The sequence below is a fragment of the Stylophora pistillata genome, chromosome 7 (assembly GCF_964205215.1).
Source record: "Stylophora pistillata chromosome 7, jaStyPist1.2, whole genome shotgun sequence".
Lineage (NCBI taxonomy): Eukaryota > Metazoa > Cnidaria > Anthozoa > Scleractinia > Pocilloporidae > Stylophora > Stylophora pistillata.
Window position 1 is genome coordinate 30,959,442 of NC_142525.1, and position 138,126 is coordinate 31,097,567.

Here is a 138,126-nt window from a genome sequence, read left to right on the forward strand (position 1 = left end):
TCTTGATCACATTTTTTCCGGACTTACAACTTTAACCTCTCGTGCAGTATAATTTTCCCCAGCACCGTTTTCGTCCTTCTTCTCTACATCAATTACAGCCTTTTTTGAAAGAGAACCCTGCAAAATTTCGCTTGCTTCCCTTTTGAGTGCTGATGAGGTACATTTATATGCTCTGACATCATCGGAAGACGGATGACCAGTCGTTTCTTGGATAAGTTATTCTGAAACACCACCATGCATCATACAACCGTGTGGGACAAGAACGCCTGAGAGAGTGATTAGTGAAGTGCCCTTCGATTTCTGCTGAAATATCTGTCTTCGTAGAGCTCTGTGTAATAAATAATCCTTCGTCTTCCGACGAATCCATCCCCTTTCTAAACCCAGGTTCGCACTGAGTAAAATGACTGAATTCTCTGACTTATAAAGTATGCAAATTAGCAGTGTTACACGCCTTGCACGAATGAATTCCATCATTAGAACTGTTTTGAACAACTATAACAACGAGCTACAACCCTCGGCACAATTAAAATCTAAGATATATTCATCACAACAAAGAACAATAGCAATGAGCATCACAATTATCAGACATAGGTGCGACTAAAATCGAAGATCCAACACAGACACAGAACAATAGGATTTCATGGGGATCAATAATTATGATAGATAATTACTTCGGCACATGGCATTATGAGAAATATTGCAGCCAGCTTCGGCCTACGGCCGCAATATTTCTCATAATGCCATATGCCTCAGTAATTATACATTAACTCCCAACTTCTGTGTTTTATTTATCTCTAGTTGCAATATGCAAGGTTTTTCTCTATTAATATAGGTTTGCCTTATTTATTATTCTTCTTCCATAACTTGTTATTTTAATCACGTTCTTGTTTTGCCCCGCCGCGACTAGCTTCTTAGCTATTTGCGGGGCAAAACATTTTAATCATGTATTTTTGTAATATGAATTTTCAATTATGTAAGTCTGTAATCAGAATAAGAATAAAGTTTTGTTGTTGTTGTTGTTCACAAAAGCAAGTTAACTACCGTTTGGTTGACAATGCAGCAAAGAGTAACTTTCATGTGGACTCGTTCCCGGTGCAAGACCTTCCACTTTCGTTCAGGCCTCATTTTCCCCAAAACTGACGAATTCATGTTTCAGAACGGCAGTTTTCTCTAAGCAACAATAGAATAATTGTCTCATTTTTGTTTGGGACCGTTATTAATTATGCTTTGGGGAATTAGGGCGAGGAAATCATGCAGGAAACCGCCGTAAGGGAGCAAGGTGGCTTGTCACGTTGCTGTACAAAGAACGCTTCAGAACATTGTATGACTTTTTGTTTTCTTAAAATGTAGCCTTGTTTCGTTTTGATTCCGTGATTATAAAATATCCTTTTTTGGCTTGCCGCACAAAGACTTGTTTCAGTTTAGTTTCCTTTAAGTCATAGAAGTATATTAGGCTTCTTCTCACGCGAACATTTTAGTTTTAAGGAGTTGTCCCTGGAGCAAAGAGGAGTTTTATAGGAGTCTTTCGGAGTTTTTTGACAACTTGGCATGGAGTTTTCTCATCCCCGGAGCCAAGATCAGACGTAAGTCGCGATCATGAAGTTTCTATCAGTTTTTAGTTGTGTTTCCTATCGTCAGATTTGTAATCTAGCTCGTTTCCTTAGCTTAGAAAAATCGTGTATTCCTTTTTAGTTTTCACCGCTAGTGTTGTAACAAGTCGGCTAGCCCGTTTACATTATTTTAGTCCAATAAAAGTGTGTAAGAGTCTGCTGTCCGTCCTGTACTTCACTATGGTTGACCTGGCGAATCCAATTACGCCACACCCCGTGTCTGCCGTGGGGAACGCGACACGGCTCCTATAGTGATTGGGTTGATGGAGGAGGCGAACGGGAGGGAGAGTGTTTCAAAAGATGTGACTAAAAATCTTTATTACAATAATCTTTTGTTTTTATTGCCCCGTGAGTATTAAATAGTAAAATACTAATTTATCACAAACAACTCAAACTTACAACGAGAAACTCTTTCTTTTTGGGGCAAGAAAAAATATGTTCATGCACTTGGAGGTCGGACAGTTGATCCTCACTTCTTTCAAGATTCCTAGGGAATGGAAACTTTTGGTCCATCCTGCAAACTAAATTATGCACATTTCAAAGTCTTCCCTATTGGGAACTGGGGACGTGTGCACCATTTTAGAGATAGCATCAAAGGACAGGCTTTCATTTTCATTCCATTTGCTTGCTCTCTACCCAGAATTTGAAGATGATCATGCTCCTAAACAGAAAAAACATGTTGTAAATTAATTGGCATTTGATATAGTGTGGTATGAACATGCTTTATAGCGTCAGGATAATTGAATGGAGATGGAGGTTTGACTGTAGATGCCGAGTTTCTTTAGAGTTAACGTTTTTATGATCTTTACTCGTTAGAATATATAGGGCCGGTCAAAGAAATAGAGAGGGGCGGAAAATATGGATTAGACTGGATTGGGAGGATAAGGTTTTGTTTAAAAAGCCTTCCCTAATTTCGGGCACTCGAAAGTTTTTTTACCTTGACAGGTGTAAGTATGCTGACCGTCACATATTGGTGTTCGAAGCTTGAATATCTGAAAAACATGTGAACCAAAAGCATAGGAGGCAATAACGAAGCACGAACTTTATGACTTCAAACGGAAACTGGAAAAACCAAAACGACAAAAACCTGGCACTGAGATGAATGCCGTTGCCATTTCTTTTTACCATATTGTTAAACATGCTAACGGTACGTAGCTCTCCTTCGCTCATCACTGTCGTTTTAATAGCAAAGGCTACTTGATATCATTTGAGCGATAGTTATCTTATGGTTGACCTACCTCAAAGCCCGGGGTTTTCGAAAGCTGGAAAACGCTATCCAATGGAAACAGTCCTTTTCTAAGGCTGGATTAGTGTTAAGATCTAATATTAGTTATACCTTTGAACTTCTCGACATGCAAGTCTTTAAGTACACTAGGTGATATGGCTGTTCCCAAACTATGGAACAATCTTCTAGATTTTATCAGAATTTTTTATGATTCAAATAGTTTTGTTAAAAATTCTCTTAAAACGCATTTGTTTAAGAGGGCGTTCCTTACCTAATTATCACGACTATAATTATTTTAATTAGACTTTGTACATAGTAGACCGAGTTGCTTATTAACAATCATTATCTTACTTAATATTATTACTAGTATTATTACTGCAGTGCATAATTTTAATCACTCAGTTCAGTTTAGATTGTTGTAATTGGCTAGTTCTTCACTTAGACTGATTATAATGGCAGCTGAAAATGGAAAATTGATATCAGGGCAATAAGAATTAATAAATATTATTAAAGATTATTTTTTAATTGTGCAAGAACTTGCATCGTCTCCTTTACTTTTTGGGTAACAGTCAGTTGGCATGAAACTGATTGATTTTAAACGTTCTTCTCAGTGAGAGCTACTATATATATGAACTTCATATATTTCATTGTATCTACTATATCACTGTCTTGTAGAGTCACAACAACAATTCCAGCTCTGCTGCCCTGCAGTGCCCTGCTTTGCCCTGCTCTTAAGAATATCCAATACAGTTAGTCATTCTCATTTAATTTAACAAAATAAAATAAATAGCATGAAAAGGAAAAGTACACGAGTGATATACGACAGGTCTGAGATATCGCCATTTATGTGACATATCTGAGATGTGGACTTGTTATGAGGGTGTGATATTTCTGTTATAAGATATGGATTTCATATCTAAGATCTGAAATATCATCTGATATCACAGATTTGAGATATGGATTTTATATCACAGATCTGAGATATGTTTGTTAAATCACAGATCTGAGATAATGTGTGTAATACCCACAGATTTGCGATATGGCTGATATATCTTGGGTCTGAGACTTGCATTTCATATCACGGATTTGAGATAAGAGTTCTGTTTTATCACAGATCCGGGAAACGAGTTTTAAAATCACAGATCTAAGATACAATTGTTGTATCAGTATATCTGAGGTATGAATGCTATACCACAGATTAAAAACTGATGCAGGTGTTATGCCGCAGGTCTAGGGTATGTAGATTGTACCATAGATCTAAGGCGATGGTGTTATGCCACAAAGGTCCGGTTTGGGAATGTTGATGATACCAAATTGACAGAGTAAAGCATAAATTTGCACTTCGGAGTTTTGATCTACATTGACTAAAGAAACTAGATTATTATCCCCACTTGCGTGTCAAAAGGCTTGTTAACTTAAACTTGAGAGAATACATTTTGGAGATGAACATAGGCGATTGAATTTTTAAGATAATGAAAATAATATTAAAGAAACTCTTAACGACGGCGAAAGTGTGACACAAAAATTGTGTAATGACATGGTATATATGATAACGATAAAACGTTGAAAATTAACTAGACACTGTGAAATATACGATGATAGCCATAGCGACGACAATAACGATAATGTAATGACAGCTATAAAGATAACAGTATTTTTAACCATCAACTCATAGACAAAAATACAACGAAAATAATGATAACAGTGATGGTAATGATAACGATAAACTTTGGAAGATGTTTCCAGGAATCAACGCGAAACAGTGCATACTTATTTGACCCGGATCGATCCTCTCACCTGCTGAACAATCACGTGACATTCGTGTCTCTTCACAAGTGCATTGGTTTGGTCCAGTGCAGGTGCCATGATTTGAACAGTTGTTTACCAATCCACAGGTCACTGGGTTAAGACGCAAAATAATAATAAAAAAATGAATAGTTTTAGTTATCATATAGGAGAATTCATTACTTGACGAGGGAATTTCACATTAAATTCCACGCGTAAAGCGATGTCACACGAATCGCTTCGCGATTCGTGCGATATCGGTTTTCAAGTGCAATTTAACGCGGAATTCACGAGTCAAGTTATGAATTTTCCTTGAATCGCATAATTGAATAAAATTGAGAAAAAAAAAAAGACAACAGCATTACCTATAGTTGTTACTTATAGTTGTTCGCAGTTACTACTTTTCAACTTTGGAACAGCTTAAGCCTAGATCTCAGAAATGCAGTCTCACTAGAATCCTTCAAGAATAATTATCGAAATATCTCCTTCAAAAAGCAGCAGGAATTACATCATTTCATAATTTAGTCATTTTCTGTATATATTTCTCTAGCCATATCACTAGCTTTTACATTTGTTTATATTGATGTAGAACTTCTATATTTCCTTAGTTTTATCTTTTTTGTACTTTGACTTTGTATATTTAGAATTTTAATTTCAGATGGAGGGCCACAAGTTTAATAGTTTCTGTAACTATTCCGTGCTACCCTCTTGAAATAAAGTGTATTATTATTATTATTATGTATACGTAGCCTCGTTTTCAACTCGTAATTCCACACCAAATATCTCGCTTCCCTAACCAATCAGAATGCGAGATTTTATTCAATAATGCGATTCTAATGATGATAACTAAAAGCATTTTTCAGATCAAAGACGGTATTTGACTAACTGCGCACCCACCCCTCCCTTCTCCTAAACCAACATTAAACCTAACTTGTTAGCAGTTGACTGTTGTTGGGTTGAGGGGGGGAGGAGAGGAGTACAGTAGGGTGTGCATTTGCTCAAATACTTTCATTGCTTTCATTTTTATTACCAGTAAACTTGTTTATCCCTTTCATCGATCGTGGGGCAACAAAAGAACTGTAAATGTGAACGTTTTGTATTTATCTTACCTTCAGAGCAGTTCATTCCTAGGGACCCGACGTGGCATGAGCAGATATTAGGTCCAATACAGTCACCACGATCAGAACAGTTATTTCGAAATTCACAGGAAGCTGAAATGAAAAAGAAAAACAAAGAAAAGAAAACGACTGGTCAAAGATTCATCTATAAAGAGGACGAGGAATGATAATTTTGAAACATAATTGATTTTGATTTAGTCACAGAAGATATATAACGTGCAAATCATCACGGATGACCAACATACAGAAGCTCATTAAATCTCCCCTCCCCCTTCTCCTACAAAATAACGACACACCCTGAAGTGAAGAGTACCTCTTTCCAACGAGAATATTTGCATCCCTCCAGCTCATTGCAAAATAGATACTGCGCATGTCAGAGCGGCGACCAGAGACATGAGCATCTGCGCAACAGTATCTGTCGGCTCGGTAACGGCAGCGTTCTAATCTTTCCTTTCGTGCACGGGTTCAAAGTACAATTTGACAGTTCATTTCATTTGTTCATTAGAAGGCGGAAAATCAAAGAGTCATGCGACTTATTCCAACTAATTTTTTGTGGGAGAACTGAAGGAAACCTTTACATTGTGAGAACGATACATGCTTTGCTTTTTCAGAGGGCCAGGAAGCGTGCGAAACATTCCGGGAAATAATCAGCCTTCAGAGAGGGTTTAATCCCAATTAATATCTATGAACTTATTACTAATTAAGAAAAATAAAACGTTACCATGTGAACACCCGACACTTTTGTATCCATCTTCACAAGCACAAACATTAGGACCCGTACAGTTTCCTCTCCTGGAGCAATGATTAACTTCTTCGCAGGACACTATTGTTGTTGAAAACGTGAGAGTATACAGATAAATAAAGTTAAGAGATATTAAAATGAAACGATGCGGTAAAAAAAAAACAAAACAAAAAGAAACCAGGAGCACGAGAACGAGAGAAAATACGACCGCTGAACAATCACAAATAGGAAACCAACCCATTGAGCAATCTGAGGATCCTTTGAATCCACTATTACAATCGCAAGTGTTTACTTCTATGCAATTTCCATGCTTGGAACAATTGTTGACTGCCTCGCAAGTCACTGAAAATAACAAAAACATGTTGGATCTTCAATTTTTCAGGGACAAAGAAGCAAGTTTACTATAGATTATCTTTTGGCCATAACGATATCTTTGCAATTTCTACCAGCAAGGAGACGGATCCAGTCCGCTTATAATTAGTTTTTCTTTAAGTCCGCTGAGAGGTGTTTTCTTTAGTTAGAAGCCCTGCGCCTGCTCCGAGCTCAACCCTCGACTTGCCACCCACACACGAGTCGCAGCTTGTATGGTCAAGTTTAATTCGATTACCCCTACTAACTCGATTTTCTGAATGTCTGTCCCTCATCCAGTAAATCAAAAGGGGGAATTCAATCAAGGCCCAATCCCCGAAAACCTGAAAAGTCATTAACCCGCAGTCATGTATGGAAGTAATTTAGAACAGGCCCATCTTATAGTGGTTTTCCGACAACTGTTAAAAATCTTGATCTCATAAGACTTACCACAGAATGTAACATTAACGTCAACCGTTTGGTTTGCTTGGTTTCCATTGGATCTTTCTTCTGAAATGGCAATTATTCTTAAAACAAATGGTTTTAAAGTCTCGTTTATTGAAATAAACCAACGGGGCGCATCTTGAGTGATTGTATTATTACTTCCATTCACCAAATTTGTGCCATTCTTGTGAACCAGTCGATAACCCGTCGGTAAACCCGAAAAAACAAGTGTTAGATTTTCCGATCCATCTTGATCATTCAGATGGGCTTCTACGAAGACTGGGATAACCTTATCGCTGCTATTCCAATGTTGACACGGCACATTGACGTTCAGAAATGGAACATCTGCAATGGCTGTAATGTTTATTTCAATTTGTCTCGAGACTGCTTTTGTTTTTAAGGGGGTGGAAGCTATTGCCGTAAGATTAAACCTCACAAGTCCGGAGAAATCTTTCCTGGGTGTCATCCAAATGTCGCCAAATTCTGCAGGCTCTAACACAACACTATGACCACTCCTGTTTCCTTTACTAAAAGCGAATCCTTCGGGTATTTCATGGAGTACGAGTTTCAGGTTGAAACTTCCACTGTGGCTGCTGGTGTCAAAATCCGGAACAAAAGCAGAGAAATATAAATGAGAGCGCACGTCCTCGCTTGTATCACTGTACATGGAGTTGATTATCGGGGTTTCAAAGCGAAGAGGATAATCTGCAAATGAATTAAAAACACCATCAAACTCACTGCATGGACTAATTGATGTTAAGTCTATAAGGGCCATCCTAATTAATACGATTATAATCATTATGATTATCATCATCAAAAAACAATCGCTAACCAGTGAATAAATGTATCAACGATTTCATTTATTTCATATTAAACAAACTCATTCCAACGATTACTGCTATTAATAATACTTACCAAGTGAGCAGTTGACGCCATAAAATCCCATTTGACAAACACAGAAATTCAAAACAGAACAGTTTCCATGGCCGGAGCAGTTGTTTAGGCGTTCACACGATGCTGCGGTGAAAATGAAAAAATATTTTAAAAAAAATGGTATAAAATTGAATGTAATGTAATTCAATACACGTGAATTATCAGTTTAACATGATTACTAATCAATTTAAAGTAAATAGTAAACTTGCTCAACTTGATACAACAGGCGGAGTGCGATAGAGGTCAAAGGATGACATGCTGATTGTTGTTTAGAATTTAATACATAAGTAGCCAAAAATTTTGAGCAAAAATATGAAAAAATGTTGGAAAAAAAGCATTGTACGATTGACGAAAAACAGCGAGGCGGTAAACAAGCGTAAAAACTGTTACACGAAACTATTTAATTATTAACTGTGCTAACCAGGCCCTCCTCGGTCGCTGCCCCAAAGCAATGGAATGATATTCCCTTGGACATTAAATTAAGTCGATCAGTTGACGTCTTTAAATCTAGATTGGAAACTTATCTTTTCAGGCTTGCTTTAAATTGTTTTTGTCTTGGTAAGATTGTTAGTTAGATATTTTTTAGATTTTAAAGCGATATAGAGCTTTTGTATATACCGCAATAGAAATAAAGTTGTATATGAGCACGATCCTTCGCAGTAAAGCACTATTTGAGCAATAGTGAAAATCAGACCTGAAAAAAAAAAAAAAAAAAAAAAAAAAAATTTCAGGCCTGTACGGGATTCGAACCACTGACCTCTGCGATACTAGTGCAGCGCTCTACCAATTGAGCTAACAAGCCAACTGGGAGCAGGCCATCAAATTAATTCGACATAAACCCGTAGATGATAAATCAAACAACAATCTACGGGTTTATGTCGAATTAATTTGATGGCCTGCTCCCAGTTGGCTTGTTAGCTCAATTGGTAGAGCGCTGCACTAGTATCGCAGAGGTCAGTGGTTCGAATCCCGTACAGGCCTGAAATTTTTTTCAGGTCTGATTTTCACTATTGCTCAAATAGTGCTTTACTGCGAAGGATCGTGCTCATATACGTCTCATAACCGCAGTTCACATATATGTTTCATATGTTTGTTGTTGTTTGATTTATCATCTACGGGTTTATGTCGAATTAATTTGATGGCCTGCTCCCAGTTGGCTTGTTAGCTCAATTGGTAGAGCGCTACACTAGTATCGCAGAGGTCAGTGGTTCGAATCCCGTACAGGCCTGAAATTTTTTTCAGGTCTGATTTTCACTATTGCTCAAATAGTGCTTTACTGCGAAGGATCGTGCTCATATACGTCTCATAACCGCAGTTCACACATATGTTTCATATGTTTGTTGTTGTTAGAAATAAAGTTATTGGTATTATTGGTATTGGTAACCAAATATGTTTATCTGACGTATCTCTATTAGGCTCGCAAGATTTTATTAGCTCAAAACTAAAGATTTTATATGCAATGTTTGACTCAATGGTACATACGTGTTGGTAATGAGAAGTCCACTGTGATCGCGCGATTCAACTCCATCAGTTGTCTGTTGCCCACGTGATCAACAGCTAAAGCCAGAAGTGAGTAGGTATTCCCAGGAGGGAGGGATAGGAACACTGTATTCTCGACGACGTCGGACATTAAGGGCAGTAGAAGTTGGTTCTGGGGAAGAACTGTAAGAAAGAACAAAATTGATATCAGAAGCTTTTACTGGGGGAATCCTCCAGGAAAAGAGGAAATCCCGTGATCACTTCATCCTCTCTTGTTCACGAGTATCTCCTTACAAATGCTACTAAAAACACAGAAGACATTTTTGTGGGTTAAAATTCCTGAAAGGGTTTGTGTATTTCTAGTTGCAGACCTGACACTCACGAATCGATACAAACGATTATGATAGATTTACCATTAATAATGGACTTACCATTACCAACTGAGATTTGATAAAACACGTCAACAGATTTCACTCCAGACTCCCCGTCCTGTGTATCAATTTCCAGGGCCAATTTTCCAACCTCCATGACTTCATTTATCACAGAGATATTGGAAGAGGGCATGGAACTGTCAATCTGGACACATACAAAATTAAGAAAAACATGAAAGAATTATACATTGTGTTTCGATTGATCGGACTGTCCGTCCGTATTTTTATATCCGCCACCTCTAGCTTCTCAGGGTGCGGTCCATCCTGCACTAGGGCCAAAACAGTAGAGGTGTAACTGGGGAAGTTACTGAGATGTCACCTTCCCCTTCCCCTCCTCCCCTCTGCTCCTCCCTCCTTCCCCCTCCTCCCCCTCCTCCCCCTCCTTCCCCTCCTCCCCCTCCTTCCCCCTCCTCCCCCTCCTTCCCCCTCCTCCCCCTCCTTCCCCCTCCTCCCCCTCCTCCCCCTCCTCCCCCTCCTTCCCCCTCCTCCCCCTCCTTTCCCCTCCTCCCCCCTCCTTCCCCTTCTCCCCCCTCCTTCCCCCTCCCCCATCAGCCTTAGAACCAGAAAATCAACACACTGTTAGTTTTCCTGGCGTCCCTTTTCCCATCCGGTATTCACATCCCACAACCTCCATAGCTTTATCTTATTCCTTACCGTGTTAAAGATTGGAGGAGTATCAATCGGTTCGTTCTTGTCGAAATAGATGCTCGCCTTAGCATCAATCCTTGCTAGCGATCGCACGTTCTTCTTCAAGCGAACTGTAAAGCTCACATATCCTTGTCCTGTTGTACCATTGTTTGGTGGAAGGAAGCCAGTTAAAGGATCATCGGGAGTCTCGCCTGTAAAAGAGAAAAAAAACTTTGGACGTAAACATTACCATTGGAGTATGTCACCCAATGGCGCTGATGTTAAGCGAGCACACTGAAGGGTTTCATTCCCGGAGTTTGAAAAACAGGTTACAACCACATCGTACAGCGTAAAAAATCCATAAATACCGCAAGATGGGTTTTTAAACCAAATAATTTTAAAAAAGCAATGACCATATATTCGAGTTTCACCAGTCTATATCCAATCTCCTGTTGTCCAATCGCAAGGAAAATTCGAACGCCATACTGAGTGATTTTTCTTCTTTAAAAGTAAACGTATTTTACCCAACGCGAGAAGCGTACTTGCAAAATTTTAATGTCCCGTTTGCTGTCTCTTCCTTTTAAGAAACATAAATAAAAGTTTCATTTTGGCAGAAATCATTGTAATGTCTAGTATTATATGGCTGTGTCTCACAAGGACTGGGAACTACCGAATTCATGAATTTGATTGGCTGAAATCAATATTGAAAGCGGTCTAGATTTTCCCATCTAGACCGGCATGTAGACCGGTCTAAAAAAAAAAGGTACAAAGAATATAAAAAATTGGCATATAAGACACAGCCATATAATAAACATCTTATTAACCGAGCTAGGTCGGTCTGTATGGGAGAATCTTGACCTCGGTCACTGGTACAGACCCCACTGCGTTCGGTCTGTACTGGCGACCTCGGTCAAGATTCTCCCATACAGACCTCCCGCTCGGTTAATAAGGACTAAGTATTAGTGGCAAGCAGTAGATCCTGTTGTCAGGTGAATAACCAGCTACCTGTGAGAGGATCAAGGCTCTGAAACTCCCAGTGTGCTTCACGGGTGAGTACATTTATACTGGCCACCACTCGTACGTAGACCTTTTTCTCTGATACAAAATTTAACGTTTCCTGACAAAACAGCAAATAACATTTCATTATACATATGTTCATATCAACACTTTCGAAATACTAAACTGTGTCAAAAAATGTTCACAAGGGAATGCAGGAAAAATCTTGAATTTAAGTAATGGCTGGATATGTTTAGTCAATTACAAAGTTATGGTCGATGGAAGAGGATTTCAGAGTGCTTCGAAGAGGAGTTGGACCTGTGGCCTTTTGGTGGTTGGTACCTCAAAGTGGCAATAGATCTATTGCAGAGAATTTCTTAATCGAGATAAAACAACCTACGACCAGCTTTCCCGAAGATTACACTCTAAGGTAATATAAGATATTGACCAGAATCAGCAGAGCTAAGTGGTAGATAAAGGCTGATAGTTTCCAAGGAAACTGTTTGGGGCTGCGTCGGTGGGGGGTAACGAAATAATTTGGATATATCAACAAAGTTGAAATGATAAATTGGCCACCGTAACGATTACAAAAGCTGACGTTTCGAGCGTTAGCCCTTCGTCGGAGCGAATAGAGGAATTGTGGGTTGTGTGTGCTTTAAAAGGCAGAAAATGGAGCTACGTTATTGGTGGGAACATGGCAACGAGAAAAACACGAATAAATTAGTGGAATGAAAAGCGTTCGTTGATCCCTGTGGGATTTAGACTACCGGTTTGAAAGATGAGCTTTTGTTCAAGATTTTTACGGCTTTCCGTGCTACCTAAATGTAAAGAAAGACCGCAGATTGTCATATGTTGCTTAGAATGATTAGGTAAATTAAAATGTCTAGCGACTGGTTTCGATGTTTCCTTGTCATTCCTTTCCACGTCGCGAAGGTGTGACCGATTCCTCTATTCGCTCCGACGAAGGGCTAACACTCGAAGCGCCAGCTTTTGTAATTGTTACGGTGGCCAATTTACCATTTCAACTTTGTTGATATATCCAAATTAAGTGGTAGATAAACGAATTGCAGATAATTTCTCAATCTAGATAATCATAAACAGCTTGTCTGGATAAGCTAATATAAATTATTTACCAGAGTCAACACACACCGCTAGTTTTCCTTACCTGAATGAAGGCTACCGACTTGCTTAGCTTCTTAGTAAAGTTGCCGAAGCCAAATCCTGTGATTCTAAATGTGCGAATGTCCAGGTCTTGATCCAATGTGTGCAGGATAATCACGTTCTGCGCAGGTGCGGTTGCATTTGGATCATTCTCAAACCTGATCTTGTAGTTCAGAGGAGTCTTCAAAGAAATAAAGCGTGCGTCTCCATATCCAGGGGGACCAATCATGTCATTCTGTAACACATCAAGGACATATAAAAAAAAATCAATCTTCTCTCATAAGGAAACACCCAGAAAGAGTGAAGACTTGAAAATCAATTTTGAGTTAAGCTACTGAAAAAGCTGACAAAAGGAAAGAAAGCGATTGTATATACAGTATACACCACAACTGCATACGATGACTACGCATCATTTTTTCTGGAGCGCAATCTCGTAAAATCAAAATAATCTTGATCATAAACCCAGTCATTCAAACAGAACGTTGCCTAAATAAGTCTTTGCATGAACAGTATCGGCGAAAGTCTTAGAGGACAACAACTAAGATACGCATTGTTGTAAGGTTATTGATGGTGACCCAGACGATCTACTGTATAGCAACATACATATTGCGACAACAAAGGAAACTTATGTATTTAATATTGGGACAAAAAAAAAACTTTTGTTAATGAATCATCTCACCGGATCCCAGGACCGAACCCAGTCGATTATCTTATTGACGAGGTCTTTTCCCAGCGGTGGAACAAAAATATTTTTAACAGTCTTATCGTAGATATCGTCTACGAAGTTGTCCACTGGTGAATACCCTTCAAAAGAAACGCAGCATTAACATGTGGAAGGAATAATCTCATGGATGATTTGCTGTCGAGTGTAAGAGCATGGGATGCCTCAACACTCATATCAACATGATAAGCGCTTCAATGACTGAACAAAGAAGGGAAACTCCCCGAAGAATTTCTTGCAGTGTACGAAACGGGAAAGATCCGTTCGAAAGGGGCAAAGTTTTAAGCCAGCGGCATACGAGAATTCCTCTGACTATTTTACTACTTTTCAATAGTCGGCTCGCGCTGTCTTTGAGTATATGGGGAGAAAATCATGGCTTCGTCTATCAAAACAGCGTACACTAAATAACAATTACTTTTCTTGGGCTCTTGCATTTAGTTGATGGACGAGTCTTCGATACAACATTATCAAGCATAAACTAAAAATAAAAAGCACTCCTGATCTGCATGATCAAAACTCATTAAAGCTCTCGTGGAAAGTTTCGAAACAGTTTTCCTTAAAGCAGTTACTGGGTGGACAGTAAAATCATTAGTACATCTACCTGTTCTCCATTTTGGTCTCTTCAGAGGTGGTATGGTCGACGAGATCACACTAGTTACACCACTTTCTAACGCCTGTCGCAAGTTTATATTCGAAATACCATTATCAATTCCTTGCTGTAGTACTGAGCTTCCAAAGCTAATTACAAACCCAGCTACGATTTCTGCATAAAGATAAATACATATAGAAATTATTATTATTGTCATCGTCATCATTAACAGGGGCTTATTGCTAAGCAGTCATTCAAATGAAGCATCCCATCCATGGGTCAAATACCACCTATACAGAGAATAAAATGATGGAGTAAGCTACAATCTATACTTAACGTTCTCTTTTTAAGTATCGCCTTTTTATACTTACGTTCTCTTTAAAGTATAGCACTTACGTTGTCTTTTAAAGTATCCAGAGACGAACCCTCCTATGGCGCTTGATACGACTCCTGAAGATGGCAAACAATACTGACTGTAGTGCAATTCAGTCATTCAGCGTTATTGACAATAGTCTGGTCATTAGAGCGCTCTTCGATTGCCGGTAAACCAAAACCAAAGTAATCACAACAACCAATCAGAAGAAAGGAAATTAAATTCAAGAGCCAATTAGAAATAAGAAGAAAAACCGACAAAACTGCCTAAAACGCGGGAAATCGCGGGCGACCGAGTCGTGATTAGTTTTACTTTTGCATCTGATTGGTTGAGAGAGGGGCGGGAATTTTCGGGACCGAACGCAGAGCGAAGTACAGCAGAAGCAAAGCAATCCCGATTTGCTTTCGACATTTAATTGAAAATTGCTCAATTACACGCTTGTCAAATCATAAACATTTTCAAACAGATTTTCACAAAGTCTTTCGCGATGATATGTTAAAGCTATTCACGATACTGGGACTCTGACTTCGTCCTCGAGTCGTTTTTTGTTTTCATTGTCGGGTTAACTTTCCTGCTGCGAATGGTATGTTTGGAAACAGAGAGCGAGAGCCGCTCTGGGGAATATTGGCCCACGGTCGTGGCAGTACAGACCGAGCGCAGCGAGGGCCATACAAAAACAATAGAGGGCCAATATACCCCAGTAAACCCTAGTGGGGCTTCAGGAAGCCAGGTTAGTAAGTAGTTCATTGATATATAACTCTCTGGAAAAAAATATTTATTTTGATTTTTCCAGCTTTCACGCACAACAGTACACAGCTTAGGACCATCTCCGCGGAAACGGTCCGCAAGGCAATATTCTGACCAAATAAGAACCAATCAGAACGCTCGGATATACCACAAGACTACATTGCGGTACAATAAATCTTGGTATTCCGATCAAAATACGGGAGATTTTTTAATGCATTTGTTTACGTACCTCCAGTGGTTACCTTCTGACCAAGTAACTTCTGAGTGGCATAATAAGAAGCAACATTTGTCGATGCACCAATTATTGCTCCCGGGGCTCCAGCGGCTAGAACGGCAAAGGGAATAACTTTTCCTCGAGGATCTTTCAGCATGATAGGATTGTTGGCTGCGTACGAGTATAGATTGATACTTTTTCCTGAAAAACCTGAAATAAAAAAACAGACACCGTGTAATCAAATGGATTTTTTTTTCAGAATTCTTAGCCTTTTAATGATATTGAAGACCTTCAAGTCTGGTTCTCTAACATCTCTACCAGAGTAGTTTGAAAGGCTTCGTTCAAGTTTCTGCTTTGATCATTCAGCTAAAATGTTTCACGTTGATAAACACGAATAGTTTTACTGGAGAAATCCATACCAAGTGGGTCGAAGCTAAGAAATCTTCCAAGCTGTGCATCATAGTGCCTGAACCGCATCCAGTATATATCTCTTAGTTCACGATCAGCGGTCACTCCCCATTGACCAACGAACGTGAAGTCCTGGGGCAACTCTTCATAGACTTCTAATATCCTACCAAACGGGTCATAACTGTACCGATTAACTAGATCACCTCTGGGACCCAGTACTCCTACGACAGACCTGCAAAAGGGAGTAGATGTGTCGCAATATAAAAGAAATTCATAGCGTTATGTTTCCCATTGTCAGTAACATACTTGGCTGGCTTTTTTCATTGCCAGAGAGCAGGGTAGCAGGCAGTACAGAAGCAGATTCAGTTCTACGCCTACAACTGAAGGAAATTTTCAAATAACAATGAACCTTTTACACCTTGATAAAACTTACCCCTGCGCGTCAAACTCATAATAATATAGATTTCCATCCGTGTCCATCAAAGCAACTAATCCAAGATCTTGGCAGTGAATAAAATATGTCACATTTTCACCGGTAATCTGCCAAAAAAAAGTTACCATTTACCGTGAAACTCAGAAATACATTCACACCTAAAAAGAAAAAAACGGAAGTGGTAATGTGACAAGAAAAACCAGCCAATCAAGTAATTTGTTTTAATGTCCTGATCCCCAATTGAGTCGGCCAGAACAGAATAAACCGGCATTCGATCCCGAAAAATTTCAAGTGTCCTTGAAAACTTTAACCTAATTTTTCTCGTCTGTCATTAAAACCCATGTTAATCTTCTTAATCCTCAACCATCGTTGCTTCTTTTTGGTTGATTAAAAATTCGTCAGTGTTTTCTGCCCTATCAAAAGTTTATTTGAAGATGTTTTCCAATTCAAGTCAATTCTATGTGACGATGCGCTCTCAGTGGCTCTAATTTCGCGACGTAATTTTCTTTATACGCGTACCATAAGCCGATTGTTAACTTTAAATATCTAGCTGGATGTTGTGATCAGCGCAATTTTATGAAATCTTTTACCTGGCCAACAATATCAGCTCCAGGATTCCCAAAAGGATCAATTATATATTGCACTTCATTTTGGCCGCATGTTTTCTTGTACAAGTTTCCAAAGCTGTCATACGCATAGTTGCACCTGCAGTAACAACAACATTGAGTCAAATTTCTGGGAATGGTTTTTTGCATACGGCTGGGAACAAACTTCAGTAGCTGCCTATTTACTGGCCAGAAGTAAAGTATTGTGATAAACAATTCTGGAAAACTCTAACAAAATAATGTCAAGGAGTAGCACCGATGATATCACGATTATTCTCTCTCTCTGAATTCTTTTATTTTCTATTCATCCCCTTTTAGAGAAAAGAGATCATTAGGGAGGAGTGGATGGGTGGGTCCTACAGTCGCATCTTACTGGCACTTAGCATTCCAGGTTGTTGTTTGAATTACTATAGATTATCACACCTTTCCCTAACAAACAGAGGGGGGGGGGGGAGCATACACCTAAGGAGGTTCCACCCTTCTGAGGTTCGCGCTTGAATAACGTTTACAATCAACGAAAGTAAAAATTTGGCTCCTTTTTTGGTCAATTTTCATACCTTTTGTTCGGAGTTTCAGCTTGCAGTAACATATTTTCAGTACTAAACTTGAATTTGACACTGTCATTCCGTAGATCTCTATTTGTCTTTTCCGCCACATTTCCATCCATGTCATACTTGATCTCATAATTTCCTACTGAAGTGTACTGGTTGATTTCATTGACAGAATATAAAGTCTTGTTACCAGGCTCTTCTGAAACCTGCTCTAGATTTTTTCGTTTATCGTAGGTGTATCGAACAATTTTACCGTGTGGATATTTTGCCTCTATTAGCTGCGATGCTGCGTCGTATTTGTACCGCCAGATACCAGATGTTGTATTTTCCTGAATTATTCGTCCTTTATTGTCGTAATTGTACTCAAAGGAAGAGGAGATGCTGCCATTTGGGAAATAATTTACTAAACGAGACAGCTTTGAATTAACTGGATCTAACTTGTACTCAGAATAACCTCCGTTTCCAAGGACACGTTTAGATAACATCCCTTGTGAGTTGTACTCCAGTCTCAGCAGAACGTCTGCCGTGCCCCTTGAGTCTACGCGAACCACTTCCGATAACCGGTTAAGCTGGTCATACTTGTACACCATGTTTAACCCGGACACTTTTAGCCCCACGCGACGTTGGAATTCATTGTACTTGTAAGTGATGCTTTGACGGTTTGGATACGAGACACTAGTTGGTCTGTTTTCACCGTCATAAGCAACATCGATCGTACCGATGCCATTCATTGCTTGGACAATATTACCGTCGCTATCATGTAAGAAATACGAAGAGCTGAGATCATCGACATCTTTTTTGACCTGCATTCATAGATAGAGGGATAAACAGAGAGAAGGGATCAACAGAAAAATCAACATATTCCTCCAGGCATACCCTTACACAACGACTTTTTAAACGAGCCCAGTTCTTGGCAGGGAGAAAAATTACTACTCTTACCATCACATATGACCTCTCAAAAAAAAAAAAAAAGAAAGCTAACTACAAGCATTCTAAATCAAGTCGGGATGATACGATGAGATCCCCATTGAAGTACCTATTTGATACTTCATATGTGATAGCCACAAGTACTGATTTTACGTGTTTACTTGAGCAAATGCCACAACAGTCCGATTCGTGTTTATCAAGTGATTTCTTTCATCTAACGAGTTTACTGGATATTTTCGTCATAAACTGAATATTGCTGAATTTACAACCAGGCTCTAGAAATAGTCAAGTGGCTAAGAGAGAAAACGCTGTTTATCATTGTTTAGCAAAGAACTTCAAACTTACAAGTCGGTTATTTTCATCGTATCCGAACTTGACTTCCTTTCCAGCTCTACCAGTAAACTTCACCAGTCGCCCTTTGTCGTCGTAGTCTGTTAGTTCATTTCTACCATCTGGGTATATGAATTTGATCATTTGAGCCTTGCCATCGTAGATATTCTGATAAACGAAGCCTCCTGGATCCGTCGTGTTCAAGACTTCCCCATTTTTCTGTAAGAGGAATTCTGTATCGTGGCCGTTTGCGTCAATAACTGTCATTATATGTGTCTTTACGTTGTACTTCCTTGTCAACACAATCTGAAAAATTGACAGCATATCCTTGAGACTAACGACTCTAAAATTTTGGTTTCATTGTGGTGTTATCGCCTTGGATGAAAGGTAGTAAATCCCAATGGATGGTACTTTCGATCATGGACTACACGGGGATGCCCTCCCCAGTGAATAGGGCGTTTACGCGAGGCTAATGTCAAATTAGGGCCCGGCGTATGATAAAGAAGTGGAAATTTCTCTCATTTTTTGAGGTGATCACCTATCCTCCGAGACTAAAGGGTCGTTGGTCAAAACGTCATCTTTTTCTCCCTTGTTCAACCGCAATCAATAGTGGCTAGTTTTTCTCTGAGCACTATTACTTGTACTTTAAACATTTTCAGCCCCTCAAATTATCACGAATGTTAAATAAATCCAATACCTGGTCTCCTTGTTTCACAGTTTTAACAACCTCGTCATCATTTTTAAAACTTTCAAAACGTACATCGCCAAGACCAGCACCCTTTATGTCCATCACCTTTCCTTTCTCGTTAAAGAAAAGCTCAGCCGAGTCTCCTTGTGGAAGTCTGGTCACGGTCACCTTTCCATTCCAGTCGTACGAGAAATGTGTTCCGTAGATGAACTTGTTTTCCTTGTTAAAACCTGTGACGTTACTCAGGAGTCCATACTGGTTCCATGAGTACTTGACAGTGGACGAGGTAGGGTAAATAATACTTGTAAGATCGCCGTGAATGTTGTAGGTGTAACGAGTGATTTGTTCACCAACAGTGACTGACAAAAGAGACCCAGTGTCCCAACTGTATGTGTAGAAACTGCGGGTAAAATAATTTAAGACGTTCAATATCGTAGTGTGTCAGAGCATAGTGTATAAATGTAAGTCTGACGCTATCCTTACCTGACCATTCCCCCAATGGGGTTTCCAGGTCAAATACAAACAAATTGAACGCAAAATATGTTAATGAACTTAATGTTTAAAAATCCCAACTGGTCAGAGGTAGAGCAGGTGGCTATATACAAAGTGCAGCTAAAGAGTTGAATTCGGGGCAACCGAGAATAAATCCAATGAGTGGCAGGGTGAGAGGGCTGGGCCAGAATCACTCGGCCACATTGCGCCCGTGGTAATTTACATTCTCGAAAGTTTGACAAGGGAAGGAGAAACATACTTACCATCTCTGTTTTTTACCCGATCCATCTTCAAATTGCGCCTCTCGTACAAGTCCTTTGTCGTTGTATTTCACAGAGATTTTTCCTCCCGACGAATGAGTGAAAGTCGATGATCTGTTTTGTGAATATTCGACGGTGATCGTCTCATTTCCTCTCTGGAGCTCTTTCAGGTTCTTCATGACGGAATCAAAAATATACACGGTAGTGGTGCTGGAGTCGGTGAAACGAACATCTAAGTAGAAAAGGGGAATGATAGGTTAGATAGAAGGCGTGAATGGTATAGAAATATCCAAAGGAATGGCTGTTTTGCTCGCGGCAGCGCAAAGATATTAAGGCCAATAAGTAAATCATCTTAACGAGCCATGGCAAACAAGATTGCATATTCATGACCTCACACAAGTTGAAGACCCCTTCGGCTCTCGTCCTCGTTCTTTTTCTCAACGCTGTGAATCTTGATCACTGAATATCTATCTATATGTAATTTAAGGGAAAAATTGATTTTTTGAGTCTTAGTGTTTTGTGGTGGCATAATTGCAAAAAGTTACGTAACGATCATACAAATCCAAAGAGCAAACGACCCTGACCTGTGTCGTTAACAGAAACTTCCTTTCCATCAAATGACTTGTACAGCCCAGCTGAGTCAGCTTTAAACACCAGCTCTTCACGTAATTGTACAATTTTAATGGTCTCTGGTGTAATTTGTGTGATTTCAGCCTCCCTAATTGAGATAAAGCGGGATTCAATAATAGTTTACCACAATAGGACGAGTAGGGCCAATAGCGATAATTCATGATTAAACAGCGACAATTAAGCTCTGGTTACCTAATCATGGTTTCAGGTCGTGCATTTTCCAGTTTTCATATGATGTGCTAAAAGACCCTCTTTAATATCAATTTCGCTAAGAGGCTGCTTCCTATTAAAGGTCATTAGAAGATTTTTTACTATTTTCTTATTGTTTTTATAACTGTAGTACTGATAACTAGTTCCGGGATCTTCTGATTCTGCGGACGAGAGCAGAATACAACATGCCGGTTTTATATTGACTTTGCGTCCATCACTTTGTGTAACAAATACTACCATCATTCTTATTGATATCCTTACAATATTCATTTAAAGAAACTATCTTTTTTCTTACCACCAAGGTGCAATCCAACCATTACCAAAAACACCCTTTTGTCTTCGTTTTGATATCAGCGGGCTGTAGATTCTTTGTAGCAGCAAAGGCAGGGCCAAATCTTTAGCGGACTGACCTGTTATGTCATCCTCAGATAACAAAGGATCTCCTTAAAAAATACAGATAATAGTTATGAAAAATTTTGAATACACAGTTAAGTTACTCAAACGTACAGAACTGGACATTGGAAAGATTGGCTGAGAATGATTAAAAGGAAGTTAGAAATAGTAATAGTAATCAAAGTTTAATGTCTTTACGTGGGGCATGGTTACCCATATTGCCCAAGCCAGAGGCTTATGTATGAAACGCAAGACAACAACCCACCCATCCCACCCCAGGGGAGGACATCCATCACACAGTAATCTCGTGCGAGGGAAATTAACGTCTCCTACCCCTAACCCTGCAGGAGACGGGACCTCCATTTATTCGTCCCTATCCGAGAAGACTAGAATATCTAAACCATTTCTTGATGTTATAGAAAGGCAGCATATTCTTCTCAATTATTTTAAGACCTTAAGTGTTGGTCCGGCCGGGGCTCGAACCTTCGACCTCCCGCACATCAGTCCAGCGCTCTATCCATTGAGCTAACCGGGAGGCGGTTAGCTCAATAGAAAGTTCAAGCTTTTAGAAAGGACCTACGACTAAATGTTTATCCAGAGTTTTTCTCTGAACTACTTTTCCTTAAGAAAACAATGATCTCTCACCAGTCAGTTTTCCGTTTGCAATATCAAGTTGAAACTGGATAAGATCATTCACCAAGTTGACTCTTCTTCCAGACTTGCTGAGCAAGGTACTGACCGCTGACATCCTTTGTTGGAATGTGGCGGCTGTCTTCCCAACGGAAATAAGGAAGTTATTCCAAACTGGAGCCCACAGTAAACTGCTGAGAAACTCTGGTTTCAGATCTTCACTGCTGTTCAGATAAGGGTGAGCTCTATCATTTTCGTCCAACATTTGAAGACTAAATCTGCTTTGTGTCACTCCGCCTGCGAGAGACTCGAAGTCAAATACCATCTCCCCATAAGCCTTTGGAGGCAAAATGCCGCCTGGGCCTTGAAGAGGTTGAGCTAAAAAGACCACAGTGGAAGAGAATTGGCCCGATGATGCAGCTTTTTGGACAGGGCGAAGTTGAGCTAGGCCACCGACAACACGAACAGCCAATACTGAGCTAACTATATCAGTGTCTCCAACATTTTCATAGGTGACTGTTATCACGCCTGGAGAACCCACAAGCACAGCTTCTGGAAAGTCTACATACGTTTCTAATCGTCCAGCCTCACCACTTGTTATCACCAAAGAACCGGGCAATGTGGCTATTTCTTTTGACTCAGTGTTGACAAGTTTCACATGAAATGTGGTACCAATGGTTAGGTTTCTTGTGGTGAAGGTAGCATACACTTCAATTGAACTCATTCGATACACCTTTACTGCTTCGACAAAGTTATCTTCCGAAGATGCACTCACGAGAAAAGCTTCCAGATGTTGTCCAAACAGGGCCCCTTCTAAGCGCAACGTGGCGTTTCCCAGCGGAGCCACTTGACTAGGGAATACCCGAGCGATTTCAAACTTTGCTATGTGCGAGCACAATCGCGATGGTTGGGTAATCGGCGCAGAGATGGACATATCTTGTCGGCGGGTCATTAGAACGTAGTATTTTCCAAAGACTGTTTCGGAAATGACCACTTCTTGGTCGGCGGACAGGGCAAGCCTTGATCCACCGTCATATTGGTAAGTGGTTGCCGGTTTAGAGTGTCTGACGTAAAGGTCATGGAACGCATCATCATTACTACTATTTATGGAAACAATGAGAGTCTTTCCATCCGGGACATCGTCTATGATGAAAGAAGATTGTTCGTCTGGCTTTAAGGTGACATCTACGCAACCGTCGAGTGGAAGATTTGGAAATGTAACGTTAATATGTTTTGGCCCAACAGCTATGTTATTTTGCAGGTTCTGATCTATAATGTTACCACGGGTTTTCACGAGGCTGCGATATGCGCCCACGGCTGTCAGCGGCAGCTCACTCGTTGAAGAGTATGACGTGTCTCGGTTTGAACCTCCATTGGAGGGTTCCAGGATGACGTATGAACAGATTGGCCGGCCTAACCTAACGTCTTGTATCTGCCATTTATCGTCTTCTGATAAGTAAACGGTATCACATTTATATCCTTCTGTGCGTTGGCTGCCATTGTTTCTTATTCTCCAGTTTACTGTGACATCTGAAAGAAACGGTGGCGATTTGTTCCTTGGTTGATAAAGTAATTATTCTGATCAGAACTTTGGGGAGGAGGGGGGAGGTGAAAGAAAAATAGATGAATGAATCGAAACATGGCTGGGACTGATTACCAACCTGGCTGACTCAGGTTTATCACAGGATATAATCCAGTAAATGGTTAAAACGCAAGAGTGACCCTTGATAGTCTAGCCTGATCGTCCAGGCGAGAATAGTCCTGAGATAGTATTTTATCGGTAGTAGCGATTGTCGTTTCGACAACCCGAGAAGATGTTATTATCAGAATTGAGTAAAGAGTTGTTGTTGGTCGATTTTGTGAGTCTGATCATGTACAGTGATTGATCAGTTTTGCAGTGATTTTATTGACTGTCACTCATTGAGTATGCAACTAATACGTCGTACGTTAAGCTCGCGCACAGAATAAAAATATTAAAGCTAAAAGCCCCAGGGTTTTAATGTTTTAAATGATTCTTACCTTGGCCATAGGAGAATTCTCCACTGGATGAGGAAACAGACACTACCGCCAAGTCACTGCTAAATGTCTTGTTTATCTTTATCAGATGGTAAGCGTCGTTATTCAGTTCATCACTCTCCCATATGGCGCTTTTGCTGTCCACTGACAGTAACAGGTAGTAGTCCGAGTCAAGAGTGTCAAAGGGAATGAAGACCTCAGCGCTCAAGGACACAGTGTCGTTCACGGCGAGATTAGTTGCTCTTACAGTGGCAAGTTTGCGGTCAAATGGGTCGATCAGCACGTCCTGGCTGAGATACAGCGCATTGTACCACGCACCACGTACAGGTGATTCCCCGGAGTTTGTGACGTTGAAAGTGACATTCAGTGGCTGGCCACCACGCGTTTGCACTTTTGAGTTTCCCAGTGAGCCTTGCAGATCTGGTAACAGTCCTACTTTAATAACTATAGGCGTCAGAACAGTTGGTGTCACAGTTGGTAGCGTGACATTAGGCTGTGTGACATTAGGATGCGTGACATTACGCTGCGTGTTATTGATGGGTTCAACAATCTCTGGCCACGGTGTAAAAGGGCTGTGGATGTCTGCAAAGCCATGAATGAAAGCAGAAGAACGAAATCCATGTGGAATTGAAACGTTGATACTTTCTTCATAAAACGAATTAGCTTCCAAGGCTCCTATGTGGGGAATGTCCCTTAATTTCGTTCCTCCCTCGATGACCTCTGTCCGATTTGCATCCTTTTTTCCATAAGCGTAAATCGCATCTGTCCATGATGTTTTCTTCGTTGCAACAAGTCCCTCGTTCTGTACCCGAAACTTGATGGAGAAAGGAACTCCAAGGGTGATCTGGGACGGTAAACTTGAAATAATAGTCAGGATTAACCTAGGTGCCGGGGGAGGTGGAACGTTGAGGACTTCCCTTGAAACACCGATATTATTTGAAGTTCCAGAGACTTCAGAGAAGGTTTTGTTGGAGTTTGTAACTACATGCACGTAAAACTTTCCGATTACGTTTTCGCCAATCTGTAAAGTAGCGGAAAGCTGGTACTCTTGCTGTTCATCTAGTTTAGCAGTAACGGTTTCAGATGCCATGACACGGGCATCTTTGCCATCGATGACGCCTTGTGAGGACGAGAATACTACGCTGTCCACCCAAGATAAAGGCTCGCGCATCCAGCTGCCAAAGTTTGCCACTGACCACAAAACCGTCAAAAAACGACGTTTTTCTTCAAAAACAAAAGATACATCTACAATGGCTAAGTCTGGCAGTGGTTTTGGTAAAATTTCAGCACGAATCCAAGCTAAGTTGTTCACCAGCGCACCTTTTTCAACCACAGAGCCGCCCTCGTTGACTTTCAAAACGAAATAATAAGTTCCAGATGTATCAGATGGTAACTTCATAAATGAAACCTCGGTGTAACTCTGCCCGGGACTTAAAGCTTGTCTGAGGAAGGAGTCAGCAAGTTTTGTCGAGTTATTTTGTACAGTTGGAGAATTTGACAGGTAAACCGCGTCTTGCCAGGGGTTCGCCAGCGTACTTCCTGTGCCATTGTTTTCAACAGTCCACATTAATGATACTTTGGATTCACTCAAAAGGGCTTCCTTAGGGGACAACAAAGTAAAGTTTACTACGACAAAATCCGGCAGAACCTGTGGAAATGTTATATTGCCAGAGGATCTGATATTGCTCTTTACGTTATTTTCTGCGACTGCTCCATACGCGTTAGTTTTAACGAAAATATACCGCTGACCAAAAATATCCCTATTTATGCGTATGGGTCCTGTATTGATGCTGTATCGTTTGCCTGAACCCAGATTGACTCTGTGAGGGAAATCTCCCAACCATATTGCATTACTTTGTGAATATTGAGCCTGCGATGAGATGTAAAGTGAGTCGAACCAAGGTGCTTCGGTTGTTACTCCTTGTCCAGCGTTTTCAACCGAAAAAGAGACACTCAAATAGGCTTGGACGTCGTCAGCGGTTAAAGAAACGTTGACATGCGCGACGGTCAGGTCGGGCAACCTTTGTGTGACATTCACCTGTACGGTTTTCTCGTTGTTATGGTTAAAGATGAATTCAAAAACGTCGTCATCATAATCCGTGTAAACTGTGATGTTGTATTGTCCGGTTGACCAACTAGAAGGAATGAAATAATCCACAGTTCTAACGTACCACGAGGAGGGCGGAAACAATCCCGAAAATCGGGTGACTCCAAGAACTTTATATCTTACTGATGCAGTATTTGTGATGGTCTGAAAATGAAGCAAAACATGTTTTTCAAAATATTTTATCTACGTCAACAAACACACGAAAAAAAAAAAAAAACCCGAAGGGAACCTGTGTGATTTATCATTGATCTTTCCTTCGAACCTTTGTAAGCGATAAATCTGAGTATCCTGAGTATCACTGCTCCTAGTGCGCGAGACCCAACGAAAGCTTTTAGATTCGGGAACAGGAAATCCTCGCTCTGACAACAAAAAGGTCCCCGACACGCCTGGTTATTGGACTTCCTCAGAGCGCCGGCTTTGAATATAATTTTAATTGAAATTTTTTTTTGGAAGATTTAGTTTGGGACGTTAAAATTTATTTCATTGCATCTAAGGTTTGACTAAAGTAACATGAGGCTTTCCTTTAGTTATCAATAAGCAATGAACATGAACCAATCGCTTACGCGAGGCTGTAAGGAATTCGATGAAGCAGAGGAACTCCTCATTATTCCACCAATAGCTTCCTACTCACCATGCGATCTCTCCACCAATAGTTAAAGGGTTCACCGAGGCCTTTGTTCGAAACGTTAAAACGAACCTCCATCACATCTCCTGTGTAGTAATTTTCCAGCGTCGTGATAGAAGTTACAACCAGATCTGGGGGAGGGCTTAAGTGTATTCGCATCGCCTGCAAAAATAAAGCAAGAAATAACCTTTAAATGATTTGCCAGATAACCTTATTTGAGAATTTAACCTTTCTATATCCAAAATTTAGAATTAAAAAAATACTAGCTTCGATTGGACTCGAACCTATTCCTCCAAAATACTATTAGGGCGCTAGTTCCAGAGACTATTTAACAATTATTCCACGTGCGCGCGTTGGATATGAGATGATAGATAGCCAACGAGGCGCATAGCGCCGAGTTGGCTATAATCATCTCATATCCAACAAGCGCGAGTGGAATAATTGTTTTATTAAAAACGTTAAATTAAATTACTAAGTTTTACTAAATTTTTTAGCTCCCTTTTAATTTTAAGCTGACGCGTAGGCTCACCATATTCAGTGTAGATTATGGTATATTGGCTCATATACCATAATGGCTAAGCCAATAAAAAGTCTTGAATTGTATTATCCAATGATCCATTTTTTAATAATACGATATATTTCACATATCCTGTGTAGCACACAGGAAAGACAGCAGAGAAAAAGAGGGAACGTTCCTTAATCACTCAATTTGGTCGGTTAATTACCTGCGCTTTAAGATTGTCACCCTCGTTGTTGTGCTCAAATACAGCATTGTAAAGGTCTGTTACTATCAAAATCGAAAAATTGCCATAAATTGCATTGGGGAGAGTAATAGGTAGTTTTCGCTTGTAGCTTGCACCAACAGACAGTGTACCATGATGGTAAAATGTGCCAAGGATCCAGTCAGACCAGTCTGTACAGGAAAAAAAAAAGGAATTCTAGAGTTATTTTGATTCTACAGTTTTGAAATTTTCTTTTTCAAGAGTTTAAAATCATTGCAAAGCATGAGCTGAATAATACAGAAACTTTATATTCTCTCTCTTGTTAAGGGCACTCTAAAAAGGAGAACATGTAAATAAGTTTGAAGGAAGACACTAACCTCGTTTGTCATCCTTAGACAGGTAAACTCTATCATACCATGCATCATGGGCAGTTACACCCATTCCAAAGTTTTTCACGGTCCACGTTATCTTGATGGCTTTACCTTTAGGAAAGCAAAGAATTATCTAAGCTTTGATTACTTCTTTTGTAGGCCGCGCATATACGTGACAGTAGCTTACATTTAGATTATAACACACTTATATGTGTGCGCAGCTGTGGAATGGATTACCTACAAGTGTAAAACTGGCCAATGATATCAACCTTTTTAAGAAGCTATTGAGAACATTGAAACTTTAGCTGCTTCTCAATTTTATACTTGAATTTAAGTGACTCTCAATTTCATTGTACAAACTTAATTTTTAATCTTAATTTTAAATTATTTAAGCTATTGCTTCACCATTTTATACCTGTATTTAAGTGACTTTGAATTTTACTGTACAAACTTAAATTTTAATATTTATTGTTAGTTATTTTAATTTCTAATCAATTAGGTTTTGACAGTATGTATTAGGTTTTTTAGATTCTTAATCTTAGAGGCACGTACGTATTTTGAATGAGCTCTATGAACTCCTTGACGCTACGTGGGTAAATAAAGTATTGATTGATATTGATTGATTGATTGATTGATTGATTGAACAACAGGTCAAATTAACAGTAATTGATAATTTACTCAGAAGTTATCAACTATTGTGAGAGGGTTTCTTACCTGAGAGCGCTGGACTTGGGAGCACAATTTTATCAATTTTCAGGTTAGGAGGGGGAGTGAGTGACACGTGTACCGGGCTGTTACCCAACAATACATCGTTTGCACGATTGATATCGCTTATCTGTAACAAAAGGAAATTTGATTTATGATCCATTAATATTCATTTCAATACCAATTTGCGTCTTTTATAGAAGGAAGGAACGATTTAAGATAATATTTTGCATATCGTTAAATAAGTAAATATTGTTAGTACTTACTCTGTTGTACCTATCCGTTTCAACAAAAACATAAAACACTCCGAACTCGTCAACTTGTAGTTGAACTGTTCCCTTTGCAGTATAGCCATCATTTTGAAACAGAATCTCTCTACGTCGGACAGTTGTTGCAAGCCTGAAATAGAAATGTGGAGGTTGTTCTTAGTTTCAGATAGCGAGATGGGTAACCTTGAGAACGAAAGAATATAACTGCAACGATGACGATAACGAATAGGAGATATATGAAATAAAGGTAACGATGGCATTGGCCGCGTGGTAATGGTAACGATAATGATATTGATTACCTGCAAGATCACGAAAGTATAAGTTGATCATACGCGATATTACAAGAATGATTTGCCAAGAAAAACAGTGAAGTAATACTACTTTCTTGTTTTATTGCAGGTCAAGCGTTTGAAACTCATATCAACAGTTGTCTTTTTTATCAGTCGTTATAATAACTCTGGTTTCTTTAGACAATTTAATTTAAGAACAACAAAACCAGTATTCAAAACCAACCTTGCATTTCGAAAGTCAGTACTTTTTCCAATGTACACGCTATCATACCACGTTGTCAAAGCATTTCCCACCTTACCAATATTTCGGACGATCCACGACACTTCGAACTTCAGACCAGAAAAAGCGTTTGGAGGTGCTATGACCTTCTCTACTTTAAAATCCGGAAAAGCCCTGGTTTGGAATCCCCAAATGGGACTGGGTATCAGTGCACCTGAACTCAGAACATATTCAATTCTCCACAGCATCCTAGTGTCGGCGGGGTAGCCTGGGTAAGAGGGAGTATATCTTCGATAATAAGTCCTGAAATAAGACAATCAAATTGGTCATGAGCTACAGAAATTGGAAAATGATTTATGTTTCAGTTTCTTTAGAAACTTTCAGCCCTTGTATCTCAGTTAGTCGAGCTATGGTCGTTGAAAAACTCAGAGGCTCAAAATTTGTTTCTTTTTAAAAGAACGATACTGAAAAAATGAATAAATAAATAAAATGGTTTGTTTATTTATCGACATACCGAGAAGTTGGTGATGCAGGCTTTGTAGAGCCGTACCGCCAAAGGTAGACATTGTACCTAGTAGATCCCGGATACTGAGGCCACTCAAGCGACTCTCTCAGTGCCACATTAACTTGTCCATTTTTGGGATAGTCCGGCGACTGAAGAGCTAAGATCCGAATCTGTTGGATAACAGATACTTGCCTCCCACAGTCATCTGCAATAGTCCATGTTCTCTTGAAAGTCCTGGCGCATAGAATTGTGGGAACAGAATCGACGTACGTTATCGTGATTGGCCGGTTGCACGGATGAGTGACATTGATGGCATCGCGCATGTCTTGCTGTTGTTCGTCAAAGCTTCCGCAAGCAATGGTGACATTGCCTTGATAACTTACTGTCGGTGGCTTGAGGTTGATGAGATTGATTCCCTGTATTTTCGAGGCACTGTTGCCTGCTTGATCTGTTGCGGTCCATTTTCTTTGAAAGCTGCAGCTACTTCCAGGAAGATCTTGGTATGTTAATGTGATGTTCGATCCTTCGTTGTCGCTGACTGAAGGTTTGCCAAGGACTGATGGACTGAGATCTGATTTGCAATCCACTGTTTGAGAAGCCATGTTTGAGATAACTGGTGGTTGTAAATCTATTTGTGAAGGTTGAGATGAAAGGGATGAAAAAATGATGAAACCCGGATGGGCCAAAACGTCAAGTGGATCAAATTATGGATTGTCACTAGGATCTCTACAGAACTATGTCAATGATGCAGTTTTAAGATATACAGTAAATTGTGCGGCGAAAGAGACTACTGTTATTAGATTAAGATAATTTTAATTATTTTGTAAATGCGTAGCAGGAGGATTTTGACTATGAACGTTTTTCTTAAGTCACAATGCTTTCAGATAATTTTTATACTACATCTTAGTTTTCCATCAACATCCTCTCTAGTCCCCTCATCTTCCCCCCCTCCTACCCCGCTAATTTCGTTGTCACCAACTAACGTAGAAAGGTTTTTTTTTTCACTCTGAGAGGATTAACTCACCAACTGTCCACGTATAATTAGCCGGATTTCCCTGGTTCCCGACGTCATCTGTTCCTCGTACGTAAAAAATATAGGTCTGTCCGTTCTGTAGATTGCTGGCCGTGTATCTGTAGTTGTTGCACTGTGAATAAGCGGGACTAATACCTTGTTGATGTGCAGAGCATTCAAACGTACAGGTTTCTTTACAGTTAAAGCCGAAAGTAAATGGATTTTGATTGCTAAGAGACGCAGGCTTTGAAGTTATGACAACTGTTGGTGGTGTGCGGTCTGAAAAATAAAATTAAGAAAAAACAGCAAAGAATAAGAAGAAAGCATTGAATTTTCAATTCATGCATCGATCTTGAATTCCGGATTGAGATTTCTACTTTTGTTTCTTGTTGTGCGAGTCGCATAAGTTACTTTGAAATATTAATCTGTATCACATTCTCTTAGAGATCTCTCAATCATGAGGTTGCTTCACTGGTTTTGAACACAGTTATGACATTCAAAAAATAATAACAGACCTTCCATAATCAAATCACTTGGCTGCCATAACTATTACTTCAGCATCTTATTCAGGTTTTTTTTTTCTCCATTTCAAAAGAATTAACAAAAGTTTCAACATATCTACTAACCTTGAGTTTTCCTCCAATTCCGTTTGGTGGACATACATTATTTCAGTATCCTATTCAAGTTTTAATCTCCATTTCGTTATTTTTAATAACACGAGTCTCCATTCTCGACATACCTACAAACCATGAGTGTCTGGCAGGCGGCGCCGAGTTTCCTGCCAAATCCGTTAACTGAACATAAATGCTATAGAAGCCTTCGGCTAGATTGCTTCCAGTCCACGACCAATTGCACGGCTGACCTAAGATCTGGGAAGGAGTTTGCACCGTGCATTGAGCTGTAACATTTTCGTTTGCTGTCCAAGTGATTTGGAAGTCGCCTCCAGAACGAGATGGAGTATTGATAAATGTTAAGACTGGTGGCGTGATATCCTCTGTTGAAAAAAAAAAGTATAAAGTTGCTGCTGATGATGATATTGCAATAATTATAAGAAATATCAGTAATAATAACGTACTTATTTTTATCCTCCAGGTGTAAGGATCTGTGATCGCAGGCGATTCAGCACCACAGCGGATAACACCTTTAGCCACACCTGTAAAGGAAGCAAAAAATATTTCAAAAATTATAAGATTAATTGAAATGACGATTGCGTTGACTTCAGGCTTAAGTCAAAACCACTTGGTTTTTTTTTGGTGGCTTCCATTTTCCTACAACAACTGTTCTGAGGACGGAGTTCTTAGATCATGGAACGATTGGTGGCAATTTTTCTCCCTCAGAGGTACAGTTATCGAAATGATATTTTAAGCAAAGTATCGGAGAAAGTTGTAAAGAGGTGATTTCATTGGGTGATTTCATTGGATGATTTCATTGGGTGATTTCATTGAATATGATGATATATCCAGCATCCTTACCATGATCCATTGTTAAATAGTAACTCTCTTTCTCTGTAAAAGTCATTGTGGTCGTGAACTGAATAGTCCGCCCCAGACTCCCAACTGGGTACAACACCCCGGCGGTAATGGCCACGTCAACACTGAACACAACTGTGCCGTCAGATCGATGGATCCGGATGTAGCTGCTTCGTGTAGGACGCACGAACTGTAATGAACATTTTGAAAGGGTCAAGTTACATTTCAACATGAAATACCAAAGGCCCCATAAATTTCAGTCGGTGCCCTATTCTATTTCAATTATTATGAAACTAACCTCCCTCAGATAATACTTCAAGATACCTGTTTGTCCAAAGTGATGGTCCATCGTTTTGTGTCGGGAAGAACTTCCCCTTGCGGCGAGAGACTAACGAATTGCGGAGGCGCAACTGGCAATAGAGAAAAGTAGGTATGTAAGGCGTACAAACATGGTGATTTATTATCTGATCCTAGAAATAAAACTTTCAACCGTCGTCCCAATTTGGAACCTCACTGGGACCACGCAAACTGCAGTGGAACCATTTTCCCCGTGAAAAAAGTAATTTCGAAGCCTGGGCTGTAGCCAGATTTCAGGACAAGACGAGGCAAGTTTCGAGCGCCGAAGGCGCAAGCCGCTAGAGGGGTGTGGGGACATGCCCCCCCAGAAAACTTCGAAATCTAGAGGTTTAGAAATGCTCTTTTAAGGATTTTCCGTGGCATTTTTTCTTCAGAAAAGTCAATCTTTAAGAAAAAAATGAAAAAAGGCCAAAATTAAGACGAGGCAGTTGCCTCGTCTTGCCTCATGCTGGCTACGGCCCTGTTCGAAGCCAGTCTCAGTGTCACGAAATGAATAAAGGACTCGATAGCCTGTTTCAAAAGAAGCGAGGGGTGATGACGGAAATGTCGGTAGGCCAATTAAGTTAATCGGGTAATTCCAGTAGGCCCATCATGATAATCGGGAAATTCAATTTGGCCGATCAGGTTAATCGGGAAATTCCAATAGGCCAATGAGATTAATCGGGAAATTCAAGTACGCTAGGCAGGTTGTTCGGGAAATTCCAGCAGGCCAATCAGGTTAATCAAGCTCACTGAATTAGAACTTAAGAGACCTGGACTTTCAAAACTGCTTTACTCCTAGTCACATAGATGAAATAAGATGACTTTTACCTCCAACAAGTAGATTGACGCATCTCTGTTCAGTTGTTCCCCTAGACACAACATTGAAATACAATTGATTTCTAACATTCTACAAGTCACTTAAAATTGCTTGACTTTTCTTCTTGTAAGTATACAAGGAATGTGTAAACAACAGTATGGAAAACTTGCATTCTGGTGCTAGGGGGTAAAGGGTGAAATCTTGTGTATTTCTTCTAATAATATGTACACTGTTTTCTGTTTAACTCTAAATACAAAACAAATAGACCAATTATATGAATACCCAGAATCCTCCAATCCTGTGAAACAAAATAGTTTGGTCTCTATCTCTGATGACTTCGGTGTCCAGGTAACATTAACGTAGTATTCCTGTGGTGCATACTGAGCCACAGGAGACTTGATGAATCCCTGAGGACTGTTAGTAGTGACTTCCACAATTCTGGAGAAAGGGATGAGAAGTTTGTAAGAAAACTTTCACCTAAGTTGACAATTAAGAATCAGCCAAGGCCCTAAACAAAGCCGCAAAGGCCATTACCTAAGGCCAAGAAAAAGCTACACTTTTTTTTTCTTCTCACGTAATGTAATAATGTATTTCCTCAAATAAGGACCCGGGCGCTTATTTAAAACTTTTGTTTAAAAGAAAGCACCTATTAGAAGTAGAGCACTTAATCGAGGGGGGCGCTGATCGAGGAACTATTAACCTGTACTGGCTCCGCTGTAGTTGAAGTTTAAAAAGTTATGAAGGAAGTGGCGATAGAAACAGGTTTTTCTTCTTTCAGTACTATTGAAGAAAGTGAGAGTGAGAAGGGGAGGTGGCGCTTGTTTGATACAATGGCTTAGGGGGTGGGGACTTATCAGAACGTGGGCGCTTATTTGAAGAAGTATAGTGCAACAATCATAGCGGGGAAAATTATTGAGGTGATACTACAAAGTAAGGATCGAAATCGAGTGCTCTCTGAGCCGCGTTCCGGGCTTTCTGATGTATTACCACAGTTAAGTATAGTCATGTGGTCATTGCATCTTGTCCCCGAACAATTAAGTTCAGAATCTTTCACTGATTGAAATGACGGATTGAATTTTTTGATTGAATAAGACTCTATGGGTGTATAGAGCCTTAACATAGATTGCATTTACTCACAAATACATCTTAGCTCTGCTTCCACGATCGTTGCACATAATTCATAAACAAATGAACTGCACCTTTTTGACAGTCCACCGGCTCGCACGATGATGCGATCAAAGTATGTTCCCCCAGGTGGGATGCCAATGCACGATCCCTCGGCTCGCGTGTATTCTGGGAACTCCGGGCGTTCATCACACGCTTCATTCGAGTTGAACACGTACACCAAGAACTGCAATGGGATACTACTCAATGGCTGCGAGTCTGTTGGTGAGGCAAAATCTTCGATCATGGCAGCAACGGCGTAAAAGCCCACGTATTCCGTTGCGCTGTATGTGATTCTGCACTCGCGCTGTATCGACATAAACAGGAAATGTGTCAAAGGAAAAGGTGCAAAATATAAGAAAGAATGGGTAACCGTATGTTAACCAAGGGAGAGGCTACATTTTTCTAAGGGCACTGCTTCCCGATATGCGAAAATATCCTTTGTTTTTTGTAACGCCTGGATTTCCAGCTCCATTTTGTGGGAGATTATAAATTGTCCTAATGCTATAACTGATACTACTGAGATTGGACACAAGGAGAGGCTTAAAGGCTTAATAAAATGATCACACAAAAGCTTTTTTGAAGAAGGGATATGATGATGGTTTTTTGGCGTACATGATACATTTGTGCGTTTGGTAACCCGTTTCCTGCACATATTCCACCACATTCTCCAGCGTTACTCTTCGCCCAACGGCATCGCACCTCGTCTTTGTCATCGTCGGACACTTGACAACAAAAATGTAAAATATAGTTTTAGCATTGGAGAAGATGTAAGTAAAAAAACAATGATGTTTTGAAAAGTATCATGCATAACAAGATAAGAAATCATAATGAAAACCAGGGTTTCACAAAACGAACAAAAAAGGGATGGCTATAGAAAAAAAAAAGAGGAAAATCGAGAACAAGAAAAACAAGAGAAGAAGTTGAAAAAGAACAAAGATAGAATGACAAAACAACATCAAGGTAAAAAAGAGGGGAGTTGTGACTGGGGTAAGAAAACTTGTTGAACTTGCATTTGAGATTCTCTGAGGTATATATACCTGGAATAGCAATAGAATGGTTACAGCCGTATTTTAAACGAACAATTGGTGTCATTGTCGCCACTGGCGACGTATTTAAACGTCCAGTGTCATTTCTTCGAGTGAGGTTAACGTACATTCGAAGTTCCCATGAAGCCCCTGATGCATGCACCAAAGCAATCCAGTTCACACCTGTGTAGCTGCAAAAAAATGATTTTCTATATCTAGATTGCAATTTTGTTTGTAATTTTGGTTCAACTTCGCTCTGATTGGTCTACATAATTAGCGCTTTCCTACAAACCAGTCAAGTGCATTTATGTTTTCTCGCCCTTCCAGAAGTTTACTTGATTCCTCATTGGCTCCTTTGATTTTTACCTCTGTTCTGATCGGGTGCTAACGATAATTAATTTGTTTTAGATTCCACGACATTCAATCGGAATGCACTCTGATCAGTATCTGATTCTGTATTTGGTAAACTCCTGACAATTCGTCCTCCCCCCTCCTCCCTTCCATCAAGCAGCGCCCCTCCCCTCTTTGAACCCCCCCCGTCTTGCACTTCAAGTTTTTAATAACCGCCTCCCTCACTGATTAATCTGGACCCGGAAAAGCTCCTCAGGTCTCCCCGATAATAAATTTAATGTATAATGATAACAAACCTGACTTCATAAAAGCGAGATGGTGTGACTGGAAACGTATATTCAAAGCTGTTAGTGCCAGTTGTCCAGTCCTCATTCACACTGAAATCCGAGCATTTAAAGTATAGCACCCCGACGCTGCCGTAGCAGCCAGATGTGCACATTAAGTCATGATTGATGCCGATCAGCTGACCGGAATCTATTGTATTTTGGTTACAGAATGTGGACCCAGAGTACGATCTTCGCCAACCAATCCGGAATGTTATTATTACCTGAAAATGGAAATAATTGCTACAACATTTGTTTAAAACATGCCTACTGGTTGGCTCAGTTGGTTTAGCGCCGGAGTGTTCGGGGTTCGTTCAGGGGCGCGGGTACAAGCCCCAGGCCAAAGCAACTTTAGTGTCTTACAAGAACTGGGAAAAATGTTTTGCATTTGAGATAACATCTACAAATGACCTAGCATTCTGAGAAGTAACGGTGGCCCCCTAAACCCTAAACGGCTGAAAAGTTATTATTTTTTAAGTTATGCAAATTAGGACATAAGCCATCCCTTAAAATGCTCCATGGCCCGAGTCATTCCTGGGTAAATTTATGAGAAATCGCCCCTCCCCTACTTATACAAAGAAAGCTTATCTCCGTTGTTACGTGTTCTTATCAGCATGGAAATCGCTGGGAAGTTTCTCCTCGTGTATGTGTCGTTGATACAAGTAATCAGTACAAAATGCACACATTTTCGAGGCGGATCAATCACGTACAAGCCTTTGAACTCAAGCAAACCCGAAAGCACCACGGTAAGCTGGTTGGGCTCCAAAATGAATTACAATATTTGTGCAGGGAGTTTCCGCTCAGCAACAAGATATGAAATTACTGTTTTGTTCCTTAAATCCTCACCATCCAGGCTAACTTAAAGGGGGATACAGAAACATTTCCAGGTCGTAACAAACGGATCGGCCGTTTAGAGCTCTGCGCCTTAGATCGATTGAAGCTCCTTGCCCACTTACACATGTTCAACCACAACTTGAAGTAACTATACCACGAGAAAACATACGTCAAGCACAAGTAAAAGGAAACATTTCGATCCTTGAATTTGTGTTTGCCTTTGTGTTTATGGCTTCGTCGAGCCTGTTTTCATAATGAAATAAGAGTTGTCCTTCATCAGCTTGTACTTGCGTCGCTAATGAAAACCACTCAGGCTTAACGAAAGCTTAGTGACAGTCAAACCAAGTGAAGTCTAGATTACCCCTCAAGATTACTCGTCATGGTTCTGAAATAAAATTGTTAAAAAAATAATTCAAAATTTATCTGTCTCCCTTACAAGTGGTAAGTATGTTGTTATTTCGGTAATAAAATTTTCTGGTTCACTTCAAAAGAAGATATTGGGCGTGTGATCACACTGAATTATTGCAATGAACAGATATGCTCTTTGTGTTTCGCTTGCTGTCTGCTACTTCCCCTCCCGGACTACGAGTAGTTCTTCAGTCCATTTCGGCTGAGTCTGTCGCGCGAAAAATCAGTGAAAAACTGTAGTCTTAAAAACGACTATTGGGTTAAATAATCAAATAATCAATTCATTAATGTAGTGCGTGAGCGGTACGCTTCACTTCGTTTGACTGTAAAAAGTTTTCCTCCAATATTCGACTGACCATTTAAACACCAACACGGAAATAACCGACCTATATAGAAAAAGACCGGAAAATAATTGCTCATCGAAAAGATCTGTTTTCAGTTGGGCTGGCCACCACGTAAAGCTGTCTGTCACATTAACTAAAATAAACAATTTCAGGGCATCTAGTAAAACATCGACTGGATTGGATTAGTAAAGCATGGATTAGTAAAATTAACGCTAAATAGGGCGAGTTACATTTTATCTTACTTTTAGTAGTATTTTTTTACTCTTACTTTTCAACCAAACTATTTCGCACAAAATAGACATCACCCGCAGGCGGTTTCAATCGAAATCAACATTCCTTTACCATTGTTTTATTTGCGTAGTCGTGTACGGTTACTCAAGCGCCACGTTATAGTCGCTTTTGGTTTTTTGTCAGCACAGTTCATTTCACAACTGTCAGTTTCCACGAAAAAAAAACAATGGTAAAGGAATGTTTTTTTCGATTGAAACTGCCTGCGGGTGGGCAAAGATAATATCAGTACTTAAAGTGCACCTACACCCAAAAAATTTTTTTCGCTTAACGAAGTAAGCTTATTTTTTTGAGTATTTCTGCGCAAAAATTTTTTTATTTGCTCAAATCTTCAATTTTCTATGCCCAGTCAAAATACAGAAAATCGGCCGCCATCTTGCCCCACGACCGAGTTTAAAGAGGAATGGCTCTAGTGGGTAATGTGACGTCAAATCGAGAACACGAAAGTCTGCATTTCACACATTTTCACTTGTCTGGGAAGGTTGTAGTCGATAATTGTCCGAAAATATGCCGACTAAGTGTGTTGTAGAAGGATGTAGCAACGTGCGAAATTTGCAAGACGGTATCGCGCTTCATACATTCTTCATACAACACACCTAGTCGGCATATTTCGGACAATATCGACTACAATCTTCCCAAACAAGTGAAAATGTGTGAGATGCAGACTTTCGTGTTCTCGATTTGACGTCACATTACCCGCTAGAGCCATTCTTCTTTAAACTCGGTCGTGGGGCAAGATGGCGGCCGATTTTCCGTATTTTGACTGGGCATAGAAAATTAAAGATTTGAGCAAATTAAAAAATTTTTGCACAGAAATACTCCAAAAAATAAGCTTATTTCGTTAAGCGAAAAAAAATTTTGGGTCTAGGTGCACTTTAAATGAACTGTCTATTTTGTGCGAAACAATTTGGTTGAAAAGTAAGAGTAAAAAAGTAAGATAAAATACTACTAAAAGTAAGATAAAATGTAACTCGCCCTATTTTAGCGTTCATTTTACCAATCCATGTTTTACTAATCCATGTTTTACTAATCCAATCCATATTTTACTAATCCAATCCATGTTTTACTAATCCAATCCAGTCCATATTTTACTAGATGCCCAATTTCAGAAGGTCATGTCTCTAGTAACTTGAGTCGCACTAATTCGCAATGTTACCATTTACTGCTGAGCAAATGTTTCTCTTGTCATGGTTACGATTTCACACTTTGGTCTTTCCTCTTCTAGACATCACGGAATCCTCAGTTTCTCGTGGAGTTCGCTCCTCTAGTTAAAATGGTCGTTGTCTTTTTGATGAAATTGTTTTAGGTTATCTCTCGAAAAATAAAATAGCAATGCTGTTTTTGTCCAAATTTACTTACTGTCTGGCAGAAAGGAGCAAATGTGAACAGATTGCGGAATACACAGTTAGATCTGGGAGTTAGACCATGCAATGTGTGAGCACTGTATTTGAAATTTAAAAGAATTTATGTCATTGAATTTCAATTTTTTTATCGTCTTCTGAAGGCTCAAAAAGTCACTGCAACTCTTTCTTGAGCAAGTGTTTGAGTTCAAAGTCTTTTTCCAAAACTTTTTAAATGAAAAATTGTATGTGTCACATCAAAACATTCCTTTCACAACGGACTTGGCAAACATGTAAACCAGTTGAGGGAAATGTAATTATTTGTATATTCGCCTACCATTATTTTAACGCGTATACTTCTATTTGTTTTTTTCTGTTGTCTCCCTAAATAATCACTTTTTCCTGTGACAAAGGTGATTGCTTAGTAGATGACAGCCTTTCTTTTTTTATTGAAACTAATCACGTGATGAGCAGCCAAGTATGTGACGTCATAGTATTAAAGTCGGTGCAATATCACCGATAAAGGCCCGTTCCGCCGAAAATATCGGTATTGTATTTTGATTCGAAAAAGTGGTATGTGGTATCGACCCACCATCTCTACAGTTCCCTGACCCCCCACGAAATAAAAACGCGGGAAATCAAGCTGCAAAACCTTGCACCGAAATAATTTGCGAGGGTGCCGTTTTGCTCAATAGGAAAAATGACAGTACAATAAACAAAATACAGACTACAACGCCGGGTTCTTAGTGCCCCATTCTTTACGATAATTGTGTGAGATTTTAGACTTCCTCTGCTGATCATAACTAAATTGCTTTTGTTGTGTATGTTTGGCATTCTTAAGTTCAAAGGAAGCATGTTTCTACAGAAAAAACGGTAAAAATTCATGTAGGGTCTTAAGAAAAAGGCCATACCTTAACATATGTGAGATAATTAATTGATATTGATTAATTGAGACTGATGGGGGGATATTCTATTTGGTAGCTGTACAAGGTCTATAAGGATGGAAAGGAAAAAGCAGACAGCAAGCGAAACGCAAAGAGCATATCTCTTCATTGCAATATTTCAGTGTGATCACTAGCTCAATATTTGCTTTTGAAGAGCAACCGAAATGTTATCACCGAAATAACAAACATACTTCACCAGGCCACTTGTAAGGGACCGAAATACATTTTGAATTATGTGAAGTGAATCACGTCAGGCTCACGAGAACTTTCGAGGAATACGTGTTAGTAACATAGCTGGGCTGCGTGTTTGTTTGGTTTCCTTTTTGAACATAATGGTGGCATAATCGCCGAGGTTTTTTTTTAAATTTTCGATATCAGAACCATGATGAGGTACATGTTTAAAATAAGTGTGCTGTAATTGGAAAGTGGTGTAGTCAGATGAAGATACATTATTAGTTAGAAGCTCTAAGCGCATCGATAGGGGACTTTCATAGATAACTACCTCAGAAGAATAAGGAAATTTCTCTTTCTAAAACCGGGCATTAGCCTCTCCAACTTTGTGTGGCTTTCGTTCTTACTTTGCTTATTACTTGGATAATATTTCACCTCTGAGCAGTTTCATACTGCTCTCTCCCTCAAAGCTTGCGAGGTGAGAAAAGTTGGTAGTTTCTAGGAAAACTGTTCGGTGTGCTGCCGTATCAAGACTTCCATAAGCTAGGTGATATCGATAAATTCACTGCTGGAGCAAAGATCTGCGAGAAAAGCTGCGAAGTTCCGAACATTTTCCACTTCTACTCGATGTCATTACTTGGCAAACTAGCCTTGCACGTGTCTGAAGTCATCGAAGTTTCTTTCCCTCAAAATTTGGGAAGGCGGCGAATAAGCCATGCACATTTAATAAGCATGTAATTCAAATAACGCTTATACTTTTAAGCTTGAATACTTTCTAGTTTCTGAGAAAAAAGGGGTCATGATTCGCCCCGAGTTATTTTATGACCAGATCGTTTTATCCCAAAGTTATGATAATAGGCTGTCAGGAAATGCTCTATTTATTGCCGGACTCAAGTTATTTGGTTTCTTCTCCTAAGATTTGGAAATACGTTAAGCCAACAATGTTATAAACATAGTTGATTACTTTGGATATATCAACAAAGTTGAAATGGTAAATTGGCCACCGTAACGATTACAAAAGCTGACGTTTCGAGCGTTAGCCCTTCGTCGGAGCGAATGGCTAACGCTCGAAACGTCAGCTTTTGTAATCGTTACGGTGGCCAATTTACCATTTCAACTTTGTTGATGTATCCAAATTATTTCTTTACCCCACCGACGCAGCCCCAAACAGTTTCTTTAGAAACTATCAGCCTTTATAGTTGATTACTGTTCGCTGACGAAAACCTTTATTCAAGTATTACTAATATTTAAAATTCCGAGAAGGAGTCAATATTCGCCTCCGAGTTACTCCACCACCAGATCGTTTCGTTTCAAAGTTAAGATGGCAGACACTCAGGAAATACTTTTCAAACTGACTCAAGTAATTTGGTTTCTTCCCCTTAGATTTGAAAATACGGTAAGTGAGTTATGTTTCAGACAGTTTATTATTTACTGCTCGCTGACATGAACTTGTACGTCTCAAGTTAAGCTGGAGACAATATTTAAATTCCGAGAAGGAATCATAAATCGCCTTTGAGTTCCTTCATCAACTTTCAGATTGTTTCATTTCAAAGTTAAGTTAAAAGGCTCTAAAGAATTGCTGTATAAACTGACTCTACTTGAGTAATTTTTTTCTTTCCCTTAGATTTGGAAAGGTGAGTAGTGTTGCAGACGTATTTTACCTCTGTTCGCAGACACGAACCTGGTTTTAGCTGATGAACAATATCTAAATTCCGAGAAAAAAGGGGACATGATTCGCCAAGAGCTACTTTATTAGCAGATCGTTTCTTCCCAAAGTCAAGATGATAAGCTGTCAGGAAATGTTGCTTATACTAACTCAAGCAATTTGGTTTCTTCCCCTAAGATTTGGAAATACATTCAGTGAGTAATGTTATAAATATAGTTGATTATCGTTCGTTGACATGAACGATTCAACGATTCATTGCGGAGCATAAACTTTAATTCAATTCTGGGGAGGAATCACTTATGATTCGCCTCCGGTTTATTCACCATTAGATCGTTTCATTTCAAAGTTAAGATGGCAGCTCCTGAGGAAATACTTGGTGAACTTGCTCAAATAATTTGGTTTCTTCCTCTTAGATTTGGAAATACGGTAAGTGGGTAATGTTATAGACAGCTAATTATTTATTGCTCGCTGACACGAACCTATACAGTTAAAGCATGAACATATCAAAATTCCGAGAAGGAATCATAAATCACGTTCGAGTTACCGTCCTCACCAGATTGTTTTATTTCAAAGTTAGATGAAAGGCTCTGACGAAATTTCTTAGGGTTAGGGTTAGGTTAAAGTAAATTGTCTCCTTTCCTCTAGATTTGGAAATGTGAGTAACGTTGCAGACATACTTTACTTTTATTCGCAGACATGAAGTTGTCTTAAGCATGAAGAAGGCTAAAATTCCGAGAACTAAGGAGTCGTCAATCACCCACGAGTTACTTCATCACTCGGCAGATTGTTTCATTCTGAAGCTAAGATGAAAGCCTCTGGAGAATTGCCTTGTATAAATTGACGCAAGCAATTTGTCCTCTTTCCCTTGGATTTGGAAATGTGAGTAATTTTGCAGAGTTAGTTTACTATTGATCGCAGACATGATCATGCCTTTAAACGTGAACAACATATAAGTTCCGAGAAAAAGGGGTCAGATTCGCCACTGAGTCACCATGTCAGTAGATTGTTACATTCCCAAAATTAAGATGATAAGCACTGGGTAAATATTGTATATACTGACTAAAGTAATTTGGTTTCGATCCAACAAGAATATAAGGTAGTCACGGCAGTCAACTGTGACATTCGACTGTTTTTGTTCACATAGGAGGTTTTGTAAGGAAAAGCTGAATCTTACGACGCGAATTCTAGAAATGAGTTTATTTTTGGCGCGTGAACTAATAACAAACAACAAAGTGATGCTCTATGGTGACTAGACTGCAACTGAAAAAAAACTGCAGACAAAGAAGCCTGGGTAATTCAGGTTTCGTCATTGGGTAGTTGATGCTACTACCAACTGACCCTCCGAGCGGGAGGAAATTTGACTTTCCATATTTTTCAAAAACTCAACTGTTTGAGGATATTTCGCCTCGACGAGCAGGGTGGATTGATTTGGCTTTCAGAAAGCGTTCTCCTCCCTTAAATGACGAAATCTTATCAGATTTGTCATGAAGGTACGAATCATAGTGTGAGAGAAGTAGCAGATTGAAGAGCTGTGTACTTGGAACTCTTACCTTCATGCTTGCAGGATTGCTCGAGTTGAGGGGCTTGTAGGTAAATGAACCGCCTCGAAAATGAGTACATACTGTCTTATGTACGCACATAAGGAATACGAGCAAAAAGGCAAATCTTCCAGTGTGTTCCATGATCAAGCAGTTTACAAGGACATCTTTTGATGCGAGCAGCAAACGTGTGCTTGAAGTTGTGGACAAAGGAGTGGCTTTTTCTCAGAATTTGGATCAAGCTTATGCTTCGACATCACCGGATCATCTTGCAGACTTACTCAACTCTCAATGTGAGTACTGATTGGTCAAAACAAAAATAATTTATTAGATCTTTACCTGATTGGTTAGATGGCAAGAATTGAACCAATCAAATGTTGTTTCAGAGTTTCTTTCGTGACAGTTGTCGAACCTTCCACATAAACCAAATCACGAAAGTTTTGCGGGAGTTTTTGATATGGCGGGTTGGCGAGTTTTTATTTTTTTTTTCTTTTAAAGGGACAACTTTTAGCAGGTCAAGATGACCGAGATTTCGGTTGGGAACTAATTTTGCGATTTTCTTTTCCACTAACTAACCGCCTCCCAGGTAGCTCAATGGATAGAGCGCTGGACTGTTGTGCGGGAGGTCGAAGGTTCGAGCCCCGGCTGGACCAAAACTCAAGGTCTTAAAATAACTGAGAAGCTCTGATATGCTTCCTTTCTGTAACATCAAGGAATGGTTAGATATTCTAGTCTTCTCGGATAAGGACGAATAAACGGAGGTCCCGTCTGCTGCAGGGTTAGGGGTAGGAGACGTTAATTTCCCATGCACGAGTATACTGTGTGATGGATGTCCTCCCCGGGGTGGGTTGGGTGGTTGCTTACAGGGCAGTTCTGAAAACCACTTCTTATATGTGAACGATCCTTCGCAGTAAAGCACTATTTGAGCAATAGTGAAAATCAGACCTGAAAAAAAAAAAAAAAAAAAAATTTCAGGCCTGCACGGGATTCGAACCACTGACCTCTGCGATACTAGTGCAGCGCTCTACCAATTGAGCTAACAAGCCAACTGGGAGCAGGCCATCAAATTAATTCGACATAAACCCGTAGATGATAAATCAAACAACAACAAACATATGAAACATATGTATGAACTGCGGTTATGAGACGTATATGTGAACGATCAATTGGTAGAGCGCTGCACTAGTATCGCAGAGGTCAGTGGTTCGAATCCCGTGCAGGCCTGAAATTTTTTTTTTTTTCAGGTCTGATTTTCATTATTGCTCAAATAGTGCTTTACTGCGAAGGATCGTTCACATATACGTCTCATAACCGCAGTTCATACAAATGTTTCATATGTTTGTTGTTGTTTGATTTATCATCTACGGGTTTATGTCGAATTAATTTGATGGCCTGCTCCCAGTTGGCTTGTTAGCTCAATTGGTAGAGCGCTGCACTAGTATCGCAGAGGTCAGTGGTTCGAATCCCGTGCAGGCCTGAAATTTTTTTTCAGGTCTGATTTTCACTATTGCTCAAATAGTGCTTTACTGCGAAGGATCGTTCACATATACGTCTCATAACCGCAGTTCATACATATGTTTCATATGTTTGTTGTTGTTTAAAACCACTTCTGTGAGAACGCACCCTATCTAAAGATTATTATCTATCTAAACCAAATCATCCGACGAAGGGCTAACGCTTGAAACGTCAGCTTTTATAACTGTAACGGTGGCCAATTTACCATTTCAGCTTTGTTGATATATTCAAATAATAAGATTATCATTAAATCCATATGTAATTGTATTGATTTGGAGAAAGATAGTTTTCAGGTACACTTTTAAGCGAGGATTTACTGCTCCTTGCTGCCTTTCGTCTTCGGATCAAGTCGACTAGCTGCGTGTAAGGCGCATCTGGAACTTAGTGAAGGGGGTTTAGATAAATGTCTTCCGAAAGCTGGACAATCCTAGAGGGGGGTTAGAGGCATGCCCCTGCCAAGAATGTTGAATTAAAGGTCTTCAAAAATTGTATTTCCAGTGTTTTAAGTGGTAATTGTAGAAAAAAAAAAAAAAAAAAACTCAACAAATTGACAGTGGTTTAGCGTGGTCCGAACTCTTATCGACAACGATGTTTGTCATCACGGCACTGGTCAAATGTTGTGGACACACGAGGCGCAGCAAAATGTTGCGGACTCTCTCGGCGATTTTTGACCCCTGCCGTGATGATTAATATCGTTTTCGATGAGAGCACAGACCTAGCTACCCTGCAGAGGTCCCTTCGATCTTCCAAGATCGAAGAAGCCTCTGCTCGCAGCGTAAGACCTAGCTAAACCACTGTCGATTTGTTTTTTTATCACTTCGTCAAATAAAACGATTCTTTCAGTGTAACTTAGTTCATTTTATTCTCACAGTAATGCATTTTCGCTTTCTCCTAAACATATGATTGTAAAGCGCTATGATTACCATATGTAAATACGCGCTATATAAATTGGTAAATTATCATTATTATTAGTGAGTGACACGTTGCGTGACACGTTTACGCGAGCAGCGTTGTCTGTACTCATCGACAACGGCAAAGTTGCCAATCAGATTGTGACATTACTGCCAACTATGGTAACAAAAAAATTTGCACGTGTTTAGACGTTTTTCAGTCCGGTGTAGGGGGTTCGACCGAACCACCTCTGTATCCAACCCAGGATTTATTAACTTATATTGATGATCCACTTACTTTTGATCCCGAATATAAGATAAACTAAATTCTGTTGTCAAATTAGATGCACCTTGAGGTGAAAGTACCATTCTGTAGCCGGCAAGACAACTGAAAGAACCACGACTGATACTGATCTTGCTCGCGATGGTCAGTTTCTGGTTTCCAAGATTTTTTTTCAATATTCCTATTGTACTTGCAAATTTTCCGCCTCGTAATCCCCTGAAAAAGGCTGTGGCTAATCTATTTGCCATGCTACTCTTTGAGGGATATCTAAAATTAGTACAATTTTAGAGCTGAGCAAAGAGTTTCCAGCAATCTGATTGGTCGAGCGGTTTCTTATACGACGCGAAATAAACCGCTCCACGCGGTTTATATAAAATGTTAAAATAAAATGTTATGATTTTAGAAATTTCTAAAACAATTATTCGCCCCTCAGGTTCGGTGTCGACTTCGTCTCGGAGATTATTCGACGATATTCACCTCGCCTTCGGCGAATAATTGTTAAATATGAAACACTCCAGAAAATGCATTTGTAGTTAATTGTGAGACAAAGAACTGTTGAAAGTCTACAAAGAAGTTCAGCAGAACTGGAGAGCGGTACTAGTTGACAATTAAACAAAAATAAAGCAAAAGTTTGGACGGATTATCATGAAGGCACCAATAGCTAGTAATTACATAAACAAAAGCGAAGTATGACAATCATCATCAAAGAGGGTCGAAAATTGTTTTATTTATGATATCTAACCTCGCAAGTATTTTCCACAACTTACTTCCACTTTTTAAATTACTGTTTTTCTCCCCGAGAGACAAGAATATGTTTTAACGGTTTCTTCTTTTGTAAGTCAGTATCAGTGACCAGCTCGAAAGCTAAAAACTGAACTTTAAAAACCGTGAACAAATTCAATTGGGTAACCTCAGTCTGTATAATTTTTCACCTCTACATTTGCTTGTCTTCTACTGAAAAATAACCTTCGTAAAAATATGTAAAAATTACACTAAAAATTAGCCTGGGTAACAGGTGCTAGAGTAACAAAAGTGCAGTTATCAGGGAGCACGTTGAAGAGAAAAGCAGGAGATTGAGCTCCTGATCTCCTCTGGCGCCCCCTTCTTGTCTACATGCGCTTGAAAAACCTCGCACTCAAGTTTTTGTTTTCTAGTGCCTGTTAGGTAAGCTGTAGGTTGGTTAAAATCTAAAAAAAAAAAAAACTGTTACAAAAGGGGGTCTGAATGAATTTCTATAGCCTTAAGCAAATTTGCTCACTTCTGTAATCAATTCTATTGAAAAATTAGAAAAATCTCTCACTGACACTTGAGATATTTTTGGTTAAGAGCACAAACAGCTGAAGGCAAAAAAAATTCAATTTTTGGCATTTTCCTGTTTGATAGTGAGCTGTCTATTAGTACGGTTTTCACTCCAATGAGGGGTCCTGGATCAAGCATGACCAGAAACCAGTACTATGCGTGAATGTTCATTCTGAGTTTCGTGAAATATCGGTATTGAATTGAATAGATAAATCTGGCAGTTTTAGAGCATATCCACCAATCATTGCAGCAGTTGTATGAGCGTGTCACGCAAAAAACTTAGTCCACCACTGGAAGTGTGTTGCGTGACAGGCCCAAATGACAGCTGGAAATTGAAGAAGAATACCCCACCTGTATTTTCTTTACAACTTCAGTGATGTCTTTCATCAAAAACCATTTGAATCCTCTAAAATCTTTTTGAAAATCTGTGTCAGACTTGACAAGCCAAACCAGACTCTTTGATTAGCCGGTGATCTGAGGATCTCTGTGTTGTGCCATATCAAAACTAAGAAACTAATTAACCCATGTTGTAAATAAAAATGTGTTGTACTGATAAATATTCATTGTATACCATTGTTTTGATTGGGTGTCATGACACTGAGACCTAATTCATGGAAACAGTCTATCAAAAGGAAGGTAAATTTCTTAAGGTGTTCATAAATATTAAAATCAAAGATATTTCAGAGGTTTTAAGCTAAGTGACTCACCTTGATTAGTTCTAGTCATGTGTCTGATGGGTTGGAGGCCAAGAAAGATTTCTTTACTAATCAGAGATGCAAAACCTTTGTAATCTTGGATGACTTAGTACATTACTCAATCAAACATTTCTCATAATGTAAATGCTCTCAATAAATTATCAGCTCAGTTGATTCAGGAACATTATACTTAGTTTTGTTCTCTTCAAACAACTGCTTGAGTTTTTCAATGTAAATGGTGTGGAGATCATCCAAATGATCAGGAGTTGGGTTTGCAACTTTTGTAACTGGAATAGGAGGTCCAACTACAAAGAAAAAGACAGAAAATGTAAGAAACCTAAGGAATTAAAAGCAATATTTTTAATGGATTTTGTATTGATTGGTTGTCATATGGGAAGACATGAGGGAATCTTTACCTTTCTGTTTTGGAACTAACAACTTACCAACAACATTGACTGGTCTTCTGTGAGGCAGAAATCCAAATGTGTATTGGAATATACCCCGACCAAAGAAAAGAACTGGGGCGAATGCAACCATTTTCTGAATTTTTTGTTGAATATCCCGCAGCTTGGAACCTCGAGGGTTTTTCACTTGATTGAAAAGGTCATTTTCTCCAAAAGCAAATACAGGAACAAGAGAGGCACTGAAAAATACAGAAAGGGAAAAGTCCTTTTCAAAGATTACACAACAAGTGAGAGAGCATTAAGTTCTGACTGGATTTGGTTTTTGCTTTCTGAGATCTTTAGTCTCTCTTAGTAGTAAATAAAGAAATCCTATTTTCAGGAAAAAGATGAAATTCTTTGGGAAAGTGTAATGTGCAGAAATAGGAAGGAAGAGGTCAGGGCAAGACAAGTTGTAGAAAACATTAAAAGCTGGTATTTCTTTCATTGCAGGAGGGAGAAGGTAAAAAATGTAGCCCAACGGTTTCTCTTTTTAAGGCAATTAAAAATTTAAAACTATGACATTACAATCCATATCATCTTGGTTAGGTCTTTGAAATTTATATTTTCAATGCTTGGCTTTTATCAGAGAGCCATATGTGTAGTGGAGAATGGGGTCAAACAGAAATCTTGTTGTACACTCACCCAGTTCTCAGTGCAAGCTTGATAAATCCTTTTCTGGGTTTCAGGATTAAGGTGTAAGTATCTGGATGGGCATCAAATGCTTCTTCAGCCCCACCCACGACAATCACTACTGAGTTACCAGGCCCTTTTTTGGTGAGAATGTACTCACAGCTCTCACGAGTGACGTTGCACATACCACTGCTCATAATGTAGTCTCGAAATAACGGTGGTTTGAACAAGGCTTAAAAAAAAAAAAAAAAAAAAACATCATCATATTTCTGTGGTTCTTCTGTCAAATGAGGCAATTGTATTGCACTCACATTTTTAATAGCAGTTTACATGGATAATTTTTCAAAGACGAAAATCTAAGTACTTATTTACTATAAACTGCACGAGAAATAAGGTTACTTGATAATTTACTTTATAATTTGCACAACTTTGCAATTATGTTATAAGTTTGCACTCGTGTTACGCGAAAAATGCACTCGTCATCAGCCAATCAGAATTTTTTTCATGTATAATATAACAAATTTCAATCCTGACATATGCATTCTGTTAGTCACGCAAACATTAACGCGAAACAATTTGCGTTACATTTCAAAGTCCCATCACGAGAATGTGATTTTCTGGACCACTAAGCTATAATTTTCTTGTTGTTCACTCACCCATAAGTGGTAGTAAATGTGGTGTTATTCCGGGAAAGGTACCGCTGAAATTTGTAGCTTCGGTGGCAAAATTACAAAATGCTCCCGCGCACAAAACACCATGAGGATGGTAACCAAATACATAGTTTTTGCTTGGATCAAGTTCGGTTGTTTTGATCAGCTTGATTGGAAAATAATCTCTGAAATATTTCCACACTCTCGCTTTTCTTACGAATTCTGATCGCCGTCCACCGTGGTCGGGAGTGCGTCCATCGATCAGGTAGGCCCAAGTTATGTACATTATCGCAATCGGGTAATATGACGTGAAAAACAGGCCAAGGATGATTACTGTTCCTAAAAGTGCACCGAAATAGAAAGAGTAATAATAAAGAGCAACAGCTGCAGTTTCCAAACGTCGGTGGAAAGGGATGCGAAGCGGAGCGAATTCGACGTAAGGCATCGTAAATTCCTCAGGCGGTATATGACTGATGATTATCGGTGCGTTAGTCGAAGCGGAAAAAATTTTCTGATCCTCGGCTATTATTTTTCTACTTTGATCTCTGTCCAGAGTTTAAAGAATACGTCAATCCCATCAAAACACATGACTTCAAAAATGCATGGGTCTTTGCGAGCCTCCTGGCTGTATCACGTTTCAAGTCTAACCTTGATCAAACCTCGATTATGAGCACGTGGTTTGCGAGCGCGTTGAGAAAAAAGTGAGAACAACAGCTCACAATATCACACAACATTCAAAGGTCATATGTCAAATTCCATATTCACAGGGCAATCATCTTTAAAACTTCCTTAGTTCTGTTGTCGGTCTCCCACTTTTGAAGAAGAAAAATATTTTTCCTATTTGGGGCTTAGGATATTTAAACCCACAACTGTTGTGTTAGTCAAATTGAGCGAGTACTGGAAACGATACGTTAAAGGGGGGCGGGGAAGGGGGAAGGACTAAATTTTTCTGCCACCACCATGGAAGATGTTGTCGTATCTTTGTACCAGAAAATTGGGCGAGTCAAGAATTATGTAACCGCTGCGTTCCTTCAACCTCTTTATTTTCTTGAACAAATATAAATAAACTTATTGTACAAATATGACTCTATGACAAAAAAAATCTTAATATATTAATGATCACTCTTCTTTATATCAAAAGCAAAATTTTGTGTTATAAACTATACCAAAGGTTTTCTGGTATAAAAATCAAATATAATATTTTAAATAGTAAATTGAGATCAAAAGTATTTTAAAGGCTTATTTGCCAAAAAGGGGACAATAATGAAAGAGGTTTCTCCCTCAAAAGTTCACAACCCTAATTTTAATTTGATTTTGGCTTTCTCTGTATGTTTCTTCTACTTTGCCATATAAATTTCATGAGGCAAAAAAACTATCTGCAAAACACTGGGTTACAATATATCCATTGACTTCTACTAAGTTGAATGTCAAATTGAATGTCACTATGGCCTTTCTTCTGGATACTGAGGGAAAACAATGTTCATAATTATTTTTCCAGCAGTGTTATTAACTCATCACTACAGAAAACACAACCATGTTGACATCCTGGACTCAAATACACCAGTCTCCAAGACCACATGTAAACTTACATGTAAAACTGATAGATGGCTGAGTACATTACTCTAGGGACATGAAGTCTGGTATATCAGACCTTACAGAATATTACTTAATTTAAGAGAAAATAGAGCTCTATGCTCATAGTCAGCTGTTCTACAATCCCCATCTACACAATTCGCAGTTTAACACTTCTTGGCAGGCCATATCTGTGCTTCTGCTCATCAAAAAGGTTAATGAGTCCCCGAACGTATTTCTTATGAAGTCTGTTTATTTGTTGTCCACTTGGATTTGCAACAGCTTTCTTTACTGGTATAGGTGCACCAACTACAAAAACAATCAAAAATCAAATACACTAAAAGATTCTGTCTTTTCAAAATTATGCTTGAGCTTATAAGTAAGGGTGTCCTTGTGGATTTTTGCATCATTAAATAATGAAACAGGAAGTTATAGGTTTTGTCATCTCTTGAATGAACTACATCACGTTTCAGTACCCTAAGGCTTTGTTACCACAGCTCGCTCTCTCTCTCTCTCTCTCTCTCAAGTCCAGTCTTCATGAAAAGAAAAGAAGAGTGGGGGAGGAGAGCTGTTGGCCATTATCAAGCCTATACAGTGGACAGTTCTTAACTTTCTCTTTTCCCTTTAAACAAGGCACAAATTAAAAGACATGCAACTTAACTTCCAAACAAAATTTTTGTCTATTCAGATCAATTTTGGCCCAAATCCAGACATCTATCTGACTATCCTCATCTTCTAGTAATTCACACTTACCTACAGTACATATTGGTCTTTTGTATGGCATAAATGTGGGCAACATGCGTGAGATTCCTCTCCCAAAAAACAGTGGCGGTGCAAAGGACAGTATTTTCATCAGCCTGTTTTGAAAAGCTCGCAGTCTTGAACCTCTTGGGTTGTCGACTTGATTAAATATTTCATTTTCACCAAAGGAAAACACAGGAACAAGATATGCTCTAAAAAAAAGGCAAACAAAGGTGGAAATAGAAATAAGGAACCAAGGAGATGTGAACATCTAAACAGAGCACCCACCCACCCACCAACCCACTCGTGATATTTTTCCTCATTCTTAGCAGATCTTGTCATTCAATTGGGATGACCTCTTTTCAAAGTCCTCAACTCAAACCTTGTACTTTTGTACTCTGAGATTTGTGAAAATTCCGAGTAAAGAACCTTGTTTTTTTTGGTTTCACAAAATTCTTAAAATAATGGAGACTTTGTTTCATGTAAATGATTGACAACTTCAAAACCGAGACATCTTTTACCACCACTTCTTATTATAACCCACTGTTCAACATTACTTCTACTGGTAGCTCAGTCTTGAATTCCCTGGTATCACTTTCTGAGTTTGCAAATGTCATTTGTCATTTGTTGATTAAAAAAAAATGCACTCGAAAACTATGAAATAGAGCATGCCACTACCCAACCTGACTTAAACAGTGAAACAGAGACAGTCTACATGAATTTCTGTTGAAGAAACCATTTAATCTTAAATCAGGTCTACATGTACATTTAAGCTTGGTAAGCCTTAACTTAAATGTGCTGCATGGTATGAAGATCTAAAGGCTTTGAAACTTAAGTCCAATTTTTTTCATCCTCTTACCCTGTCTGTAGGGCCAATTTAGCAAATCCTTTCCTGTTTCTCAGGGTCAGAGTGTAAGATCCAGGGCGGGCATCAAGAGACTCTGCTGCTCCACCAATCACAATCACTGCAGCATTTCCAGTCCCCTGCTTAGTCACTATATGACGAATACTTTCTTTAGAGACATCACAAACCCCACCTGCCATTACAAAGTCTCTCCACAGTGGAAATTTGAACATCACTAAAAAAAAAATTAGATTAAATTTATAAACAATAAAAACGATGGCGCAAACGTGATGCAATTACATAATAGAAACCATTGAGGTGTAGAATTCCATAATATGATACAGGTATGTCCTTAGAATAACAGGCACGCTTCTATCTAATGACACCCACTGAATGATTAAGACGTGAGGTGAGGCAGTATTTTGGAAAAAAAATTTATATTTACAAAGTCATAGACAGCAAAGCTTAACTTTGCACTGTACAATCATATATTGATAGAAGTTTAACTTCTCAAACGAAAAAAAAAAGGTTACCTAAGATGAATGTAACTTGAATACTAAAATAGTACTTAGTATGCAAATATGGGATTTCCCTCTCAAAAGTTAATCTTGTTTCCTCTTTTGAGGTATTACGTAGTGAAAACGAAAACTGGACAGCAAGGAATTGACAACATGTAGTTACACATTTTGGTTGCATTAAAAACTAAAATTTTGAAAACAACGTTGTCTAAATTTTAGCTAATTTAGGCAAACTGGGAAACAACCCTTGAAACAAACAGAAATTTAAGATAGAATTTCTCTACCATGAAGTGATCAGGAATTGTCCCCTTCTCCATGATGATTCGTTGGAGAATATCTGCTGAAACAATTAAGCTTTACAATTTAACTTGAGGTTAACTTTTCATGCTCTTTGCCTGTCTATTTAGTTGGTTAATCATTTCCGAGGATAAAGAAAATCTGGCAAGAGCCACGAAATCTGGCAAGGAGCAAGAGAACCTGTCACACTATCAAGAAAATTTACTGCAACTTTCGTGTTACTTACAAGTTAGGGTGAGAAGATGTGATTTTATGCCCGGAAAGAGTCTACTGAATCCGGTGGCTTCAGTGGCAAAATTAACCCACGCTCCCGCACACATGATTCCATGAGGATGGTATCCGAGAATGTAGTTCTTTCTTGGATCCAACCGCTTTGTTCTGACAAGTCGCGCGGGAAAGTAGTCTCGAAAATACTCCCAGCTTTTCAGCTTGCGAAATGTCTCGGACCTCCTTCCTCCTTTGGAAGATGTTTTCAAATCAAAGAAATAAGTCCAGAACAAATAAATGACCATGAAACCGTAGACTGGAGTAAGGAGAATGTAAAATGAGAGGAGTATTCCGATCGTGTGTCCGAAGATGAACAATCCAGTCATCATGAAAACAACTCCAATTTGAAGAGGCTCCTCGAAAAAGGAGAACGAGAAATCCATTTTCTCTCTTTGTCTAGTGGCCATCTTAAAGGCAAATTAAAGTGTTTCTTCTCGTAAGGAAAATTTCTTTTATAAAGCACAAAAATAACCTTTCTCTCTCTGCTGGAGTTTGAACTTTGATCAAATATATTCCGAACGGATAGTTTTGTATTTTGATCCGGACGGAAGTGGCGGTTTGGCATCCATACAGGTGTCAAATATCAGGTGATCATTTTTCACTTGCTGCACGCCTGTCACGCGTTTGTCAACGTCGTGCGCGTGAAAAGTCACCATATTTGGAATGATAGCTACAGTGGACACCAGTCTTTGCGCGCATTGGAGATTGCCTGACTAGTGTTGGTCCGTTTTCGCATTGTGAATTCTTGTTGATTTTGAAGCTAAAATCCTTCAATATACCTCAATTATGAGCTTCCTTCCTGGGACAGCAAGTCTCATCAAAGAGATAGATAGTACGATATTGTTTTTTCTAATTTCCTGTCGTGGCTATCTTTTTTTAATCTGTGTTATTTAATTCTAGTCTTGTGTCCTCGATTCTCTATTTAATATCAACAAATTTATTGCTTGTGCCTCCATAAACTTGAAGCTTGCAATTTTAATTTTACTCAGAATTTCGATTTTAATCAGAATTTCGCTATTATTTTTTCAAAAAAGATTCCAAGCTTACGTTTTTCGTTTACACAAGTGGCACTTCTAATATTCTCTGGCATATGCAAGAGGGACAAACAGAAACTTTTCTCTCTAAACTAACATTATGCTACTTTTGAACAGAGAGACTTATGGTTCTGCTGAGGGATGGAAGAACACTCATTGGATATCTGAGGTCTATAGATCAATTTGGTCAGTATACTGGCTAGAGTGAAATTAAACATGTAATCGTACTTCTTGCCTGAAAGAATATTAAAATGCCTAAGATGTATGTTTATGGCGTGCCCTAAAATGGTGTAAACAATAGTAGTGCGTTAGGCCCTGGTTGTAATCTACATCTGACAGCTGTTGTTGCATACAGTTGTGTTGATATTCTATTTTAGAATAACAACTTAATCAGATCCCGATGTCATGGTGGTAGTGCTACCAGGAAAAAAAAAAAGGGCTGTATTGTTGTATAGGGTCATGTTAGCATGTATATCTGCCATTGAAAGGGCTTTTCTTCTGTAGAAGGAAGGGATAAAGATAATTTTTGTGTTAGACTTTGAAAATCCAGCAAAGCAGTGGTAATTGTAGTCTCCCTTGCAGCTGTTTTTAAAATTGAGGTAAGTTGGGGAATCTGAAAAATGAGGTGTTTTAATAGGGAAGCCTTAGTTCCCACTTCAGTGATCAGTTTGATTTTGTCACAGTTGAAGTCACTGTGATGTGAGTTTTAATGTTGATATACACTGATAATTTTACAGCCAACCTTTTGCTTCAAGACACCATCGAGAGAATTCATGTGGGAGGAAAGTATGGGGATATTCCCAGAGGCATATTTCTTATAAGAGGAGAAAATATGGTTCTGGCTGGAGAGATAGTAAGTTACTTCTAGTGAAGAGTGAAAATGATTTACAGGTTGTTAAAAAATAAAATTAGATCAGAGAAGAATGATGACTAGCACTTGCTGTTATAGTTTTACATATTTCAGTTACTTGGGAACTTAAGTGTTTATTCTTTGAAATACAATGAAAAAATTGTAATATACATATTGAGGGAAGAGCTTGCTTTGTTATGTCACTGAAGTTGATTTTACAACTCTTTTGTAATCGTTATGGTGGCCAATTTACCACTTCAACTTTGTTGATACATCCAAGTTATTTTGTTACCCCCACCGACACAGCCCCAAACAGTTTCTTTCGAAACTATCAGCCTTTCTTTGAGAATACAGATGTGATAGTTCTTTCATCTACTCCAACTAATTAGGAAATACACACAGAATTCCAATATCATTGGAATGTCTATCAAGATGATATTCTTACCCAACTTGTTGTGTAATTTTAGTTTTAACTTATTTAAAGAAACACCATTTGCAATTCAATGTTTTCCCAAAAAATTGTTGTCAGATGTTACATTTGTTGTCAAAATTTGAAAAGTTTGCTAAACTATTGTCCCTTTTGCAGCCTTTGTGGGTAGTGTGCTTGCTCCCCCACCCCTGCTCCCCCACTGACACCTTTGTGGGTAGTATACTTGCTCCCCCACCCCTGCCTCCCTCCCTGCTCCCTCCCTGCTCCCCCACCTCTGCCTCCCTACCTGCTCCCCCACCCCTGCCTCCCTCCCTGCTCCCCCACCGACACCTTTGTGGGTAGTATGCTTGCTCCCCCAGCCCTGCCTCCCTCCCTGCTCCCCCACCGACACCTTTGTGGGTAGTATGCTTGCTCCCCCAGCCCTGCCTCCCTCCCTGCTCCCCCACCGACAGAGAGGGAGAGAAAGCCTATTGTGTGATGCGACCAAACAATGGCTGCAAAGGGGACTTGCTGTATGTGTGATGTACTCTTAATTTTTTATTTAAGGATGAAGAAAAGGAAGCTCAGTCTGAACTGGAGGAAGTATCTGTACCTGATATTCTTGAATTACAAAGAGATGAGCAACTGGCCAAAGAAGAGCAAGAGAGAGTGAAAACAAAAGCCAAACTGAAAAGAGGCCTGCCTGTGAATGTATCTGACACATATCTTAGTCATGATGATGTTTTCAACTGAGTTTTATTTAAAAAAATGACAAGGCCAAGTACAGGTACCTTCACTGAATATGGCTGAGCCTACAGTATCAAACTTGTGTGTTGCTAGGCAACATGGCACATCTTTTGACATCTTGAAATCCGTTGGTGGAAAGGAATGGTTTATCTGGCCTTGTGGGCATTTGTCAGTCAGAATAGCTTTATTTTTTTTGACAGGGAAGGAAAGGCTTAAAAAGATTTATTTATCGTAGATGATATATTTGTTGAAAGCTACTTGGATATCCATGTTACATGCTACAGATAAAAAATTGTTAGGGTCTGGAAATGATATGGTGCATAAAATGCAACAATTTCTTAAATAAATTTGCTCTATAAACATAAGCAGTATTTATTTTGATATTAAATTGTATCTCGATGAAAGGTAGATATCAGTAACTTGATTGTCTTAAGGAGAAGCATGTTTGACTTGTTTTGTGTTTTACAGTTTTTCCCTCTAGCAAACATGTATTTGTACGTGAAACATAAAGGTTGAAAAAAATCCCTGCAATTGTCAACTGCCTGACTCCCTGTAGGAGTTGAATAGTCAGCCCATACTGATTCCCATACCATTTTTTTATGGGTTTGTTTTTTAAGATGATTAATTCAGCCCATGATCATAGAACTGAAGCAATAAACAAGACAATTTGGATATATCAACAAAGTTGAAATGGTAAATTGGCCACCGTAACGTTTACAATAGCTGACGTTTCGAGCGTTAGCCCTTCGTCGGAGCGAATAGCGGAATTGTGGGTCGTGTGTGCTTTTAAAGGCAGAAAATGGAGCTACGTTATTGGTGGGAACATGGCAACGAGAAAAACGTATAAATTAGTGAAATGAAAAGCGTTCGTTGATCCCTGTGGGATTTAGACTGCCGGTTTGAAAGATGAGCTTTTGTCCAAGATTTTTACGGCTTTTTAAGGTTTTTTACGGCTTTTTAAGCCGTAAAAATCTTGAACAAAAGCTCATCTTTCAAACCGGCAGTCTAAATCCCACAGGGATCAACGAATGCTTTTCATTCCACTAATTTATTCTTGTTTTCTCGTTGCCATGTTCCCACCAATAACGTAGCTCCATTTTCTGCCTTTAAAAGCACACACAACCCACAATTCCTCTATTCGCTCCGACGAAGAGCTAACGCTCGAAACGTCAGCTTTTGTAATCGTTACGGTGGCCAATTTACCAGTTCAACTTTGTTGATATATCCAAATTATTTTGTTACCCCCACCGACGCAGCCCCAAACATTTTGTTTCGAAACTATCAGCCTTTATTCAATAAACAAGACCTTGAGGCAAGAGTCTGGATTCTTTCCTGGCATTATAGGAAACAAACCAGAATTAATGACAAAGCATGCCTGCTTGAATTATGAAATAAAACTGAAATCAAATTCTGATGATTATTCAGTGGTCTGATTTACAATCATTGGAATAATTTACATGTCACGTGGAGTTGTCATTTCTTTATTTTGAAGTTTGATCCAGACTTCTCTATGGTCAACACAGCCTGTTGAATTTCCCCACAGGTGCTCTGCAGTTAGGACATGTGTGAATGATGTCTTTACAAGAGTCGATGCAAAAAGGAATGAGGCAGCAGCCAAACCAACACCTTCAGCGAAGAAAGAATGATGATATTATTATAACATAACCAAAGTAAAGCGCGCGCTCTGATTGGTCAATTTAGCGTCTCCCATTTGCCCATGGGTGTACGCTGCTGACGTGAGCAAATGCAAAGACTATTTTTACGCGCGCGCTTGTCTTTTCAGGTCGCGTAAGATTTGTTAAATAAAAGGGAACTCTTTAGCTACAATGTATCAATGTTATGTTATAAAACAAATGGTAAACACCACAGCGTACACTATTGAGTTATGGATGCACTTGGGAGGTTTGCTAAGCACTCAAGAAGCTAGAGTCGCTCTCGGCTATCGCCTCGAGCGACTCTTACGCTTCTCTCGTGCTTAGCAACCTCCCGCGTGCATCCATAACTCAATAGTGTACGCTGTGGTGTTTACCATTTGTTAAATAGTTAGTGAGGATACTTAGGAAGGAAACTAATTGATTAAACACCAAATTCTTGAAGCTAAATTTGTGAGGAATGTATGGCAGATAGAATGAAGAATTTAGTTTTAGATTGGGTTTGAAAAGGTCAAATTATGCTATCTATATGCTTCATAGGTCTATCTATATGCTTCATTCTATCCAAGTGCATTTAAGGGAATGAATTATAGTAATAATAATAATAATAATCATAATAATAATACGTATGATGCACGATTCTCGCAGTAGAGAGCGCTATTTATGCAATAGCGAAAATCAGACCTGAAAAATCGAATCCCGTACAGGCCTGATTTTTTTCTTTTTCAAGTTTGATCTTCGCTATTGCATAAATAACGCTCTCTACTGCGAGGATCGTGCATCATACGTATCTAATACCGCAGTTCAAAATATATGAACTTCATATATACATTGTATCTGATATAATAATAATGATAACAATGAGTTAGGCTAGACAAATAAATAACAATGGTTAGGATTGAGAAGATTGCAAAGAAACAAAGAAGAAAGAAGTCTAAAGGTTTTGAACACAGATTCGGCTTTGCCTTCATTTAAAAGATCTAAAGTGGATTTCTTACCCCATAAAACACAGCAAACTGGCTGCACAGTAAGTTAGATTTCCATCTTCCTTTGTAGTAATAGTAAACACTCTCGTCTGACAATAAGGACAACAAATGTCCGCCGGAAACTCGCCATAAACCGGACGAGCAGGAAAAGGACTGTAACCGTGTAATGGTTGGTTAGTTGTAGGGGACTGGTACATTGTAGCAAAGTCTTAATCCGAATGACGGGAAGGGGCATGCTTCAATTTTAAGGCTGCTTCTTGGTTTTTTGCTGACCGCAAACGTTCGAAAACGTTACAGTGGAAATAAAGTCATTCAGGAAAAAAGTTGCCTGTTGAATCAATACAGCTGGAATATTAATGAATCAGTGAATCATCAGCTCCGAAATTTGCTTCAGCGGTACAAGATACATAAATGGAGTATTTCGAAACCTGAGACGAACTGCACGGGAAAGGGAGAAACTAAATCATATTTATAGTACGGAAATTTCTCGCGAAAATTGCTTCTTTTAGTCTATGAGTGAGGTTTTACCGGTTTTGATTATTTTCTTGTGTTGTCACAAAGATTGCAAAAATAGTAAGTTCTATAGATTGTCGAATACATCGCTAAATCTGAGCTGACGTATGTTGCAAGTGCAGTGCCCGTGGACTCTGATTTACAATTAATTTACAATCGCAACAGATTTAGGACTGCAGCAATTGAATGGGACCTCATTTGAAATCAGTCAGTTCATCAGCAAAGTAGGCATTTGAGGAAAATTTTTAAATCGGCCCCTCCGAAGTCTTTTCATAAAGATCAAAGTAACTTATAGTTGGAACTACTTAATATTTATCAGTAGAAACCTGGAATGAAAACGATAGTCTGCTAAAAAAATAATATTATCAATAGTAGTAACAAAGCGAACAATGAAAAGTCATGAGGAATTTCAGGATCGTGATTTAACAATGACGTGTCGTTCAGAGCAACATGAAAGTAAAATCTATCGCTTGTTTAATTAGCTGTTTTGCAGTATTGTAATGAATTGGTATTAAGATTTTACACATGTGGTTTTCTTAGTGGACAAATCCTTCTTTTTCACAGAGTAACACGTAATCCTAAGAAGACACAGAGCCTTTCATTAAACAGAAGTGCGACTTAGTTTAAGACTATTGGTCCAATTCTAGACAACGAATAGACTGAAAGACTTGATATCTCATTTTCTCTGCCACATCGTCACAGTATCTGAGAAAAAAGGTAACAGCTGTGTTACAGGATTTATACATTGAAAAATTCTCCGTTCCAAACGGCCACAGCAGTATTCCACTGAAGAAACTCGTCGACTAAAAATCATTTCATCAGAAAATGTACATGCGCCTTAACCTTCTCGCAATCGTCTTCTTGAACACTGTGCTAACTTCAGCAAAGAAGGATTCATCTGTCAAGGAACTCACTCTTGCTAATTTTGACCGATTCGTTGATGGGAAAAAATTTGCGTTCGTGTTTTTCTACGCTCCTTGGCACGAGCAATGCGTGAGGCTGTTAGAACGGTATGAAGAGGTCGGAGATACATTTTCAAGCCGTGCGGATGATGTGGTTATCGCTAAAGTCAATGCTTATGAAGAAATTAAACTGGCTACGCGGTATTGGGTGGACGACTACCCTGCGTTTCGTTACTTCATAAAAGGAAGCATCACTGAAGAAACGTGAGTAGATACAGTATTTTGTTCGATTTATTTCAAATTGCCTAAGAAATAATACGCCAAGGAGAATAAAGAAAAAATCTGGTTCCAAGGTACAAAGAACTCTATCAGTGGCGAGCTGAGCCATTCACTCGATCGGTTCATCTGTACATGTGACTATATGCGCGTCTTCGCGCAGATAGAGTAATGAAGACGGCTTTATTTACCTTTGGAACATTGTCCTACGAAGTCAAGATGTGCTTCTTCTTTGCTGGCATAGAATGGGATATTTCAGAAGGAAATAAGACAACTGTCAGTGATAGTTAGGTAAACTGGCTCAATTGTGACAACGTCTAACGGATTTAACTCTTTGGGAAGCGTACATCAAGAAAACTAAGAGGTTTCAACGGAAGCCAGTTTCGTTGAAATCTGAGGAACATGTGCACTGTCTTGAAAATTTATTGAAATTGAGTCCTTTGTCAATTAGGTTCTAACAATAAATGTAACCTGACTTAGCAAAAATCCGAGCCTAATGATCTGACGTTGCGTTTTTTTTTTCAGTTACAATAATGGTAATCTTCCTGCTGATATGATCCGTTTTATACGGTCCAAATCCGTACTTCACCTCAACATAGACATCTTCCACACGCCAGTCATTGATCTGAGCTCTACAAATTTTGAACGAATCGTCAAGGATAGGGCGCGGAGCATCCTGGTCCTTTACTACAACGGCAACTGTGACCTGTGTAAGACTTTACAAAACACGATTCACGATGTTGGCGTCACGTTTAGAAACGAACCCAAGTGTCTCATTGGCCGACTTGATTGCGACGCGGAGCCTCAGATTTGTGTGCAGCAAACAATTCCGCATTACCCGACTTTCAAGGTATATTCCCAACACAACAAGGACGGAGTCATATACGAGCCTGGAACCTACCAAGAAAGCTACAGCGAGAAAAATATTACTTCGTTTATGAATGCCTTGTGTGGAACTCAAAGGAGACTGAAAGGACGACTGAACGAAAAGGTAAGTATTTAAAGCAGCTGCAAGTAAGGTGAATTTTACAGCTGGTACGAAGCTTATGTAGTGTCACTGCAGATATCATGTTTGCATTAACCCCCTGTCCAGTGAGGTCGTGCCTTCTTGACAGTTGATGCAATATAACGAGCATTTAGGATTATAGAATTTCTGGAATCGCGAAGAAATTTGCTTCGCTTTCGTCCCAGTCTTTTTGAATCCCCTGAAAAAAGGCAGTTAAATTTCCTATTACGTCAGAGTAATAAAAACCCGGGGGAAATGAAAAAATGATTCTTAGCGATTTTTTAGCAGGTTTCATTGAGTACAGACAAATGATATAGCGTCCGGCGTTTGAGAAAGGTTTATTCACCTGGCAAGAACTAGACTCACACTTTCGTTGGATTGCAATTTATGGCTTAACTTTACAAGAAAAGTCAGAATTTCACGAATAAATTATCAAATGGATAATTCGCGAGGTAACTTAACACGTATCTTCTTATAAAAAAAATGTTCGCTCCTCTATCGACCCAATTTTAAACTTAAATTACTACGCCATCACAGTGTTAGCCATTAAGAGCTGAGTGGAGTTTATTGAAAAATGTTTTTTCAACAGGCTGGCCTCCTGGATGACTTCAACGAAATAGCCGTGCAGTTTATGAAAGACTACAAAAGGCGAGAAGAAATATTAAAAGAAGCCAAAATGAAAGCCCTCAGGCACAAGTTCCAAACCGAGGCTAACTTTTACATGTCTGTAATGACTCGCGTGATGAGTTACGGCGCAAGTATAATAAGCGAGGAAATTGATCGATTGGAACGCTTGATCGCCGGTCCATTGCACCCTAATAAGGCAGATGAATTCGAGAAACGCAAAAATATTCTGAAGCAGTTCCAGGTTTTGCATTTCGAAAGAGACGAGTTATAACTTTTTTGTGATTCTTTACGCTGCTTTCTGGCGTTAAAAATAGTTTAAGTCACCAAGTTTTTCCTATTTGTTCACTTAAACAAAATGGATTGATTATGTTGATCATTTTAAGCTTAGATTTCGGCTTCATAGTCATCCTTTGGAACACTGCAAATTGCACTAAAAAAATAGAACATTTTTAATGATGAGTTGACTTGTTTGTTGTTGTAACAATAATAACCATGCCTTGTCTACAAGATACAGTTAAACATATTTCTGAGAAGAATAAGAATCCAAAAACAATGAAAAATAAAATTATTTTTCATGACGTCACATAGGCAGACCAGACAGTGTATTAAGTACAGTTAGAATATTCAAACTGGTAAGCTGCGGAGTACACCCCTTTATGAAGGAACATAAGGCTTATTCTAGTTCCAAAACACTTCTATTTCTTGTTGACGGCTGTCGCCTCTTGTGCAGTTTCAGATCGATTTTGGATTCTGTTGTTTTGAAGTCACCCGGCTTTTTAAAAAGGCCATGGTTAAAAGTGGCGTGTTTGTAGTTTTCACTACGATTGTCAAACTGCGTAATTTGCAAGCTGATGTCACGAACGTGTTCTGATAAATGTTTCCAAAAATACGAGGATTCCACTGAAATTTCTCTGCCTCAGAAACTCCATGTAAGCACGTCTAGAGCGACCCTATGGAAGAAAAAGGGTTATAATGCTCAAAGTTCGGGGAAAGTAACCAGCCCTACAAGGCAGGGCCCAGCTGTATAAAAGGCGGATAACACTATCCAAAGGATAAGTCTCTCTCCAGTGGATAAGTGATGGCAAAACGTGCTGCGCTATCCACCGGACAAAGATCTATCCAGTGCATAGCGTTATCCAACCTTCAAACAACCGGGGCCAGGTGAAGAGCGGAATATTTTTCACGAGTTCTCCTCCAAAATTGTCTATAAAAAAGTTATACATTCCCCGCTCCCACCGGCCCCAATAAAACAAATCGTTCATTTGACACTTAATTAAATCTATTAAATGTTTTTCACAAAATGATTTGGTGATTGAGTGCCGCGAAATGGAAATGAATTTTAAAGAGTGGCAAAGAGTGAGATCGTGGCGTTCAAAATTGGTCTTTTAATTAGGTGAAAATTAATTTCCCTTTAACTCTTTAAACCTAGTAGTGGCCTGCACTGGGTCATCCATTAAGATAATGAGAATAAATATATCTTATTAACCAAGCGCGAAGGCCGTACTGGGAGTATATCGGCCCGAGGTCTTGACAATACGGACCGAGCGTGGCGAGGTCCGTACAAAAAAGACCGAGGGCCGATATTCTTCCAGTACGGTCCCGAGCAAGCTTGGTTAATAAGAGATTTATTATACGACTGAAGTTCAAAGGGACACAAGCGTGGTATCATTCGGGACCATTCGGGACAGTGCCCGGTCCAATACTTAAAGAATATTGGACCGGCAATAGAGCATTTTGATTGGTTGATTTTAGTTATTGGCCCTCTGACTTCCCGAGTCGTGTGATAAAGGAAATTATTGCCAACCTAAGACGCTTTGATTGTTAAACGAATTCTCCTTGTCAGAACCAAAGGAAAAGTATAGAGAACAGTATGGAAAATATGCCTTCTGATGTTAGGGGGTCAAAGGTTAAAAGAAAAACATAACGAGTAAATTGAATCCAACAAGAAGATTTTCAGCGCCAGAAATACAATGGCACATCATGAATGAAAACTGTAAATATTGGCAAGTTGGATCTACCTTGATAAGACTCGGTGTCAGCTTCATTCCAGTTGGCTGAGTCTGGTAGGAAACAAAAAGTGATTTAAAAAAAAAAAAACAAAAGCAATAAAACGAGTGCCGAAATGTCAATTTGAAATTTCAGCAGACTTGCTTGAAAATGAACAAAAGAAATAAAATACTCGTGTAACTTTGTAATTAACATTAAAAATAAATTGACTCAAAAGATAATTTGAAAAATTTATTTTCAGCAGATTGGTAAACTACCGACGTAAAAGTTGTTTTTCTCATCTCCATGAATGTTCGACAGCTGTTAGAACCCAGCTATGAGTATACAGTTCATGCGTTATTAGTTAATATATCAGAATCTAACATGGTTCCAACGGCTTCATACAAAATCATACAAAATCGTGACCAAAGTGTTAATACATCAGGAACAATTTTATAGACAAATCAGAGAGACTTTGATTACTTTTTTGGTTTGTGACTAAAATGATTATTGTGATTTTTATCATGCTGTATATAATTTCTTTGTTTATGAAAGCGAACCTGATGAAGAAATTTCCAGGCCTCCCCTGCCAAAGATAGATGATGATGGATTGAAAACAATTCGTTCATATGACGCACATCAAGGGAGTCTGTCACCGAGCTGATGAGAAAACAAAATGTGGCGGATTATCCTTGGGCTACATCATAAATACTAAAAAATTTACCATTCAAATCTCTTGTTCAGGTTTTGTTTATACTGTGCAAGGGTTGATCTCCTGTGCTAATAAATGACTTGTTCATCAAAGGTACCTTTCATAAGCACTACTAAAAATTAACAAAAGACTCAGGGTTGGCTATTGAAACGAAACAAGGTCTAATTTGGGCCGCGGTTTTTTACGACCAATGGAGGTGGGGTTTTTCAAATAATTAAATATTTAATTTAGAGCTTAATAGAAGCCCTTTTAACAGTTTGACAAAACCTTGACGTATGAGTGATATTTTTTCTTGATTTAAGATTGTTAAGAGCACACTGAACAATGGTTAAACTTTGTTTCAATAACCGGCCCTCAGTTTATCCAATTCGCCGCCGATGCTATCGTTACCCTTGGCCAACGGAAGGGTCACAGGAGGTTCTGTTCAAATCTAAATTCCCAGACACATGTTAACAAAGGGGAATGAGACTACAAAACTATAAAACGCCTCACTATTCCGGCGCGTAAAAAAATTAAATGCCTTCTTCTTTCCGACGAAAAATCGTATTCAGTGAGTGTTCGATATTACAACTTTACCTCGGCATGCTGAAACAAAATGATTTGTCCCTGTCTATAAAAGCTTTGTTTCTCCACAAACTGTCACAAATATCCAAGATATACTGGTTAAATCTCTGTATACTTTGAAAACCATCCGGGAATCCCAAAGGACAAGCCTGGGAGAACAAGGTAACAACAAATTAAATGAGAAATAACGCTGGAAGTATTGTGAGAAAAGGGACTTTAAGCAAACCACGACGGCTACGGCAACGAGAACGTGGAAAAACAATAGATCTAATTGGCAGAACAATAGCTCAGCACGTGCGTTTTCAAACTTTGTACATTTCTTAGCCTTTGCAAAACAACAACGTGAAATCACCAAAATTCGCGTCGTCTGTGAAGCTAAGCCGCGGCGGCAAGTTATTTTAATTTACATTTGGAACTCAACGCTACTTTTATTCGTTATGTTGAGTTTGAGGTCTGGCGCCCTATGAGACGGTAAACACATGCAGCCATTTTCGAAATTCTAACTAAAAGTAGAAACTCGTTTTTTAATCGACGTCTTCCGTGGCGTTGCCGTCCTGACTGCTTAAAGTCCCAAAAGTCTGCAAGAGAAGCGCCATCGCAGTTAACTCTCAGTTTCTTTCATTACCTGAGATTCTCCTTGTGTTATCTTCAGGGATTCAAACTCCTTCTTGAAGCTGAAACGTTGAAGCGTTAATTAATCAGTGAATTCATGTGAAAACTGCAATCTCTAGATTTCCAAATGTTAATTTTTTTAGCAACTGTATGAATACACCGTGAGGATGGTTTTGTCAATTCAGAGGACGATTGAGCTACAAAATATCTTCGAGTACTAGACAAGTAATAATTAGAGTATCTAGCGAGAACACAGCCATGAAGATGGATGTTAATCAGTAAGATTGACAACATAAAAGAAATGGACGGCGAGGTGAAGACAAATCGTTATCAAGACTAGAGTGGCAAATATAGTCGCTCTTACTTGACGATGATTTGACACAATCTTGACACAGCCATGGAGTTACTAGAAAACAACATTCTATAGATGATCCCAGAGGAAGGAATAAGGACAAATGGCAAAGAAAACTGTTGATGGGAAGTTGAAACCTGAAACATGAAACAAGGTAAAAAGTACAATCAGTAATCGTTTGATCCCAGAGGAAGGAATAAGGACAAATGGCAAAGAAAACTGTTGATGGGAAGTTGAAACCTGAAACCTGAAACATGAAACAAGGTAAAAAGTACAATCAGTAGTCGAAGAGTTGAATTTAAGACTTTACATCTTGCTGCTGCGGCGCAAAGAGCGGGACTCGAACTGGAGCAGTACAAACCCTTATCCATCACGGCGTAAACCACTTCCCCCCCTCCCCCCCCCCCCGCACTCCTTTTGGGTGGGTAGAAGCACTGTTGAATTAGCGTTTTTTCCCAGAAACACGACGACACCGGACAAAGAGTCGACTACCTCGACTGTCTTCTCATTACAAAAGTTGAGCAATGAACATACATTGATCACAAGCTTAGACAGACCAAACTGACAACTTACCAGTTCAAAGAAGTTTAACACCCAATGCTGTAACAGCGCATGGTCTCTTTCGACCTTTAAAAGAAGCAAATAAAATAAGAGGCAAAGCAGAGAGTCAAATGTTTCAAGAGAAAACACAAGCCTTAAGTTCGGCATAAGACGTGATGGGTTTCCCTCACGCTTGTTCCGTTTGACAGCAATCTCATATCACCGTTGCATGGAGTCGTTTCTCCTACCTGTAAACCTACGACACAGACCCTATCCACAAACTGTATGAAATCATATATGGTCTTTAGAGGATCAAACGCCTCAACTTCGTCTTCAACAAACAACGAGACACTGAAGAGAAGAATAGAATATAGTCATGAGATGAGCGCCCAATGAACTGCTTATTTCTGCACAAAAGTCAGCTTGGTCAAATCAGAGAAAATGGACCGCCGGCTAGTTAGCCCAATGGAGAGTGCGCTGGACTGTTGTGCGGGAGGTCGAGGGTTCGAGCCCCGGCCGGACCTACACTCAAGGTCTTAAAATAATTGAGAAGAATTTGCTACCTTTCTATAACATCGAGAAATGGTTAGATATTCTAGTCTTCTCGGATAAGGACGAATAAACGGAGGTTCCGTCTCCTGTAGGGTTGGGGTAGGAGACGTTAATTTCCCACACACGAGATTACTGTGTGATGGATGTCCTCCCCTGGGGTGGGATGGGTGGGAAGATAGCAGGTCCACATCAGCAAATAGCTGCCACAATTCAACCTGCTCAAACAAATAAAGGGGATGAGAACTAGGTACAAGGATGCACAATCTGATCAAGCCACTCGGCCTGCTATCTCTTTCGCACCCAATCTTTGGGATATCACGCAACGCTCTTCTTTTTAAAGGGCTGCGTTGCGTGACATCTTCAAGAAGGGCTAGGAAAGTGACTAGTCTGATTCTTTCAAAGTTACTAGTACTCAGGCCGCTCCCGTACCTAGCCAGACCACGTGGTCTTTGAGATCGCTCTTCTTGAAGTAATTCCTGCTGCCGTGGTAACTCAACCGCAAGGAAATTTCTCAGCAGTTCAGTAAAGCAGTACATAACTTGACACTAAAACAGAAACATACCACAAGTTTATTGTTTATTCTAAAAATAATCTGGTAAGACAAGGTCAAGACAGGAAAGAGGAACGGCAAACCTTTTTGAATTTCTTACCTTCACGTAAACTGACGATGAAAAGAAAAGTTTTCTAAGCGGTTCAAGAACCAGATCATTCAAACCTGAAAAATGTAATACCCTAGTTAGTACTTACTGACAGACACGTCTTTATTTCATAATTGCATAAACTAGAAGATTTTCTAAAGCACCCAACCGCGGCCGCAAAATACATCAACCGGTCAGCAGCGATAAAACGTAGGAACAGTCCCAATGAGCTCTTCACTCTGATTGGTTAAATGTTTTGAAAACGTTAACTAAGCAATCACATTACCCAGACTTTGGACTCACGTTGAAACGGCCATAAACTCAGATGAGTTATGAGTTGCAGAATCAATGGTCTGAAATCCAGTCCGTTCCATGTAAACAGGAATCGAACCAAGAAAGCTTCCACCGCTGGGACAGATTCCTAAGAAAAAATACGATATTGCCTTTGTAAAGTATACAGCGTGGATATAATACATCGCCTTTTCCTGTTGAAGGTCAAAATCATCACGAAAATAATTATTTTTCAGCTTTTTATACTGCTTACTTGGAGAAAGCCAGTTAAGTGGTTTAATTGCCGCAACAACATCCAGGTATACGGATCAGATTCTGATGCTGAACTGTTAAGAAACTCTTTGGAAAATACAAAGTTATTATATAAAATATTTAATTATTGATATTTTTCTCTAATCTTGTTTATCAGATGTAGTATTTAAAAAAAAAAACAATCAATAAGCACGCAGCTTTCGCTCGATTTACTGAGTATCTCAATGGCAGGGTTCGACATCTCAGCTAGCCCGAGGCTAGTAAAAATTTGGTCGGGCTAGTAAGGAACCATGTTTATATAGCCCGCTGGCTAGTAGAAAAATTGAAAGAAATTATATATAATTAGTTTACTTGAAGCTCACAGTTGATTAAAAAAATCAAGAACGTTTAAATCGTAATGATAATAACGATAAAGAAGGCATAAATCTTTCATCTTCTGCTCTGGCGTCTTTTTTTGTCTTGCGTGTCGATCGTAAACATCGCTAGATCCCAGACTCTGTGCTTAATGGTCAATGTCTTCCCCAGTCTTCTCCCTACCAATGTTGCGATGCTTTGCGCATCGCCTTGCACGATCGCCTCGCACTTGAAATTTACCTAGCTTTTTCCTTAAACATAGCACATTATGCTATAACAACGAAAGAAAAAACGCCATTCTTTATCATTTTGAAAGAGTTTGCCAATAAGTGTAGAGGAAGGTTTGCGTGTTTAGGGTTGAGGCAGACCTCAAGGAAAATTGATCTGGGCTACCAAGTTGTGTTTCGGGCTGGTAAATTTTAGAAATTACTAACCCGGTGGCTAGTAATGCAGGTAGCCAAGTGTCGAACCCTGCAATGGCATACAGCGCACGATTCTCAAGCTTTCCCAACTTCTCTTTCATTTGTAAACATTTCTAAAAAGTACTTTTAGACTACATCTGTCAGATAATCTTTCCTTACGAATCTTTTTTCAACTGTTCACGTTATCGCCTCTAATTTCGGCTAGGAAAATTATTTGATTCATACCCTTAACCGTTCGGGTTTTCCACCTACCGTGATTCACGAATTCCATGTTTACTCTACAGCTAGCGAGTCTGTCTCGAGCTTTCGGTGATATTAGTCTTTCTAGCGCTTTTTCAGACTTTGAACCGATTGCCAGCGCGTGAGTGAGGTGTGGGATCATTCCCATCATCCCTAACCCGTACTTAAAATTCTTCCAACTTTTCAATTTAATTTTTGCCACTTCAAAACAGAACAATATAACAGGGCTCCTGACGATAATCATCTTTTTTGTGCATAGTTCTTTCGTGTAGTACCTTGCATTCAATGCGACAAGTATCTTCTTTCTTATTACCTTCGTACAAAGTATGATTGAGCCAAAAGTTTAATCTTTGTAACACTACGAAGTCAGGATTACAGCTTAAAACGTGCTGCAGGAACGGTGAGTTGACCACTGAGGCCACCTGGCTCGGAAACTGCCATAAAACAAAATAACATCAGAGTTTGCATGAATTAAGTTCAGTTACAAATAATCTAGGAAAGATTTGTAAAAAAAGGCGCGCAAAGACGCAATTACTAAGCTGAATTTCAGTTTTTTGTCCTCTTTATCAATCATGTGAATACTACAATCCGTGCTCGGAGCATCGTCTTGTACTAACAAACTTGAAAGAAAAGTTTTTGTAAGCATATCGGGTATTATTAAAAACTGGATCATTGGATAATGCAATTCAAGACTTTTTCTTGGCTTAGCCGTTATGGTATATGAGCCATTATTATCCAACTACACCTAGACGAGTACAAATAACGCCATAGACGAGTACAAATATCACGCGGTATTTGTACTCGTCTATTGTAGTACCGGTTAAACAGGTTTTCTCGCATCGCGCAAGCGAAGAATTGGATTGTAGTTACAAAAAAAAAGTGGCGGACAATTTGTATCATATTTCCGATGACGAAGAGTCAGAATGGCTGAAAAATAAAGATCCAAGTTCATTTGATGAATCGAACGAAGAAAAACAGCTTGACGACCAGAAAATTTCTTCATTTAATGAAGAAAATAGAAATAGCAACCCAACAACGGTCGCTTTGCATACTTCTGTCACGCACTCCCCGTAAATAAATATCCGCGAAATTCGCCCGCACTGAAATAACAGTTTGGCGTGTTGGATAATAAATAACTTATTAGACGTTTTGTTGTGTTGTATCGCTGAGTATTTTTACTCGTTATTTGTAATTTGACTCGCCCTACGGGCTCGTCAAAATACGGCACAACTCGTAAAAATACTAAGCGATACTACACAACAAAACGTCTAATTAACAATTATTCCACTCGCGCTTGTTGGATATGAGATGATAGATAGCCAACGAGGCGCGTAGCGCCGAGTTGGCTATAATCATCTCATATCCAACAAGCGCGAGTGGAATAATTGTTTTATTAAAAACGCCCCCAAGAAATTATTATTTTGTAAGAAGAAACTGGATTGTTTAGCTCCCTTTTGATCTTAAGCTGACGCGTACGCTTACCATATTTGTAGATTATGGTATATTGGCTGACATACCATAATGGCTAAGCCAATAAAAAGTCTTGAATTGCATTATCCAATGATCCAGTTTTTAATAATAAGATATATATATATACCATAATCTACAAATATGGTAAGCGTACGCGTCAGCTTAAAATTAAAAGGAGCTAAAAATTTTAATAAAATTTAATAATTTAATTTAACGTTTTTAATAAAACAATTATTCCACTCGCGCTTGTTGGATATGAGATGATTATAGCCAACTCGGCGCTACGCGCCTCTTTGGCTATCTATCATCTCATATCCAACGCGCGCTCGTGGAATAATTGTTAATTATCACAGGGGAGCTTAAATGAAGAGGGCAGCGCGAGAATTTGCACACACTGAGGTCTTTACAAAACCAGAATGACAGTGGCATTTGTTTGATTTTTACGTGTAATTCGTTCACCTCTATTTTTTCAATGTTTGCAAGAAGATCCTCAAAGGAGAAGAGCTGCTCGATGGAAATTTCCTTTTCATTTATCGTGGCTGTCTGTATTTCGGGAATGTTCCCAATAAGTTTTCGTCGTTTTGCTACCTGTAAGTACAAATGAAGAAATTTTAATTGAAATACAAAGGTTAGGAGGATTTGGTTTTCATTAGTGGGAAGTTGTCCTTGGGTAAAAAACCACGAAGAAAGTTTCTAAAAGAAAAAAAGCAAAACACACGCAGAACGATACCAAGTATCCACTTTATTTTTTTTATTAGGACAGAGAAAATTATCGACATCGCTGGAAAGAGCTCAATAAACGAGAGTGTTGTCAAGTTTGCGAGTGATCTGTTCAAAACTGACGAAGGTATGATTCTGCAAAGGCACTTTTTTCCACTGTACGATACAAGTGGCCGTAAAATTTTGAGACTGTGGAGGGTGGGGGGGGGGGTCATTTGACTTACTGGAACACTTTTAGCTGTCCTCACTGAAAGGGAAAAACTTTCCACTGTTTCTCTTGTATCATATTTGAGCTGTGAAAGTAAAGAAGCAAACAGGTGTTAGTGGGATAAATAACTTTGACAATTCTGCATTTGTGGTGAATCAATTAATCAGTTTGTCTGTCTTAATTGTTTTCAATTAAAGATTTTTTAACATTCTATTAGGTACCTGGACCTTCTTGATTGCCTCCCTCCAGGATTTGTCTGTTTCCTTGAACCATAATCTCTATGAAAAGAATTTGGGACAACATTATGAATTCCAAAAGCATTGAGAGAGGAGTGTAGAGGTGGTAAACATGAATTGTGGGTAATTATCTTGTTGTCATGTGTGAAAAAATTGCAAGACAAAACAGTTCTCTATACAATACTATACTAGGGCTCAATACATGTTCACTTTAGAACATTGTCAAACCAACCAAATATATGTACCGTAGTAGAAGCTGTCACTGCCATGGTAACAACATTTGGACAATGTCTCTTGTAAACAGCAAGTAAGGCACAGAGATAAGGTTTCATTCCCTGAAAACAAGAAACAAAAACACGATTGTAAACATTTTGACATCAACTATGAGGTCTTTGGAGGCGTGGTGGCCTCATGGTTAGTGCGCTCAACTCCGGATTGAGTGGTCTGGGTTCGTGCCCCGGCCGGGTCATTGTGTTGTGTTCTTAGGCACGACACTTTACTCTCACAGTGCCTCTCTTCACCCAGGTGTATAAATGGGTACCGGCAATTTAATGCTGGGGGTAACCCTGAGATGGACTGGCATCCCATCCAGGGGGGAGTAGAAATACTCCTAGTCGCTTCATGCTAAAGAAACCGGAGTTAAGCACCGGCCAAATGGGCCACTAGGCTCGTAAACAGACTTTACTTTACTTTATGAGGTCTTTACGCTGGTGAAGAGTCACTACTCCCCTAACATTATTAACCTTTTCATTCCAAAGAGTTAATCAATATGAATTTCTTCATGAAATATCAAACACACTTTTAACCAGAATAGTCAGGACGATGAGGAAAAAGAAAAATATCAACTAGGGGATATGTTTGGTTTAACATCATGTTCTCAAATCTGAAGGTAGAATATCATGTACACCATAAGTATTTTTCATATGACAAAAATGATAATTATTACAACAAAGATATGCTATGCTGCAAGGAAAAACTCACCCTGCGATGCTGTAGATCCAGCAGTTTTCTGATCCTAAAATTCCTCACTGATCAAAACATTGAAAGATTTCAAATATGATACAGTGATGATTGACGTTGAGTAATTTGGGAACAAATGCCATCATGTGATTTTTTTTCAAGATAGAGATTAAAAAAGATGAGTTTAAATGCATAATTTCCACACATTAAATATGAACATTTTATGACATATCCTCAAGAATCAGTATACAATTTGTATTTAAGTTTATTTTCCGGTAAAACACATTTTGAGATGATAAACATCAACATGAAATGAGGGTAACAGGTGGACAAAATCAACTTAGTCTACTTCTGGAATTTTATCATGAAAAGTTAAATTAATGTTTGCAATTCTGGTCATAGTAAGACAGATATTTCACAAAAATAAAAACAGTATTGCATTTCACCTGAAAAAAGGGGATTCTACAGAAATCTACTTTCTAAACAAAATATTCATATTAAGTTACATCATCCATATCTTACCATCTTTCTTTCTTGTCAAGTAATATAAGAGATGGCATAAATGAGGACACTGAAAACAAGTTTACCATTTTCAATCACTTCTCAACATCAGTAAGTTGCATCAAGAGACAAAATCAGAGAATGCAAGTGATGAATCAATTTTTGTGAAGCTTACCAAAGTGTCACTCTCCAAAAAGAGGAAGAAGATTCCATACAGAGAATGCACATCTTTCAGATCATCAATAAGGTTAAAGATAAGTACGATCCATCTGAGTAACAAACACTAATAGACAAAAGTTGTAAAGATTGAGCTCAACTTAACAGCAAATGAAATGGTATTTTAAGTCTATTAATTAACAGATAGATCAGAGTAATGCCACATTACTATTGATTCATGAAAAGGCATAAAAACAACAAATTTACCTGATATCATTTTGTTCTTCAAACTGTTCAATGAATACATTAAAAAACATTCAACATTCAAAAATAGATTTTCAGCAATTATTACTTTATTATCATTATTTTTTTTACCTTTATGCTCATAGATAGTCTGTTACTACAAATCCTTGATGCTATGATCACAACTGCTAACCCAGGAACTGATTTCTGTGGAATCAGGGATCTGATAAGCCTTGAAGAAATACTATCATCTGAAATAAATAAAATACTGAATAAGAAATTTAAATCACTAACAATCAGTTGTCTCTTTTTTTCAGATTCATTTTGCTAATTCACGTCTTTAATTTGTAATGATTACAAATTATTACATATATAAACATGGTATTTTTGTTATTATCAACTAGTAATTTGATGAATTTAAAATATTGATACTGCATGATCAGTTATTCTTTCAGTGGCCAAGCAATATGATAACAAGTAATAAAAACTATCTCATTCACCTCAGATTGCTCAAAAATAATTTCAGAGAAGTTTGTTTGTATTCTAATATGGCTGTTTAAGGATCATGGTTAGTAAATCATCTGGAAAAAATTTTCAAATGATTAGACAATACAAATCCAACTAGGTTAAATAAATTCTTGAAAGAAGTGAATTTCCATTTTACACTACAACGCAAACATCTAGAACATCGTCGTCAAATGAAAATGTTCACATATAATGACGACATTCCAAGGCAGCTGATTCTGATCGATCATTCGATAGCTAACTAACCATATTTTCCACCAGTCGCTATCTTGACTAAATTCACAAGTTGATCAGGTGGAAGACCATTGCTGTAAGCAACACTTTCAATCCTTTCAACTGCTAGAGAAGTCTCGACTTTGACTCTACCTTTCGGTTCTAGGAAAAAAACTCAGTTGATATTAGGATAAAATTAACACTGCAAATTACAGACAAATATATAAATGAGATTTTGATACATTCGTTTACCCTCGTTTTCCAAAAAGTTAATGGCTTCTTCAGCTTTGAAAATACCTGATCCATCGTCACTCATTATTTATTTCGCAAAGCTAAGGCCTGGTAAGGAGAAATTTATCAAGAAAATTATCTTGCCGACGAGCACTCAGCAAAATCGCACGTCCTCCATATTTTGAAAACAATCTTTTAATGCCAGGCGCGCCAAAACTCAAACATACAGTCCCAGACACCATTGCAGGATAACACTTATCGCCAACTGAACTCTGGGCCAGAATCAAAAATGGCGGATGAGTGTGGAGTCGTAGGAGTACACATTTGTGTCATGGAAACCTGAAATATTTAGGCAAGAATGTCTTCTTGTGGGCTTTTTATAAGTTTCAGTGACGCATTACATCAGCTTGATTTATCGCATAGGACAGCCAATGTGAAAACTCCAGTACGATGCGGCTAAGAAGTAATGTTATCGATTACTTGGCGCTGTTTGGGTTGTTACTCCTCTCATATAGAGGTACCGGTGACGCTGCGAGAAGTACTTTTGCAGCGATCTCCAAAGATGATCTTACACGCTGGAATCCTTCAACTTGCCAGTATGTAAGCCATCTATTCAAGGCAAAGAAAAGGGTTGTAAACAAGTTAGCTAATATACTGGCGAGCAAAAATCCGAAAGAGCGTAAAGAACTCACGAACGCTCAAGTAAAAGCGATTACAATCTTTAGGAACGAGCTAAATGTTACAGAAAGAGCAGTTTTTGATGCCATTAATGGCTTGAGAAAATTACTACTGGAGGATTATAAGTCTGTAGTCCACATGAAAGAAGCTATAAAACAACGACTTGAAGCACTTAAACTTTTAGCGTTACAACAAGAAGATCATTTTAATGCAATCAGCGACGCAGAAAAAGAATTTTTTTCTGCCAGTAAACATGCGGATTTGCAGACCAATGGCACACGTCTGGAGAAAATTATTGGCAGTATTTTAGATGACGTTTCATTTGCAGCTGATAAACTTGAAGAAAAACTTGACGAGAAAACATTTGAGAAGACAAGAAATGCCAAAGGGGCATCAATTGAAGCTGTTGTTAGATTGAATGCTGATGAAGATAGTCAAGACAGTGATAACGAGACATTGGTGGTTGAGCCTGGTAAAGAAAATGAAATGAGCATTCTTGTTGATTCTCAAAGCAATCAGTTTGTTTTAGCCAAAGCTAAAGATGCGACTATTCCACATGAAGATGTACACTTCATCAAGGATATCATCTATATTTTGGTTTTGTCATTTTCTGGATCCTGTATTTGTACACTAGTTCAGTTGCCAACAATGTTTGCATTTGTAATTAGTGGTATGCTTCTAGGACCATCTGGATTGAATATGATCAAGGTTTGATTAGTAATTATTTTTATTACTACAGCACACATATATTTGAGAGGGTGAAGACAAAAATTATGAAACTTAATATGGAAACAATGATACCAAAATATTTAGATTTGAGTTTATAAATGAAATAAAGAAAAACTTTTTTGTCTTGTTGTAGGCATGGGGCGAGTTAAAAATCTGATTCACCACGGGACATCAGAATCATAGGTTCTGAAGTTTGACCCTTTAATGGAGATGCAAATTTCATTTTTTCTCTGTCCCATACTTGTAAAAAGACAAAGGCATCTTTCTTTAAGACCTAAATTTGTTCTAATCAGTCAAAATAGACAATATGTCTGTGGTGTTGAGTCCCCAACCAGGGAAGCCATATATTCCAGCTTGTGGTACAGAGAAACTCTTGGCCAGAAAAGTTGTCTTTGTAAAGAGCTATCTGCTTTTGCAAGAGGTTGAATATTGAGGTGCTTATATTGGATATGAACACTGCTTGGGTCAACTGAATACAAATTGTTCAATTTGGAATTTAATGAAAAATGGGTTATTCCACATTATGAAGGGAGACTCAAAGAAAAAAAAAAACAAAGAGTAAGTTAATTGATAGATTAAGTGAGACTTACCTGTTAGTTGAAGTTTGATTAGAATTCTATTGAGTCATCAAATTGTACCTAGGGATCACAGGAGATAGCTAAATGAATGCACATAATCAGTATTCATAGCCAAATGTGAGTGTCTGAATGTAAGACCAACGATGCAAGAAGTAGAACCCAGTGCAGGTGGGTAAAAACATCATCTATGATGTACGATGATACAGGGTGGGTATGTGATCCCTTGGTGCAGTTTGATGACTCAATAGAACTCCGATCAAACTTCAACTTATAGGTAAGTCTTGTTTAATCTCTCAATTTGTCTCAACCAGCTGATGTTAGTTAGTTAAAAATTTTTCAGCAAAATGAGGTACACCATAGGTATTCAAATATGGTAAAACTTGATAAGTTACCAGGGAGGATTATTTATTAATTGCTGTTTAATTTTTTTAAGCATGATTTTCAATGTGGTTTAATATTGATTATTTACTTTCGAACAGACAGTTGTGCAGGTGGAAACACTGGGTGAATTTGGGGTCTTCTTTATTCTGTTTGCAGTTGGCATGGAATTTTCACCAGACAGAATAAAAAGGGTAAAGTAATTCTCCTTTTTTATTTTTTGTCTTGCTTTTGTTTCTTGACCTTTGTTAGAACAAATCTAGAGTTATTATAAGTTGCTTGCAATGAAGAATTCCTAACCCCTCTAACTCGTAGAAGTGATTAACATGTAACTTATCTCCACACTTTATTCAGCAAACAGGTAATGAGAATACTTGAACTTATCAGGTAGAAGTTGTTATCTTGATCTAACACCAAATTCTTTTCGCTAATTTACAAGTAAATCTTTAGCAGCTAGAGGAGAGAAGTAACAATCTCATCACATCCAGTGAACTTCACAGCTGTTGCTAAAAGGGGGATGGTTTGGTGCATTTGATTTCCCTCCTTGAAAAAAGTGATACTTTTCAATAAGAAAACAATCTGTGTCACTCCAAATGCCAGAAAGGTATTACTTTAAAACCCCCATACTGGAAAATCCTGCTTACCCATAAGGTATGAACTTATTGACTGTTGTTCTATATTCAATTTGTTTGTTTTTATTTCTTTTTTAGGTATGGAAAGTGGCAGTTGGTGGTAGTTCACTAATTATGGCACTGATGATTGTGTTCGGTATTTTTTGGGGAGTATGTTTTGGAATTATCCCCAAACAGAGCGCATTTGTGGCAGCATGCCTTTCTCTTTCAAGTACACCACTTGTGGCAAAATTTGTAGAAAGCAAGAGTGGAGATACTTCTTCAAAAGGTAGTGTATTTGGTAATGATTGTTCTGGTGTATCCTGTTGCTTGCTTGCACAAGGTTGTTGGTCAGAAGTCAAAAGTTAGACTGTATTGGAGCACTTGGAAATTGTTTCACTAACTTCATTGCAAGCCCCCAAGGCAGCCTGGACAAGTGGCATCTTATGGTATCCTGATTTTTTAATCAAAGGGGGTAAAATGGGTATTTTTTACCAATGAGGTTATGTTGCAATAAAGGAAAAAATTAAACCTAAAATACACTAAAGCAAACTTTTAAACTTTATTCAACAATACATATGATGTACGATCCTTGCAGTAGATAGCGCTATTTAAGCAATAGCGAAAATCAGACCTGAAAAAAATCAGGCCTGTACGGGATTCGAACCACTGACCTCTGCGATACTAGTGCAGCGCTCTACCAATTGAGCTAACAAGCCAACTGGGAGCAGGCCAGCACTAGTATCGCAGAGGTCAGTGGTTCGAATCCCGTACAGGCCTGATTTTTTTCAGGTCTGATTTTCGCTATTGCTTAAATAGCGCTATCTACTGCGAGGATCGTACATCATATGTATCTAATACCGCAGTTCAAAATATATGAACTTCATATATTTCATTGTATCTCATTTATCACTTTCACGGGTTTATTACGAATCAACTTAACGGCCTGCTCCCAGTTGGCTTGTTAGCTCAATTGGTAGAGCGCTGCACTAGTATCGCAGAGGTCAGTGGTTCGAATCCTGTACAGGCCTGATTTTTTTTCAGGTCTGATTTTCGCTATTGCTTAAATAGCGCTATCTACTGCGAGGATTGTACGTCATATGTATCTAATACCACAGTTCAAAATATATGAACTTCATATATTTCATTGTATCTCATTTATCACTTTCACGGGTTTATTACGAATCAACTTAACGGCCTGCTCCCAGTTGGCTTGTTAGCTCAATTGGTAGAGCGCTGCACTAGTATCGCAGAGGTCAGTGGTTCGAATCCCGTACAGGCCTGATTTTCTTTCAGGTCTGATTTTTGCTATTGCTTAAATAGCGCTATCTACTGCGAGGATCGTACATCATATGTATCTAAAAATATATGAACTTCATATATTTCATTGTATCTCTTTTATTCAACAAATTCAAAAATTATGAATGATTAATTTAAAATGATTTGTTTTCATATGCAGAACACACTAATGGAGATGGTGACTACACCAGTTCTTTGTTAGGAATTCTTGTGATGCAAGATGTCCACTTGGGTTTGTTAGTTGCACTTCTTCCTGCACTGGCAGGCCATGGGAAATCACCAAATGCTAAAGCTAGTACTGGCGCAGTGCACAATATCATCAGTGGGCATGATCATGGGAATTCAGGTAAAATTATCAGACCTGTGTTTCTCTTGAAGAACTCCTTTAAAGTTGAAATAAATGTGCTGAGTTTGTCTGTAGAGTTTTTAGGTTGTTAGCAGTGGACATTTATCAATTGAAATAATTTTTGTTATCTTATAGATGACTTTGCAAACACCATAGTGATGTTGTTTGAGGTGTTGCTTTCCTTTGTCATCCTCATGTTTGTGTGTTTTGTGATATCTAAAGTTGTTGGACCAGTATTAAGGTAAGTATTCAAACATGTAGTTTCTGTAACATGAAGCCACAAGGAAACCTCTCTTAGCCCTTCTGGTAAGCTAATTTGTGGCCATTTACCAGCTTGTCAGATTACCTGCACTGACCAATTTTTTACATCAAGTGAGCAAAAAGCCAGCAGATTACTTGTGCCAGTGAATAACATGCATCTTGAAAACAAAAGAAAATGGTTTAAAGAACCGTCGAATAACTTACCAGTTGGGGTAGACTCAAACATTTTCACATGACCCATATCTCTCTATTAGCTGCAGCTGCAACATGTATTTATTGATAAATTAAGATATTACTCTTAGGTATCAGGTGGAAATTAAGTAAGATTGGATGTGAGTCCCCCCCAGTATTTCATAAGATGACACTTCATTAATTACCAGTTAGAATTGCATAATTGAATAAAATCTCGCATTCTGATTGGTTAACGAAGCGCGGTATTTAGCGTGGAATTGCGAGTTGAAAACGAGGCTAAGTGATATTGTTTCGCATCTACATAAGCATACAATTTTAAGTAATACTGTTTCCTTTTTTCCACCCATTTAATTCAGTTATGCACTTCAAGGAAATTCCATTACTTCACTCGTGAATTCTGCATTAAATTGCACTTGAAAACCGATATCGCACGAATCGCGAAGCGATGAGTGCGATAGCGGTTTTCACGTGCAATTTAATGCGGAATTCCCTCGTCAAGTAATGAATTTTCCTATAATATTCCTGGGCTGGTAAAGGGAAGAGTTAAGTTTCTAAGAGCACTTCTGAATTGAACCAGCCAGGGCTGACACCCAAACCTCTCAATTTGGATCCCATCAATGAATTTATCAAGCCACTATCTTTTCCACAATCCACAAGTAATCCTTAATTAATGACTGTTCTTCTCCCATCAGATTTATCAAAGACACTGGCAGTAAAGAACTTTTACTTTTAGCGACTGTTTCAACAGCGTTTTCTCTGTTGATGGTAAGTGTCACCGTAATCAACGTTAAGTGGACAATTATGTAGTAAAAGTATGACAGTGTAACAGTGGGTGTTTACTGCTAAATCATATTTATTTCCTCACTGATTTTTTGTTCGATTATTTTTTTTATCGTGTGTTGTTTTATTACAGCTTTCAGAACAGTTAGGAATCTCCATGGAGCTGGGCTGTTTTGTGGCTGGTGTTGTGTTGAGCTCAAATGGGGAACATCTTGTACATCAGGTCAGCATCAAAATTCTCCCTACTGGTCACAATACATTTCTTTGTTAGCTGGTTCTGAGAATTTGGTCTATATCTAGTAATGACCCCCTAGTAGCTTAAAACTCGTCACAATTTGATGACCTTGCTGTTGAATAATCGGTATTATTGTTGGTGAATCATTATTTTCAGGTGAACGAACTTGTCGAACCTCTGCGCGATTTCTTCTCATGTCTTTTCTTCGCTTCAATCGGTAAGTACAGAGCATTTTTGGTTCATCAGGGAGACGTGTCAAGGTTTTAGTCTTTTTTTTTTTGCGATGTAGAAAAGAACTCTATTGGCACAAAAGAAAAGTACAAAATAATAGTTTGCCAGGTTAAATGAATGTCTAAGAGACAAAATTTAACCAAAAATTAACGTGGATGGCAAAGATTGAGAGGGTTGACATGGATTGTAAATGACAAAGGTAAAAAATTATACACAAGCCTTGGTGTTAACTCAGCGAGGCTAAGCCCTTTAACCCTTTACACCGTAACATCAGTATGCATATTCTCCATACTGTTCTCTATACATTTCCTAAGGTGCTGACAAGGAGAATTTGTTTAATAATCAAGAGCTTCTTTAGTTGGTGATCATTTTCTTAATTCTCATGACCTTAGAGTGTGATTCAGGGGTGATACTGTAAGGAGAAATTAGATGTTAGTCACTCTCAGGGATCAAAGGTTTAACTGAGATGTTAAGGACCTTGAGAATGTTTGACACTTGTAACCTGAAATTGTTCAACGTTTTACAAAAGCTTCTCAGGAGATAGTTTGGAAATTGGAGTGCACGAGAATTCATTTTATTTCTGATCACTGCTTTTGTTCCATCTGCAGGTCTACATGTTTTTCCTACGTTTGTGCTGAATGAATTTCCTCTCGTGTTGACGCTCACCCTGGGAGTTGTATCAGTGAAGGTGGGTACTTCCCCCTCCCTCCCCTCCCCTCCGCTCTTAGTTCTCTCACGTAATGGCGTACCTGACGTTAGTCAGCTTGCCTATGGAGGCCTTTCAAACCGCATTCATTGCGTGAAGTGCAGTAGGAGTTCCCGAACCAATAATTTAGAATTTGGAGCATCGAGAGATTCTGCTCGGAAAACATTGCAAATTCATTTCCATGACAGGTGACTTTGCCCTCAAACAAAGGCTTTTTGTCGTAACCGCCGCAAATAGGAATACTTCAAGTGACTGATAGCTTGAACGCAGATTTACTTCCGGGTTGAGGACGCGGAAAAATTATATGGTTTAGACAAAATATATGTTGTGGTTCAAATTTTGGCTTATTGTGCTATCGAACTATATTTTGATTGGCTGTGGTGATTGAATTGATTTTGGTTTAACGACAGTCACTAGGAAAACTCTCTAATTTGACTCTTGTTGTTATTGCAGTTCGTTGTTTCTGTGTTTGTTCTTCGGATGTTCTTATGTGAGTCACGAAGCACAAAATACATCGTTGCCGCTGGACTCGCTCAAGTCAGTGAATTCTCGTTCGTTTTGGGAAGCCGAGCGAGGAGGTTTCATCTCATTTCTAGAGAGGCGAGTTTATTTTCCTCTTTTGTTATCTTCTAAGGAGATGTAATTCGTGTAATTTTCTCTTTACGTTGTTGGGACCGGCAGAGATAACAGGTTTTATGAAACTTCATTCTTTTTATTTTTTAAATTTTCAGGTTTATCTGATCATCCTCAGTGTTACAACAATTAGCCTCCTTCTTGCTCCTCTGTTGTGGAGAATTTCCTTGTGGAAATTTGGAAGCCGAAAATTATGGATGAATTCTGGCTCAGAGCGGACGAGTAAACGAGCTGCCAGAACAGTCTAATGTCATGTTATGGTTTTTACGAAACTTCTAAGGCCCTGTTTACAAGCAAGGAGGGTAACCCTTGTGCTAGGGTTACCCTAGCAGGCGGGTCAAAGATAGCCCGGGTTTACAAGCAAAATTTCACAGGTAGGGTTACCCTACCACCCGGGACAACTTACGTATGCTTGGTAACCGCACGCATTGTTATCAATGTTCAAAGGGTCTGGAAACAAGTAAAAAGTTGTCCCGGGTAGGCGAGTTATCCTCAGCAGAGCGTTTACAAGGCAGCTAGGGTTACCCTAGCGCTAGGGTAACCCAAGCGCTCAGCTAGGGTTACCCTAGCGCTAGGGTAACCCTAGCTGCCTTGTAAACACGTCGATGAAAAAAAGAAGAAATGTGGGAGCGTTAGGGTAACCCTCCTGCCAGGATAACCCTAGCACTAGGGTTACCCTACTTGCTTGTAAACAGGGCCTAAAGCTTGAGCCTGGTAGGAAATGAAGAGAGAAACTTTGTTCAAACTGCGTTTGTAATGCGTTTTGCCCGCATTTGCCAGATAAGTTACATCTTCCTCATTTTCGAAGATCGGAATAGCTATTTATGAAACCAAAACGTACATATCCAACATAAAAATGAGCGTTTAATTATTTACTAAAATGTATTATTTTTTTGATAATCGAAATAATTAATATATGAACATACAACAGGCGTAATAATTGATTGTTAATCCAGAAGATAAGACAAATTAAGTTTTGCCCTAATTGTTCGGTTTATTTGTAAAATCTTGTTATATCTTTAACGTAATTTATTTGGAAAAAAGGTTTATATTTTGTCGAAATATGAAATAAAGGGTTTGGTACCAGTTCAGTAAAGGATTGATTGCACACGTTTTTAAACTTTAATTTTACAAGAATAGTTTTATGGGAATTCCTAGACTCTCACAATTTTTAAACTTGGGATAGAATTGCTTTGGAAATTTTTTCAGCTGAGTTTTCGTAGAGCCATGGATACGGCCGATGTGTAACTAAAGCTAAGGCAGCACACTTGGATCTCAATGATTCTGTAAACCACTGAACAAAAATACTAGAATTTATTTATGAAATACAAAATGAATGTTATCCTATGGTAAACGAATGTCTTCAAGAGATTATAATCTCTTACAAATGTCGTAAAACAAAACCGAGTTCAATTCGATCAAATAGCAATGTTCCTCTGAGATTTTGATGGTGTTGAGAGTTCAGAACACAAGTCTTTTCAGCGCACTTTTTGTTTGTGCTTCAAGCGCTGTGTGCTGAGGAACTTCGGTTGACTTTCATAAAAGTTTACAACAACCGATATGTCATAAGTCATACATGTATACTTTTTCCGTCAAATACTAATAGCTGACACCGGAGGCCATTTAAAAACTGATGGCGCAAAGACGCGTGAAGCGCAACCGTCTTTGCGGTGAACCGGCAACGACTCAGTTAGAGGTCGTCTACTCATTTCCTCACGCTATCTTCCGTGGATATACTCTCGAAGATCAATAATATATCTCTATCAAATTGACCAATCATATTTGGTAAATTAATTCAGTGTCCAGTTATATAACTCGAGTTTAGCGAAATCGAATCTAGCAATAACTTTAGGGAAGGACCATTTCTCCATAAAATAACAGGAACCCATCTAAAAATTAACATTCATAACCACAGTGAGAGCATGATAAAGAAAAAGTCGGAAACATGCCTGCGGTTTGCCGTCGCGTCCACATTAACTCACGACTAAGTGCTGAATTGAGTCGAATTATTCGGAATTTGCAAGAAAAAGAAATTAAAGAATCACTTGGCTCTCACCTTTAACTCCTCTTTATTCAGCTACTAACAGTATCTGGTGTGGAAGTGTGGCGAAAATTATTGTGTTCGAAAAAACCGGCTTCAGACTGGCGTTTAATACATGCGATATTAAACTTTCGGCATGGACATTTAGTTGTAAATATATAATTCTTTATACCTCTTTTTCCTGACTAGAAATTGCAATTCATAATTCAGTATTTTTGTTTGACAATTGAAATACTCTCTTGAACTTTGATATGAATAAAGTCAGTAACCCTGGTAAAAAACAAAGAATGTAAGAAGGTTAGTCGACCAAGTCATTCAGTTAACCCCCAGGCCAAGTGCAATGGATTCCGTCGTCAAATTGATAAAACCAACCTATCAATCATATTTCAGCGATAAACAATAAGCATTAGCTTGGGGACTGACTGACGGACAAATGCCCTAAGATAGCCTGCTATATTGTCCCTAAATATTCCACCTACATCAAATGCGATCAGTCATCAGTGATCATGGTCAACACTTGACAATCAAACTTTGAAAATGGTGAATCTCGGTTTCATATCAGCTCGACATCTGATTTGAATAAGTTTTTATTTTAGGCAATGCTTCGAAAGTCTGACTTACGAATGTTTCATCCATGCGAAAGAGTTTTTGAGAAACCTTTCAGCTAGCGCGCTAAAGGTCACCTCAGAAGTCTCGTCACTATTAAAATGGTAGAATCAATTTGGAACAGGAACCCCTAATGGGCTCCTGTTTGGAATTATTATTTTAAAAGTATGGCTTTCTTTCTTTGTGACGCTGCTAAAATTCTTTTGAAATCTGAAGATGCGATCAGGGCAAAGAGGGGGTAATCAAAAATATGATATAATTAAGAATAAGAATCGTTGCTATTTTGGAGAAAGGTATATGTCACATACGAATTCTAATTGCAAAATATCTAGTTCAATAAACTGTAAAAGTGTGAAGGTTTTACATTGTATATTAATTTGCTAAGGGAAGGACTCGTTGGGAAAGCGCAATTTCTTAAATATTTAACCTCCAAATCATAACGGTTAAAGTGACTACGGTATAAACCAGAATCAATAAAAAAAAAAACAACAACAACAGCAACAATAACAATAACAGGTTTTTCAGGTTTTCCAGTATGGTTTCTCACTTTTAAGTTTCCCCAGAGACGGGCAGTGGCTGAAAAAAACGCATTTTACTGAACATTCTGAAAACTTAAAGAGTATCTATTTTATGAAGATGCTGGGTCACTTCAGAAACATGCTTCTCCAATCTTGATTGCTTACATACTGGCCCTAATGATCGGATCTATTTTCTCCAATTTTGAATCGACTACCGGCGTCTGCCACATGATTAAGAGAATTTCTCATTAGATCTATTGCGATTATTTTAAATAGATCATATAAAATAGCAAATTTTATAAAACTGATGCAGCAATCCTCCGAATAAATATGTTTAAATTATTATTATAAAGACGAGAAATCAAAGGATTGTATCGTCTTTATAATAATATCAGGATAGTTTCGAATGCCAGACATTTTGAAAATAAACAAGATTTTAGAAACTGAGAAAGCTTCATGTGAGAACATTTAGATTCAGAATTGACATAATTTGAATTAAGAGAAGCGGTGACTTTTTAATATCATTTTGCAGTTATAATTGTTTGTTGTTGTTGTTGTTGTTGTTGTTGTTGTATCAGTGTTCATGTTGTGCGTATTTTAATACGAGATTCCCAAACATCACGATTAAGTAATCTCCTGAGAATCTATTGGTCCAAATTGTTTTTCCTCCAAATTTTATTTCTTTTCCTGTAATACGAGAGAGCTGCATATAAGGCTTAGTGGGGGGTAATTTGAGTAGCAAAGTACTGAGGCTAAAAACATAGTATCAAGAGATGTTCTTAAGATGACAGATGTGGGCCTCACCTTAGCTCCGGGCAATGCAATATTGAGTCGAAATAGTGGCGAAATACGCCAATCCGTGATAATTTATTAACGTCAGAGAGTTAAAATTTAGGAAAACTTGTTCTTATATTTGTTTTTGTGTTTTTGACATTCATGCCTTCAGTTTTGCTTTCCGACAGGAAAATGGTTTTTACAATCTTTTTCCTTTCGTAGTATTTTACTGGCATTTCCTGTCGACGTTTTTAAGCCAAATATTCTTTAATCGGACTAGTGCCTCAATAGGGAATTTAGAATTCATGATTTCATGAGGGGATTCTTTCATTTGCGTTTCAGATTATTCTATTAATCACCACAGCAAAGAATAGTTGATGCCAATATTTCTCTAGTTTTTTCTCGATACTTTTATTTATTTTTCCCCGTTGCATTGATACTGACAGCGATCTTTTTTCGCTTTTTTATACTCTCCTGTTATAAATTGCCATTCTTAAGTGTCAGTGAAAGAAAATACATTTATCAGCTCCCTCAGTCGATTTCAAACTCAACTTTATTTTCTTTTAGGCTAATTTGAGGCATACATAAGAAAATTTGAGGAAATGGGCGGCTCAACTTAATAGCCTCGCCGCGAATGTCGTTGACATGATAATTTGCTTTTTTTGGTTGATTATGACCAACGATGTATATTTGTATTTTCATGAATAAATCACCATTGGTGACATTTTTACTGGATCAAACATCTCGTGACTGACGACGAATGAATGATGATCATACACGAGTGTTGTTCTTGGAGATAACTGGTACTGTATAAACGAATCTGTAAGGAAGCTGGACTACTGAAAAAGTCGATAAATTTTCGTTTTTAACGGTGGATGTAAGATTACCTCATTGATAAAATTTAATGGACGAGTGAATAAATAATATGAAGATAAGTAATTTATTCGGGAATCAAGACGGCTATTTTGGGAAAATTTTGAAAATAATGTGACGGATTCTTGCTATCGATGAAACCGGCAAACCGCGCTCCATGAATCTTCGAGGTGAGCCTGGACCAAATATGGCAACAAGTTTTGTGATTGGCTGCCTCGGTCACAGAATAGGACGTCATGTCTGAGGTCGCTCGTGAGGCGTTATGATGGAGGGTCGCCATTTTTTTACTTGACTTTGTAGGTTGTTTTCGGCTAAAATGTGAGCTTTTTCTCCGTAATTTTTTGCATGGAGATTTTCACATTGTTGGCCCACATCATGTTTTCATTGCAACATCTCTAGTTGATTCATGGCCGAGGGAGTCGACAATGATATGAGCGAACATCAGCGCGGACATGGCGCTCCGCATGGTAAGGAGGCGGTTCGCTCTTCAGAAGTAGAGGTTGCCATTTCGTCTTCAAACTCTCAAACTAGAGTTCCAACTCGGCCTCCATCAGTGGGAAATTCTACGGGACCAAATCCTGCTCACAAGAAAAAGAGTTCTTTTCAAATTACCAGTGTCACCGAAAGCAAAATTCCCAGCCGTGGCGATAGTAATGGATACGATGGCGAACTAGATTTGAACGAAAGCGATTTAGTGGATGAAGTCGAAGTAGAGCTTGATCCTTTTGTAGATCCTGGAACTGCAAATGGGAATGGTGGATCTAGGTTCAAAGTAGTCAAAATTCAAAGAAATGAATCTTTTGTACGCGGTAGATGGAAATGTCATGATTATCCTGATGCGGAATCTGCCCAGAATTCTTCGGGTAGTGTTTCTGCAGCGAGTTCTACTAATATTTCTACCCATGTGTCGAAAGACAGCACGGACAAAACAGAATCTTTTTCAAGTACAAAGATTAACATTACAAGCAATTCTGTTGGAAATCACCCTACTAGTGAAACGGACTCGCATTTGTTAGATTCTCAAACTCATGGCTCTGTTGTGAAATTTACCACGCAAGTAAATGAACAAAATTCCAGTTCGAGTGAAGCGGTTGTGGCAGTCAAAAAGAAGGATTCAGAACCGAGATTAGGGGCTCCTAACGAATTTGCAAAACACAGTGATCCTTCAATAGCCAGAGTTTCATCGTCAGCTTTGGATACTTCAGACAGAGCATCGCCATCGATTGAAGGAGCGCAGCCGATCGCTGTCGCCGCCGCAAGGTAAGAGAAATTTGAATAGCGAGCTACCCGTGTGGTACAACGTGGTTTTGAAATCGATTTCAATGTCCCCAGCGATCTCTCACAAGAGATCGGGTTTAGTAATTGCCCACAGATATCTTTAGGGGGCCTTTCTTAAATGGATACATTCTCCCCGTCTTTTCACTTCAAAAAGTCCTAAATAGCAGTTTTAAAAGTTACTGACTCTCTCTGACTCAATGATTTATTGATGTTCTTTTTCCCAGACGGCTTAGTAATTTGCTCGCGGTTTACTCGTTCATAAATTCTTTGTTTGAACATTATACCTCGATCAATGCCAACCATAAGCAGTGTATCTTTTGGATCATTTTGCGGTTCGTTAATAATCCAGACTGCAGCGATAGGGTTTTTTAGAATGAATTGACCTACTCCCTGGAAGTGCAGTAAAATGCGATTTGATTTGTAGTTTGCCTTTGTTATTTACATTTTGTATAATTTTCACGTGAATTGAACCGAGCTATATTTTTTAATTAACAATACAAACAGCTTTAGTTTTGCTGAGAGCTTGTACATTGTTTATTTCATCGTCTTTTGCTATTTTTAGTATATTCTTGTTTGAATGACGATGTCGATGAATATTTGTACCGAATATAATTTAGGGAAACGAAAGAATTCATTCCTTCAATGTTTAACTATCTAAACTTTTTTGTCGTGATCACTAAGAAAATTTGGTCAGCAAGAAATGTGCGGGAGAAAATCGCTTAGAACTATTCGACCCTATCGTAGTTGTGCAGGGGAAAACGCCAGTTTCCATATTCAATTACGAAATGTTTGAGCTTTGCAATTCCAAAACAGAAGAAATCAAGAGCCATAAAAAGCCGCAAATGTTTTGCATTTGAGAAATTGCTTCATTTCAGTTTATAGGTATGATTTGTTTTATTTAAAGGTTCGTCTGTCCAGCATCTTCTTTGTTTAACAACTGTGGTTTAAAGTTTTATTTCTCGTTTTTTCCACTGAAATTGCAAGATGAGTACGCGTTATTCCAAACAGGCATTTTTCTTGCCCTTAAATGCTACATTCTATGTATTATGTCTTACACTATATTTTAATAATATCATGGAGGTAAAGTAAAACTATATTTTTCAAAGCCTTGCTGTTCAATGCATTTTTTAAGAAGATCATAATATTTTAAAGCCACATCCAGATCTCTTAGTGGGTTATTTTGCTACTTTCTTGGACTAAGTTTCTTCGTAAGAAGTTGTTATTTAACATCCCTGTGTTAAATGGGCCAGAAAAGCCAATTTTCAAAATTATATGAATAGAAACCAAATATGAAAATAATTAAAATCAGTATGAAAGTTGAAATCAATTTTTAGTTTTGTTTATCACAAAAAGGTAATTGTCTTTCCCTCCATATATAGATACCAAACCTTGCTAGCATTTCAGAGCTTTGTTTTAATTTTATTTTCATTGGTTATGTTCAATAAACTATGTTGAGCAGTATTTGGATATTTTTCATGCTGTGATTGTAACAAAGGTAATGCAGATCTGTAACAAATATAAGTCTCTCTCTTGGTTGGGTTTGAAAAGGATTATTGCAATGAGACAAGACTTTGCCAATTGTAAGAAAGCATATTATATAGACCCACAGTAGGTCAAGGTAATTTGTTTGGCATCAAAGAGCAATATTTGGCAAAAATATCGATGGCTACTGAAAAAGGCATTTGATTACCTTTTTGTTGTTGCAGTGACTAAATATAGACTGGTGTTTCAGATATTAAGCATGCCTGTTTTATTACTCTGTTGTATGAGTATTGGGAAAAGAAATTCAAACTTCAGTGGACACTTATAATTGCTCCCTGCCTTTTCATTTATGATCACTTTTGGTTTTATTTCAAGACACTGTGCAAGATATCAGTGGGTAAACAAAACTGAAATATGGGTTTTTTAATTCCTGACCATGCAGTCGTCACATTTCTGCTTGCATCTCCTTCACTGCTGCTAAGCTGATTTTCTTTCATCAATTATTCAGTATGACATAAAATGATATATTAATATTATAACAAGACACAGTGTCTATCTTTGGATGTTAACAGATGCTTCAAAAAGCAGATAGATGGATGTATACTAAGGAAATAGTTCCTTTTTTTGTCTTTATTTTAATAGTGATGCAAGTTTGTTCTCATTTATCTCTAATGCGACGTATCTGGACATAGTGAGTGTAGTCGAGGAAAGCTGATTTGAAAAGGATTTTAAAGAATTTGGCTTTTAAAGAGTTATCAACATTTTAGGTTTTTTGATTGAGTGCCTCATCTGTCACTCAAGCCAGCTGAGTAAAGATCCAATAATTTTTGTACAGCTTGGCCAAGGATGATGAAGTGATGTTTGTTGTTTTTACAAAAAAGTTAATAACCTAAGGCCATGAAAATATGTTAGCAAGATACATTGGACTTAAGTAATCTACCCACAAATATAATGATGAAAGGAATTTATGTCAGGCATTACTCAGCAAACGTAACATGTATGTGGATTTGTCCCTTGTATAAAAGTAACCTCCTGTGGAAAAAGCATGTTTTACTCATTGTAAGACGTACAATTAAAATGTTGTGAAGTGGAACATGTGTATTGGTTAGAAACACACATTTGTGAAGTTTTATCATTACTTTCTTTGTTAATTATATTTTTCAAATTCATTGAAGTCAAAAATAATGTAAATAAGAGGTGGATTTGAATAACTAAAATCACAAGCTTATTGGGCCAACTCTTATCAGTGATTCATTATGAAACATGAATTATTTAATTACCAATAGTTTTCTGAATGTATTCTGTATATTGATGTGTCATATTCTTGTGAATTTTAATCTTTCAGTGTGGCAGACACTGAGGCTGAGTTACCCATTGTCAATAAAATTGCCTCAGCAATGGTAGGTATTTAACATATTTCCCTCTAAATTTTTTGACGTTAGATGGAGATCTTATTCTAGACAAGGGTCTTACATCGCTTTGCCACAATTCTCACTGAAGGAGTTCTTATGATAGTTCTTTCTTATGATAGTTCTTTCTTATGATAGACATTGATTGAACAGGTAGTTTTTAGGAACAGAGAGGTTCTTGAGGAGTGGTTAGGTCCTTGTTAGTTACATGGGATAATTCAGGGGACAATTTCTCTAAAGGCAAGCTCTGACTTTTTTAAAATATATGTCCTTTCATCCTTTCATCCTTTCAATGCTGTCTGTGTAACATGGCAAATTGCTGATTATTTTGTCTGCATATATTTCTGGGTCCTGTGTGGATAAGTTTAATATCTTCCTCTAATAATGCAATGTGTCTTTGTTAATAAACCCCTAACATTGTCAAATACCCTTTTACATGTAAGAGCCATCAGAAACCATTAAAATTGACTGTGTTTTAGCATCTTCTATTTGCTTAAATAATGTCAGTCCAAGAAAAGGGTATTTGTTGATGAGTTTGGACTGATATCTTGGTAAGAGTACACTTTGCTGAAATAAATGTCTTCAACTCGGGCATGGTGATCTGTGGGCTGATCACTCCCCCTTGAAAAAAAAAAAAACCATCAGGTATTCTTTCACTTTTTAAGAGTGGTGTCCCAGATGAACTTTCCCTCTTGGGTGTTTGTTGTTGTTGTTGTTGTTGTTGTTGTTGTTGTTTTTTTTCCCCAGATAATAGCAAAGAGATGAAGATGTCTTTGTTCTTTAAAAGAGTAATGATTAAGCTTCATTTTGCTTTTCAGGAACAAATTACTCAGATCAAGTCAGACCTCTTAAGTGTGGTGAATAAAGAAGTGCAGACATTAAAAGAAACAATTTCTAAACTTACTGAGGAGAATCAAGAACTTAAGCTAGAAAATGAAAAATTACGGAACTTGTATGTAAACAGGAAAACATCTACGTGACAATAGACTCCACCTGAGACCTGCTCTTTGGACAACACCAGACTTGATAGTTATGAGGCTGAATTACCATTTTGTAGCATCATGTTCTCTGACTGACTCCTGGAGATATATGTGGTATAGATTGTACCAAGATGTTTAGTTAAGCAGTGTGCTTTTCCAAGTTGAGTTTAAGCTGATGCAAGATTCCTCCAGAATTGGATTGCCATACATCATGTCAATATGTCTGGACTGTTCAACTCCAGACTTGACATAGAATGCTGGAACTTTGATCATCAAAAGCCAAGTGAACAGAAATGCTAGCAATTTACAAAACAGTGTTTACTACATTGAGGAAGTTTTGGTTTCTTGAGGTCAGGTCTGACTACCTCTGAAGAGTGAGTAACCCTTACAAAGGCTCTTCTTGGGGAAAATTATCTTTCAACTGAACTAACAGCAAAGAAGAAAGAGTTGCCTGTCCATTCATTACTGCCTTAGTTTTGTAAAAGCTTGTATGTTACAGACTGAGAAATTCAGTAATAATTATTGAAACAGTAATTATTAGGAGTAACAGGTTTGAGCTGCACATCATCTGCAGCATTAAGAATTGTTGGTCATAATACTTTTGGAAAAAAATTTTTCTTTGTCTATGAACACTTTGTGGAGTGTGATAGTAATGAAAGTGGTGTGGAAAGAATAAAATATACCACAAGGAAAAAGCCTCCTGCTAAGTAACAAAACTGAAATTGGTAATTAGTCTGAGTGTGCTTTGAACAGGAAGAAGTTTAGTTTCAAAGATCATTGCTTTCTCAGCAAGAATGTTGATGTTACAAACACTTAGCTACTTTGACACTCAGAAAATGGTGAACACTGGAAATATTTTTGATTGTATTTGTGTGGCAGAGAGCAAGCCAAATTTTGGAATGTAAGAAAATTTAGTTGATGCTAAATAGTGTTTTTGTGGAATTCTGGTGTGTCCTGATCTCCATTATGACAGACTTAACACAATATATATTCCAGAAATTTATCAGGTGTTCATAGTTTTCTGAGTGTAACAGTTAGATTTGAATTTCTTTTGGACAGATTCTTCACAAGATTTTTAAGTCAATGGTGGACTCAAGGCAATGCACTATCAACAAAACTGATATTATCTCGCAGAGTTTTTTTCAATACAACATTAATTAAAGAAGATGCATTGAAATTGATCCTGGATATGTTTAATTTGTTCAAGTTATTAAAGGCTGCTATGGCTATGAATGAACATTGTGACATCCACAGCCATGAGCTCATTGGAGTAACAGTGGTACAGAGTTCTACAATGGTTGTGATAACCTTATAAACATAGATTTATTTTTCTCTGTAAAATAGAAATTGAAAGTATTGTCCCCGGAAAAAGCTACATTATTTTGAGACAAGCTGATTTACACAGATTAAGAAGTTACAGCTACCCTAGTAACAAATTTGTATTTATTCTAATTGGAAAATGGTAAAGCTGTTGAATTTACTTCTTAGGTAAGCTTCACCTTTTTGCTTCTCAAGTTTTCCTTTGATGTCTGTTGAGAGCAATTTCTTTGTTCTCTAGTCAAAGCATTTTCATATCTCTCTGGAGTCCTTGATACTACCAATACCACAAACAGTAACAATAAAAACAATCTTGACATTGATGTTTCAAATTGTGGTATTTCTCTTTTAAGCTATGTTAGTGCAGCATCAGAGGTTAACTCTCCAAACCCCAGAAGTGATGAACAGGTAACTTCCCTCTGTGATACCAAAACGATATATTTAAAACAGATTGTGAGAACAGACAAGTTTATCTCCTGGAAAGTGAGACCTTGATATGACACCAAAATCTCCCAACTAATTTACAAGGGCTGAAATGTATGGCAGTCATTATAAAGAATTACAATCTGCGTATTGGGGGTAAAAGGGTTAATGTGGAATCTGTTGGGTGGCTATTCCCATCAAGATTTTTTTCCATTCCTCTTCATGAATTTGCATTGGTTTTCTGCCAGATCTGTAGTACCTCTGTTAGTGACAGCTGTAATATTGTAAGTTTTTTTTTGTGAGGTTGAAGAAATTGACCACAGAGAGGTCATCAGGCATTGCAGATCACAGAATTCTTTGGCTGAATTTTAATGGACCAAGTCCCATTTTATTCAGACATTGAGGATGTTCTCTTGTTCTAACTTTCATCAACAAAAATCTTGTGGTAGACTTCTGTCAGTTGGCATGAGATGAACATTTCATCCTGAAGGTGTTCAACCCATGTGTGGGGCACTGTGTCGATCAGTGTGTCATGGAATGTGGATGATAAACTTCATTTCCTTGATGACCCTCATTTTTGAGGGCACATAAGTCAAACTTAGGGTGAGTAGCCCAACAAAAACCACATACTTTGAAAAAGGTAGCCTACCCCTTGAAACTGCCTGACAAAATTGTCATCGTCATATGACACATGGACTAAAGTGGTACTCAGTTGACTGTGAGTCAAGAAATCTGAAAACTGGTCTTGAAAATCTTGGAAATCTAAACAAAGCTTTTTTAGTTGAGCTTTTCATGGTCTTAGTTCCAAAACTTCTCTAATTTGGTCTTGGTATTGGCATTAAGCACTTGGTACCACACAAAAATCTCTTGTCGAATCCGGGAATTCCTGTGATAAAAGACACACACAAGGCGGTTCACCTATAACTTTGATTCGAAATAAGTTACTTCCTGCTAAAATCACTTTCCAGACGTATATATCAAGACAGGGTGTCTAGTAAATAATCAAATTTATTCACATTAAGTATCTTTGTGAACTTTATATTTTAGAGAGAGCTTGAGTAGTCCTCAATAGATTTACATGTTAATTTCATGATCACCATGTATTTACTACGAATTTTCTCCGCGACACTGTAAGAAAATACTACGAAATCTTATATCGATCCAACCAGAACTTATACGTGATGAAGTACAGTTGAAAAGCCAACACTTGTTTACAAAATAGTCTGAATCTGTGCGATAAGAACGAATTACAATAAACAATTTAAGGAAAGTTTCGAAAAGAAATAGATTTACCACGTTCACAAGATTTCTCTAGTCAATCCCTATCAAACATGTAATGTATAAGCAACATAGAGTAGTTCCTCTCCAGTCAAAATTTTCATGTTCTCTAAGCTATGCCATTCTAATGCTCTGGATGATCTGGAAAATTGCTGGGGAAGAAAGTAAAGGAGACAGTCAGTTAAAATGATAACGACAAAAGATTTTAATGCCATGAATCTAAAACGAACGACGCATCATGAAGAATCAAAGCTATCACAGACGCGTAAATTAAAACCACATTTTGTATGTACTCTTACCTGACCCACATACGACGAAAATAAAGAGTCCAAGAAGAACAGGACCGACAGGATATTTCTCTTCTTGTGGTTTCTAAAGATATAAAAAGATTTAAGTTCCCAACCTAGCGAAATAGCAAACGTTTCATGTTCCCGAGCGTCAAAGTAGCTGATGAGGATTTTTTTTCACGCGACAAAACGTCCTACTCACTAATGATTTTGGTACATTTCCTCTCGTATTGACGTTTTGGCTGTGCTTTTCGTTGGCAACACGCATTCGCTGCTTGGCTGGCATCTTCAGAGGACTTTTTGATCGCGTCTACGAGGCTCAAGGTAGCTTTCAACCGCACCACAACAAAGGTAGAACGTAGAGGAAGACGAAAGATAAGCTCACAGAATGTGACGTAAGTCTTCGCCATCACGAATTCTGATTGGCTCTTGCTGAACATGTGACCCAACAGATGAATAAACACGGCTTCTTTCTTTCGAGAGATGCAACAGATTCGATATCCAGGCTCGGCGCTAGGATTTAATAATTTCGTGCCTTTTTTCCAACAGTTAGTTTACCTCTTTATTTTTATCCGAGCACGAAAGAACGATATTCTTTTATTTTTATTCATACATAAGAGATAAACTGAAGAAAATTTTCAACACACGTTTGGGCGTTTGATTGGCTAGTCAAAGAAGGCCTATCGGGGAGGGGTGGGTGGAGAAACCATTCTCAGTTTCGATAGAGATATCACTGGCGGGGTAAATGCCACAAAGTTGACGTTGTTGTTTTTGTTGTTTCTATTGTAAAATATTCCGTATAGACCAATAACCACTCATAATTTTTTTGGCTGGGCCGTTCCACTACATTAGTATAGGCCTGCAATGCATTTAAATTCAAAAGTTGGGTTTGATTTGGGAAACCAAAAAGCTGGCAACAGGGCCAGGTTGTTTTAATGACAGATAACACTATCCAATGGATAAATTGCTATCCAGCAGATAAGTGTTAACAAAACATTTTCAACTCCAAGTGTCACAAAAATATTTAACACTGCACTAACATTGGATTTCATTTAGAATATCAGCCATCAATTGATCACTTTCTTTTGAAAGAAAGGACACAACAACACATTCAATTTTATTTCTAATGGAAAAAACTGAACCTCGCATCAGAGAAATTATTTCCAAAATGAATTATTGGTGAAATTCCTGTTCATCTCATTCCTATGTTCTATTAGCCTGGGAAATTTAGATGTTATCTACACAAACTTGAAATGCAATGAGCAAAAGAGCTGTAATTATTCAGTGCAAGAAACCATTACTCATATACTTCTTTTGACTCTTATTGAATTACCATGTTTCAAAGCTAGAAGTCAACTTTTTTATTCTCAATCAATTTGTTCAATTCAGAGCTTGTTATATTGGACAAAACAAGACTGTTTACCTTTAAAGTTAAATCTAAATAGAAGAATAAATAAAGAATTTTCATATTTGCCTACTTCCTCAAATTTTAAATTTAAACCATTCATTTTTGGTCATGACCAAAATCAGGTTTCAGAGTAAGGACTGGAACTAAATAAATTATTTACCCAATTGTTTACTGAAAAAATAACTTATTCAGTTCCAGTCCTAACTCGGAAACCTGATTTTGAAGTATCTGTTCAGTCATGACCATTCACTTTCTTGAAGTTTTAAAATAATCAGAGTGATGATGAGCAATACCTAATGAATATTACAGAAACCTCTATTTTGTCCCTTGGAACAATAAAAACTGAAAAAAATAAAAATTAATTAAACTGGACTGTTAGCTGTTTGATATATTTACAACACACAATAAGCACGGTATATTTCCATGTCTTCTTGTCTACATTTTAAATCAAAGGTTGTGTTTGCTGGAATAAAAAGTACAGTTCCTCGTTTCAAGAGAATATTCGAAGCAGCATTTTCCACAACACCAGAACCAGATATCAGCACAGCAATACTGGGTCCACTTAATCCTTTGATCTTGTATGAGGGACAACTTGCAGGTATCTAAAAATGACACAGTTGCACATAATTAAGCACATAAACAGTTTAGCAAAGGAATAAATTAGCGGTACTTCACAAATTCTGTGGTGTTTAAAAGATAAAGGTTTGAAAATAACATCTGGTTAGCTGCCACTTATAAGTAAGAACTAAAGCTGGCCAGTGATAATGTAGAAGTTCTAAAAACATTTTTTCCTCTTCTACAAAATGATGCCATTGACAGTGGTAAATGTACCTGAATTCTTGCAACAGCAAAGTCTGACACAGGAGGATCGTAAATTGTGACATATGAATCAGTTGGATCTTGATGACATGGGAAAATATTCTCTTCCTTAGAACCACACTTATACTCTAGCATCTCACAGAGAGTGTCAACATCCTTAAACTTTGGTGTTAGTCCAGCTCGTACAACATTATCACTGCACGCCATACATTCCATGCAGTCTGAAAAATAAAACAAACCAATTATAAATTAAAAAATAAAAAGAAAGAAAACATATATTTTTTGTGTGATAATCATTGGTGTATGGTTATAAATGATAAATTTTGGATCCCAAGTTGTTTTTGAAACAGAGTTACAGAAAGGGAGGAAGAGGTGAATGAATTGAATTAACGAACAAACCAATATTCAGTGAGGAAGTAAGTCAATCAAGAAATACATGTAAGCAAATTGATGAAAGACCAAATAAATTCTGAACAAAGAAAAAAGTGTTTCCATCCAGGAACAATGTCAACAATCTTATGGTGTGACAAAAACAAAGTTAACCAAAAAACAGATTAGTTAATAAATGAACAAAGATAATTTAAGAATCTTGATAAATCAGAAGATTATGATCTGTTGAAACCCTTGTGATAAGCAGGATGGTATAATCTGTAAAAAGACATTTGTTCTAACAGACAGAGGAAGATGGTAAACTTTAAACTTGGTCATTAATTGAAAAAAACGTTTTGATCAAAAGTAGAAAAATAGATTAGTTACCACCAGCTAGATATGCATGAGGCAGATTGGGACCAAGGAACATTGCTTGCCCAGGTTGAAGAATGATGTGATTAAGGAAATAAATACAAAAACAACCAACATCTCCAGGAAACTGGCTGTTCAATCTGAATAGAAGCTCCCCACACTGGTCAGAGATGTCATGGCCTGCTGATTTCCTTTCTTGGAGTTTTAACAATAGCTTATTTAGCTGCTCACTGATGGCATCTTGGTTGCTTGTCATGAGGGCAGTAAAAGCTTTCCTAAGTGCTAAAGGATCTGTAGAGAAAAGATGAGAAAATCACACTACAATGGTCATTTACTTGGGTGAGTGCCCAGAGTAAATAGGTTGTTTGGATATAGCAACAAAGTTGAAATGGTAAATTGGCCACCATAACGATTACAAAAGCTGATGTTTCGAGCATTAGCCCTTCGTTGGAGCGAAGGGCTAACGCTCGAAACATCAGCTTTTGTAATCGTTACGGTGGCCAATTTACCATTTCAACTTTGTTGATATATCCAAATTATTTTGTTACCCCCACTGACGCAGCCCCAAACAGTTCCTTTCGAAACTATCAGCCTTCATAAATAAGTTGTTGCAGCACAAAGTTTTCCTTATTGCTCTATGACCCACCCTTAAATTACACAAACTTTCTGGTTTTCTGTGACCTGTAAAAACCATGTTTTTTTTTTACTTATTTATTCATTTATTTATTGCTGCTATTCACACATCGGAAGAAAAAATACACAAGAAGAGCCAAAGCTGGGGGGTTAAATGGACTTAGGTCAGCTAAAGATGTGAAGAAATTACAAGAGTAGATGAAAGCTTTAACTAAAATAATTACAATACAATAAAACCAAGAAATAAAAGGTCAGACAAAAAAAAAACTTACAATTGAGATACAATACTTGGCAACTAGTTTAAATACTTAAACGACTAATAATAAATTCTTATAAACCACACAAACAAATACAAACAAATACACATAATATAATAATAATAATAATAATAATAATAATAATATAGTCCCATAAGGTATGCAGATTATGCATAGGCTAATTAACTACTCAGAGAAAAATACAGTCTTGAGTATTTTTAATAGTTGCTTACCATGAGATTATTGTGCACAAATAATGGAATATCATTCCAAATAATAGGAGCTTGCCAAGTGATAGCAAATTGATACTTATGACAGGTTTTATGCAGATTAAAACGTAAATGAGTCAAATAATTGTGATATTCAGAATTAAAATGAAGCAACGAGGAAACAGGAGCAGGTAAAAGGTCATTAAAATGTGAGAATACAAAACAGGCAACATGGAATTTATAAAAAGAGTAAAGTGAAAGAATATTATGGTTAGAAAAAAGGGGTTTAGAGAATGTGCGTGGAGGAGAAAAAGTAACTATACAAACGGCTTTCTTTTGAAGTACATAAAGGAGTTTAAGGAGAAGCACGAGTAGATGTCCATACTAAACTGCCATAATTTATGTAAGGTAAGAAAAGAGAATTATATAAGGTTTTCAAAGTATTATAAGGTAAGTATTGCCTTGACTTGCACAAGACTCCTATTACTTTAGAGACTTTATCTCAGACAGCAGAGATGTGCAGTTTCCAAGGTAAATTTTCAAGAATGACAATCCCAGGAAATTTGTCTTCCTGCACACACATGATGAGAGAATTTATTTATAAGTATGTTACTTTATATCTGAGGAGTTAATTTGTTTCTGTCAAGGGTAAAAAATGATGAATTAGCCTTGGCAGGATGAAAAGTGAGTTTGTTAGCATTAAATCAAGAAGAAACATGAGAGAGCTCTACATTGAGAATGGTTGCTAAGGTAGCCAGGTCATTATGACGAAGAAAGGTATTTGTATCATCAGCAAAGAGAATAATAGACAAGAAGTTGGAGACATGAAAAAGATCATTAATGTATAAAAGAAAACAGCTGCAAGGTACATACATTATGCAACATGTCACACAAACCTGTGCCGGTGATCAAAGCAGTAGTGGCTTCCTGTCCAATGACAGCAGCAAGTTCTGGTATTGTCTTTACAAACTCCTGCATCTCATCAAGAGGACGAAAACCACACAGGCCTTCAAATGGGGTCAGTGCTATTTTTAACAAATTTGAGAGAATTAATGCTAAGTTAGATGAAATATCAATAAATAGCTTATAACTTCAATGAGGATATTGTTAAATCAAAAATACATTGGTAAGCATGAAAAAACATGCACTAGTTTAACTCTAGGGTCTGTCTTCTTTTTGTACCAAACTCTATGTCAGCCTACCTTAGCCAGCTAACAGTAATGAATGATCAATTTGTCTTTTCCTATGAGAGAGAGCAGTCCTGAAAAGATCTGTTATCAATGACAGTGGCTTGACATTTCCACGACCTGACTAAAAGTCAGTTACCCTAACTCTGATGATTGCTTCTCCTCAAATTATTAAAGCATTGGTCACTGAAGCAACAGAAACAGTTCTTTTTAAGACTAATTTTAGGCAAATGATCAGAGTATGTAACAAGCTATTCCTCCTGAATTCAAACCATTCAGTGTAATACTAAATAAATGTAGCTCCTTACCAATTGCCATCTCTGGTTTGTGATTAGGGTCCTTGTATATTTCTGGCCTTTTATCATGAAGAAATTCTGCATGAGGTTTGTCAGGATGTGCTTGAATTGATAATGCCTTATTAATGGATAGCACTTTAAACAAGAAAGGTAATTTGTCATCAAAAGTCTCTTTAACTTTGCTTCCTAGGACATCTACATTTGCATCAATCCACTCAGATAACAGCAGTTCCTTTTCTTCCTCCAACACTTTTGATGGACCATTTGGATGTGTTCCCATCCAAAACTGTGAAAAAAAGGATTCTGAATAATGAATGCAAAGAAAAATAGCAAACAAATTGGAGGAAAGTCACTAGCAAAACGATGTAGTTTAATTCATAAAAAATATACCTCAGAATATGGTTTATCCTCCTCAAGCTGAAATGAGGGACTGTTCAGAGCAAGCTGGGCAACTGTGCTGTTTAACCCAATCTTACCCCAGGCATAACACTGCACTGCACATTTTAATTCAACAACTGGTAATATTGTAAATAAACCATACATTAGTTGACAAATAATAGCAGCTTGCTGCCAACTTAAACTTGCAAATTTTTTTAAAATATGACAGCTCTCTACTCAATACATATATATCGCACACACCCATATCATCCACATCATAGTCATCAATTTCTGGGTTGCATTACTCAAAACCTGATAAACATCTTAAAATGCTGATGAAATAACAAAGCTTGGTACATTCAAGTGCTTCGAAAAGTAGCACTGGGCCTTTTGCACTGCGGTAAGCGAATTTATGTGTTTTAATTTAAGACGTTTGATGTACACATGTACATGTTGTGATTCAGCTATAGAATCGAGGTATAGGTGTTAATAATAATAATAATAATAATTTAATATTTATATTGCGCAAATTAACATGTTGATATGATCAAATGCGCATCACAACACTGTTCGGGGGACTTTGGCCAGACTGCATCAGCAGTTTACAAACAATCGAAGGAAACTTATTTGAAGATGCCCCCTCCCCCCAATTCCCAGTAAACAGGCCAGACCACATCACAGTAATCTCGTGAGTGGGTTCTTTAACGTCCCCTGCCTAACCAAATTATCTAATTAATAGATGCAGGAGACGGGACCTACGGTTTATTCGTCCTTATCCGAGAAGACTAGAATGTCTATCCATTTCTAATTAAAGAAAGGTGGCGCATTCTCCTCAGTTATTTTAAGACCTTGAGTGTTGGTCCGGCCGGGGCTCGAACCACCGACCTCGACCTCCCGCACAACAGTCCAGCGCTCTAACCAATTGAGCTAACCGGGAGGTTAGCTCAATTATTATTTTTTTCTGCGTAAGTTAGATGTACACTTGATGAAGTTTTGACAGCGTTCATTCGAAGTGACGCATTAATAAAGTTTGAAAGTGTAAATAAAATCGTTTCAACACTTAATTCCAAAATTTTTCATATTGTTGGTTTCTTTTGACGTACCTCGTTTGGATCGTGCTAGAGCAGCCATTCCGCAGCAATTACTAACTACAGAGATATTGGTGTCGTAAAAGTATCAGCTGATCAGGCTGCGATGAACTACGTGGAAGTACGACTTCTAACAGGCGTTCCATGTTTTTATTTTCAGAGAAGGCCTGGACGCTTAGCCAATAGTGTCGTTGTCACGCGATCGAGGTTATCTATTTTAAGGGGTGGGGGGAGAAAAGAAAAAGTACTTAAAAACTATTTTCAGACTCGCTTAAAATACAAGATTTTACGCATTTTTTCAAGAAATTTTGGGGAAAAGATAATTGCATAAGCGTTGAGACTTGTTTAAAACTTAATTTTGAGTGGTCTTCATTCATCCAGCTCCAATACAAACATTCCTCCCGACCCTAGTGAGTACCTCAGGAAACTTCGACCCGCTAACCTGGGAGAAAAGAAATGGGACGAGCAGAGTTTACGGTTCTTTCCTCATGTTTTGAAATACGGTCAGGCTCTTAGGACGTATTCTTCCATTATTTTCCTGCTACTTTCTGTAAGATTCAGAGAGTTCTTTTTTTAAAAAAAAACTTGCGAAAAGCTAGTCTCTGGATATTACTAAACGTCTTTGAGCTTTACTACAATTTGTTGGAGTTATGGCACCTTGGATTTCACATATATTTTGCATGTATTGCTTGGCCTTGTTAAAAGCTAAGGAATCATAGATGGTTTAATAATGACTCTGTTTTAAAAAATTGGATTAGTTTTCACTGGAATTACTTTAATTTATTTTAAAATTATATTAAAAATATTTTCTTTAGGTTATTACCAGCTAGCATTATAGGATATTAAAGATGGCTGGATGGCCACCCAGTGGTAACCCTGTTGGGCTGAATCTGATCCCTGCAGTTGGAAATCTCTTGGGGAACCCTCAACAATTTGCTCATCAATTGCAAGGGTTGCAAATGGTACAAGCACAATTGCAACAGTGCAACAATCAACAGCAGTATGCACATGGAAACACTGAGGATAGAAGATGCATCTCTGATAATTATCATGAAAGGGACAAATCAGGGTTTGATAACTATGATAACAGGAGACTTGGAAAACGCTACCATAATCAGACTGTTGATGAGAGAGAATACTTCTGTGAGGATCATGGAAGGATAAGAGTGCTGATGGATGATAAAATTCCTCCAGACTTTGTATCACCAAAGAGGGATTTTCTTAGACAGGATGAAAGAATCAGAAAAGGTGAGGTCAACAGAAGAGGTTATGGTGTTTCAAAACTTAACTTGCAACCAGAGCCCTTCAGATTTCAAACAGAGGGTCATCATCAATTTCAGCACAGCAGAGGATTGATGAGACTGAATGTAAATGAAGCAAAATATGGGAAGAGGGATGAATTCACTGTTCCTCTGAATGCTTTGTTACGTCCAAACTGCTACCTTGTACCTCCAGAAGATGACATGGATGTGTTACCGTTGAATGATAAGGAACCTGGATGTCATTCAATATTTATTCGCAGTCTTCCAGGAATGGCTGATGAGTTTATCATAAGAGAGATTTTTAGTGTGTTTGGACCCATAGAGAACATAAGTCTTAAAAGTATGAAGAAAAACGCCAATGTGAGGCATTGCCATCTAACATTCTCACAACATTGTTTTGTTGATATGGCTGTCAAACTAAATGGTTACTTGTTGGTTATCGGAGATGGAAATGATACCAAGACAAAGGTCAGTCGTATCCGCGTTAATTATTTCAAAGAAACAAGAGATGAGGTAGATATTCAAAACACTGGTAATGTCGCTGAAAACCAACAAAAGCCTGATCAATATGTCGGTGAATATGACCCAGGCCAGATATATAGCCGTTTAAAAGCTTCCCAGTTGCTGGATCTGATTCGTCATGACAAATCTGTGGTGAATTCTTTGGAGATGATAGCTTATTGGTTAGTTAAAGGTGAATGTAACCGTTCCACAGTCAATGTTTTTCACACAATGCTTAGCACTGTCAATGGCCTTGTCAAACGGCTGATCAGCAAACGAAAGGAGCATGAGCAACAAGTGGAGAATCAAAAGAGAGAGGCAGCAGAAAGAGCCAGTGAAATCAAGCAGCAATGTAAGTTGTAGTTTACTGTATAGGCTAAATGCTGAATTGTCATGGTGCTTCAACGAAGGTGTTTTGTTAGTAGAAGTGACTGACATTCTCTCAACCTTATTGATGACCACTAGCTGCTACTAACAGTTGTTGAAACTTCATTTATTACTTCCAACAACAGTCCCATTTCCAGGACTGCTCTCACCCAGGTGATTATACTTTGTAACCAAATATCACCCCTGGGTTCAAACAATCTACTATAATGTAGATTGTAGCCAATCTTGTCGTCTGATTGTAAGGGTGGGGTACATGTATTTCAGAAAAGGACTTTGCCAACTGACAATGACTGGCATTTCAACAATGTGTGCAGAAATGATCTTTAGAGTCATGTGGGTCATGTTTGTTTAGGAAGTGTTGTGAGCCTGGTTTTCAAAAATTGAATGGTTAGTTTTTATCATACTGGTGGTATGAGTGGGTTGTGGGTGAGCAGTTTTGAATTTGTTGATCAAGTGTAATTTTGTAATGGAAATTTTCAGATTTTATTATGTTTTAGTTAATCTGTAAAACAGTGAATGGTTATATAATGAGGAATTTTTAATTCTTTTTCTGGAATTTTGGTCTTGATTATTAACAGACGTTTCAACTGAAACCATCAAACTGATGGTTTCAGTTGAAACATCTGTTAATAATCAAGACCAAAATTCCAGAAAAAGATTTAAAAATTCCTCATTTGAATTGAACCTGGATGAATGACAATATTCACTTTCACAATGAATGGTTGAAAGTGAAAACTGAAACAGTGAAAAGTTATTAAATTAAATTAAATGATTAACCTAAGAACTTCAACACATGTATTTCATTCAGGTGATGCTGTTTGGAAAGTCTTTGATGCAGCAACTAAACAAAAGGCTTGGGACCAGTTTACAAAGGGACAGAGAAAAACTATTTCTCAGTGGTTTGCTGTTATCAGAAATGTGAGTAACAATTTAAAGTGCCTATGAAGTAAAAATTTTTTTTGCATAATTTTGTAGCTTATTATGTCCTTATCAAGGAATGACAAAAGAAATTTTAAGAAAAGAAATTTAAATCGGCTTTTTGGTGGCTCGAAGTCCCTAAATTAGACATTATCGGTGTCTCTGGAAACTGGGAATGAGTTTGGCTCTGATGACGTAGTTGGTGGTTCTGGCACTTTGTTTAAGCTCTTGTTTGTCGTCTTCAGAGCCACCGACTACGTCACTTCCTTTGTAAGATGAGATTTGACTGCACACATAATGAACTCATTTCAGAATATTGCAAAATCCAAACTTTGAGGTTCAAAAAATAATACAAGGAAGTTCTTTTGGTCGGTCAAAATCGCTTAGCTGTGTTCATCAAGACGTAAGCAAACAAACATGGCAAAAAAATTTTTTACTTCATAGGCACTTTAAACTAGTGTTGTCTCCTATTTATACATTAAGGCAGGCAGCTACCTCAAAACTAGTAACTTTGTGTGCAAGTCTCACATATGGAATTGGGGCTGTGTTGATTGCTTTGTGGGTCAGGCATCAGGCAACTAGGATGAATTTGAACTCAAAGGTAAGTTTATGGCAGCTCTCACTGATGTCATTGTATGCCATTTCCCAGGAAATTAAATCAGCCCAAGAGGCTGAAATACAAAATCGTGAGGAGGTAGGTATGGATTTGGATGATGAAGCATCAAACCTTGGTGGGTTTATTGAACAGCCAGCGCTCCAAGTGTCTCAAGAACAGAGGCAAGAAGAGGATGAAAGTTTTACACCAGTAGCTGCCAAAAAACTTTGCAGTGAGGCTTCAGGTAAAAGTATACAACTCTATTGCCAAGCTATTGGGTTTGACTTGATCCCAATTTAAGTCACAGCTGTACAAGGGTGCAGATTCTAACTTCTTCTCTGGTCAGGTAAGGTTTTGTTGATCTACATGCACTTATCTTGCATCTAATTTTCACTTTGAAAAAGAGGGGAGAATTATATTTAAGACTGGATCTACCAATGATAGGTAAGTAAACGATAAAGTGGCAATACATTGGAGGCTTCTTCTTTGACATCATGTCAAGATTTTCATCTCTACTTATGACCCTGTCCAGGTAATGTTTCAAACTTTTTTTCCTGGAATGTCAGGCAGTCAATTGAGACCTTCAAAGTCTATGAATAATTAATAAATCATTTGGCATAATTGATCAATAATAATCTTGAGTAATCTCTATTTATACCAAATTTCACGTTTGGTGAGAATGCTGGGGAATTCTTTGGTTCAGGTGTTTTGTTGTATTTTTCCAATTAACTGTATACGCAAGTGCCTCCTGACACTTATTGTAATTAGAAAGAATGCACAATGGACTTTGTCACCTTAACCTGGGCCAAAAGAGATGCATGGGACGGTATATCTTCCCAGTGATAGTTCTCATCAAAGAAAATACTTCTTCTGTGTACTTAGCCTTTGTGTTTGAAATTATTTATGTATTAATACATCATTCTGGAAATTCATTTGTTACATCTTGATATCCTATTACATTATTGTAGGGAGAATGATCAAACACAATTTGTGAGATTCAACATTTTGTTTCTTCAGATATGAAATCTTGTCAACCATCTCACACAACTGGAAATTTTTTATCAAGTATTTCCTGAGCTTCCCCACTATTTAGTATAAGCACTTGATAGAACTATTCTTAATATTTATTTCTCTTCTGGAGATCTCATGTCATCCCCTTATTCCAAAGTAAAGAGACAAAATTGTAACTTACATTAATATTTTTTTACAAATGTGAGTTTTTTTTTTTTCCCTAAATCGATAAAGTGAATATGTGATTTCCTTCAGGTGTTGAATCGAACGCAGATTCCATCGACGCTCTAAAGCTAGAAAATGACAAGCTACGTACTCAGGTTGAAAGCTTGAAAGGGATTGCTGAGCAGAACACCAACCTTATGTGGTCCATGCAGAGCTATCAGTATCAAGTGGACATGGCCAGACAACAGTATAATGAAAGGTTGAAACAGAAAGACTATGAGGTACAGGTCTTCAGTTCAATCGAATGCTGTTTCTTCCAACTGACCCCAAGACATTTCTTTGTTGGCTGAGAATGTGGTGGTATTTTCAAACATTATCCCCTGATATTTGTAAGCTGATGTACTTCCTTATTCTCTCTAACCGTCTGTTTGACATTGTGTTAAAATTGTAAGAGAAATTAGATGCTGAACAATTTTGAAACGACAGGTACTGTTTCGCAAGATTTAGCCAAATTCAGCCATTAGTGATTGGCAACTGAACTGTGTGGAACGTAAATTAAGATGAAATTAAAGATTAAAATGCGTGAAACAACAAAAACAGTCGAGCTAATACCGGAAAGGCTCGTAGTTGCCTTTTTGGAAAATGTTTCTGCTAACACTCGAGAGAAATTCTTTTGATTTAAGGTGATGATTTTGTTCTTTGAGGCGGTAATTTGCTGACTGGTATGTAGAGGGATATTGTTTTAGAGACCTCCCCTAAGAATGAGATGTGACAGAAAATTGGTTATTAGCTAGACGTTTTATTCACAGTGTTCACCTTTTCACTGACAGATCCTGTGCTTACAGAAAGCTTTGGAACACGAAAAGCACAACGTCAAACAGGAAGATTTAATTAGTGGTGAATTGGTGAGTATAAAGGCTGGGAACAGTGTTACGCTTTCACTCTTTTGCACGTGCATCTACATTTTCTACATCGATCAAAGAAAGATCTCCACAGTCATTCACCCTAACGTCCTTCACTCGATCTAGCAAACCAATTAGATTCAAAACCATCGTGACTTGGTAACCCGTGACTTGGTTTCCCGCGCTTCAGACGATATCTGTTTATTTACCTTTTGTTCTTGTTGCCTCCTTGTCATATAGTTCTTTGTTCTGATTGGACCGCTGCGATTAGTTTGGTTTTGGCTTCAGTTACAATTCTCCATCCAAAGGCGCTCCATCACTGACTGAAGTGTACTCTGCTTTGATATTTAGGTAGCTACCGGTGACCCATTGAAGGACCTTGAAGTTGTTGTGGACTTGGGTAGTGGTACTCGCCACACAGCAACAGATAGACTGGAAACAAACTACGATGATATACTCGGAGAAGGAAAAAAAGATCGGATGGAGGATGATAGTACATCAAAAGTTGAACAGGTTCTAGGAGGTATTCGAGATAAACTGAACAACACAGGGACGGAGGTGTCAACATTTTCAAATGAAGGAGTCAAAGAACTTGATGCTACGGAAGAAAAAGGAAAGAAGAACGTAAAAGAGGACGAAATTGTGTGGAACGGAGAAGCGAAGTTTTCAGAATGGGAAAACCCAGTGGAAAAAGAGGAAAGGCCAAGGGAAGGAGAGAAGCTAGCTGTAGCGAAAGAAGAACATGTGGATGGAGAAGTATCGATAAACAAAGAAGATTTGCTGAGAGAAAGTGGGAAGATGATCGTGAGAGGAGAGACACCAGATGAAGGAGATGAGCCAGGAAACGCTGTAGTAGAGGTAGCGAAAAAAACAAGAGGGCAACAAACGATAATAGAAATGAATGAAACACAGGAAGAGGACCAAGAGGAGGAAGGATCTGGCCGGTTTGTGCAGATCGATAATGAACAGTTTGAAGTGATTGACGATATGGATGAAGATAGCAATGATGATTATAAACAAACAGATGTGAAAGGTTGTTTAAGTGAAAATGATGAGCAAGTGCACGAGGAGTTTGAGGAAGAAGATGATCACGGAGAAGTTCCTGCTGATAGCACTTTGAATGAAAACACTGAGCAAGAAAAGGAAGTTAACGAGCAGGTACCAACTGATCTGACAGCTTATCAGCAGCGTTACATGTCTTATTACCAAGCCTGGGCCTCATCTGGACTTGCGAGTCACAGCCTCATGTATTTTGGACCCTCTGTAGTGCGCCTCTCTGGGGAGGAGCTTGTGCTCGTTGGGATCATTTCTTCGTATCTTCAACTGTGCCCCTCTGGTGCCACGAGTGGAGAGATAAGGGACTACTTGTCGCGACAGTTTAACGAGAAAAGAAAAGACGTAGTGGAGAGGTTACTTTCCAGTTTGCCCGTCTTGTTCAAAGCTAGAGAATCAGGCGGTAACTCAAAATGGAAGTTTTGTGGGTTTGACTTGGCTTGGTCCAAGACTGAGAACTAAAGTTGCTCAAACGTAAGTGACGGGCCTCGGGGAATCATTCATATGCAATGCTCCTTGTACTAAAGATATTCCTGTTTAAGGTGGCTGAGCACAGTTTTCACGCGCACTTTTTCTGATGCAATTCAGCACGCGCACAAGGATTGTAAAAAACAAACATGCCGTCAATAGAGCGGTCATTTTATTTACTCAACACGTACCTGCACTATCTGTGCTATTTTTCTCTATAGTTGGCACAGTGTATTGAGGGCTTTAATCTCTTATTACAAAGATATGTTAGAAACGTTAACGGTGCAAAGAACCCAGCAATTCTCAGCTTTTTCGTTGTTACTGAAAGAACCCAGTTAAATGCAGCGCATGCGTAGTAATTAAAAAAATTGCGACTGAATGGAAAAATGCTTTCTTGGAAATATGCCTATTTCTTGAGAACCACTCATTAGAATTTCACAAAATTTGGCACGAAAATACTTTAGGAAATAAGTAACTGGAGTATTGTAAAAAAAATTGTAAATTAAGCGAGACTTACCTGAAAGTTGAAGCTTGATTAGAATTCTGCCTTGTCACCAGCAATAAGGGATTACATGAGATAGCATTGCGCCTGCGCAGATCATTCTTCAAAGACAACTCACTGCATGCATAACCAGAAGAAACCCTGACAAGACAGGGGAGGGAGTGGGGGAGGGAGTATGGGAGGGCATGTAATCCCTTATTGCTGATGACAAGGCAGAATTCTAATCAAGCTTCAACTTCCAGGTAAGTCTCGCTTAATTTACAAATTCTACCTTGTCACGCAACAAAGGATCACATGAGATTTCAAAGCAGTGCATGCAGAGGGTTTCAGGCCCAGTCAGAGAACAGACTATAGAGCCATAATGTAGAATTTAATTAACTAAACAGTGGTTTGACTAGACAGAGTCTCAAGGACTCCACGAGCGAAGGAATTTTTGCTTAAAACTTTGTTACAGTACTTTGCAAAGGTACAGTCACTCTTCCAGCCAGCTGCTGATAAAAGGTCCACTAAAGGGACAGCACTGGTGTTTGCGGCTAAAGTTGATGCTGCCCTTGTACTATGAGGTTTAAATTTCTTTGTATCAATACCAGCATTTTCCACGACAGTTTTAACCCAGTGACTGATGGTGTCTCTTGAGACTGGTTTAAACGGTTTAATGTAACTCAACAATAACTGTGTGTTTGAGCCTCTGGTAGAGGATGTTCTGCTGATGTACTTTCTCAATAACACAACAATACAAAGACGCTCATCATGAGGATATGCTTCAAACTTAATAACAGGCTGTTTTGTACCAGCTTTCAAATGCTTAACAATGTTAGTAATAATAAATGTAAAGGATGAACTGTCCTGTCATTGAGCTGAGATCCAAACTGTGAATAGATTGTCCTCTTTGGCCTGATAATAAACAGGCTAGCATTACAAGTTTTATGTTAGGTCTTTCAGGGATAAACGTCCCGGTGGATGTTTGCTTGCAAGAAATTCTGAAACAGTCTTGACATCCCAAGTGTCAGTATACCTTGGGATGCTAGGTCTCATTTCGTGGACTCCTTTCAAAAATCTAGGGACAAGAGGTTGTGCGCCAAAAGAGACATTGTTTGTTGGAGGAATAATGCAACTAAGGGCTGAATGTGCAGTGTTCAGGGCACCGTATACCCTAAACCTTGCTTTACAAGGGTTAGCAAAAACTCTAACGCTTCGCCTAAAGTTACTAGGTAGAGAGAGATCGATATTCCGTTCACAGCATTAGAGGGTCCATTTTCTGATGTAAACATCATACTGCTTGGACATACCCATCTGCCATGACTTGAGGATAATGTTTGCAGCCTCATCAGATACTCCCTGTTTTTGGATTGATGTCCTGACAATTTGCATGCAATCAGGTGCAGGCTGGACCAGAGCGGGTGGACAAGTTCTTTGTTCACGGGGTTCTGGATAAGGTTTTCTTTTAGTGGCAACAGTCTTGGGTGATTGATTAGCAGGTGTAATAACTTTGGGTACCGCGGTTGAGTTGGCCAGTTGGGAATAATCAGCACTCCCTCTGCATGTTCCTCCTCTATCTTCTTTTCAGAATCAGGCTGAAAGGGGGAACGCGTAAAAGTTTATCTTTGCCAACGATACTGAAAATGCATCAACATAAGAGGCTTCTGGATCGGGTTTCCAGGAAGCATAACAAGGAAGTTGTGCATTAAGTCTGGATGCAAACAGGTCTACAGTGAAGGGGCCCAAATATTGATCAATGGTAAGAAAAATGTCACGTCTTAGAGTCCATTCGATAGACTCATTAAATTGATGTGAGGCTGCATCAGCTTCCGTGTTATCCCGGCCAGGAAGATGAGCTGCACTAAGCCACAAGTTACGATGGATGCACCATTCCCAAATTTCTTTGGTAAGAGAGAACCAGATTTCTTTGGTAAGAGCCCCGGCCGGACCAACACTCAAGGTCTTAAAATAATTGAGAAGAATTTGCTACCTTTCTATAACATCGAGAAATGGTTAGATATTCTAGTCTTCTCGGATAAGGACGAATAAACGGAGGTCCTGTCTCCTGCAGGGTTGGGGTAGGAGACGTTAATTTCCCACATACGAGATTACTGTGTGGTGGATGTTCTCCCCTGGGGTGGGATGGGTGGGAAGATAGCAGGTCCACATCAGAAAATAGCTGCCATAATTCAACCCGCTCAAACAAATAAAGGAGATGAGATGAGTATCACAAGTTTGATACCATACCACCCATTTCGTTAAGGTAAGCCACAGTAGTAATGTTATCTGTTTCTATCCTGATATGTTGGTCTTTCATATCTCTGCAAAAACTTTTGAGGGCTAAAAATACTGCCAACATTTCTAAATAATTCATGTGGGAAGAGGCTTCAGATGTGGACCACCGACCACCTATTGATTGGCCCTTGTAAACTGCACCCCACCCCTTTTTTGACGCATCTGTAGTTAGGGTAATTTGGGGGTTTCCATGACTAGCTTCCTTATAAGCTGAGTCAATATTAGCAATCCACCAATCAATATCTGCAATGGAGTTCGGGGAAAGTACTACTGTTCCCAAATAGTTTCCCTTGTTAAGCTGTATAAAGCTGATGATTTGTCTCGTTCTAGATTCCTATAGTGGAGGGGTCCATATTTAATGGCTGGAAAATTTGAAACCATGGCACCGATAAGTTGTGCTAATTCCTGGGTGGAAATTTCTGACTTCTGTTTAAGAAAGGTACACATTCCTTTCAGTTTCGATTTTTAGTCATCAGTAGGTTCAATAACATATTTTACAGAATCAAGAATAAAGCCCAGAAATTGAATTCTCTGTCGTGGGATTTTCATAGATTTTTCAGAATGGATAACGAAACCCAAACTAGATAGCAGGGCAATAGTTTCTGCAATATTATTTGCACACTCTTAAGTAGGAATCACCTTGTAAGTAGATATCATCTATATATCCCACATTAGAAAGGCCTTGCCATCTAAGAGCTAGTGGATAGCACAGGTTTCAAAACTTTTGTAAAGCACCTAGGGGCACATGACAGACCCTGGGGTAGGCAGGTAAATTGAAGCAACTTCCCATTGAATTTAATTAAATTTCCAATATTTTTGATGAGTTTTGTCAACAGGAATACTGTAATAGGTATCACAAATGTCTACAGTGCCCATAAAGCAATTTGGTTTCATGAGATCTATGACATGTTGAATATATTCCATCTTAAAGTGTTGCTTTTCAACTGATTCATTGAGGGATTTTAAATTTAGGATCATTCTAAATTTTCCGTTCTTTTTGGGACGTAGAAATACTGATGAGATAAATTCTCCCTCTTCGTGAGAGCATTCAACTACAACTCCCTTTTGAAGTAATTTAATTGTCAATCTCCGCTTCCATGACAGGCATTTCCTGTCGATTAATCTCACGAACAGCACGATAGAATTGCTCAGGGAGGCTATCAAATTCAATCTTGTAATTATTAACAGCTTCAAGGACATAATAATCAGATGTTATTTTTTCCCATTCCTGAGAAAAATGCTTCAATCTACCTCCAATTGCAGCATTGTTATTAAAATGAGTTGAGCTTACCTCATTAGAGGGTTTTTGTTTGTTTATCTGTTCGTCTATGACGATTTTTGATGGATGTCCTTGCCGCTGGTCTTCTTCCAGCGGTTTGACTTGTTTGTGTTTTGGCCGTAGCCAGATCTTTGGGATAAAAAAGGACGGGAGTTTCTTGAGTTTCTTATAGCCAAACTCGAAGGATTTAGCTGTAGTCTGGCTGTGTGTGACGTTTCGTCCCACCGGATTCACTTCAGTGAGGTCTTTAACGTGCTTCGGTAATTCATCTCCGAAGAGCCAGGATGTTGATCGAATAGTTTCAGAGGACAAGCGCTTGTAATCATTGTTAAGATCAGGCTTAATGAGCTCTTTCCGCCTTAAGTTTAACTCATTGTTAGCGTCTGCCAGCAGAACTATGCTGTCCGACAAAAGTTGAATGAGATCTTTCCCATTAGGGATATCCTTTATCCGTTACACGGACAATTAACAACTATTCACCAAAGTGGAGGTGGTTAGTGGTGGATATTTACCGAGCCGCGAAGCGGCTCGGTAAATATCCACCGCTAACCACCGACACTGAGGTGAATAGTTGTTTTAGTATATACTAAAACAGTGAGATAATATACACCACCGTCGTTAATTTGAGTGATTTCTTCGCTTGTCACGGATGCAAACCGGGACGCCATTTTTTCCCGTGTTGCTCGGAGGTAAATAGCAAAGGATATTCGGAGTTTGACTAGCCAATCAGAGCGCGCCTTCAACGTTATCCACTGTTTTTGTATATACTAACTTCTGTTAGTCCCTTGACCAAAGAGGTTTGCACTTTTTGCATACGAATGTCCATTGACCTGACGTTTGAGCTCAGGTTGTTCCACACAAGGTAGTTGACTTTGATCTTTGTTAAGAGCTTCCACATTACGGGGTGTAACAACTCTAACAAATGCTGGTTCGGGACAAAGCCAAAATTGTTCCGGGATTCTGGAGATTTCTCCGGGAATCGGGACACTTGGAAATTTTACCGGGAAACACGCGATAATTCCGGGACATTGCAGAAAAAAAATCGGGACATCGAAGGAATTTTTATTTCACGTTTCTATTTACGTTAAACTCGGTAAGTTAGGCATGAAATCTTCTGTAAATGAAAACATTCAAACAGCGAGTGCAGCGCCGCGGCTTGTGGTTTACACAAATCAATCAGAAACGCACCCTACTGGTGGGCATACAGTTGGGTTCCACACTCCATTCAACCACGTGCAACCTTCACAGCAGTCACTCCAGATCCGTTTCAAGTATAAACGCATCAAACAAGGTTCCTTGTATGGTTAGCGACGGTTTTTAATTTATTCCTCGCTTTGTGAGCATCAGTGAAGTCCATTTAAGAAACAAGTTTGGATTCTATAGGCGGAGAGAGCAAGCTTAGGCTATTGGAGCGACCATGGCACGACCAATAAAGTGGGTAGTCTGGAAAAGCCGGAATCCGGAATTCCGCCGGAATATTTCAACGTCTGTTTTTTTAATTCAAAACGACTCCGATGATTTTTCGAAGAGTGTACGAGCTCCGAATATACTCCGATGATTAACACGAAGATTATTCGATGGTTTCCAAAGTTACCTAGAGAGCCCTAAATTTTTGAAGGCTTGTTTTTTCAATTCTTCTTTTCTCTTTTTTCAAGATTTTTCCGCGAAGAGTGTACGAGCTCGGAATATATACTCCGAGGATTAACCGAAAGCTATCCAAGGGTCTCCGAAGTTACTCGGAGATCCTCGAAGAACAATCGAACCCCCGACTTCATTTGTTGTTTATCGACTTTTTTTTATTTCATCTTTTGTTTATTTTTAATTATTAACTTATCTATTTTTCAACAGCCGTGAAACTAAATAATATATAGCAAATCATTCGTCAAATTATAGGTTAACATGGTCAGCGTCCCTTTAATCGAGATCTCGATTATTCATTAAAAGGGTACAAAGAAAATATAGCAATGCCTTAGTCAGTCTGCCATTTATTCAATTACAATTCCGGGAAAGCACTGCTTAACGAAAGAGATAAGCTCTTCCGTTAGAGACAGGCCTCCCTCAGTTCTCCTCAACAGACCTTGCAAGTGGCCTGTATGGAAGTAGGGACGACGTGTGCACAGACGTGCTATGTTAATATGGTAGTATCCTCTCTGTGGTCTTCCTAACTTCCAACATTTTGTGCCATCTAAGTACAGATTTGGATACCAGTCCACCTCTAAACGTCCAATGACTGCCATGCTATCAACAGGTTGAAAGTCTTTTTGAAAGCTTCCTTGACGTCCGTTACATTTTGAGATGTTTCCTTTTAGCTTCATTTAAAAGAAAGGATTGGAAGATTCAGGAATGATGGGTTTCGGCGGTAAGGGAAAACCTTAGGGCACGGATGGTTGGAGTGGACGCATACTGCTAAACGAATGCTGCTGCGTAGAAGACATCGCCTGCGACAGCCTTTGGCTAAACATAGAAGTCGTAAATGACTGTGGTAACGGCCCTGGGTATCCAAAAGGACGATTTTGGCCAGCCCCTCTCATTGCTGTGGCCATGTGAGACACCTTGCTGGTCAGGGAAAAAGTCTGATGCTGTGGCTGTAGATCTGATATTTTTATTCAAAATTCAAGTTATTAATTCAAGTTTAACTCAAAGAAATAATTTCGCGATCAATTTTTAGACAATAGCGTCACTAACGTATTTTACTGCATGCCAAGTCTTCACAAGGCCTGCGTTTTCGATCTTTCTTTGTTCTTTGGACGAGGAAAAAGGAGTGGGATATCGGGGTGGTTAACTGTCCAACCAGAAACAAACTGATTTGAATTTACCCAATATCCATGCACTTTTCACTTGGCTAAGACAAAATTCACCATCAAAAATTCCGTCTAACTAACATAAAATAGATTCTTCAGCGTTTTCTTAATTCCTCATAGGTGTTCGACCATGTTCACGGGGGTTCGATTGTTCCTCAGGCCGGATCCTCGAGTAACTTCGGAGTATGTGCAGTTAACCATGATCTGCTCCATGATCTGCTCCATGATCTTTGATTACTTTAATCGCTTCTTGTAACATTGGCCTCTGCACTTGTTTGTAAAAATGGTCAATAGTTGCAGGGTCTTTCAATGACATCTTTACCTGTTGTGATGTTAAAGGAAAATGTTCTGATGGAGACTTCAACATTTCACTTAAAGTTTAATGGTGTTTCAAAACAGTTGCTGGCCATAACTGTGCTAGGTAACCAGTGGAAAAACCAAGTTCTGCATTACTAGCTTGAGATGTGTTCAGAGATGGGATGATAAACTTGTCAAGGAATTCAAACAAAAACTTGATTTCAACTTGGATCATAGGACTTGAGCTCATCTTAATGACATCTTGTCATATAGTGTGGTGGCTATCTGATTTTGGCAATCTTTGAAGGAGATGCTCAGCAAGCTGTAAACAAGCTTTTCCATGCTTAAGATACCACTGGAGAGTCTCATGATAATACGTCCTCCTCGTGTGAATGAATGTCTGAGGAAGGGGTTGCTCTTTACTAAGAATACCTAGAGAAACATACATAACTTTGTATTGGCTTGGACGCTCATGATGGAGCCAAGATATTTTTTATAGTAATTGTAAAACATGGGGGTTACTCATGTCACCCTTTGCCCCAAACCCAGCCTGGCACATTCTTTCAGCATGATGTTTAGTACATGTGGGTAGCATCCTACAAAAAAAACATTTCCTTTCCAAAAATTTTGGTGTTGTTTGCTAAGAGACCATTTACTTTTCCCTTTTGGGTAGAGGCATTGCCTCCAACCAACCCCGAAACATTGGTGATGTCATATTCGTTTTTCACAACGTGATAATCCACGTCAGACTGGTGTTTTCTGGACCCGCTTGCTGTAAGGCTGTTTGCTAGGACGTAAGCTTGAGGCTTGCTCTCTGTAGGGCACCAGGTGTGAACACCTACTATGTGCCTCTCTTCTCCCCCCTTATGGGAGTCATCGCTCTAGAGATAAAAATCGTACTTGGAGTTTGAAAAGCGCTTCAGTAAAATTAGTCTGTCTGCTTCACCTAAGAGAACATTCCAGTCAGAAAGTGTACTTGGGGAGACAACAAAGTTTGTTGGGGGGCTACAGTCAAACAGAATATTGAAAATCAGATGTAGTGCTACAGGTGTGTTTTGATAAGATAACAAAGATGCATGTTGCATGTATCTGACACAAGCCATAAACATCAAAATTCTTTGGTTGTATCCATTGTTACCATGTGCAAATGTCTCCACAAGGGAATATCCCTTTTTGACAAACTCATTGTTCCCCCGCAATTTCTTTTTCAGTTTTGAGGAAGCAGATCTTGTCCCCCTTAGCTTGTTCCCGACTTGTTTTTCTTTTTTTTCGGTAGACGTAAGTTTGTTTTGACACTTTTTCAGTTGAATTTGGATCCTCAACGCGTCCTTTTTCAATTGGATGTTCTTTCCTTTTACAAATACTGAAATTATGGAACGGTGACAATTTGAATTAGTCAAATGTGACTCACGGATTTCACAGGATAGAGTATGGAAACAAAGAATACAAAGTAAAAATGCCCGACTAGAAAACATAAATCTAGTAAAAAAAATGGTTATCACAATTGTAAGGTTGAATAACTCAAACTATTAGTATTACGTTTCCACGGCGGTCCGTGTGCAGATAATTTTGTTCGTGTTTTTAGAACTTCCAACTTAAGCCTTAAAACTTCACTCATAAAACTCTCGATACTGTATGACTCAAAGATACGCGTCGTTATGATTTGTTGCCCGAAAAATTAACTTGCCTGTACATTTATTACTGACTATGCGGCCATATCGACTACTCTACCTTAACATTCGAGAGGTTTTTCTTTTTCGGCTTCTGTTTGGTGAGATTGTTATCGGTTTATGATTAATACCATTTAAAAGTGGTATCAACTACGATCGCGCAAGTTGCAACCGGCGAGATTTCAGAATGGGAATGAAAATCAGTCACCGTAATTGGTGGCTCAGACAATCTGCAGCAGTATTTGTAGACATTTGCAAGTATTTGCATTTCCATTCCCTCCTGAAAAACACTTGCCTAGACTGCGTCTTAGGGTTTTGACTGTTCCTTTTAGATTGGCGTTTTCGGATCTCACCCGTTATACTCTCTCTCGAGTCGATCGAGTTTTTCTTCACTTAAAAAGCTGCACACTTGCACTGCAACGCCGCTTTTTTCTATTTCTTCGGAATAATTCGCATATTTTCTCGGTCTCTTTTTGACTGGTGGCTGATTTTTGCGAGAAAACTGGCTACCGTGAGCTCTATTACGTGCCATCAGGTCTCATCGTCGGCGAGTCGGCCGGCGATTTAATTAACAAAAATCTATAACTTTGATGTAAACAACTCACGGCAAGAACCCGCGTTCTTTTTCTCAAGCAGTGTTACAAAGTAATGTAATCTGCGCATGTCTGAGATTTTCATGTTACGGTTTCCATGGGTGGGGTACCTTTCCGTGAGGCCTAAACTTCGGAGACCCTCGGATAGCTTTCGGTTAATCCTCGGAGTATATATTCGGAGCTCGTACACTCTTCGGAAAAATCTTGAAAAAAGAAAAAAGAAGAATTGAAAAACAAGCCTTCAAAAATTCAGGGCTCTCTGGGTAACTTCGGAAACCATCGAATAATCCGTGTTAATCATCGGAGTATATTCGGAGCTCGTATATTCTTCGGAAAATAATCGGAGTCGTTTTGAATTAAAAAAACAGACGTTGAAATATTCCGGCGGAATTCCGGATTCCGGCTTTTCCAGACTAGCATGCATGGATGAGTCCACGTCAGCTAGGAAGCTCTTCTATATGTAGAAACTCTCGTAACAGTCGATACATGTGAAAGTCGAGCTCGGCATTCAACAAAGTTTTTTTAGTTTTACGGTTATCAGTAACAAATAAAAGCGGCACTGTCAGAAGTAGGGGGCTATCTACACCAGGTGGGTAAAATTCCAGTTCATTTTTAGCAACCAGATTATACACAGTGGAGTAAACAAACAAATAGTCGAAGTTGGGAATCGAAATTATGCCCACCCATAGAAATGCGAGGTGGATTCACAACATTCTAACGACTCTTTTGGTCTTAAGAGCTAACGAAAACAGGGAGAAGAGGAAAATGACGATAATTGCTCGAGTATTTTTACTTGCATTGAGTTGATGAAGACAGTTGTTAAATCAACTTTCGAAACTGCATGATAGAATTTGAAGGAACTAGATGAAATGTAAAGACTTGAATCACGACTTAAAAACGTTTCAATGACTTATTGTTTTACGCATCCTTAAATCTTTTTAGATAAATCTTGTGAAGTGAAATGTTTGTAGAAACTTTATTCGTCATGTCCAATACTATTAGTTTGTTAACATGATAAACATTAACACGCTCTAGACCACCCAATTGTTAAGTTTACCAACGTAGAAGAACGATGAATGAAGCGCCGATATTTCGAATTGTCTTGCTCTTTTGGTCCATACCTAACCCTTAGTGGTAAAACTAAACTATCATTCAAAAACTTTAATGCTGAAACTTTCTGGCGAGTGCTTTTCAATCCGGGAATTTAAATAATTCTGTTGCTTTGTTAACTATGTAAACACGTGCCATATGATAATTCGCTGCCAATCACTAACCGCATTGAGATGACAGACATCACAATGTTATGACATCACAAAGCTTTAAAAATAAGAAATCTGGAACCTATTTACAGAATTATTTACCTAACCTATTAACAGTTAAAATTATTTATCAACGTCCTAGAGTTAAAAATCAACTATTACCGAGCGCACATTTTAGAACCTCTGCCGCCCTTATTTAGGAATTGTATAGTACACTTTGATAAAATAGAAAACGTCACTATAACAAGCATGCAAAATTACGCAGGGTTTGTTCATTAGGTCACGGACGTCTGTCAGAACAAATTTTGAACAGGGATATTCATAATTAGTAAGAGCACTTGTCAAACGTGTCTTCATGACACGTTTGACATACACGTACATGATGTAGGTGAGCAAAGGAAGTAGAGACTAACAAGCGAACTGGAGCCTGAAGGCACATTTTGTCAAACCACCATTTGATCTCTACTGTTGTACCACACAACTAAAATACGTTTTTGGTAAAACGTTATTGGAAGAAAGAAAATGAAACAAACCAAAGAATGAGAGGAAACTTATGTTAAAGTTGTTCCCAGAAAGTTGGCGCAGTTTTTCCTCTTCATGTTGAAAGATATCGAACATATACTCTTTTGAAATAGGAGAAGTCTTAATAATGGGTGATTGCTTCGAGTCGTAGTCCAGGGTAAAGGTGAGCTCTTTCTCACGTCCTTTCTTGCGTCGAGGAGTTGAATAAATTTCCTATAATTACTTATCAAGATAAGGTACTCTAACATTTTCCTTTCCGTTCTTTTAACTGAAGGTCTTCTTATGTACCCTGCGAGCAGAGCCTTTTTAACCCGTCCTCGAATCGAAAAGGGAAAAAGGCTCTGCCGATATGCTGTTGTTGCTCGTTTGAACATGCGCGGCCGTTGCCTAGAAACTGATCCTTTTCCAGGCCCCCTTGAACTATTGTGGGCGTAGATTTGGTCATCCGTGTACATGAAAAACAAAGGCGTGCTCACCAAAACCAGTTTGACTGGAGGCAAAACCGGCTTGACTAGCCCAAAGTTTTGGGCTTTCGGCATTTCAAAGCAACAACAGGATGTCGGCAGAGCCTTTTCCCTTGGAGGGTTAAAAAGAAGAAAAGGCTCTGCTCGCAGGGTACTTCTTATTTTGGTCTAAGTCATGAACTCAAAGTTCTATTTTGTAAGTTACATCTTTGTATACAAATTAAACTGACTTTACACCCTAGGGCTCGACCCAGGCCATGCCAGCTGTGACGACCTCTCGGTTCAACACTATCGAGCTGCTAGGTACCGAAAATGGGGACAGTTCTGCAAGTTGTTTCTAGCTGTGGATGCTGTTACAGGCCAACCCGCCGAGATAGTTCCAGTGGAGACACCAGATACACAGAAAACAGTTGGCTACGAATCGTGATGTCAAAATTGCGGCGACAGACTGGGACACCTGCGACTCTATCACGGGACAAAAGAACCGAAGAACAAGAGCTCGGATATGATCATTTTGCTTGGAAAAACTCATCCATATCATTGGAAAGTCAAGTATTTAAAAAGCAGAATGATGAAGATTTTAAACGCATTTCTATTTAAAACATTGTTTCTGACGCATTCTGTCCTTTTTTGTGATTTCTAAGGATTGTTGTCAGAGGGACCAGTCATTGTGTATTATCCTGGGGGGGGGAGGGTGGAGGGGTAGAGGGTAGAGGGGAGGAATTTTGGGTTTTTCAGGGCATCAGAGGGGGGATCAGCTATCGCCAACAGAGTACGTATAATGACCGATAAATAAGACCGCTCTCTTTGGGTTCTCCTTAGCGATTTATGAAAAGCGAAGTGAGCAATACTCTAAAAATTGAATTTTTGTTTTTTTTTTAATGTCAAAATTGATAATATTGATATTTACAACGAAGGTAGAGAGGATGCTCAGCTGAACAGTGTTGCACCAGAGTTTGGTTTCATTACAGAACACCCTTAATTTTTACATACGTCACTTTAATTATAAATGATTGGCTAATTATGTATACTTATTTAATACGTTAATGCTACCGATAAATGACGTTAATGCCACATATAAATGTAATGACATTATCTTTATGGCTACATTGGGAACTCTGCGCCGATCGAATGGAAACTTTCACGCTGAGTAGAATTCAAATTCAAATTGATGTTTATATTTCCGTTATTACAGCGCAGAAAACTCAACTTAAGCCACACAACCTTTTTAGCTTAAAACGAAAACGACGAATACGAAAGAAGTACCGACTTGAACTCCAAGTTTTTTTGTTCCGAACTCGAGTTGTGATTGGTTTGAGTCACGCTAGAGTTTGCACTGCAAGTTATAGTTCGTATACATGCAATTTAACCTATAAAATCTCTTTTCATACTACCCTTGTTTTGTCGACGTTTGCCTTTTTAAATAAAACGTGTTTATCGTACACAAAGACATCATCTGAGCCTGCTGTTAATCGAATGCGTACCACTCGATTGGAACCATGTAGCCTGGCCTGCCATATTTCACCAAACGAACTTCGCACAAGACACGTAATCAGTTGGAAGTCATGTTTCTTCCACTGAGATGAGTTACGGCAATGACGACTTCCTACGAAGCAATTGACACGTAACAATTCAAAAAACCCAGTTTGCAGCTTGCACCTTTGGCTCCCCCTCACTTGACACACACGGATGAAAACAATCTGGGTCTAGTAATTGAAATTGAGGCTTCCCTGTAAGAGTCCTGTACACTTATCGTCACCGATATAACTATTAAAAATAAGTCTTGTTGAATAGACTTTTGTTCCTGCAAGAAAACCTAAATAAAATAAGACGAACTTGAAAGGAAACTTTAAAGATAATTTTCATGATATTTGTTCATTCACCCCAACCCTCCCACCCCCCCCCCCTCATTGTTTGTCATATTCGCCTGTTCTCATTTGTACTCTACCTTCCTGCGGTCACTATCAACAGCTCTCGTCCACCCATCCCAACCTATTTCCTTTCCGGTGTCATTGAGTGTATTCGCCAGGTCTTCCATTATCTTTATAGACGAGCTTTCATTGCCAAATCGTATTTCACTCCGGTATTTCACTAGCTAGTCTTAACCAAGACAGTTCTTGTATGTGGAGAGGAGCAGAATCCTTTTTTTCACACGAGGGGAGTGGTCCCTTGAGAAAAGGATAAGCTTACCTTTATCGCAGACCCGCATTGGATACGAATGCCTCCCTTGTCTTGCCGTTTTTCTGCGCCTTTTATTCAGTATTATCATCAGACCCAGTATTACGATGGCAGTCAGGAATATAATTATTGTTATTGTCACTAGATGAGCCCAGATCAACCATTTTAAATTCATAATGGCCTTTTTAATATCTAAGAAACAAAAACAAACATCATTAGTCCTTTTCTGACGAGCACGTTGCACTTCACAAAGTAAATACTTGTCTCAGGGGCAGATCTGGCTGGAATCTGATGACAATTTAGTTTACCGCTAAAATGCCCCGAAGGACTGAGTCTGCCCAGAGACTGCCGTGGATTCATAATTTTCAATTTGAAATAGTACTTTTTTTTTTTTAAAAAAGAATAATTGAGCGGCAAAGCCAGCTACTGATCTATCTCTAAACTTCGTTTATTTCTCCGAGCAAGATTGTCAGATAAGTGCAGACTGCAGCGACTTTAACTGATCAGAACTTTAGGAGAAAATTATCTCAAAGCAGAATATTCCACGATCTCTCTATAGGAAGTGAGCAAAAAAAATTCCCTCAACAATGTGCATAAGATCTGCACAGAATCCTGCGATTAAAAAATATGCTGTGTTAATTTTGGAGCGTACAGTTTAAATGTCTAATGTCTAATTTTAATTTTATGTCCATGAACGTTATTGTTTGAGCCGCAAGAGTACTGTGGTTCTAAGCAAGCCCTCTTCCTCATTTCAAAGGTTTTAATCTTACCAACGGAGAGTTTTTGTAATAGAGGTCGCATTTTTAATTCGATTTTCCGTTATTAACGTTTGCCAATAACCTCTAGTCTCCAGTCTCCACTAAATTTTTTTCAAACTTCCCAACCCGTGTCTTCTTCTGATCTGCCTAATGCGTGAGATTGTCGTTTTTTAATCTTCAACTATGATCAGGGGCTGGAGAAGCAAAATAAATATATCAAAGTTTTCCTAACCGTCCATCGTATGAATTTTGTCCTTCTCTTCTTTTAAAAACATAATGACATTACGGTTGCAGTTGTCTTCAGTGCAGCAACAGTAGTAAAGGGGTTGTAATTTACGACGGTGCTTTCTTTGTCCATTACAGGCAGATGATTGAGTGCATTCTTTACCAATCTGATATGTACATCCCTTTTTCAAGACAGTTACTCCTCCCTCTTTGTTCTGAGCCAACAACGCATAACACGCGAGAGTCGAACCAGCCCAAGTCTCATCACACTGCTGGAGCGACGAACACGTTGAGTTTTCCGACGAAGCGGAGTGGAATGTTTTACATTTGTGATCGTATGACTCACATACCAATGTCCTGCTCTCAGCTACAAAACCTGAGAAAAAAAAACTTTCGAATGTTCAAAGCTTAGACTACGTAGCTGCTTTTGATGGTCAGCAGCCTTGTCGGGCAATCCCTGGTCACGCCCAGGCAACTCCTCGAGTATTTGAACTTTTGAAGATTTGTTCCGTTAAAATCCCCTCCCCCCTCCACGGGCAAAAATTACTTTCAAATGCCCCACTCAAGCCCATTTTTTTTATCGAGTGACTCGTTGTGTGATCAATGAATGAATAGTGCACTTTACATAACAAAGTCACGTATTAGTTTTTGGTGATGCTGTTGGGTTTTTCGCCTGTAACGTCATTCTACATTATGAAAACTTTCTTTCGAGCCATTTGCTCTCGGAAGTGGACTCTTTACCTTTAATCTCCTCTGAAATTAAAATAAAAACACGCGATCCCCCCCTTCCCCCCACTGGTTTAAATTCCCCACTCCGGGGCACGGACGACAGTCAAATGCCCGTGAGATACCGGGGGGGGGGAAATGTTGAAGCTTCGAATTGATCGCCGCATTAGAGGTTTTTTTCTATAACACATGTCAAGTAATGTTTAGTTGCCTTTTAAGTCGTCCTACTTTTGTTAGGTTTTGATGAGGTTACGGTTTACTACAGTTTGTTTGGTTGTTCTGCATTAGATGTTTTTGGGGTCATGCTTTACTCCCAACAATTTTTTTTCTCCCCATGATATTAAGTAAGGTGTTTGGTGTGGTCACGCTGAGTTACATGACTCATCCGTCACCATATGTCAGCTGTTAGGTTGGGTCACACTCTTGAAGTTAGATGTTTCTGAGGTCACGCGAGGTTGGATTTTTTTTTCTTCCGTCACGCGATGTCGAATTTTTTTCTTCAGTCACGCGACGTTAAATGTATTTCTTTCAGTCGTGTCGTGTGTCTGTTGAGTTTCAAGTCCTAGAAAAGTTATGTTATTTAATTATTGACCCCAACATGAAAAACATGTACATTTGAGCGCAGATCGTGATGTGATGATTCTACTTACAGAAAATACAGATCCACCACAACCAGCTAGGACTCATTATGTTTCACTGTGATGATAGAACTGCCAACTTCTAATGAAATGGAGATAGGACATTTATTAACAAAACTGTATTGCAGAGATAAAAGGAAAACAAAAAAATCTTATGGAGAAAAGTTGCGGGTCGCAATAGTCATGAATAAATAAAAACCTCTTCAAAGGGTAACGCGTCGTAAAGTCGACCGCGGGTCTGAAGAACAAATACGATCACAGCCCCGACTCGTTAGCGGAGTACAATTGAGGTCAATTACAGCATTTAGAATCATCATCTAATTTTTCTATGTGTGTTTGAATCTAAACTAACGCTGAATTTGGCCAGTTTACAAACTGGCTCTAATGATATTACAAAACGGGGCTCTAAGTCTCTCGAATATTTTAAGAATAGCAGGTCCCGTTCATAAGAGCTTCAGTGAAGAATTGAGAAATACGTGCTCTCAATTCAGGATAAACTCCAACATCAGCCTCAATGAGATTAAAATGAAAGCTTTGACAGAAAAACCATTTCGTGGTGAAAAGGCAGTGACTTAATTTCGATTTCCTCGCTCTAAACTTGAATTTTTCTTTCATATTAATCAGTACGCCTGTCGGCTTAATGCGATTTAAAGAATTATGTATGTGCAACAGACATGCAAAATTCAGATAATAAAATCATAAAATCAAGAACAATTTTTTCAACTTACTGGATAGAAATTGGTAGTCCGAAGCGCTAATTTGTCGGACGCGACGTGAATAAAAGAATATATTTATTTAAGCGTCCGCTGCCTTTTTTTTTTATGTCTAGTCCAGTCTAATTGCAGAAAAAGTACTGTCAATCAACGTAAGTTGAAAGCCAATCAAAGGATAGAACAGTACTGAACTGGAACAATGGAACACTTCTTTCGAGTTTTAAGATTGCAAGGGAGATAACCTAAAATTAATATAATTTGCCATTGACTGAAATAAATGTTTAACATAACAAAAAAAAATTCCACTTACTAAGTTCAGTTTTTTTTTTCCAACTAAAAATTTGCATAGTTTTCACTTAATCATATGACAGGATAAAAAAAAGAAAAAATTGATGCAAGAAAAAAGTGGGACTAGTCATCGAAGCGAAACCTAAAAAAACAGAGCAGAGTCGTGATTCAGAGTTCTTTAAAGATCTTCCAGACGAAAGGTGGTAACTTAAATTTGAGAGATGATAAAGTAAACACGGGAACAGGTAAACAAAGAACTGTATAAGATTGCGCAGGTGGCTAGGAGAACACCAATTACCTAACTAGAAAAACACATGCAATCATTCGTTCACAAATTAATTTACGATGTGAGCTGTTTTTTCTTTTCTTTTTTTGCATTGTCAGGAAAGTCCTTTACTAAGGCATTCACGAAGATAATTAAGGTACGTTGGAATTCAAAAACTAGGTTTTCACAGTTATCATATCAGTGACTGCAGCTGAGTTACTTGATATTGAAATTAAAATACAAAATTAATTAATAAATGGTTACTTTGTGTGAGACAAATTTTTCTTTTGGTAAATTAAAATACTGGTTTCATTCAATTGATTTAAACACATTTCCATAATAGTACATTACAACCCCGACCGAGTAAAATTCTAAAATTTTTCAAGCACTTTCAGTTTAACGGTTAAGCTTTTATTTCACTTAACACTTGGCACGGGACTTTGCCACTATAAAGTTGTGTCAATACTTCTTTGTTTTGAGCCTTTGATGAGCCGAACACTTTGTAATTCCTCTTTCTTACTATAATTGTGTCGGAAGGTAACATTCTGAAAACATTAATCTGGCGTTGGACGCTTTCTCTTAGCTTAGAATTTAGTATGTGCCAGGCGATGAAAAATAGCAGGAGCATCGGGAGAAAGAAAATTTAATCACCGCCCTGTGTCAATAGCGCACTATTTCGCTCGCATTGAGTCGACGTTTGTCGCGTGAGATCATAATAAAAAAGAAAAATCGAATTACACAGTTTTTAAGGCGGTGTTTCAGCGGTGTTAGTATTTCGGCCAATGTACTCAGTCACTCCCAATGGTTGCTTTGTTTCCGAACAGACAAGTGATTTAGACTCCGCACGGATTCTGACCTGACCGATTAATCTAACCCTGGTAATTTGGTAACTTCTTGTATCCAGTACTTTTGCGATTTGATTGAAAAAGAGGTCTGGGTTTGACCACTGTCGAAACTTGAACAACACGACAATCTATTAGAGGTCCATGAAAATGTTTTAGGAAAGCACCGTCTTGATTCATTTCCACAAATATATTTGCGTCAAATGAATACTGAAAAATTATGTTTCTGCCTCCAAGTGCTAAAGCTTTGACGTGGTTTACCCATATGCTGTAATCCCTCTATCCGTAGAATAAGCCTAATATTTTTCCCTCAAAAACTACAGCGTGAATATACATAGCTCTACTTTTTCATTGACTCTAGAAACTATCCAAACGAAACATTTCTTTGGAGATTCAAAGTCTTCCAGATATTCTCGAACAGAATAGTGCTTACTATCTCTTGTCACTTTTAACCCACCCCTCCCTTCTCTAAAATTCTTTTACGCTTCCTTTGCGAAACCAAGGGGTACAATTGACAACCAAACTTTCAGTTGTGCCAGACTTACCAAGAATAAAATCATCCCTCCATTTTTTCCTTAGTTTCGGACTGGAAGTCGCAAATAATTATAAAGACAATGAAATTAATTCGTTCGTCCAGACCTCATTTTGTGAACACTTAAATCGACTCTAAAAAATCAATCGTCAATGACTTTTTTATTTACACCCGCAGCTCGTATCGTCTTGCAATGTATTATTAAAGATAGTTGAGCTTCCTTGAACAATCTTTTAAGTAGCACGTGAATATTCAGACATAGGTGAACTTTTTTACCTTATGAACAAGACGGAACTACCTTTTGAAAAAGTGACAAATGATTGAATATACAGCATCCGAAGGAACTCTGAAATTAAAATACTTACTATGTACAGCTTTAAGATATGTCCTTGTTATTGTTGCTCAGTGGATCAATTTCACCATTGCAACTACTACTACAGCGACTAATAAAAAACCTTAATAAATCCAACAATTTCGAATGTCTGACATGTCTCTGTTTCTGGTGGCTGTCACTCATCGAGAGTTGACCAATCACAACAGAGTTCTAGAGTAATAAAACTCTTTTCGGTGCTTTGATGTGTTTTTAAAATAAAAAAAATATTTTAATTAAAAGGTATTTTTTTAGCTATTAGAAACTGCATGATACCCACGTAAATGATAATTTTTCTCTTTCATTTCTCTTGCGTGGCTTTAAAAGCCTATTGGTAACTTTTAAACTCTTGGTTTCTTTTTGATTTTGTAAATGATGTCAACTGAGTCGTAACGATCAAAAATGCGTCTCCACAGCAGCATCTCTTCCGAGAAGAACATTCATAGACATCAATGATCTCAACACTTCCTTTCGCTCATCCTCGAACCAGTCACGAAATTTAAAGCTACTCTCTTAGGGGCCGACCATTTAACTCTTGAAAGGGGGGGGGGGAGGGTGGGCGATTTTGAAAAAAAAATTTTCTGCAAGCGCTTGTTGGAAGAAAAAAATTCCATGGAGCCCCAATATAACGGAAAAAAAAAGAGCATTTAGAACGGAAAAAATATCCTGCCCATCAGATTGTTAGAAAAAAATTTCTTGATGACCAGAAATCACCCCCTCCCCCCTTCAAAAGTTGAATGGTCGGCCCCTTATCGCGAGAAGTCAAAACAAGTCGAAATGGAACAGATGTATACATATCATTTAATTTTATGCATGCATAATGGTAACTAATGTATGTCTTACATCAAGCCTTTTCGCTCACCTGTACTTCTGCGTACTGCGTACAAGAAAAGAAGACTTTTCAGGTGGTGAAAAAGCAAAATCATAAAAAATCGTGGGATAAGATTGAAAACAGAAACGGCATGCTAAGCCGTATTTCTCTTTTCAAAAGTAGTTTCGTAATTGATTTTAGTTTGTTGTGTAGTTTTACCTCCAGGGGTTTGTAATTTCAATAAAAAGAATGTCTTTCAGGACTGAAAACATCGAACATTTTGTGAATCTAGTGATTTCCTGTGTAAGCGTGCAGTACTAGCAATTTTCAGACTCCCTGAGATTGATATACCTTACCACAATTCTCACATGATTTTATCCTACAGAAGGAAATAAAGTGAACGAATTTTAATCTGTAAAGTATCATCGCCGTAATGCCTCCAGGTAATTTTTGGAAACTATTTCTTCCTTTTTTTGAGAGTTTCATCCAGGAATTGTGGCGAAATCGTCCCCGCAAGAGTGCAGAGGTATTCTGGAAAAAATAACTTTCGTTATATCTAGATTTGGCCGAGTAACGAAGCAAGCAAAGAAAATAAATAAAAGTCCTTGTTCATTTCTTTTTCAGGTTAGCGTTCTCTCAGCCTGACCATGAAAGAGAAATTTTTTTTATCGAGAACTGAAAGCATAGTTACCGCAGGCCGCGGTGCATAATATACTGCGCGATCTTTCTTTGCAGAGAAAACAGTAAACATTTTTTATCATTTCTTATTCCCTAAACACATTCATTCAATTTCCAGTTTTGAGTTTTAAATCGTACATACCATGTTTACGAGTTGGCGGAAAGCGAAAGGCTCAGTGGCAGACATTCACCTGAAAGAATTAAAATTGCTAATTTCGCCTAAGGTGTTTGTCACCAATTTTAACCACTTAACTACTGACACAAAGGTCATTTATTTTCACGACCAACTTCTGAGCAATGTTTTTCCCCTTCCCCTCAAAAAAAATATCTTTTGAATTACTTTGAGGAAATATGGAGAATATCGTTCATATGGCTTAACCCACTGCATTGCGCCTTCGTAAACTTAATGGCGCGCAGGTGTTTCGATTAAAAAGAAAGAAAGACTAGAATCGAGAATCGAACCTGGACGTCTCTTTTCTCGGAATCTCTCTTCTCTACAGATAGAATACCACACTGGTCTGACAGAATTTCAAAGAATTAAAATGCATATTTCAATTACCTGACACGTATACAGTAGTAGGTCTGACACGTATTTGGTAAGTAACCCCTTCCTGAAATGTTAACGAGGCGGTAGCTTTAGCCTAAATTCTACTCAGTCTGAGTCCACGATTATTATTTTTTTTTGCCCTATTTCATCGTAACCCAGAACACATTTTTCTTCTACCTTCATTATTAGCTGAGTTACTATCGTTGATGGCTACTGTTTGGCCTCGTTCTGAAGTACACCGTTGGTTTTTTTGCCAGGTTTTTATCGAACCATGTGCTCTCTTTGATTATAATTTTTGATATCAGACTATAATGGTTTCTGTCCAAAAAACATGCCATGTAACAGCACAAACGCCATATTTCACAACAATATCAAAGCTTTTTCTAACAGTTATGACTACCAAACAAACATTTTCTGAGCCGTCCTCAACACATTCAACTGAGGCAATGAGCACGCAGCGCCCCTCAAGTGTTGTTTTTAGAGAGCTTCCTTTGTTTCCATTTTCAGGCTCTTCTATCGTCGTAATATCTTTTGACGGAAAAAAAGTCTCAACCTGCTTACAAAAGAACCGAACAAAGTAGAAAAATGCCCCAATTAAAGGACTTCAACGGGAAACCAGACACTATTTTCTTCCTTTTCGTGCAACTCCATTTTTTTTTTCATCCATTCATCTGAGCAACACTTAGCTCAACTTCAGTCACCAATCAATTTAAAACTGAAATATAAGCCGAGAATTCCACTGGTTTCTTTCCTTTCTCTTAAGCCTTACAGTGCAAACGTGCAAGACAAGAACACTGAGAACCACTTCGTTGCGGTGGTTTGTACTTTTAATATAAGTTAATTGGCAGTTTGGTTCACGCGGTAACCTGTAGCGACAAATCCTTTCACACAAAGTAGTCTAATTTCCCACCGACCATCATTGTAAAAAAAAAAACAAAAAACAGAATACCCGAATTTTGAATTGAATGAATCCATGGTAAAAGAGCGTGAACGTTATACGTTATACGTTATACATTGCCCTTTTGGTTCAAGGTAACCTACACGAACAAATTCAGAAAGGTATTTTTCGTCTTGTCACGAGCGTGGGAAAGGTCTCCATGAGGAATCAAACCTCAGATCTTCGGATTCTGCACTCCGATGCTTTCTCAAAGTAGTTTTATCTTAGCTTTTAACTGGTGTTTTCCAGCGACCAACATGGTAAAAGACACAGGTAAAAGTGCGTAAACCATTGTGAACGTTCCACATATAAAAAGAAACGCGACAAATTAACGCTAGGTGGAACACGGGAGACAAATAACTATAGAAATAATGGAAAGCCTGACAAATCATCGAACTGAAATGAAACTGCCCTCGCATAATACACACGTTGCCGGCTAACAAGTGTTTGTGAGATTTACTAAGTGCAGTTTGTAAGCCTTTACCTGTTAGAGGGGGGCTATGGGATTTTCGTTTTTGCGGTTTTGACTGTTTTTTGGATCGGTTTTTCGGTTTTTGGGCCAAAAAGGTTCGGCTTTTCGGTTTTGATGTTCAGAGCAGTTTGCGGATTTTAAGTGTTTTTGCATTCGGTTTTCAGTTTTTACGAAAACTCTGATGCGGTTTTCGGTTTCTCATTTTTGACCCCTTTAAAGGTGAAAATGTAGCGGTTTTCGGTTTTGCTGCCTGTTTTCGTCGGTTTTGGAGGTTTTTTTTTTCCGGTTTTTCGGTTTTCCAGAGGCCCCAATGCCCCCCTCCTGTTCTACACCTTTCAAATTTGCAAAAAGATTCCTTCCAAAAATAGAGATTATTAAGTCTACATCTTCTTTACTTTAAATGTCCTGAAACATCGGCCATTTTGTGCAACCTGATTGCAACGTTTGAAATTTCCTTTGCTGCAGCATAAAAGAAATTTGGTTTTATCAACTGAGTTTATAATGCAAGTTGGCCACCGCGTGTAAAGACGGAGTTTCAAACCTGACGTTTCGAGCGTTAGCTCTTCGTCAGAGCGAAGTGCAGCACCGCATTTTCTTTAGAAACTTAAAATGTTTACTGAATGTTTATTTGGTTTGTAAACTTCTCGTGTATTTCTTTTCTACAATTGCTCTAAATGTGATATCTTAACCATTTCTGAAACAACTAAGACAAACACCTGAATGCCATTTTCTAACACCAAAGTGTCAGCCAGTGCCTCATTTCGCATGGTTCTAGCTCTGAAATGACTATTAATTGTTACGAATGACATTGGTTTCTGTGCTGTTATCGTTGTAGAAGCATCATTGTGCTTACTTCGCTGAACGATTCTCATTAGAAACATTCAGATCTACTTGTGAAATCATTTAACTGATCCGGCTGAAAATTATTCAAACTGATATCTCAGATATACTCTAAGTAGGTTTTGCCATTTTGTAGTCGCAGATTACGATATTCTCTAATAGCTACCTGGACAACTATTGATCCACAACTCTTTTTGTCCACCGGATTTTTCGCAAAGTATGAATTTTTGACCAAAGCAACCTGTAAAATATCTGTCCCAATTTCATGTCTTTCATGCTAAACCAGGTTCAAACAATTCTCAATAATATATGAATAATAAAAAGAGGACAAACTCTGACCTGGCGGTTTTACTGAGCCTTTCCGTTCAAAGCCAAGCAGCGAAATGAAATATTTACCCGCGATACCTGATGAAATATTGCCTCCCGGAGGCACTGTCAATCAATTCTTTGAATGGTTTCCTTTTATATCAAACGTGAAGCCAGCGCATATTTACTTACAGAAGTTTGTCTGGAAATGAAATGGGTGTCAGTTAAAGCTGTGGGGTACCTGAATGTTTGGGTTAGTTTTCGTGGAAACTCGACCAAATAGAGTGGAGGGGAACAATGGATTTATGTATTGTGACCTTGGGCTGTATTAATTCATTCAAGCTCTAACCGTAATTCATGAAAACGTGAAGCGTCTTAAACTGGTCCGGATCTCTTTTAAAGGATATTCCTTCGCAAAATATACAGAGGTAATTAACACGTGAGTGTGAATAAAGGCGGATCAACGTTTGTTTATCGACACGTTTTAATGCAAAGTGTTACGTTGCCCTCCCCTAACGTTTCTCTCTTCCCACTCTGGTAGAGCATTTTGAACCATTTAATCTTGCCATTATCTAAAAAGAAGCACGTGGTTTAGTGTATATTTATAACTATTTTGCGCTCAAGAGGTTGATTGGAATATACAGCCTTGAAGTCTGGTAGTTTCTGCGGGAGGTAAGAAGTTTGAAAATCATTTTTTCGTTTGGAACCAGAATATTGAATAAATTGTTGTGGAGTGTTACTAGCGTCCAGGTATTTCAAACGTCTAACCAACATGAAAATTTGACGAACGGGTCATTCGTCACCTGTGCTTTTCAAGCTTGAACTTGGCTGACATCCGAGAAAAACGAAAACAATGACAAAGAAAAACCTTCGAGTTAAAGCTACCTTAAAATAAACTCCGAGAAAAAGGAACTTCCAAACCCTAGGTCCTTAGAGCAATAAAAATAAATTTGAATAAACATGGGAGACATGCTAATTAAAATTACAGAGGTTGAAAGCGGATTTAGATCATTTTTAACTTAAAAACAAGATTGTTTCGACTGTGTGGTTTGGTTCGATTCAGTTGTGTTTCGAAGACACACTCAATATCAGGAAAATCAACCGCGGTGATAACGCACGGAAGTTTTCGTGAGGTAATGTTTACTTTGCTCGACAAAAGCTGGCAATACCTTGCTCCGAACTAAGAAATGCATACAAGATTTGGATTGACATATTAAAACAGTGCTGATACCACAAAAAATGCGATAATAAAAGCATTACGCTCCATATACCATAGTCAAGGCTAAGTTTGGGATCTCTTTACGAGCGCTAGAGAGTACGTACAGTGTATTTACCGACGGATGAACCTTCATCGAAAAAACACTGAAGAGTGAGCATATAAAGTGCCACCCCATCTTTTGTCCCTAAAATCTAACAATTGTATGAAAAACACTTACCTAAACACATGTCCATTCGTGATTCACGAGTCAAACTCCATAGAGTTTAAACTGGGCGTCAGAAAGTAAAAATTGAAGAACAGCGTGTACTCTCGCCTAACTTGGACGCAAATGAATAGCGCTTCGCTTGTATGAATAGGCCACCATTTGTTTGCTAACTGTCGACTCACTAAATTGCTGGTTACGGTCCGGAGACACCACAAAGAGGGTTCCGACGGGGAGTCGCGCAGCTTTGAGGGTATGAGATTGTCTACCTTGCTCGTTGCTGATTGCCAATTTTTCGCGTCATTTACAAAACAAAAACATTTTCCTCGCCGACAAAAGAGTTAGCTGTCCTACTACAACATATAAAGTGCCAGCCCATCTTTTGTCCCTAAAATCTAACAGTTGTGTGAAAAACACTTACCTAAACACATGTCCATTCGTGATTCACGAGTCAAACCCCATAGAGTTTAAACTGGGCGTCAGAAAGTAAAAATAGAAGAACAGCGTGTACTCTCGTCTAAATTAGACGCAAATGAATAGCGCTTCGCTTGTATGAATAGGGGAGTTGCCCTCTTTTCGAAAAATGTTGGCGCCTCTCGTTATTAAACCCCAAATGATCTAATTGGTATGTGTTCATGTTAGGTGTAAGAAGCAAATCGATGGAACGCTGGTGTGGGTTGGTTTCGGATAACCTTACTCAGACAACGCTAAAACGACTCAAACCAGTAACAATCTGCCTAATTGAAAAGCTTGGTAACTCTTAATTTTTTCAATTTTTGGCCTGAGGAAAAGTTTTTTAATCTAAATTTCTTGGTTTCTTATAACTACATCACTGGGAAGGGATCGCAAAAGTTCAATCTGGTGCCGCCAAAACCTTCGCCTTTCGGGCGTTTATCTTCCCCTGCTGCGATCAAAAAACAAAAGGGGATTTTAGCCCCCCCCACATATTTTGCTCAAATGAATGGACATGGATGACATTTTAAAATCAAATTTTCTAAATGCGCGCGGCTTTTCATCGGTCTTCCTTTACATTCATCATCAGAAAATCGCGATGTTTCGGCCTACTTACAATTTTACAATGAGAAACCAGTCATTTCTTAAATCGCAGAATGTATTTTATCCTCAGC

General features: G+C 38.4%; 14 protein-coding genes and 2 long non-coding RNA genes across 28 annotated transcripts in view; 7 read left to right on the forward strand and 9 right to left on the reverse strand.

Annotated features, from left to right (window-relative positions):
* Positions 1-1,925: 1,925 nt before the first annotated feature.
* LOC111330000 (uncharacterized) lies at positions 1,926-44,110 on the reverse strand. Its single transcript, XM_088727151.1, has 46 exons — positions 43,979-44,110; positions 36,407-36,657; positions 35,772-35,950; positions 35,347-35,456; positions 34,767-35,038; positions 33,850-34,005; positions 33,579-33,619; positions 32,736-32,821; positions 32,415-32,601; positions 32,018-32,095; positions 31,682-31,936; positions 30,955-31,221; positions 29,940-30,558; positions 29,429-29,728; positions 28,913-29,045; positions 28,656-28,776; positions 27,948-28,052; positions 27,574-27,761; positions 26,855-27,010; positions 24,120-26,367; positions 22,116-23,630; positions 21,373-21,520; positions 20,822-20,955; positions 20,241-20,469; positions 19,495-19,885; positions 18,813-19,103; positions 17,547-18,343; positions 16,975-17,089; positions 16,385-16,491; positions 15,963-16,183; positions 15,559-15,753; positions 14,606-14,659; positions 14,222-14,383; positions 13,579-13,703; positions 12,904-13,134; positions 11,748-11,859; positions 10,770-10,954; positions 10,116-10,260; positions 9,688-9,867; positions 8,188-8,289; positions 7,279-7,977; positions 6,718-6,822; positions 6,460-6,561; positions 5,730-5,831; positions 2,548-4,734; positions 1,926-2,271 (listed from the first exon to the last, which is right to left on the reverse strand). The coding sequence occupies exons 1-45, from the start codon at positions 44,108-44,110 to the stop codon at positions 4,505-4,507; spliced, it is 12,561 nt and encodes a 4,186-aa protein (XP_088583277.1). The 3' UTR covers positions 1,926-2,271; positions 2,548-4,504.
* LOC148727436 (uncharacterized) lies at positions 42,016-44,118 on the forward strand. The gene is made up of 3 exons (XR_015989424.1): positions 42,016-42,158; positions 42,387-43,307; positions 43,993-44,118. It is a non-coding gene; the product is annotated as an uncharacterized LOC148727436 (long non-coding RNA).
* A 3,243-nt stretch (positions 44,119-47,361) lies between these two features.
* On the reverse strand, positions 47,362-51,241 carry LOC111330775 (2-acylglycerol O-acyltransferase 1). The gene is made up of 4 exons (XM_022935720.2): positions 50,378-51,241; positions 49,734-49,953; positions 49,092-49,291; positions 47,362-48,953 (listed from the first exon to the last, which is right to left on the reverse strand). The coding sequence occupies exons 1-4, from the start codon at positions 50,814-50,816 to the stop codon at positions 48,799-48,801; spliced, it is 1,014 nt and encodes a 337-aa protein (XP_022791455.2). The 5' UTR covers positions 50,817-51,241; the 3' UTR covers positions 47,362-48,798.
* On the forward strand, positions 50,499-58,015 carry LOC111330784 (U6 snRNA-associated Sm-like protein LSm1). 3 transcript variants are annotated; one of them, XM_088727157.1, is made up of 4 exons: positions 50,499-50,636; positions 55,762-55,830; positions 56,382-56,497; positions 57,471-58,015. In XM_088727157.1, exons 2-4 carry the CDS (start codon positions 55,770-55,772, stop codon positions 57,654-57,656), a joined length of 363 nt encoding a protein of 120 aa, XP_088583283.1. In that variant the 5' UTR covers positions 50,499-50,636; positions 55,762-55,769; the 3' UTR covers positions 57,657-58,015. The 3 variants fall into 3 exon arrangements, with proteins under 3 accessions (XP_088583283.1, XP_088583281.1, XP_022791465.1); XM_088727155.1 differs by lacking the exon at positions 50,499-50,636 and adding an exon at positions 54,559-54,577; XM_022935730.2 differs by lacking the exon at positions 50,499-50,636 and adding an exon at positions 55,284-55,442.
* LOC111330768 (2-acylglycerol O-acyltransferase 2-A) lies at positions 51,397-55,146 on the reverse strand. The gene is made up of 4 exons (XM_022935708.2): positions 54,570-55,146; positions 53,544-53,763; positions 52,697-52,896; positions 51,397-52,252 (listed from the first exon to the last, which is right to left on the reverse strand). The coding sequence occupies exons 1-4, from the start codon at positions 55,015-55,017 to the stop codon at positions 52,095-52,097; spliced, it is 1,026 nt and encodes a 341-aa protein (XP_022791443.1). The 5' UTR covers positions 55,018-55,146; the 3' UTR covers positions 51,397-52,094.
* On the reverse strand, positions 57,894-60,577 carry LOC148727437 (LITAF domain-containing protein-like). The gene is made up of 2 exons (XM_088727158.1): positions 60,301-60,577; positions 57,894-59,276 (listed from the first exon to the last, which is right to left on the reverse strand). The coding sequence occupies exons 1-2, from the start codon at positions 60,483-60,485 to the stop codon at positions 59,165-59,167; spliced, it is 297 nt and encodes a 98-aa protein (XP_088583284.1). The 5' UTR covers positions 60,486-60,577; the 3' UTR covers positions 57,894-59,164.
* A 736-nt stretch (positions 60,578-61,313) lies between these two features.
* On the forward strand, positions 61,314-64,195 carry LOC111330999 (protein disulfide-isomerase 1). The gene is made up of 3 exons (XM_022936023.2): positions 61,314-61,967; positions 62,505-62,970; positions 63,575-64,195. The coding sequence occupies exons 1-3, from the start codon at positions 61,627-61,629 to the stop codon at positions 63,881-63,883; spliced, it is 1,116 nt and encodes a 371-aa protein (XP_022791758.1). The 5' UTR covers positions 61,314-61,626; the 3' UTR covers positions 63,884-64,195.
* On the reverse strand, positions 64,038-76,798 carry LOC111330986 (centromere protein I). Of its 2 annotated transcripts, none has more exons than XM_022936011.2 (23): positions 76,612-76,798; positions 76,393-76,521; positions 75,754-75,872; positions 75,398-75,505; positions 75,244-75,292; positions 74,743-74,789; positions 74,007-74,096; positions 73,747-73,803; positions 73,542-73,610; positions 73,057-73,185; positions 71,441-71,561; positions 70,113-70,198; positions 69,872-69,989; positions 69,581-69,645; positions 69,360-69,475; positions 68,627-68,729; positions 68,412-68,465; positions 67,851-67,975; positions 67,500-67,548; positions 66,887-67,023; positions 66,159-66,258; positions 65,631-65,672; positions 64,038-64,562 (listed from the first exon to the last, which is right to left on the reverse strand). In XM_022936011.2, the coding sequence occupies exons 1-23, from the start codon at positions 76,673-76,675 to the stop codon at positions 64,467-64,469; spliced, it is 2,073 nt and encodes a 690-aa protein (XP_022791746.1). In that variant the 5' UTR covers positions 76,676-76,798; the 3' UTR covers positions 64,038-64,466. The 2 variants fall into 2 exon arrangements, with proteins under 2 accessions (XP_022791746.1, XP_088583278.1); XM_088727152.1 differs by having other exon boundaries at positions 73,057-73,181; positions 73,538-73,610.
* A 76-nt stretch (positions 76,799-76,874) lies between these two features.
* Positions 76,875-85,346, forward strand: LOC111330977 (solute carrier family 9 member D1). Its single transcript, XM_022935992.2, has 11 exons — positions 76,875-77,976; positions 79,055-79,147; positions 79,664-79,853; positions 81,024-81,209; positions 81,345-81,450; positions 82,355-82,427; positions 82,576-82,665; positions 82,834-82,894; positions 83,517-83,596; positions 84,068-84,214; positions 84,346-85,346. Exons 1-11 carry the CDS (start codon positions 77,041-77,043, stop codon positions 84,493-84,495), a joined length of 2,112 nt encoding a protein of 703 aa, XP_022791727.1. The 5' UTR covers positions 76,875-77,040; the 3' UTR covers positions 84,496-85,346.
* Positions 85,347-89,130: 3,784 nt separating this feature from the next.
* On the forward strand, positions 89,131-95,848 carry LOC111330885 (uncharacterized). Its single transcript, XM_022935864.2, has 3 exons — positions 89,131-90,319; positions 93,165-93,219; positions 94,047-95,848. Exons 1-3 carry the CDS (start codon positions 89,466-89,468, stop codon positions 94,206-94,208), a joined length of 1,071 nt encoding a protein of 356 aa, XP_022791599.1. The 5' UTR covers positions 89,131-89,465; the 3' UTR covers positions 94,209-95,848.
* Positions 95,849-96,938: 1,090 nt separating this feature from the next.
* LOC148727438 (stress-associated endoplasmic reticulum protein 2-like) lies at positions 96,939-97,893 on the reverse strand. Its single transcript, XM_088727594.1, has 3 exons — positions 97,716-97,893; positions 97,526-97,598; positions 96,939-97,378 (listed from the first exon to the last, which is right to left on the reverse strand). Exons 1-3 carry the CDS (start codon positions 97,797-97,799, stop codon positions 97,341-97,343), a joined length of 195 nt encoding a protein of 64 aa, XP_088583720.1. The 5' UTR covers positions 97,800-97,893; the 3' UTR covers positions 96,939-97,340.
* A 966-nt stretch (positions 97,894-98,859) lies between these two features.
* LOC111332074 (mannose-6-phosphate isomerase) lies at positions 98,860-104,675 on the reverse strand. 3 transcript variants are annotated; one of them, XM_022937339.2, is made up of 7 exons: positions 104,545-104,675; positions 103,454-103,578; positions 103,076-103,349; positions 102,477-102,605; positions 100,497-100,772; positions 99,753-99,961; positions 98,860-99,523 (listed from the first exon to the last, which is right to left on the reverse strand). In XM_022937339.2, the coding sequence occupies exons 1-7, from the start codon at positions 104,570-104,572 to the stop codon at positions 99,314-99,316; spliced, it is 1,251 nt and encodes a 416-aa protein (XP_022793074.2). In that variant the 5' UTR covers positions 104,573-104,675; the 3' UTR covers positions 98,860-99,313. The 3 variants fall into 3 exon arrangements, with proteins under 3 accessions (XP_022793074.2, XP_088583719.1, XP_088583718.1); XM_088727593.1 differs by lacking the exon at positions 103,454-103,578 and having other exon boundaries at positions 104,545-104,643; XM_088727592.1 differs by lacking the exon at positions 104,545-104,675 and having other exon boundaries at positions 103,076-103,366; positions 103,454-103,580.
* Positions 104,676-104,765: 90 nt separating this feature from the next.
* Positions 104,766-113,156, forward strand: LOC111331741 (uncharacterized). 3 transcript variants are annotated; one of them, XM_088728581.1, is made up of 7 exons: positions 104,766-105,032; positions 105,345-106,644; positions 107,488-107,597; positions 108,247-108,436; positions 109,459-109,649; positions 110,199-110,273; positions 110,622-113,156. In XM_088728581.1, exons 2-7 carry the CDS (start codon positions 105,378-105,380, stop codon positions 111,783-111,785), a joined length of 2,997 nt encoding a protein of 998 aa, XP_088584707.1. In that variant the 5' UTR covers positions 104,766-105,032; positions 105,345-105,377; the 3' UTR covers positions 111,786-113,156. The 3 variants fall into 3 exon arrangements, with proteins under 3 accessions (XP_088584707.1, XP_088584708.1, XP_022792652.2); XM_088728582.1 differs by having other exon boundaries at positions 104,766-104,939; XM_022936917.2 differs by having other exon boundaries at positions 104,942-105,079.
* An 8,458-nt stretch (positions 113,157-121,614) lies between these two features.
* On the forward strand, positions 121,615-124,902 carry LOC148727439 (uncharacterized). Its single transcript, XR_015990085.1, has 2 exons — positions 121,615-121,796; positions 123,695-124,902. It is a non-coding gene; the product is annotated as an uncharacterized LOC148727439 (long non-coding RNA).
* Positions 124,312-137,177, reverse strand: LOC111331341 (receptor protein serine/threonine kinase put). 5 transcript variants are annotated; one of them, XM_022936452.2, is made up of 5 exons: positions 137,015-137,177; positions 127,990-128,059; positions 126,621-126,989; positions 125,643-125,822; positions 124,312-125,058 (listed from the first exon to the last, which is right to left on the reverse strand). In XM_022936452.2, the coding sequence occupies exons 2-5, from the start codon at positions 128,024-128,026 to the stop codon at positions 124,838-124,840; spliced, it is 807 nt and encodes a 268-aa protein (XP_022792187.2). In that variant the 5' UTR covers positions 128,027-128,059; positions 137,015-137,177; the 3' UTR covers positions 124,312-124,837. The 5 variants fall into 5 exon arrangements, with proteins under 5 accessions (XP_022792187.2, XP_088584948.1, XP_088584947.1 ...); XM_088728822.1 differs by lacking the exon at positions 137,015-137,177 and adding an exon at positions 135,612-135,649; XM_088728821.1 differs by lacking the exon at positions 137,015-137,177 and adding an exon at positions 132,619-132,650.
* Positions 137,178-138,092: 915 nt separating this feature from the next.
* LOC111331630 (uncharacterized) overlaps positions 138,093-138,126 on the reverse strand; it is a 2,326-nt gene continuing 2,292 nt past the window's right edge. For both annotated transcript variants that reach the window (XM_022936785.2, XM_088727159.1), the window contains one exon: positions 138,093-138,126. This exon is cut by the window's right edge and continues 1,380 nt beyond it. The gene's annotated coding sequence lies outside the window, so the exon portion shown is untranslated.

What these genes read in the sequence shown, in the direction of transcription:
- LOC111330000 (XM_088727151.1), bottom strand. Translation starts at nt 44,110, where the DNA reads ATGGAACACACTGGAAGATTTGCCTTTTTGCTCGTATTCCTTATGTGC. An exon ending in ACTGACTTTCGAAATGCAAG is followed by an intron (nt 29,046 to 29,428) that starts GTTGGTTTTGAA and finishes TTTCTATTTCAG; the next exon opens with GCTTGCAACAACTGTCCGAC. An exon ending in AGTTTCTGTTAACGACACAG is followed by an intron (nt 20,470 to 20,821) that starts GTCAGGGTCGTT and finishes TTTTCTACTTAG; the next exon opens with ATGTTCGTTTCACCGACTCC.
- LOC111330775 (XM_022935720.2), bottom strand. Translation starts at nt 50,816, where the DNA reads ATGCCTTACGTCGAATTCGCTCCGCTTCGCATCCCTTTCCACCGACGT. An exon ending in ACATTTACTACCACTTATGG is followed by an intron (nt 49,954 to 50,377) that starts GTGAGTGAACAA and finishes TTTTTTTTTAAG; the next exon opens with CCTTGTTCAAACCACCGTTA. An exon ending in AAGCTTGCACTGAGAACTGG is followed by an intron (nt 49,292 to 49,733) that starts GTGAGTGTACAA and finishes TGTATTTTTCAG; the next exon opens with TGCCTCTCTTGTTCCTGTAT.
- LOC111330768 (XM_022935708.2), bottom strand. Translation starts at nt 55,017, where the DNA reads ATGGCCACTAGACAAAGAGAGAAAATGGATTTCTCGTTCTCCTTTTTC. An exon ending in ACATCTTCTCACCCTAACTT is followed by an intron (nt 53,764 to 54,569) that starts GTAAGTAACACG and finishes TTTTTTTTTTAG; the next exon opens with TGATGTTCAAATTTCCACTG. An exon ending in AAATTGGCCCTACAGACAGG is followed by an intron (nt 52,897 to 53,543) that starts GTAAGAGGATGA and finishes CCTTTTTTTTAG; the next exon opens with AGCATATCTTGTTCCTGTGT.
- LOC111330784 (XM_022935730.2), top strand. Translation starts at nt 55,397, where the DNA reads ATGAGCTTCCTTCCTGGGACAGCAAGTCTCATCAAAGAGATAGATA. An exon ending in GAGGTCTATAGATCAATTTG is followed by an intron (nt 55,831 to 56,381) that starts GTCAGTATACTG and finishes ATAATTTTACAG; the next exon opens with CCAACCTTTTGCTTCAAGAC. An exon ending in TGGTTCTGGCTGGAGAGATA is followed by an intron (nt 56,498 to 57,470) that starts GTAAGTTACTTC and finishes TTTTTATTTAAG; the next exon opens with GATGAAGAAAAGGAAGCTCA.
- LOC148727437 (XM_088727158.1), bottom strand. Translation starts at nt 60,485, where the DNA reads ATGTACCAGTCCCCTACAACTAACCAACCATTACACGGTTACAGTCCT. An exon ending in AGTTTGCTGTGTTTTATGGG is followed by an intron (nt 59,277 to 60,300) that starts GTAAGAAATCCA and finishes TCTTCGCTGAAG; the next exon opens with GTGTTGGTTTGGCTGCTGCC.
- LOC111330999 (XM_022936023.2), top strand. Translation starts at nt 61,627, where the DNA reads ATGTACATGCGCCTTAACCTTCTCGCAATCGTCTTCTTGAACACTGTG. An exon ending in GGAAGCATCACTGAAGAAAC is followed by an intron (nt 61,968 to 62,504) that starts GTGAGTAGATAC and finishes TTTTTTTTTCAG; the next exon opens with TTACAATAATGGTAATCTTC. An exon ending in AAGGACGACTGAACGAAAAG is followed by an intron (nt 62,971 to 63,574) that starts GTAAGTATTTAA and finishes TTTTTTCAACAG; the next exon opens with GCTGGCCTCCTGGATGACTT.
- LOC111330986 (XM_022936011.2), bottom strand. Translation starts at nt 76,675, where the DNA reads ATGAGTGACGATGGATCAGGTATTTTCAAAGCTGAAGAAGCCATTAAC. An exon ending in TAACTTTTTGGAAAACGAGG is followed by an intron (nt 76,522 to 76,611) that starts GTAAACGAATGT and finishes TTTTTTTCCTAG; the next exon opens with AACCGAAAGGTAGAGTCAAA. An exon ending in CAGTGACAGCTTCTACTACG is followed by an intron (nt 73,804 to 74,006) that starts GTACATATATTT and finishes TTCTTTTCATAG; the next exon opens with AGATTATGGTTCAAGGAAAC.
- LOC111330977 (XM_022935992.2), top strand. Translation starts at nt 77,041, where the DNA reads ATGCGGCTAAGAAGTAATGTTATCGATTACTTGGCGCTGTTTGGGTTG. An exon ending in TGGAGATACTTCTTCAAAAG is followed by an intron (nt 79,854 to 81,023) that starts GTAGTGTATTTG and finishes TTTCATATGCAG; the next exon opens with AACACACTAATGGAGATGGT. An exon ending in TCTTTTCTTCGCTTCAATCG is followed by an intron (nt 82,895 to 83,516) that starts GTAAGTACAGAG and finishes TTCCATCTGCAG; the next exon opens with GTCTACATGTTTTTCCTACG.
- LOC111330885 (XM_022935864.2), top strand. Translation starts at nt 89,466, where the DNA reads ATGGCCGAGGGAGTCGACAATGATATGAGCGAACATCAGCGCGGACAT. An exon ending in ATCGCTGTCGCCGCCGCAAG is followed by an intron (nt 90,320 to 93,164) that starts GTAAGAGAAATT and finishes TTAATCTTTCAG; the next exon opens with TGTGGCAGACACTGAGGCTG. An exon ending in ATAAAATTGCCTCAGCAATG is followed by an intron (nt 93,220 to 94,046) that starts GTAGGTATTTAA and finishes TTTGCTTTTCAG; the next exon opens with GAACAAATTACTCAGATCAA.
- LOC148727438 (XM_088727594.1), bottom strand. Translation starts at nt 97,799, where the DNA reads ATGCCAGCCAAGCAGCGAATGCGTGTTGCCAACGAAAAGCACAGCCAA. An exon ending in GAAATGTACCAAAATCATTA is followed by an intron (nt 97,599 to 97,715) that starts GTGAGTAGGACG and finishes TTATATCTTTAG; the next exon opens with AAACCACAAGAAGAGAAATA. An exon ending in TTTCGTCGTATGTGGGTCAG is followed by an intron (nt 97,379 to 97,525) that starts GTAAGAGTACAT and finishes TTTCTTCCCCAG; the next exon opens with CAATTTTCCAGATCATCCAG.
- LOC111332074 (XM_022937339.2), bottom strand. Translation starts at nt 104,572, where the DNA reads ATGGCTGCTCTAGCACGATCCAAACGAG. An exon ending in TCTAGCACGATCCAAACGAG is followed by an intron (nt 103,579 to 104,544) that starts GTACGTCAAAAG and finishes CAATATTACCAG; the next exon opens with TTGTTGAATTAAAATGTGCA. An exon ending in TGCTTTGATCACCGGCACAG is followed by an intron (nt 100,773 to 102,476) that starts GTTTGTGTGACA and finishes TTTTCTCTACAG; the next exon opens with ATCCTTTAGCACTTAGGAAA.
- LOC111331741 (XM_088728581.1), top strand. Translation starts at nt 105,378, where the DNA reads ATGGCTGGATGGCCACCCAGTGGTAACCCTGTTGGGCTGAATCTGATC. An exon ending in CAGTGAAATCAAGCAGCAAT is followed by an intron (nt 106,645 to 107,487) that starts GTAAGTTGTAGT and finishes TATTTCATTCAG; the next exon opens with GTGATGCTGTTTGGAAAGTC. An exon ending in GGTTTGCTGTTATCAGAAAT is followed by an intron (nt 107,598 to 108,246) that starts GTGAGTAACAAT and finishes GCCATTTCCCAG; the next exon opens with GAAATTAAATCAGCCCAAGA.
- LOC111331341 (XM_022936452.2), bottom strand. Translation starts at nt 128,026, where the DNA reads ATGAGTCCTAGCTGGTTGTGGTGGATCTGTATTTTCT. An exon ending in GTGGTGGATCTGTATTTTCT is followed by an intron (nt 126,990 to 127,989) that starts GTAAGTAGAATC and finishes TTTTTTTCTCAG; the next exon opens with GTTTTGTAGCTGAGAGCAGG. An exon ending in CAAAATTCATACGATGGACG is followed by an intron (nt 125,823 to 126,620) that starts GTTAGGAAAACT and finishes TTTGTTTCTTAG; the next exon opens with ATATTAAAAAGGCCATTATG.